The 121,896-nt window shown below is 32.2% G+C and overlaps 6 protein-coding genes across 7 annotated transcripts; 3 read left to right on the top strand and 3 right to left on the bottom strand.

Moving 5' to 3' along the window:
- Window positions 1-1,016: 1,016 nt before the first annotated feature.
- Window positions 1,017-2,765, top strand: LOC111420143 (DNA-binding protein Ets97D). Its single transcript, XM_023053060.2, has 4 exons — window positions 1,017-1,203; window positions 1,258-1,403; window positions 1,455-1,675; window positions 1,729-2,765. The coding sequence occupies exons 1-4, from the start codon at window positions 1,115-1,117 to the stop codon at window positions 2,710-2,712; spliced, it is 1,440 nt and encodes a 479-aa protein (XP_022908828.1). The 5' UTR covers window positions 1,017-1,114; the 3' UTR covers window positions 2,713-2,765.
- Window positions 2,766-13,474: 10,709 nt separating this feature from the next.
- LOC111420138 (phospholipase A2 isozymes PA3A/PA3B/PA5-like) lies at window positions 13,475-14,346 on the bottom strand. Its single transcript, XM_071200923.1, has 4 exons — window positions 14,341-14,346; window positions 14,152-14,291; window positions 13,681-14,091; window positions 13,475-13,626 (listed from the first exon to the last, which is right to left on the bottom strand). Exons 1-4 carry the CDS (start codon window positions 14,344-14,346, stop codon window positions 13,509-13,511), a joined length of 675 nt encoding a protein of 224 aa, XP_071057024.1. The 3' UTR covers window positions 13,475-13,508.
- Window positions 14,347-18,502: 4,156 nt separating this feature from the next.
- LOC111420139 (vanin-like protein 2) lies at window positions 18,503-29,480 on the top strand. Its single transcript, XM_071200851.1, has 4 exons — window positions 18,503-18,658; window positions 18,721-19,405; window positions 19,462-19,746; window positions 28,878-29,480. The coding sequence occupies exons 1-4, from the start codon at window positions 18,614-18,616 to the stop codon at window positions 29,405-29,407; spliced, it is 1,545 nt and encodes a 514-aa protein (XP_071056952.1). The 5' UTR covers window positions 18,503-18,613; the 3' UTR covers window positions 29,408-29,480.
- On the bottom strand, window positions 29,380-79,367 carry LOC111421757 (chymotrypsin-like elastase family member 2A). Of its 2 annotated transcripts, XM_071200849.1 has the most exons (8): window positions 79,064-79,367; window positions 62,339-62,679; window positions 62,196-62,286; window positions 61,987-62,133; window positions 61,684-61,897; window positions 59,092-59,301; window positions 29,727-29,888; window positions 29,380-29,675 (listed from the first exon to the last, which is right to left on the bottom strand). In XM_071200849.1, the coding sequence occupies exons 1-8, from the start codon at window positions 79,289-79,291 to the stop codon at window positions 29,470-29,472; spliced, it is 1,599 nt and encodes a 532-aa protein (XP_071056950.1). In that variant the 5' UTR covers window positions 79,292-79,367; the 3' UTR covers window positions 29,380-29,469. The 2 variants fall into 2 exon arrangements, with proteins under 2 accessions (XP_071056950.1, XP_071056951.1); XM_071200850.1 differs by lacking the exon at window positions 61,987-62,133 and having other exon boundaries at window positions 79,064-79,365.
- Window positions 79,368-90,294: 10,927 nt separating this feature from the next.
- Window positions 90,295-91,871, top strand: LOC111419031 (chymotrypsinogen A-like). Its single transcript, XM_023051771.2, has 3 exons — window positions 90,295-90,649; window positions 90,697-91,000; window positions 91,055-91,871. Exons 1-3 carry the CDS (start codon window positions 90,449-90,451, stop codon window positions 91,795-91,797), a joined length of 1,248 nt encoding a protein of 415 aa, XP_022907539.1. The 5' UTR covers window positions 90,295-90,448; the 3' UTR covers window positions 91,798-91,871.
- Window positions 91,872-98,210: 6,339 nt separating this feature from the next.
- LOC111421655 (DNA repair and recombination protein RAD54-like okr) lies at window positions 98,211-120,399 on the bottom strand. The gene is made up of 6 exons (XM_023054830.2): window positions 120,269-120,399; window positions 120,006-120,152; window positions 119,472-119,951; window positions 119,025-119,418; window positions 98,560-99,641; window positions 98,211-98,399 (listed from the first exon to the last, which is right to left on the bottom strand). Exons 1-6 carry the CDS (start codon window positions 120,269-120,271, stop codon window positions 98,238-98,240), a joined length of 2,268 nt encoding a protein of 755 aa, XP_022910598.2. The 5' UTR covers window positions 120,272-120,399; the 3' UTR covers window positions 98,211-98,237.
- Between the last annotated feature and the right edge of the window lie 1,497 nt (window positions 120,400-121,896).

Raw genomic sequence — 121,896 nt, 5'->3', positions numbered from 1 at the left:
TGATGCACGAAAATCAAAAAATCCGGATATTTATCAATACTCCATCAATATTTACCGTCACTAAATTTTTTTACCTCACACTGTCAATATTATTGTCAATATGCTAAGGTGTTGTCAATATTGATCGTGTAAGGGCCGCTTTAGAAAAGCATAGTTAACAAATGAAAAATATTGATGGCGCTTCTAAAATGCAATAAAAAATCGTTCAAAATACTTTCCCCCTTTATACGATGAAAGTTTTATGAAACTTTTTTGATAAAATTGATGTTTTCTGAGTTATTATTAGGTAGTCTCAATTTCAATGCCTTACTCAGTATATGAAATATAGTCTATTAAAAAAACTTCTTAAAAAGATTCAACGTAGTTGGTGTCCTCTTATAAAACAAGTTCATACACCTACTTAAAAAATTTGGCGTCTACAAATCGGTACCTACCGACGAATAGTCTCAACAATTCGGTATTATTCTTGAAGGACACGTTATCGATTTTTCTCTATGCAAGAAATACTAAAATATATGCAACTTATTTTACGTTTTTCGTAGTAATACGTTAGGGCGCGTATAGTAAAATTTAAATTTTTATGAATGGCGACACATAAGTCACCCTGCCATTTAGGCATCACGACCACGAACTAAATTCTTTGGATAACTATGTATATCTATAAACAAGGGTTATAGCTAAGTTAAACCTGGTTGTGGTTAATGTCTTTTTGGTTCATTATAAACAATTTATTTCTCAAATACTTTTCTCCTTCACCTTTATTTTATGAGTTATGATCGAGTTTAATTACAAAAACCATCCATTTTGACATTTTGGACATTTTCACATTCTAACGTTTTGACGTTTTAAACTGCTTCAGATTTAGGTTGGTACCGTTTACTATGAAAATGATGAAATAATTCCTTATTTTTTTACAAATTAATAAATATTAATAATTTATTACTTTAAATCAAACTTTAAGTAATAAAATATAATTTTATTTTGATTTTTAAATCAAACGAATTTCATAATAACCTGAAGTTAGCATCATTTTTTCGTTGTATCAAACGTCAAAAATAAATTAAACAATTTTTATTTTTTTTAAATATTTATTTTAATTTTCCTCTCGATTTCGATGGAAAATGTTAAACAACCTCTGTTTATAATGAGCGTTAATCGTAAGGGTCAAAATATATTTACGGATCAAGCGGATCCCACAAAAAGGTGGATTGTTGATATAACCTCACTTTTTTTTTGTAATTATTTCTTTAATTGCAGCTATATTTTTGACGATGACGGTAATTTAACCAGTGAAAGAGTTGAGGGGATTAAAAATGAATCTTCTAGTAATAATTATCAAGATGAGGATGATAGCATAATTCTTGAAAATAGCATGGAAGGGTTAAACGAGCCCACTCAACTTGGTAGGATTTAAAATAATTTTTGATTTATCCATAATGAATTGTTTTTTTTAGAGATGATGGATAGTTTGGATGAAGTGAGTGGTTTCGAAGATAGTTTAATGCGAGAATTAGATTCAGGGTTATTAAATATCGAGAATAACGATCATGAGAATAACATAATCGTTTTACACATGGATATTCGAGATCCTTTGAATAAATTGAAGCGGTTGTTGGAGCAAAAAGTTGGAAAGCGGTTAATTGGGTTTGTGTTTTGCTTGCAAGGAACCCAATTGGTGAAAAATTTCTTTTTAAAAAATTAAGTTTTACTACTTTTGATAATTTTTAGTTAGAGGGGCACAAAAATTTGGTCGATCAATGCGTGCAAGGTGAAGGAACGGTCCAAATTAACGTCCAATTACAACCACATTTAAATCGTATCAATATAATCGACGTTTTAAAGCCTGCAGACGATTATATCGACATCGAAGAAGATGAAGAAGATTCCAAAGACGTTTGTAAATCAGAAATTAAGCAAAATATTAAAAAAGAAGACACAAAAAAGAACGTGGTTCAATGGCAAGTTGATGTTGCGTTTAAAAAGGAGCAAGAACGTTTAAAAATTCCTTCCGACCCACAACAATGGACCATGTTACACGTTCGGCATTGGGTGCAATGGGCTGTGAGGCAATTTAACCTCCCAAATTTAAAACTTTCCGATTGGTCGTTAAACGGGGTCCAATTGTATAAATTAACGCTCCAAGATTTTCAAAAAATGGTTCCAAACGATCCCGGGGATGTTTTTTGGACCCATTTAGAGCTGTTGCGCAAAATGAAAGTGGTCGCTATCATCAAAGAAACCCCCGAGGATGTTAAAAAACAACCTAAATTAATGAAACAAAGTAAAATTAATCGAATTATTCCGAATTACTCCTCGAGTCTCCCTCATTTTGAGGTTATTGGTGGGGGGAATTCGGGGAATCGTAGTGGAAATAACGGACAAGTACAGTTATGGCAGTTTTTGTTGGAGTTATTAACGAGTCGGGAGTATAAAGGGATTATTCATTGGATTGGGAATGAGGGGGAGTTTAAGTTGAGTAAGCCGGAGACTGTGGCGCATTTGTGGGGAGGGCGCAAAAATAAGCCTACAATGAATTATGAGAAGTTGTCAAGGGCGTTGAGGTACTATTATGATGGGGATATGATTTCGAAAGTGCATGGGAAACGGTTTGTTTATAAATTCGTTTGTGATTTGAAACAATTGTTGGGTTATAGTGCGGTTGAGTTGGCGAATTTGGTGAATTTTGGGAATGCGCGTGGACAAGTTTATTGAGATACTTTGTTGATAAAGATTGTTTATAATTAAAAAATTAAGTTATGGATTAATCGTTTTTTCTTTCCACCAAGTAAAGTCTTCCAAACGTTTCGGTACATTTAAGTTATAACTCAAATCTACACAAATAAAAATGAATTAACCCATTAGTGCATAGTGTCTCTTAAAAGGGACGTCAAAATTGAATTTTATAATTTAATTCATTAATAATTGGCGCCACCTATTATGCATTTGTTGCACTCTACTTGCGCGCCACATTTATTACTGTTTTAACATTTATCATCATTAATCTAGGGAAACTTTGCCAGGTCTTTATTCTCAAAAAATACTGAAATTCTCGCTTATGGAGAAGTCGAACAGTTATAAAATTAACAATTTTTGTTATATTAGGGTTTGACTATCGCGACATCTGTATGTAAAAGTAAGAATAAGTGGTGTGAAGTTGGTTACGTATAATAACCGGATGTTGTATAAGATCTAAGATGTCTGAGAATGACGACGGAGGGTTTTTATAAATATATTGTGGAGTTAAATTAAAACCTACTGCGTTTTACTACTAGCAAAGTTCAATATGTTACAACAGATATTACATTATTCAGTTCTGAAAATCCTAATTTAGCACATAATACCTCCTGATGGATAATGCAATTGAATTTTTCCAACTATATTTGGTGCCCCATCTGTTGTGACTAGGGTTGCCACCTGGCCGGTTTTCCACCGGCTTAGCCGGTTTTCTGTTACTCAGGCCGGGTGCCGGTCAACATGTTAAAAAGGCCGGTTCTTATCATATTAACAGATACGTTCGATATCACAGATGGGAAAACTTAAAAATGCTCAAATAACAGGCCATCTATTTTTGGGTTACCCACTTAGCGGTATTAATTTTAATTTCAATACTTTACTACAAGATGGCAGCTTGTTTTGGTACGTAAAAATTGTGTCCTATTTTTCTGGGGAATCCCAGTGGGGATTCACTTACACAGTTTGATGTACGTGTTTCGTGTTAGCTTAACAATTAGTTAATCTATTATATTTGCGGTTGCGTGCGATACGTAATAGTACCTCTGGTATAAAAAGTTTTTGAAGTCCGTAAAAATGAGTGATGATAGTAAAGATAAAGACGACATTCCAAACACACCACCTAAAAAGAAAATTAGGTTACGAAACTGCCAATTCAATAAAGATTGGCTCAACGACCCCAACTTCAAAAAGTGGTTGGCAAGTGATAACAATAGTAACATGGCGAAATGTACCCTGTGTAAAATAACGTTTAGTGTAAAGTATGACGGAATTAAAGCCGTAAAGTCTCATGGTGCTACAACAAAACATTTAAATTTAGAAAAAAGCAGTATGATGAGCAGTATTACAAAATTTTTGCCTCTAAAGAATTAAAAGATTCGGATTCCGTAGCTATAGCCGAATTATCGAAAACTTATCATACTGTTAAACATGGCCTTAGTTATCTATCATCTGATTGTGGTAAATAAAATTTAATTTGCTGAAATAATGCTGAAATAATGTCTTTTTTTGTGTGTAATGTATATTTTATTACTTAGGTTATTTCACTTTAGATAACAAACTTGACGGACATATTTACCGAGATTCAGCAATAGCTACTAAAATACATTTAGGGCGAACAAAACTGGAAGCAATTACGCGCAATGTTTTAGCGCCTTATTCGTTGGAAGTTATAATTCGGAAGTTAAAAGAAGAAAATCTTCCATTTTCAATAGCTACGGAAATTTTTTCCTTTGGCGATACGTTTTTTTGACCCCAACGAAGGCGTTCGAGACTGCTTACTTGATTTTTATGAAGAAGCAGACGAAACTTCTGATCAATAAAAAATACAATATTAAATGCACTGCAAAAACTGCAACTTGATATTGCTCATGTAACCGCATTTGGAGCATATAATGCGTCCGTGAATTACGGAAAACATTGTTCAGTATACCAAAAACTTACAGAAATAAAACCAAACATTCTCAAAGCTAATTGTAACTGTCACATAGTTCACAATGCAGCGAAACATTGTCTTAAATTATTGAGTTTCGATATGGAATGTTTGGTAATAAAGGTGTTCAATACTTTTAGTTGTAGCGCAAAAAATGTGGAAAATCTCAAAGAGTGCTCCCAATTTGTTCAAGAAGAATACCATCAAGTGTTGAGACATATACCAGTGCGATGGTTAAACCTTTATGCGGCTGTCGACCGTTTATTACTAAATTGGAACGCTATAAAAACTTATTTTTTGCAACAAGGAAATGAAAATTGTGACCGTGTTATATGGAAATTTATAGGAGATCAAGAAGATCAACTCTCAGAACACCCAACTTTTGCTGAATGTTATATTTGTTTTGTTCATCATATTCTGTTCACATTTCAATCGTCAATTAAAATGCTGGAAACATCTAATTTAGTTATTACGGATTTATACGATATTATGTCCGATTTAAGAAGCAAGTTAAAAAGGCGCAGGGAAGATTTATTTTTTGGATTCAAAACCAACCAAGCACTAGCGAAGCTTTCAGAAAACTTTCGATTACAATTTCAAACTGAAGTCGTTCAGGTCTACAATAGAGCACAAGAATATTTAGGAAAATGGTTCGATTTTGAAAACAATGTCTTTTTATTATTTAGATCATTCAATTTGAGAGGGCTCCTTCCAGAATTAAATGAAATAATTTTAATTGTATCGCGTATTGGTATTGAATTTCAAGACACCGATGGTGGTAATCTTTATGAAGAACTATGTTTCCTACAAAAAGTAGCTCCATCTTTTATGGATGAAGATATATCTGTCGCCGACAAGTGGTGTAAATTTTTCAAGAAAGTAGAATAACCAATTTTAAGAAGAATTATTTGTGTAATTTTATCTATACCCTGTAGCAATGCTTATGTAGAATGAGTATTCAGTATGATGAACCAACTGTGGAATGATGACAGAAATAGATTATCTGTTGAAATGGTAAAATCAGAACTGTGCATTCGTTCGAACATTCAGCTTTCTTGTTCGGAATTTTATTCATTAATAAGGGACAAAAAAGACCTTATTAAAGCAACAAAATCAAATTCGAAATACCATTTTAAATTTTAAATATACCGTATTTTCTCGAATCTTATCCGCACTCGAATCTAATCCGCACCCCGATTTTAAAAATGCATAATGGTAAAAAAATTTAGTTTGCGAATGTAATCCGCATCTTTCTCTGAGCAATTCGACAACACCAAAACGATGCGATGCTTGTTGTTAACCATAAATATATAATTTTTCCGTTGACTGACGCTGATTCACCTAAAGAAACCTTGTTTACGACGAGTTTTTATTGGACTAAACTTTAAATTTACCAAGCCAGAAAAAATTGGAAAATAAATATAATTTTAAAAATAAATAGTAATGCCTAGCACGAATTCAGTTCATATACCGCCCTCGTAGTAGCTCGAACTTGGTGTGTGTTTAATTATACATATAACAGCGTAATTATGGAAAAAAAGTAGCAAAAATCGAAGAAGTTCTTCTATACAGCGAAGTTTAAAGAGATGTTATTAAGTTAGCGTTAAAAGAAAGAAATCGAAAAGCTAGTACAATTTTTGCCGTTAATGAGAGTAACGTTGTGGCTGTTAGGGAAAGACAAGGCAGCTATTGTAGACTGAGGCATCGTGCAAAAAATTTACCGGGTCAAAGAAGAGACGATTTCATGAAATTGACGAGGCAGTTTTCTGGTTCTCTCAAGAAAAACGGAAGGAGAGACTAAAAAATTTGTAATACTAGCAAAGGTTGGACAAACTACAATTTCCCAAAAGGTCCTAATGATTTTAAAAAAAATTTCAATTGCCGACGAAATGGCAGTATAAATGGATATGCCTCCCAATTTCCTTAGAAACGAGTGGTTGCGAAAATTGTGCATAACATTAGTATGGTAGCAGTAACAAGTGATAGGGAAAAATTGCTGTCATTATTAATATTGAGAAAAAACCATTCTGAAATCCGAAAGACTTCCCGAATGACATCTTAGTTAGAACACAACAAAAAGGATGAATAATGGAAAAGCTGATGATGGAATGGTTAAGACAAGTATGGAGTCGTAGACCAGGAACACACATGGAAAACGATCCCTGAAAACAATATTATAACATCATTTAAGAAGTTTTGTATAACCAATGCTTTGGACAGATCCGAAGATGACGTAATATGGGCAGAAAATGATACATAAAAATGTAAATATCGTTCTAAAACCCTTAACAGTGTTATTGTTATAATGCGATTTTATTTTACTATTTTCCAAATCGCAACTATACGACTGCGAATCTAATCCGCACTCGATTGTAATCCGCATTTGATTTTTGAGCATATAAAATTTGTAAAAAGGGTGCGGATTAGATTCGAGAAAATACGGTATATATGTTTTATTGCATTTATTGGCATAAAATAAATATTATCTAGAAATATTAACATCCCATTGTAACTATTTTTTAAGTAGCGTAATTTTTTAATTTTGGTGGTCATAATTTGCATTTAAATTTAAAAAACAAAAATTCTGAGGCATGCAAAACGTTAAATGCCGGTTTTCCGTTGTCAAAAAGGTGGCAACCCTAGTTGTGACCGATACAATTTTAGAGATATGAATGCTTAATTCACTGAACGTTTCTATAACAAGCTTACATATTTCGTTTTCTGATGTACAGGGTGGTTCAAATTCGATGTCCGAATAGGCTAACTCGAAAACTATAAGAGTTAGAAAAAAAGTAGCTTACATGTCATGATCTCGTTTTTCGAGAAAATGCTAATGCCGAAAACCTCATAGCGCTATCGTCTTTTGTTTTTCCCCTAGAGGCCACAATTGGAAATATCGTAAAACCAGCAAGTGCAATTATCTTCGTTATTATTATAGGTGGAGTATTATAACTAAGACATTATATGGACACTTTTTTACAGAGAATTTCATGACGTAGTCAAAAAAATTTTTTCGGTTTTAGATTTTGAGATATCATCACAATTTTCGTTTTTTTAAATGGAAACAACCACTGATTATTTCTTATTGTTTTAGAATAAAGCCAAAAATAAACTTTTTTCTTAAATTTCCATCTAGTGTCATCGACGAAATTAAATTTACAGTTTCCTGTAAATTATGGTACTATAACTAAAAATTAAAAAAACAAATTTCTGATGTTTGAAACAAATAAATTTGTTGAACTATTTAATTTATATATGTTTTACACAAAAGTTGGAATAGATTGCATTATTTCGCATTTTTTATTAATATTTAATATTATTATTAAATGACTTAATAAATTATTGATAGATGGCGCTCATATATTTTTCTATTGAATTCAAATAAACATAGCAACATTTGTTTGTATTCAAAAAGTGTCACTTTAAAAATCCTGTTTTAAAGATAAATTACGAAAACTTTGACATGTTAGAATGTTACATATTACAAAATAAAAGTAGTGAATTGGCTGCAGAGTTGTATTTTAATAGATACCCGGAAAGAAGGCAGCCAAATGCGAAAATATTTAGTCGTTTAGAAAAAAATTGAAAAACATTCGGTTCTTTTAAAAAGCCTAGACCAAAATCGTATTATAAAGAAAATGAAGACGAAGAAATAAATGTTTTAGCGGCAGTTACAGCAAATTCGTCGATATCAAGCCGCGAAATGGAGAATGATCTTGGTATTTCCAGAAATCGCTGTCTTCGTGTTTTACATAAACACAAGTATAAGCCATACGTTCCTCGAATCATGCATCATTTACGAGATGGTGATACCCAAAGAAGGCTTGAATTTTGCCGTTGGTACGTAGATCGGGTTAATGAAAACCCAGTTTTCAGTAGAGCAATTATCTGGACCGATGAAGCACACATTAGCAGTGCGGGGATATTTAACAGAAATAACCAACATATATGGTCGAACGTTAATCCCCAAAATACCATTGAAAGGCGTACTCAAGGTCGCTTTGGTTTTAACGTATGGGTAGCATTGCTAAATAATGAAGTTTTGGCATATCAAATATACCAAGAAAATTTAAATGCGGAACGGTATTTAAACATATTAACAAACCACATTGAAAGATATGTTGATGGTTTACCTTTACGTGATGCGGAAAAACTATATTTTCAACATGATGGCGCTCCTGCGCATACTGCTAGGCGTATAACTGATTTTTTAAATATTAATTTTGAAGACCAGCGGAAACCATCGGTGGCCACCAAGATCACCGGATTTGACGCCACTGGATTTTTTTCTCTGGGGCTACATCAAAAACCAGTTATATTTAATGGATAATGGAAATATAAGAGAATTAAAGATAAATTTTGAGCATTGTCTCAATTCTATTCCAAATATAAGTATATTTAACGCAATAAACAGTGTTAGAAAGCGTTGTGAAATTTGCATCGAAAAAAGAGGAGGTCAATTTGAGCATTTTTTGTAGCATTGTTTTAATAATGTTTGGAAAATAAAATTATTAGTATTTGTTGTTAAATTACTATTTTTTTGCGTTAATAAAATATTTATAAATACTATTTGATCTAACAAAAACAAATAATATATTAAATAATGTCAATCTTATAGATGTGAAAATTTTTAAAAGTTATTCATAAAGTATTAAGAAATGTAGGTATGTAGTAAACCTACAATTTCTAAAATCAGCCACTTAATAATTTATCAAGTTGCTAATAAAATAGTGTGAAGCAATGCAAGTCATTAAATATTTCCGTATTAACAGTTGGTGTAATAAACATAATTATTTGTTTTTAAATACCAGAAGTTATCTTCTTATTTAATTGTTAACTTTTTAGATTTTACCTACCGCCCCGTAATTTACAGGAAACTGTAAATTTCATTTCGCCGATGATACTAGATGGAAATTTTATAAAAAATGTTTATTTTTGGCTTTATTCTAAAACAATAAGAAATAGACCGGTCGAACCCTATATTTTTGTAATCAGAAAAAAATAACGAATTTAATAAGCGAATAATCAGTGGTTGTTTCCATTTAAAAAAACGAAAATTGTGATAATATCTCAAAATCTAAAACCGAAAAAATTTTTTTGACTACGTCATCCAATTCTCTATAAAAAAGTGTCCATATAATGTCTTAGTTATAATACTCCACCTATAATAATAACGAAGATAATTGCACTTGCTGGTTTTACGATATTTCCAATTTTGGCCTCTAGGGGAAAAACAAAAGACGATAGCGCTATGAGGTTTTCGGCATTAGCAGTTTCTCGAAAAACGAGATCATGACATGTAAGCTACTTTTTGTCTAACTCTTATAGTTTCCGAGTTAGCCTATTCGGACATCGAATTTGAACCACCCTGTACAGGATGGTTCAAATTCGATGTCTGAATAGGCTGACATGTCATGATCTCGTTTTTCGAGAAACTGCTAATGCCGAAAACCTCATAGCGCTATCGTCTTTTGTTTTTCTGCTAGAGACCAAAATTGAAAATATCATAAAACCCGCAAATGTAATTATCTTGGTTATTATTATAGGTGGAGTATTATAACTAAGACATTATATGGACACTTTTTACAGAGAATTTGATGACGTAGTCAAAAAAATTTTGTCGGTTTTAGATTTTGAGATATTATCACAATTTTCGTTTTTTTAAATGGAAACAACCACTGATTATTCGCTTAATAAATTCGTTATTTTTTTCTGATTACAAAAATATAGGGTTTGACAGGTCTATTTGTTATTATTTTAGAATAAAACTAAAAATAAACTTTTCTTTTAGTGTCGTGGAAGAAATTAAATTTACAGTTTCCTGTAAATTACGGTTCTATAACTAAAAATTAAAAAAACATATTTCTGATATTTGAAACAAATATATTTGTTGAACTGTTTAATTTATATATGTTTTACATAAAAGTTGGAATAGATTGCATTATTTCACATTTTTTATTACGATTTAATATTATTTTTAAATTACTTAATAAATCATCGATAGATGGCGCTCATGTTTTTTTTTTAAATTCAAATAAACAGCAACATTTGTTTGTATTCAAAAATTTTCTGAAGTGTTACTTTAAAAATCCTGTTTTTAAGATCAATTACGAAAATTTTTAAAAGTTTGACATGTTACATATTAAAAAATGATTTGTTTTTAAATACCAGAAGTTATCTTCGTATTTAATTGTTAACTTTTTAGATTTTACCTACCGCCCCGTAACTTACAGGAAACTGTAAATTTAATTTCCTCGACGATGGAAATTTTATAAAAAAAGTTTATTTTTAGCTTTATTCTAAAACAATAAGAAATAGACCTGTCGAACCCTATATTTTTGTAATCAGAAAAAAATAACTAATTTAATAAGCGAATAATCAGTGGTTGTTTCCATTTAAAAAAACGAAAATTCTCATGTAAAACCCAACCTTCGGCCGGACCGCTGCGCCGATCTGAACATATTTCTCACGTTTACTAACCAATAGATTCGACACGCAAAGAGAAATAAACTTTTTTCGTGAATCAAAATCGTCTGTTATTGGACAAAAGCGAAGAATTTTAAACAGTTCCCGTGCGGTTATTATAAACATTTCGAAAAAATTTTATTAGAAAAATCGCTTCAGAATAATGCATCCTTCAACCGTATAATGCTCTGACGCGGGAGATACGGGACAGTCTGTATATGTATTCAACCAATATTAGTTTGCGTTCGTGATACCCAGATGGCAGGGTAATTTATGTGTAAATTAATACTAATAATCTTCAGTTTTTTGTTTTCTTTACAGCATATTTCTTGTAACTTCTTTCCAATCTTATTGTTAGTTCATTCTGCACAACCTCATTCTTGTATTCCATCTGTAAATTAATAGATAAATTACCCTGTCATCTGGGTATCACGAACACAAACTAACATCGGTTGAAAAACTATGGATATCTATAAACAAGGCTTCCATCAACAGGAATTCCCATTTCTGTTTGAAGGTTACTATAAACAATTTGACGTGTTAAATATTTTTTAGACAACAGATGGCGATAGTGTATTAAACTCAAATTAATAAAATCATTTTAATTCCTAAATAAAAAATTAATTTATATTACACTACATCGATGAAATTATAGTGAATTTAATCCAAATTTTAGTTTGCATTAATCAATTTTCTTTATACAGCTAATTTCTAAATAATTTGGCAACATTGGTGATGGCTCATCTCGATATAAGCAAAGAAAGCGACGTTGCCAAATCATTGTATCATACTTTCTAAAGAAAAAAAGTTGTTTATTGCAATCTTGTACCAACACCGCTCCATATGTACTCGATCGGGCTGGCGCGCCAGGACTGTCCGGTTGTCGGGTAATTCCCCGACAATCAGCGACGTTGGTTTTATATAGTTGTCATAATTTTTGCTCTAGTAGTATATGTGATTGAAATTATGCCACTACTTACAGGAACACCATATATTTTTATATGTACAGGATGCCCATTATTTATGGAATATAGTATATATCTCGGTAAATGTTGACTTTATAAAAAAACATTTTATACAAAAGTTGTTTAATATTTTATTTGCCATAATAAGACAGCATTCAATTGTTTATATTTCAGAGAACAAATAAGCAACGAATAACACTTGAAGTTTTTTAAACTGCAATGTACCCTTTCGTTAGGCTCATTTGATAGAGATTGTTTTCTTATATTAGAAAATTTTTGAAAAAATGTAAAAATTGTTTATTAAGAAAATTTTTAGTTTTTTATGAGTTAATATATTTTTTCATTATTTATATTGTATTATTTATTTTAAAATATACCTTTGGTGTTTCTTTACATTTTTATTTTGTATTTATTTTAATAATTAATCTAATAGTAGATGATCAGATAATTTTATATAAATTTATTGCCACATTGTTTTGCATTCTACGTAAATTAAATGTTTAAATTTAAATTAATGATATACAAATTTTTTGATCTATCCGAAAATATTAATCGCTTCAGGTTTGTTTTTCTTGGGAGACACTACGCCGACGATGAAACCACTAATATCGATTTCTCTTGATGAAACCACTAATATCACATCAAATGCTCAGTTGGCCATTACTGCGAGATATTTTATTCGAGATGGCCTTACTATTAGAGAAGTGTTGATAAAGTTAGAATCGGTACCAAAAAGTATGTACTTGCATCAAGTTGCAACATTGATGTAATGTTCCAGGGTACGAACATTATATCATTGTTGCAAAACACATTTTTGCTGTTAGAGAATTGAAAAAAATGGAGTTATTTGATAAAACTTTATACGACAAAGATGGTCTAAAGAGTTTCGTTTAAAACATTAACGAGTTACAAAAGGAATAGTCGATAATATTTGTACGGAATCGATTTCTGTAACACTTGGTAATGCTCCAAAGATACAAATTGTAGGTCAGAAGAGAAAAGAAGCTCTTTTTATGACAAATTCTCTGGTAAATTTAGCTAGCTTATCTTATGGCGGTTTTTTCAACTACAAAATGAAGGCAAAGAAATAGCTATTAAGTTAATTGATAGCGACAGTTTTATTGATGAAAATACAGTTCAATGCAGTGAAAATGTTGAACAATGCAACTTGACTGAAGTATCTAACATACATGTCGAATTCTTAGACTTACTGAAAGATGAACAACCTTAAACACACTTAACAATTTTTATTTTAGATACATGAAGAAGAATTCTTTGCAGTTAATGAAAATAACAATGAAGATGAACTTGCCGATAAAAATGAATAAAACATGTCTCTTATTAACTATTTTTTCCGATTTGCTTTAATTCAATAAAACCACTTCAGAAAGTGTTCACAAATTTATTTATACATATTAATTTATTTTTACTAATTTGAAAAGGCGCCCCAAAAACTTTTTAGCTTCTTTAATAAATGAAACTCGATATTTTGGTGTTAATTTAAATTGAATCGAGCATCTTATTAATTTTCTCCTAAATCAATAAATATATATTAATTACATTTAATATTTTAAGATATCCTTTCACCTTTCAATACAAACATCTTCCTTGAAACATTGCATTTTAGCGATGTTAAAGAAAATCGCCCCTATCGCATTTGCAGTAATCGTGTGAAGATTACTCAAACATGTTTGAAATTTTAGGTCGCAATCGCAATGAGATCTCGTATAAGGTGAGTTATTGCAGACGTTTTCTATGCATTCGCCGGGTTGAAGAGTATTTGCGCAATGATCGTGTTCTCTACAACACTCATCTTCCTTTTTATGTACACCCAATTCGTGGTAACTTTCGGCTTTTGAACCTTTCCCACACCACAAAGTCCCGGGGAAAATAAGTCCGTATTCCTCTTTTTCTGCACACCTTAACTCGATTGCGTTAAAAGTATCATCGTCCACAATTGCTATTTCATTTTTTCTTAAAATCCTATGTATATCATAGCTTAAAAAAACATAATTTTAGGTCCATGTTTGATTCGGTTTACTTACTTCTTTGAGTTACTGGTTATTGTGAACGTCGCAAAACGAGTTTTCGAACCCTAATTCGATTATTTTAGATTTATCATGATTAGAAATAAAAACGTTGGGATGTGCTAAGTTTACGAGAAAAATTAATGGGATTAATGTTAAGAAAGTATTTTTCTAAAACGTAAAGTTGTGAGATTAATTCTTTGCCCGAAATTAAACTTACAAACATCGTAAAGGTCTATTACAAACGATTAATTAATATCGATAAGAAACGATTAAGCAAAATCGATTAATCTAAGGAATTAAAACAAGACTTTAATAGCAAATCCTAAATAATCCTTTTTAAAGCAAATATAGAAATTCGATCATTTTGAATGACAGCGAAACGTCAAAATTGACAATTATATACGTCAATTTGAATAATTTAACATTTAGAATTCAATTTGAAATTAAAACTTTATTTTTGATTACGATTTAATGATGAAACGTTAAATTCATTAATTAAATGTTTAAAACGTTAATTTTAATTACCCACCTTTAAATTAGATCGTTTTAATAAAAGCGAAACGTCAAAATTGATAATTATATATGTACGTACGTCACGTTAAACGGCAATTTGAATAATTTAACATTTAGAAATCAATTTGAAATTAAAACGTTATTTTTGATTACGATTTAATGATGATACGTTAAATTCATTAATTAAATGTTTAAAACGTTAATTTTAATTACCCACCTTTAAATTAGATCGTTTTAATAAAAGCGAAACGTCAAAATTGATAATTATATATGTACGTACGTCACGTTAAACGGCAATTTGAATCATTTAACATTTAGAATTCAATTTGAAATTAAAACTTTATTTTTGATTACGATTTAATGATGATACGTTAAATTCATTAATTAAATGTTTAAAACGTTAATTTTAATTACCCACCTTTAAATTAGATCGTTGTAATAAAAGCGAAACGTCAAAATTTATAATTATATATGTACGTACGTCACGTTAAACGGCAATTTGAATAATTTAACATTTTGAAATCAATTTGAAATTAAAACTTTATTTTTGATTACGATTTAATGATGAAACGTTAAATTCATTAATTAAATGTTTAAAACGTTAATTTTAATTACCCACCTTTAAATTAGATCGTTTTAATAAAAGCGAAACGTCAAAATTGATAATTATATATGTACGTACGTCACGTTAAACGGCAATTTGAATAATTTAACATTTAGAAATCAATTTGAAATTAAAACTTTATTTTTGATTACGATTTAATGATGATACGTTAAATTCATTAATTAAATGTTTAAAACGTTAATTTTAATTACCCACCTTTAAATTGGATCGTTTTAATAAAAGCGAAACGTCAAAATTGATAATTATATATGTATGTACGTACTTCACGTTAAACGGCAATTTGAATAATTTAACATTTAGAAATCAATTTGAAATTAAAACTTTATTTTTGATTACGATTTAATGATGATACGTTAAATTCATTAATTAAATGTTTAAAACGTTAATTTTAATTACCCACCTTTAAATTAGATCGTTTTAATAAAAGCGAAACGTCAAAATTGATAATTATATATGTACGTACGTCACGTTAAACGGCAATTTGAATAATTTAACATTTAGAATTCAATTTGAAATTAAAACTTTATTTTTGATTACGATTTAATGATGATACGTTAAATTCATTAATTAAATGTTTAAAACGTTAATTTTAATTACCCACCTTTAAATTAGATCGTTTTAATAAAAGCGAAACGTCAAAATTGATAATTATATATGTATGTACGTACTTCACGTTAAACGGCAATTTGAATAATTTAACATTTAGAAATCAATTTGAAATTAAAACTTTATTTTTGATTACGATTTAATGATGAAACGTTAAATTCATTAATTAAATGTTTAAAACGTTAATTTTAATTACCCACCTTTAAATTAGATCGTTTTAATAAAAGCGAAACGTCAAAATTGATAATTATATATGTACGTACGTCACGTTAAACGGCAATTTGAATAATTTAACATTTAGAAATCAATTTGAAATTAAAACTTTATTTTTGATTACGATTTAATGATGATACGTTAAATTCATTAATTAAATGTTTAAAACGTTAATTTTAATTACCCACCTTTAAATTGGATCGTTTTAATAAAAGCGAAACGTCAAAATTGATAATTATATATGTATGTACGTACTTCACGTTAAACGGCAATTTGAATAATTTAACATTTAGAAATCAATTTGAAATTAAAACTTTATTTTTGATTACGATTTAATGATGAAACGTTAAATTCATTAATTAAATGTTTAAAACGTTAATTTTAATTACCCACCTTTAAATTAGATCGTTTTAATAAAAGCGAAACGTCAAAATTGATAATTATATATGTACGTACGTCACGTTAAACGGCAATTTGAATAATTTAACATTTAGAATTCAATTTGAAATTAAAACTTTATTTTTGATTACGATTTAATGATGATACGTTAAATTCATTAATTAAATGTTTAAAACGTTAATTTTAATTACCCACCTTTAAATTAGATCGTTTTAATAAAAGCGAAACGTCAAAATTGATAATTATATATGTATGTACGTACTTCACGTTAAACGGCAATTTGAATAATTTAACATTTAGAAATCAATTTGAAATTAAAACTTTATTTTTGATTACGATTTAATGATGAAACGTTAAATTCATTAATTAAATGTTTAAAACGTTAATTTTAATTACCCACCTTTAAATTAGATCGTTTTAATAAAAGCGAAACGTCAAAATTGATAATTATATATGTACGTACGTCACGTTAAACGGCAATTTGAATAATTTAACATTTAGAAATCAATTTGAAATTAAAACTTTATTTTTGATTACGATTTAATGATGAAACGTTAAATTCATTAATTAAATGTTTAAAACGTTAATTTTAATTACCCACCTTTAAATTAGATCGTTTTAATAAAAGCGAAACGTCAAAATTGATAATTATATATGTACGTACGTCACGTTAAACGGCAATTTGAATAATTTAACATTTAGAAATCAATTTGAAATTAAAACTTTATTTTTGATTACGATTTAATGATGATACGTTAAATTCATTAATTAAATGTTTAAAACGTTAATTTTAATTACCCACCTTTAAATTAGATCGTTTTAATAAAAGCGAAACGTCAAAATTGATAATTATATATGTACGTACGTCACGTTAAACGGCAATTTGAATAATTTAACATTTAGAATTCAATTTGAAATTAAAACTTTATTTTTGATTACGATTTAATGATGATACGTTAAATTCATTAATTAAATGTTTAAAACGTTAATTTTAATTACCCACCTTTAAATTAGATCGTTTTAATAAAAGCGAAACGTCAAAATTGATAATTATATATGTATGTACGTACTTCACGTTAAACGGCAATTTGAATAATTTAACATTTAGAAATCAATTTGAAATTAAAACTTTATTTTTGATTACGATTTAATGATGAAACGTTAAATTCATTAATTAAATGTTTAAAACGTTAATTTTAATTACCCACCTTTAAATTAGATCGTTTTAATAAAAGCGAAACGTCAAAATTGATAATTATATATGTACGTACGTCACGTTAAACGGCAATTTGAATAATTTAACATTTAGAAATCAATTTGAAATTAAAACTTTATTTTTGATTACGATTTAATGATGAAACGTTAAATTCATTAATTAAATGTTTAAAACGTTAATTTTAATTACCCACCTTTAAATTAGATCGTTTTAATAAAAGCGAAACGTCAAAATTGATAATTATATATGTACGTACGTCACGTTAAACGGCAATTTGAATAATTTAACATTTAGAAATCAATTTGAAATTAAAACTTTATTTTTGATTACGATTTAATGATGATACGTTAAATTCATTAATTAAATGTTTAAAACGTTAATTTTAATTACCCACCTTTAAATTTAGATCGTTTTAATAAAAGCGAAACGTCAAAAGTGACGTTTAAACGTCTATTTTAATTATTGTAATATAGAATTAAATTAAAATAAGATAAAAATAAATTTTGAGATATAAAAGTGATTTTCTTAAATCTTTCTTCCTCGTTAAGTAATCAATTAATTAATTCAGAATCAATTTGAATTTAAAAAATTGCTACTCCAAATCAAGTTGGTATTAAAAATAATTTTTGGATTCAATTTTCTAAAGAAATTTTTTATGTAACACATAACCACACATAATATATTATATACTATCATGAAGAGGACTTTTTAAGCTTTAATTTAAGATATAATTTATTGTTATTATATAATTTATTGTTTAGATATGCAACCAATTTGACATCAATGTAATATAAAAAGAATAATTGATATATTTGTGATGAGATATCATTTATCAGCGTTTTAAAGGTTAAAAAGATTAACACAGTCTTTTACCATATTTATAAAATAAATTAAATGATTTGCAATTAAAAAAGTGTCATGAAACTCATTATAATTAGCGTTTTATTATTTTCTATCAAAACTGTAAGTAATCTAACCTCATTATTTTTTGTTATTTGAATTACGTCTTATTTATTTCAAATTAGGTTTTAACCGATTCAACTTATAAAGCAGCAATAATAGAATATCATCCAATCCAACACAACAATTCGATAACCTACAAAGAATTATGCAAGAAAAACGTTGAGAATTACATTAATCTCATTAAAAAAGCCCCCCAATTAGACATTGCAGTGTTTCCAGAAGCTACAATAACAACTTTAACCGCATTTAATCATCGCCAAGTTCTCATAGACATCGCAGTTGAGTTACCTAAGCTTAATAAGCCTTCAATAAAAGTAAATCCATGTTTATCTAGTTTGAAAAATGATTTTCCAGAGTATATTAAAGACATTTCATGTGCAGCTAAAGATTTAAAAACATACATCGTTATAAATACAGTGGAAAAGATTGTTTGTGAGGAGGATGATGAAAGGGAGGTACAAAAATGCACGGAAAAGTGGAATTTGTACAACACAAACGTGATTTTTGATCGAAACGGAGATGTGATTAAGAAATACAGGAAGTTTAATTTGTTCCATGAACCCCAAAATTGCCGCCCAAAAAATCCTGAGTATGTTACGTTCACAACGGATTTTGGAGTTACTTTTGGGACTTTTATTTGTTTCGATATATTGTTCGAAGAACCGGGTGAAGTTCTTGTTCGAAAGTTGGGGGTTAAACATTTCGTTTATCCCACAATGTGGTTTGCAGAGGCCCCATTTCTAACGGGTAAATTAATTTGTTTTATTTGAATTAATTTAGTAATTCAATTTTAATTATTTAAGCGCTTCAAATGCAAGATATGTGGGCTTCGGGGAATAACGTCACTTTATTAGCTGCCAACGCGAATGATCCTAAAGTTGGTAGCGGTGGTTCTGGAATTTACCAAGGGTTAAAAGGACCGAGAAGTTTTACCATTGAATCTAATGGGTCTAAATTAATCGTTGATGATGTTTATAAAAATTTAAATGAAGCTAATTTAATTAGAAAAGTGGATGAAGATGTCGATGAGATTGATCGGAAAGGTTTGGAGAGGGATGGATTCCGATTAATCGCTAATAATTTGAAATGTAACATTAAAAATTGATGTGAAGTTATCCATAAATCCCAGCTCATAACTTTAAACAATCACAATTCCGTAACCACTACGTAACAATTTTCACCCTGATGGGCACCTTCCAATTAAGCCAAATTCTATCACATAATAGAACACAGTTCTAAGAATTTTTATCAATTTTCAAAACCCTGTAACCCTCAAAGGTTTTCGAGAAAAAAAAATTGTTGTTATAGTAGACGACACGAGAGCTGGCAATAAATAATCGTTTTCCGCTCTTACAAATGCCATACATAGTAAATTAAAATTCATAAACCGCTAGAGAGTAATGTGTGTTAGAAAGAGATAGCATTAGTTTAATATGTCTGCTGTACAATTCAAATGGCCACGTCGAAAAAGTATGTCTGTTCTTCTAAGGGATGTTACTCTATAACATATATATACTATCTCCTATATCGCTGACTAAGGCTAAACACATACTGACGCGACGAGCAAAGCGGCGAGCAGAGCGGTGAGGAAAGCGGCGAAAACAAACTATACAGGGTGTCCCAGACCACCCGTACCAGCCAATTTATTCGGAAACGGTGTAAAGCAGACACCCTCCTTCTAGATAGTGTGTTACGACCGACCAACAACATCCGGAAGTGGGTGCAATTGAGTAGTACTTTAATATTTTATATGTAAAGAAGGGTCAATTACGATATCATCGTAAAGAACTCTTCAATAGAAATCTCTTTCGCTTGAAAAAAATTTTTATATTGCTAATCGTTTTCGAAATAATAAACCCTAATTGTTGGTACTTTTTACCGGTGTTATTTAAGTTGACAAATAGATGTCGCTATTCGTCGTTTTGAAAAATCGTGTAATTTAGAAATGGCTGGTTAATAACAAGAAATTGTTTTTACTAACAAAATGAATAAAATAACAAGGAGTTTTTTTACCACAGAAGAATATTACAAAACACTAAATAATAAAACTTAATAAATTAAAGTAAAAATACCAGTTCTTATTAAACAAATGAATAAAATAACTATGGAAAGGAATTATTTGGACGACAAAACGCTCAATCTAATAAAAAATTAACAAAATCAAGATAATAAAGATTATAAATGTTCAAATTGTCTACCATTTTGAGCAACACATTTTTCAAGCCGGAGCCTTACACTATCTACCGCATTTAAAATTTCTCTTGCACTTAAATTCTGACACGCTTCTTGAATTCTGTTCTTCATTTCTTCCTTTGTTGTTGGTCGATGTTTATAAACTAAATTCTTAAGTCGAGCCCAAAGATAGAAATCAAGAGGGGTCAAATCACAACCTCCTCTTCCAATCCATCGCCCAGGGAATTTTTGGTCACAAATCGCACGAGATACCGCAGCATAATGTGCTGGGCAGCCATCTTGTTGTAGCCACAATCTCCTCCTTATTGCTAGTGGAATGTCACCCAACAAATCATGCTGCAATGTGCCAGCAAGAAATTCCGCATACCTGCGACCATTGAGAGTGCCATCAAAATAAAAGGGCCCAATTATGGTGTCGCCCAAAATCCCGCACCACACATTTAGAGACCACAGATTTTGATTGTTCATTTCAACCATCCAATGGGGGTTAACTTCTGACCAGTAGTGGGCATTGTGCAGGTTTAACTGCCCATTACTTTTAAATGTCGCTTCATCTGTCCAAAGGATATTCCGATGAAAAAATTGAGTTTGGCCTAATAACCAATTACAAAATTGTAATCGGTTATTAAAATCTTGATCTCTTAATTCTTGGCAAAGATTTACATGATAAGCGTAAAATTTATTTTCTTTTAATATCCGTTGGACTGAGCTCTTGGTGATATCGAATTCCCTTGCCATATCACGGACGGATAAATGAGGGTATAACTCAACACCGGCTATTACCTCCGCTGTTCGATTGTCTTGCACGGTTCTTTTTATTCTGTGTCTGATGTTGTGATTAGGACGAACTACCCCAAATCGCTTAACTCTACAAGCAAGACGACTGAAGACATGACGACTTTGCTGTGGAAAATTTTGTCTGCATTCCCCCAATAACATCAACATGTCATACGCTTCTTCATTGTTGAAAGGCATGTTGATGTTTAAATAAAATTCTAATTAGTTGTTCAAGATAAATACGAAGAATTGATAACTGCTAGTTTCACAAAGTTGACGTTCTGTCAATAACAATTAAATAATTTTATTTTTTTTTTATAATTTTTAATTTATTAAGTTTTATTATTTAGTGTTTTGTAATATTCTTCTGTGGTAAAAAAAACTCCTTGTTATTTTATTCATTTTGTTAGTAAAAACAATTTCTTGTTATTAACCAGCCATTTCTAAATTACACGATTTTTCAAAACGACGAATAGCGACATCTATTTGTCAACTTAAATAACACCGGTAAAAAGTACCAACAATTAGGGTGGATTATTTCGAAAACGATTAGCAATATACAAATTTTTTTCAAACAAAAAAGATTTCTATTGAAGAGTTCTTTACGATGATATCGTAATTGACCCCTCTTTACATATAAAATATTAAAGTACTACTCAATTGCACCCACTTCCGGTTGTTGTTGGTCGGTCGTTACACACTATCTAGAAGGAGGGTGTCTGCTTTAGTTGACGAATTTTTTATTTCAACTCTCTAGGACTCACCGTTTCCGAATAAATCGGCTAGTACGGGTGGTCTGGGACATCCTGTATATGCTCTATAATTATAACCTCAAATCGAAACGTCTTGTGAGCGTTGTCATGAATCTGTTAGTGTTTTCATAAGCCAAAAATGTTTTTTTTTAAAGGAAAATCATTAAATAATATCTTTGAAAATGTTTGACATATAACCTCCATTACTAACATAACCTACATTAATGTATGTGGTGAAATAATTTAAGTCGTACGTCCATATCTTGATTCATACCATTTTTAAGCGATCTGTCACTGCCACCTCTTGTGGTTTCTGCTATAGATTCCATACTTATACAAGGTGTTGAATATAAAACACAATATTTTAAGATTAGTTAAGCCGTGTGTCCACTACCAAGTTTTCTTGCGGAAGTCACTTCTGGAAGCAACTTCCGCAAGAAACTTGGTAGTGGACACACGGCTTTAGACATTTAGTTTGCTTTTCGCGTTTCAACGGCAAAAGTTAAAAACTACTAGTGTTTACGAAGTGTGTTACGATATTTGCAAGTATGAGTGGTAAAAAAAGTATGCGAGGTTCTTCAATATCGTGCAGTGAGACGTACAGAGTGGTTCAAATTCGATGTTCGAATAGGCTATCTCGGAAACTATAAGAGCTAGAAAAAAAGTAGCTTACATGTCCCTATCTCTTTAAAAAAAAATCCAATGTCGAAAACCTCAAAGTGCTATCGTCTTTTGTTTTTCCCCTAGAGGCCAAAATTGAAAATATCGTAAAACCAGCAAATGCAATTATCTTGGTTATTGTATGTATGTACGAGCCCTAACAACTATACAGGGTGTCTCAGCGAGACCGGTCATTAGACGTTTCTGGGGTTCTGGCCAAACAAAAAATTTGAGAATGCAGACTTAAGTATTATCAATTACATTCTCTTCATCTAAAATATTTTCAGATTTCTAGCACTCCCGGTTATACCGGAAGTCGCCACCTACTTTATTTTTTTAAACGGAACATCCTGTATATTTTTACATATTTGGATTTGTCTGTTTTGAAGGTTTATAAATAACTTTACTTTTTGCAATTTGAACCAGCAATTCTCGAGTTATTCGATTTTTTCTAGAAAAATCTGCTCCAGCGGACATTTGTTCAAAAAATCATAGAACACTCAATTTTTGAGATATCAATTTAGGATTCAGAACATGCTTAAACAACATGATGGAGTATGTTTTGGTGCCGAGAACGGCTGTCTAGATCGTTTGGTCACTTTACTATGATACGTTAACTTTTCGAAATTTGGAAGCACCATAACTTCATTTTTTTAAATAGCAACCCCATATTTTATTACTTAGTCTTTTTGGGCGTCTCATTTTACATCTTTTATATTCCATATGTCCTATGCCTAATATTAATAGTTTGAGTAATAATTAGGGTTTTTTGAAAAATGCTCACATATCATATCGATGTTAACCTAGTGTGCCATGGAAAACAAATGTTTAATGACTTATTGATAAACGTCAAAGTCTAATTTAGGTTGTTTGATGCTTGTGAGTCTAAAACCAGTTAAAATGGATATTAATAACGTAAATAATGTTTATACAAATGAAGAAATCCATAATTTATATTTTGTGCACGAAAAGTGCGACAAAGTTCTTAGTAGAACTTGCAGAATGTTTAATGAAAATTATCCACATTTATCTCCGATGACAAAACGTAAATTTAGAAGAATAGAAGCAAATTTTTTGCATTTTGGACGAATTAATCACGTGTTAAACTGTCCAAAAAATGTAGTAGATAATGCAACGGAAGAGGTGAATACCTTGGCTTATTTCGAGCCCAGTCCCAACACCTCAATTCGAGCTGCCAAAGAAGATCTGGGAATCATACTATGAACTTTGTCGCGCTTTTCATGCATAAAAAATAAATTAAGAATTTTTTGATTTGTGTAAATATTACTTTCGTTATTGTTATCGATTTTAACTCGTTTCAGTAATAATATTAAGGGACATAACAGATAATTATTAGCTCACATGCATCAAGTGAGTCTTTGACAAGAACTCATTGAGAAGGCTTGTTTTTCATGGCATACTAGGCTAAATATCCATATAATATGTGTGCATTTTTCAAAAAACCCTAATTATCTCCCAAACTATTAATATTAGGTATGGGACATATGGGATATAAAAGATGTAGAGTGAGATACCGAAGACGGCTAAAAAATAAAATATGGGGGGTGCCGTTTAAAAAAATGAAGTTATGGTACTTCCAAATTTTGAAAAGTTAACGTGCCATAGTAAAGTGACCAAACGTTCTAGACAGCAGTTCTCGGCACCAAAACATACTCCATCATGTTGCTTAAGCATGTTCTCAATCCTAAATTGATATCCCAAAAATATGTGGCTGAAGTTAGATTTATATTCGAATCTGTACCAGATTCAGATTCATAAAATTACAGTTGACCAGACAAGTATTGAACATATCAATTGAAAAATAGTTTTCTGAAATTACAGAAGTTGTAGCAATCTGCGACTACCCTGGATAATTCGAATAGACCCTCTAGTATGTTCCCTGTCTATCCTCACCCTCAGATTTGCCGTAGGGGCCGAGCGGTTCACCGTTTTCAATAGCATACTTAGATATTATTTTCTCAATAACTAGAGACTCTAGCACCCTGGGACTAGTTCAGATTATTGCATTAGGTCCTCTGGTATCTTTCTAACCCACCAGCTCCCCCAGATTTGCCGTAGGGGCCGAGGGGTGAATTTTTTAATATTACTCGTTTTCAATATCAAATGTAAACATTATTTTCTCAATAATTAGAGACTGCAGCACCCTGATACTAGTCTAGATTATTGCATTAGGTCCTCTGGTATCTTTCTAGCCCACCAGCACCCCCAGATTTGCCGTAGGGGCCGAGGGGTGAATTTGTTAATATTACTCGTTTTCAATATCAAATGTAAATATTATTTTCTCAATAATTAGAGACTGCAGCACCCTGATACTAGTCTAGATTATTGCATTAGGTCCTCTGGTATCTTTCTAGCCCACCAGCACCCCCAGATTTGCCGTAGGGGCCGAGGGGTGAATTTTTTAATATTACTCGTTTTCAATATCAAATGTAAACATTATTTTCTCAATAATTAGAGACTGCAGCACCCTGATACTAGTCTAGATTATTGCATTAGGTCCTCTGGTATCCTTCTAGCCCACCAGCACCCCCAGATTTGCCGTAGGGGCCGAGGGGTGAATTTTTTAATATTACTCGTTTTCAATATCAAATGTAAACATTATTTTCTCAATAATTAGAGACTGCAGCACCCTGATACTAGTCTAGATTATTGCACTAGGTCCTCTGGTATCTTTCTAGCCCACCAGCACCCCCAGATTTGCCGTAGGGGCCGAGGGGTGAATTTTTTAATATTACTCGTTTTCAATATCAAATTTAAACTTTATTTTCTCAATAACTAGAGACTGCAGCACCCTAGAACTAGTCTAGATTACTATATTTAAAATTGATGTAATATTTAGTTTGATATTATAATTTCGTATTGCTTTTACTTCTATATAATAACATTGAAATAAAAGAAAGATCTACTAATGCAAATGAAACTATAATACTAAATAGTAACAGCCCCATTCTAAAACGTTCGTCGCCAACTATATCGCAGCTACTTGTTTCTAACGTTTCATTATTTAGTAATATTCATGATAGATTAGATGAAGAACATTTATCAGAACCCTCTACTGATAATGAAACCTTTATAAGTAAGGCACAGCTACCGACGTTACAGGTAGAGCCGTGTCAATATAAAAAACATATAATATAAAAAACAAATACAAAAAACAATATAAAAAATTAATTTAAATGCTTTAATGTGACTAAAAATTTTGAAAAGTGTCGTTCAAGTTTCATTAATAAAGAAGTAAAAGCCATATGAAAATTATACTTTCAAATCAAACTAAATATTGAATAAGTTTTGAATATAATAATCTAGACCAGTCCCAGGGCGCTGTAGTCTTTAGTTCTTCTAGTCTAGTCTAGAAAATAATTTTTAATTTTGCTATTGAAAACGAGGAATTTTAAAAAATTCACCCTTCGGCTCCTACGGCAAATCTGGGGGTGCGAGTGGACTAGAAGGATACTAGAGGACATAATGCAATAATATAGACTAGTCCCAGGGTGCTGCAGTTTCTAGTTATTGAGAAAATAATTTTTACATTTGATACTGAAAACGAGGAATATTGAAAAATTCACCCTTCGGCCCCTACGGCAAATTTGGGGGTGCTGATGGGCTACAAGGATACCAGAGGACCTAATGCAATAATCTAGACTAGTATCACGGTGCTGCAGTCTCTAATTATTGAGAAAATAATGTTTACATTTGATATTGAAAACGAGGAATATTGAAAAATTCACCCTTCGGCTCCTACGGCAAATCTGGGGGTGCTGATGGGCTAGAAGAATACCAGAGGACGTAATGCAATAATCTAGACTAGTCCCAGGGTGCTGCAGTCTCTAGTAATTGAGAAAATTATGTTTAAATTTGCTATTGAAAACAAGGAATATTAAAAAATTCACCCCTCGGCCCCTACGGCAAATCTGGGGTTGCTGGTGTGCTAGAAGGATACCAGAGGAACTAATGCAATAATCTAGACTATTCCCAGGGTGCTGCAGTCTCTAATTATTGAGAAAATAATGTTTACATTTGATATTGAAAACGAGGAATATTGAAAAATTCACCCTTCGGCTCCTACGGCAAATCTGGGGGTGCTGATGGGCTAGAAGGATACCAGAGGACCTAATACAATTATCTAGACTAGTCCCAGGGTGCTGCAGTCTCTAGTAATTGAGAAAATAATTTTTAACTTTGCTATTGAAAACGAGGAATATTGAAAAATTCACCCTTCAGCCCCTACGGCAAATCTGGGGGTGCTGATGGGTTACAAGGATACCAGAGGACCTAATACAATTATCTAGACTAGTCCCAGGGTGCTGAAGTCTCTAGTAATTGAGAAAATAATTTTTAACTTTGCTATTGAAAACGAGTAATATTGAAAAATTCACCCTTCGGTCCCTACGGCAAATCTGGGGGTGCTGGTATGCTAGAAAGATACCAGAGGACCTAATGCAATAATCTAGACTAGTATCAGGGTGCTGCAGTCTCTAATTATTGAGAAAATAAAGTTTAAATTTGATATTGAAAACGAGTAATATTAAAAAATTCACCCCTCGGCCCCTACGGCAAATCTGGGGGTGCTGGTATGCTAGAAAGATACCAGAGGACCTAATGCAATAATCTAGACTAGTATCAGGGTGCTGCAGTCTCTAATTATTGAGAAAATAAAGTTTAAATTTGATATTGAAAACGAGTAATATTAAAAAATTCACCCCTCGGCCCCTACGGCAAATCTGGGGGTGCTGGTATGCTAGAAAGATACCAGAGGACCTAATGCAATAATCTAGACTAGTATCAGGGTGCTGCAGTCTCTAATTATTGAGAAAATAAAGTTTAAATTTGATATTGAAAACGAGTAATATTAAAAAATTCACCCCTCGGCCCCTACGGCAAATCTGGGGGTGCTGGTATGCTAGAAAGATACCAGAGGACCTAATGCAATAATCTAGACTAGTATCAGGGTGCTGCAGTCTCTAATTATTGAGAAAATAATGTTTACATTTGATATTGAAAACGAGTAATATTAAAAAATTCACCCCTCGGCCCCTACGGCAAATCTGGGGGTGCTGGTGGGCTAGAAAGATACCAGAGGACCTAATGCAATAATCTAGACTAGTATCAGGGTGCTGCAGTCTCTAGTTATTGAGAAAATAATATCTAAGTATGCTATTGAAAACGAGGAACCCCTCGGCCCCTACGGCAAATCTGAGGGTGAGGGTAGACAAGGAACATACTAGAGGGTCTATTCGAATTATCCAGGGTAGTCGCAGATTGCTACAACTTCTGTAGTTTCAGAAAACGATTTTTCAATTGATATGTTCAATACTTGTCTGGTCAACTGTAATTTTATGAATCTGAATCTGGTACAGATTCGAATATGAATCTAACTTCAGCCACATCCCAAAAATCGAGTGTTCTCTAATTTTTTGAACAAATGTCTGCTGGAGCAGATTTTTCAAGAAAAATTCGAATAACTCGAGAACGGCCGAATCAAATTAGAAAAAGGAAAGTTATTTATAAACCTTGAAAACAGACAAATCCAAATATGTAAAAATATACAGGGTGTTGGTGGCGACTTCCGGTATAACCGTATTTTAGACGAAGAGATCGTAATTGATAATACTTAAGTCTGAATTCTCAAATTTTTATTTTCGCCAGAACCCCAGAAACGTCTAATGATCGGTCTCGCTGAGACACCCTGTATAAGTAATAATTTGGTGAGTCAAATAATCGTATTGGTTACAGAATTATGTATGTTTTAAGTTTATGGCTGGGATTTATGGATATCAGACCAGTGTCTTAATAATTTATTAATAATAATATTGTAGCTTATACTTCATTCGAAATTAATGGGGATGTCGATAAAAGGGTTTGCCATAAAAATTTATGCTGTCACTTTAAACTTAAAATCGATGAAGTCGAATCAAAAAAATTCCATTACAAATATCGCGCTTTAATTTTTTCGGGGGTAAGATCGTTCAATGGACCAATTAACGGAGGATTAGAAGTGTGTGCGATCAGTTTTTGTAAAGATGACACCCAGGAATCTTGTGGGCAAAGATTTATTCCGTACTCAAAAATCGATTGGGTCACAACGTTCAAATCGATCGAAATAACAGCTTCGACTATCAAAACCCAACATAAACAACACTTCCCAAACACTTTATTAAGCAGCTTGGAGCCGATTTCGCCCCAAAATTTCGAATTCACCCAAATCGATGTAAACGAAAAAAACGTTGATTTAAAAATGAAGTTATTAACTCCGGAATCGAGGTTATTAACGTTTGGAATTTATGGGAGGAATTTTGAATTAGATAATGAAACTCCTGATCAAGTTTATGATAAAATTGAATTATAAATAAGTAAGTTTATTTTTTTTTTTAATATTTTTATTGCTTAAAATAGTAATTAATAAAAAAATTATTGTTGCATTGCGTTTTTGATAAAATCTAAATACTTCGCGACGTCGGTAAAGACGACGTAATGTTTTGGGTCACATTTAAATTCGTTTTGAAGGGCTACGCTTAACGAGACGACTCCGCGAAGTTGGTAAACTTTTCTTCCGGATCCAGCGGATCTTTGAAAAACCATTCCACCGCCTGAATCTCCATTACACACGGTTGATCCTGTTGAGGTAATCAAATTTAAATATGATTAATTAGGAATATTATTATTACCATTTGTAAACCCCGCACAAAATGTGTCGCTTGTTGTGTACCGAACATAAAAATCTGGGAACGAGTAGATGCAAGTGTCTTTTGAGACAATCGGCATATCCAATTTGATGAGTTCTTCTGTTAATTTCCCGTACTCGTTGAAACCCCAACCAACGACGGAGCCTAAAAAGAAAATGTTTATTAATGATGATAAAACTAAAAGGTATTAAAAAACGAATGACAATGATGTTTAGTGATTTTTCTTAAAAGTTTAAATTTAAATTAGTTCAAGTGACATTTAGAGATTTTGATTAGATTTCTAACCTATTAATTGACGGTAACGTTTAATATTTTTAATAAAAATGTTTATATTAAAATTAAGATTAAAAAGGTTTTAAAATTCCTTTGAAATAATTTTTTACCACGTTGTACTCGAATTTAAAATGAATAATTTAAAAAAAACTTTTAGTTGTCAAAAATTGATACTAACCCTAAAAATTATTATGATTGACAAGTTAACCTTAAATATAACTGTCAACTTTGAAAGGTTTTTAACAACATTTCATTTATTTTGAAAGATTTTTTTTATTAATAAGTAATAATTGTTTCTTTACTGGAAAAAAAGCCGTTTATTTTCACTCAGCCGAGTTCGTTTGCGAACTTTCCAAAAGTTATAAGTACGAAGGCTTTCACGGCCGGTGTTAATTACATGGCATTCGAAACGTCAAACATTTTTTCAAAAGACGCACGGCTTAACTCGAAAGTTTCTAGCTTTAGTGTTAGTTCTAGTGATAGTGCTGTTGGTTCTAATTTTAGTTTAACTTCCAAAAGTTATCAATATCGTGTTAATGTATCAAATCAAACGCCAAGCACGTGATGAACCTCTCCCTCCTACCACCATTCCTCCCATTTGCGCCATTTCTCCAGCCTGCCTTCCAAATCCGTCGTGTATAGGGCAAAAAGAGTGGGGCTCAGTGGACACCCCTGTCTCAGACAGTTGTTTCTCTGTATATCCCCTTCACCTTATTCCTCTCCATCTCCTTCTACAACTTCTCCCTATCCACCTTATCGAATACCGCCTTCAAATCTATGATTAGGGCATATAACTTCCCTCCCTTCTTATCCAACTCTATCCATCAAATGTTTTAAGATGTAAACGTTGTCGATCGCCCCTCTACCCTTTCTAAAACCTGCCTCTCCATCGGGCAACATCCCCCTTCAATCTCTTTCTCCAATTTTCCCAGCAGTATCTTTGCATAAATCTGGTATGAGGAGTTGAGTAGGCTGATTCCCCTATAGTTCTCAACTGCTCTCTTACTTCCCTTCTTGTACACTGGGCATATTATACCCATTCTCCAACCGTTCCACACGATCTTCAACGTCTCTAACAGCTTACTTCTTACCTCTCCTGTCGTCGCCAACCATGCCTTGTTCTATACCCTATCCTTGCCCGGTGCCAACCCCCTCAAAACTGTTGTCAACTCTTTCTCCGTAATCTCCTCGCCCCTCTCAGCCGTCTCCTCCTCCTCGACCGCCTGTCCAGCTTCTACCCCTTCCAACAAATTCATAAAGTGACTCCTCCATTCCACTATCTCAATTTCTTCAAATACGACTCTAATACCATATCGAATCTACCATATCTCCTACCTTGAATCTATCCACCCTATCCCACGTTCCTTAGTCCACTACCACATAATCTATCGCGGACGCCCCCCTTGCACCCGTATAAGTACTAGAGATGTGTAACACTGCGCTGCGCGGTGCAATTGAGTTAACTCAGTACAGTGTGTTACGTGCGCTGATACCCAATTTTAAAATGAGTCAACTCAATTGTGCCACCGTTGGCGTAGTAAAGCACGTCGGTGTGGCTTGAAGATTTACAAATATGTATGTAAGTGAAAATTCCAGCCCTTAATCACGTATAAAACCTTCATTTGCTAGAACTTGGAACGAGATAGCAGGCGGTAGCGGCGCAGTTGACCGGCGAGAGATAGATGTGATGCATCCAGCAACTGTGTGTTATGGCGCAATTGAGTTGATACATTGCGCTAACTCACTTAGGTGCGCTAATATCAGTGTGTCAGCGCAGCAAATTTTGCTGCGTTACACATGGTTAATAAGTACGTTACCGTTCATCTCTTTCCTCTCTATTCCTCATTCAATATCTCCCATCCCCTCTCCTCCGTCCACCTCAGCGTCGCCCTTCCTTCTCCATTCAGTGTCTTATCCTTGGACCGTCTCTCACCTACCCCTCTCTTTTGGGTTATCCGTTTCCTCTCTTTCAACCCTCTCCCCATGTCCTCATAATTAATGCTTCTCTTCGCCAACTCTGCCGCTATCTGGTATTCCCCACAGATTCTATCCTTCGTTTCGTGTCTGTCATCGTCCCCCCTGGCTTTGCAGTTGGCACATTCCGCCTCTCTTTGAGTATTCCCACAGTTCTTAAACTCGTGGTCCCTTTCCGCACAGTGCCCACATACAATTTCCGACTTGCAGAAACGTTGGAGATGCCGGAAATCCTGACACCTGTAGCTCCTTTTCACATCTATGAAGTCGTCAATTTTCAATGACGACAACCCAATGTATACCCTTCCAAACCTTGTAATATTCCTTCTCACCCTCCCTGACACTTTCATGATATAATTTACTTACCCCCCTTTCCCTTCTGCTAGTCTTGAATAAGATTTTGACATGCTCTCTGAAGTCATCCCAACCCCTTACTCCATGGTTTTACCCCACAACTGTTGTAATATCACCCCTTCGTTTATCTCTCTGTCCATATCATAGTGTATCACCTTAGGCTACACCATGGCTGGTTCCCGTATCGCTATATCCTGCTTCCCGATCTTATCGCTTACCAATTCATATACCATTGTTCTTCAACCTGGTTATTCTTTTCAACTTCACCTCTTTCCAGGTATCTTCTTTTTCTAGCGTCTTCACCACATCATTCTTCAGTTCCACGTTATCCACGATATTCTCCCCATCCTGAACTATGATAATGTTCTTGCTCGCATCCTTTCCTTCCCCCAGCTTTCCTCCACTACCAACCAGACCTTCTATCCGCCTCTTTCCAGATCTCCATCCCTCCTGCTATTCTTTTCTCAATCCTTTTTTCCATTTCTTCCATCTTCTCATTAAACTTCTTTATTTCCCATTATTCTCCACCATCGTCACCACAACGCTCGTTGTCGAGGCTTTCACTCTTCTAAACAGATCCATAATTCTTACGCACTCCTCCCTAGGAATATTTCTGTCTTGCCCCGAGAGTTCAGTCTCCAGTTCCTCCCGGAGTTCGTGAATTTAATAGATTTTCCGTACTGCTGTTGTGCCCATACTCAACTGCTCCTTCTTTGTCTTCCCCTTCCATGCACCCTTCATATCCATTTCCGAGGAAATCATGCTCAACGGTCTCTTAAATCTGGCCTCTATATATCCTATCCAGTGATGGGCGCTGGGTAAATACCCGGCGGGTAGGTATTTCTAAAATGGGTATTTACCCTGGACCGGGGTAAATAACCCAAACAGTGCGTATAAAAGTGATACCAGTAAAAATATACCTATCAGATTCCGAAAAAAAAATGAAGAAGAGGATAATGAAATAGACGTTGAAGACGAGGAATTGTCAACAATCAAAGACGTATTATAATCAGACGAATCTGTCGTAATTTAAATTAGATCTAGTTATTATGATTATTATCATCAAGCAGCCCTCTGCGTCCATTGTTGGACATAGACCTCCCCTCTTCTGTTCCATTCGATTCTATTCTGTGCTGTTTGAATCCAATTGTTGGTTATTCTTTTGACGTCTACTTCGTCTAATCGTTCGCGGTCTCCACTCAAGCAACCGTTTTGTCCACTGCTCATTCTTCATTCGCGCGACATGACCCGCCCAGTTCCACCTAAGCTTTGCCACAACGTTGACCACATCATTTACGCCAGTTCTTCTTCATAGACCTCTCCATCTATCTTTGCGTTACTTGGACCCTCCTGGCAGTGGCTACTTTTAATGTTAAAGTTTCGGAGCCGTATGTAATAACAGGAAACACGCATTGATTGAAAGCCTTCCTTGGCCATTTCTCTTGAAGATGTCTCTAAATTTCCTGTAGGTTGCCCATACGAGTTTGATTATCTCTCGATACACGAACCTCATAGCCAAGATATACATAGCTCAATCTCATTATCTCCAATGTTGATGTTATAGTTGAGAACGAGATTTACCATAAATTTTAATTTCTCCTCGTTGATATTTAGCCCGACTCTTGCACACAACTCCTTTAAGTTGTTCAGCATTAGTTTAATCTCTCCAAGGCTATCCGAAATAAGAACTATATCGCCCGCGTAGCGCAAATTACTAAAGCATTTGCCATCAATGTTTATGTCTTTTCGGGTCCAATCCAGTTGTTTAAATGGACTGTGATGAACAATTTTGGTTCAACAATGTATCGCCTTGTTTTACTCACAATTAGTACTTTACTACTTCTACTCTCTTCAAAACTTTCATGCAATTTTACAGTCATCGTAGCATTCTTGTAGTTATTATAAATGAGTTTGGTATATCGATAATCGACTCTGCTTTTTTGAAGTGTTTGCAAAACTGTCATCAACTCAATTTAAATTAAATTTTATAAATACCTCTAAACACCCATCTTGGGTAAATACTAGGGATGTTACGGAGGTGAGTTTACCGGAACCGGAGTCGGAATCGGAGTTTTTAGATTTGATTTATCGGAGTTGGAATCGGAGCCAAATTCGGAGCAAGAGTAGGAAGCGGAATACAAGAGAGATGTGATAGTTAACTGTTAAGAGCAATCCTAATGAAATGATAGAAACATAATACAGCAATCAGTCTTTTTTGATCAATACTTAAAATATTAAGTAGTTATTACACACACACTCGTACGTAGGTACGCAACAATAGGAAAATATCTTAATAGTGCTAAATTTAATTTAAATCAAATGAAGTGAGTCTAAAAGTAACAAATTGTATTTAATAAACAAAAGCTTGGCAGCTTTCTCTCCGTTTAATCGATTTCTCAACGGATCATAAATGAGACCGGCGCCACTAAAAAGTTGCTCACGTGCCACTGACCCTGAAGGACACGATAAATATTGGCGAGCAATTAAGTGCATTGTTTGAAATTTTGTATTATTTACTCTCCACCATAACAAGGAATCGTCACTGACAGGAATACGTTTTTCTTTGTTGTACTCATTAAGTAAGGTCTTCCATATGATGAATTTGTCAACCGATTGGCTATCCTTTGCGGTGTTATCATCATCGTCATCGCTACTCATCAATATATTTGTTAAAATTGATTGGACATTATTGTTAGGTACATCCGCTGATGGCGATTCGAACCTTGCTCGTTTTTTTGCATTAGCATCAGCATTATTGTCTCCTGCTTGATTTGCTGCAGAGTTATCCATGCTGTCTAACAAACTCATCAATTCAGACTCAATATTTTCTTTAGACACATCATTAAAAAAATATTGATTGCTAACGAGGATCTAAATAGGTTGCTATTGCAAAGAAGTTATTAAAGGGAAGGTCATCAACATTTTAAACATTCTATTGCGGATTTAAATGTTGTAGAGGTATCTGGTTTATAGTCTTCCAGTTTTAATGTACGTTTTAGAACGTGTATAAGTGGAATTACCGATGAAATGCTAGTATTACTATCACTCATGTTTCTGGTAACCTCTTCAAATGGTTGAAGAATAGACACTAATTTGTTGAGATACTGCCATTCTGCAGGAGATATTTGTGAGATACTATGTTTACCAGCATAAAGGCACAACGAATCCTTTATCATTCGTTCCAGCATGTAGAAAGTGCTATTGCACTTGTAAATAAAAGTAACAGAATATGGACATCTCATTAAATTTTTCCTAAATTACATCTCCTGTATGTCGGCCATCAAGAGGGTGGCATTTCGAAACAAGTTTTATTCTTTTAAAATCTTCAGTTATGCCATGCGCTGTCAAACTCAATAAGGAAACATTGGAACTGGGTTCAGTCCAAACATCGGTGATAAATGAAATTTTTGTAAAAGTTTTTAGCAAATCCACTACCTTACCAGCTTAGGATATAACTCATCATAAATAAATTACGTAAAAAACTGTCTTCCCTTTAACTGATAATTCGGGATAATTTTTTAATTAATGAATTGCAACAGTCGTCAAAATCCGACACCTTCTACAAAACTCAATAGAAGGTCCTGCAGAGCAATCATCTGAGAGATCAAATTATCAATTTCTACTGATTTAGGATTTGACGAAGCCCATTTTTGATTTTTCATCAAAGCGTCTTGAGGGTCATTTGTTTTTTGGCTTCTTAAAGTGGGGATGCAGTCGACGACTGCTTTTTACAGTTTTAAGCTTAATGCATTCTTGGTATTTAGTAATATGCAACGACTTTAAATGACCTTTTAACGAAGTATTTGTACCTCCTTTTCTTGAATAGGTTTTCTGACAAATTTGACACATTGCCGAATTCGCGTCTACTTTATTGAAGTAGTTCCATATAACACTCGTTTTAGGCTTCATTATTCGGTCTATAGAAAACTCTCACTACAACAATACTTAACTCACAAGTTATTATTTAAAATCTTTAAAGGCTCGATGCGCGACGAGCTTAGACTAATACACGAATGAAAAAACAAAATATAACTGAACAATACACGCGAGCGGGATTCCCCGAAATCGATCGAAAAAGAAAACGAAATAACAAATAAACGTTAACGTAGACGCACAGTGCTGCCAAAGAGTGTATAACGTAATCAAAATTACTTTACGTTAAAGCATTTTTTTTTTTTGTTTCGTTAATTTTGTTTTATTGGTAATGAAGGTTATACCCGCCTCTAAAGCATTTGCTCGCGTCGGAGAACCCCGCTAGCTTGCGACACACGTCGAATCTTATACACTGCTACATTTCGATCTTCGTTGTAACTCCGATTCAAAATTATCGGAGCCGAAGTCGGAGTTGGAGGTGTAAAATCAATCGGAAATTCCGACCTTTCAGAGTCGAAGCGAAGATCCGTAAGATCCCTAGTAAATACCTCCGGGTATACAGGATGTCTCAGCGAGACCGGTCATTAGACGTTTCTGGGGTTCTGGCGAAAATAAGAATTTGAGAATTCAGACTTAAGTACTATCAATTACGTTCTCTTCGTCTAAAATATTTTCAAATTTCTAGCACTTCCGGTTATACCGGAAGTCGCCACCTACTTTATTTTTTTAAATGGAACACCCTATATATTTTTACATACTTGGATTTGTCTGTTTTGAAGGTTTATAAATAACTTTACTTTTTGCAATTTGATTCGGCCGTTCTCGAGTTATTCGAATTTTTCTAGAAAAATCTGCTCCAGTGGACATTTGTTCAAAAAATCATAGAACACTAGTTTTTTGAGATATTAATTTAGGATTCACAACATGTTTAAAGGAATAATTAAAGAATACCTGTCCCACTTAAAAATCGATGATTCCGCGGCTAACGTCGCATTCTTATCTGATAACATATAGCATTCCATCATGTTACATTTTTCATAATTTTCGAAATTCATTGTAAAGTTTTATTCAGTTTTGTTATACTTTGACACTTAACATGCTGGTGCATCGTACCAGCACATAATGCCAGAGTTGTTATCGAATTTTTAAATACAAACTTTGGCAATTATTTGATACATTATGTTCCATCATAGTATGTATGGTTATCACCATAGCAACATTAACTTTTAAATACATACATTATGTTTAGATAGAACAAAATGAATTTTTGTTAATTATTCAATAACTATAAGAAATATGCCCCACAAACTATATATATTTGTTATCAGAAGAAAATAACAAATTATTTTAGGTCATAGCCAACTATGGTTTCCATTTAAAAAAATTAAGTTATGTCTCAAATCTCGAAAATAAAAGATGGGAAAAAAATTCTACCTACGCCACTGAATTCTTCGTAAAAAGTTGCCCCTATAATGTTTTATTTATAATACTCCATCTTTGATAATAAGTGAGATATTCGCGATTGTCGTTTTCGCAAAATTTTCAGTTTTTGCCGATAGGGCGAAAACAAAAGACGATAGCTGTTCGGAGTTTTCGGCATTAGCATTTTCTCGAAAAACGAGATCATGACATGTAAGCTACTTTTTTTCTATCTCTTTTAGTTTCGGAGATAGCCTATGTGGACATCGAAATTGGGACACCCTGTACATACACATATTTCAATAATAGTTTTTTATAGCCCCCCCCAAGGGTCAAGTCTGGATACGCCACTGGCGTCGGGAGACAACACAACCTCCAGCTAAAATCGAATACTTTTTTCCCTTGTATAATAAATAACTAGTGATTTGTTCGTTGAATAATATGGAGTTAAGGCCTCCCCAAGTCGTTGCGGTGCACAGTTTAGAAATAACCGCATTAATTAATACATACAATATAGGTATTAGCTTAAATAAAAAAATACATTGTATTTTATTATTTATTTTTTGAAAGTAAAAAATAATTTTTTCCAGTTTCCAACAAAAAAATCAAAGTTGAAATGAAAATTCCAATAATCCACAACAAAAAGGCGCTCTCTAAATCCCGCACATTCATACTTTTAACATCATCATAATTTTCTCGATTTTTCTGATTGTTAAAAAAACGCTTCATATCGTTAATCCACTTCTCTTCCAACCCGCTTTGATGAACGACATACATATCGAAACTAAATTGATCCGCAATCGGATGACACCGCTTAAACATCAAATAATGCACAACAACATTAATCTTGATCGAATCGTACAAGCTCTCATCGTAAAGCAACATTATATTTTGGTAAGCATAAACGATATGGTTCTTCTCCTTCATAAATTCCTCTATAAACGAACGGATATCCCCCGATTTTTTGCGATAACCTTTCATTTTTAAACGTTGATTTCTTTTTAAGATAAGCCCTGCGAAATAATCGTTTAAAACGAACGGAAAATCCGAATCGAAAGCTTCGTTTAAAGTGGTGATTCGTTTTGAATAAATCGGTTTTGTTAAGGTGCTAAATAAATAGGATTGAATTAAAGACGAAATAATTAACGAGTATAAAAAGGAAGAAATAAAAATAATTTTAAGATGATTTTTGTTAAAATCGATTTTGATTGAAATGAAAAGTGTTAAAGAAATTGTATCGAGTAAGTTGAAGAAAAACAATAAAATTAGGTTTGTTATTAATAATAAAATCCATGTTTTGTGTTCGAATAATAATAACAACGATTTTAAATTTGAGATTTTTTTGGGTTTTGGGGTTAAAATTAAATGGTAATCGATGTTTAATAAATTTGTTATCTCCATGTCATCAAACCACGAGATATGGGAGTCGTCCATAACCGCTGCGCCCGTCCCTAAATAGATATCGCTCAAATTATTCTCGAATTCCCTCAAAATCGGCTCAACACTTCCGTTATTTGAGAAGACCTCGATGTAGATTCGTTTTGGTTCGTTCAAAATCACTTTGGATGAGTATTTGTTAAATAGGGTTTTAGCGAAACTGAAATAAATCCCTGGATTAATTTCTTTGTTGTAATCGATTACGTTTGGGGGTAAAACGTTCCAAGCGATTCTTACTAAACACCCAAAAATCTTAAAATTTGGTTCGAAATCGTCGCATTTAACCGAAATCATGTTTGGATTAAAACAATCGAAGTTTTTGTAATTAATCGTAAATACTTTTTCCTCGAAAATAATAAAAATTTTAAAAATTCTGTGTTTAATAAATAACAAATTAATAATTCCCATTAATTTATCCTCGGTGACATTTTTTTGTTCGATACGAACCAAAAAAGTTCCTCGACAACAATTTTTATTTCCTTCATTTATTTTATTAATAATTAATAAAATCTCTTCGACATCTTCAACGTTGATAAAATAATTTTTAATTCCCTTATAATTAACAGAATTAAATTCGGAATTCTCGATGTAAACGGGAAATTCTAATAAAAATTCCAAGTTTTTAGAATTTATTATAATAAGATTTCCGAAAAGATGCTTAATAATTTTATTAATACAACTGGGTGAGTAGGAATTAGTTTCATTCAACTGCAAGGTACTTAAAATTGGGTGAATACTTTGAATTAATATTGCGATCGCAATGAAATACATGTTTAAAATGAGGATTCAACTATAAATTTGTTAATATAAAGAAATTAATGGAGGTAATAAAGGAAATAAATTTGATGGGTTTTTAATGATGAATTATATATCATCATCACTATATTAATGTATACCATAAATTTCTATTATTACAACTATTAAGGCTGAATTTGCGATGGTTATTGATAAGATTCGGGAGGACTTTAGCGAACAATTGCGTAATTTGCGTGCGGATCTGGCGAAGCGGCAATCCGTGGTCCCCTCCGAGTCCCTCTTTGAGGATTTATGTCAAGAAATTGAGGATCGTCACAGTCGTAAACGTAACTTGATTGTGTTTGGGGTCGCAGAAGCCGTTACGATCGACGGCCTAACACCTGCGAATTCTGACATTGCTACTGTCACCAATGTTGTTAGATGTGCTGTTCCTACGTTCAACGACGCTTTCAGGGTGACCAGAATTGGTCGGTATAATGCCGCTAATAACAGAGGTCGGCCCAGGTGTCTGTTACGTGCATCTGACCTTGTATTTGGTAATAATACGGGTGATTTTCTTTTAAATAAATTTTGTTGTCTTTGATGTAAGCAAACGTAATTTTTTTTTGTGTAATAGCTTCCCTAGGTGTTAAGTTTCTTGCAACAAATGGACATTTGATTTCAATCATGGAATTGTCTTCCGTCCTTCCATCTGGACTTGCAGCCAAAAATGGATGACATTTATCCACGAATAACCCACAGCTCTTTACTTTTATATTGAGTTTCCTTTCAACGGTTTCAATAGCCAACTCTTCATGGGTTATTCCATAAGTTGTGGCGGCGTTACCTTTAAAAGTACTATACAGAAGCATTTTTACAGTTCCTTCACAAGATGTTGAAGATCTTAAACGACATATCTTTCCAAAATTGGACGCCGTTAAACGTATTTTCCGATGATGAAACCAAAGAGGATTTTGGCGTTGCCCTAAAGTCTCCTTTTCTATCTCTAAAATTGTTGCTGTATCTACTACTAATTCTTGTAAAAATTTATCTTTTTTCTTGTTGTAATCAACATCGCATAAATCATCATTTCCTTTAGAGGCTTCAGGTCCGTAATTATTATCTTCTACATATAAAATATTAGTTTTAGTACGCTTCTTACGTTGCCGTCTTTTATATCTCAACGCAGCTTTCTTAGTAATATATAAATTCGTATAAGTCCCTGTTTTGAATTTGTGAAGTAACTTTATATATTTATGTTTTGCGGCAAATGATAAAGCTGCAGCTTCACAACGTATTGTGTATCCACCTCTGTTACTATAATTTATACGTTTGCCTCCAACAAATTTAGCTACAACGGAATTATATGATTCAACAATATTTGTATCCACGTACATCAACAAACTTGAAACATTTTGTGCTGTACGAGTTCAAGCCTCTTGAATATCTGTCCAGAGACCGCATATTTTCATTTCTTCGACAAGTGGGTTGGTAAGATAAGGTTTCTGGCAGAAATAACCCAAACTTTGACATTGTCGATGTTCATTGAAAATATGTGATGGTGCATTTTCTATATCCTTAGACAAACTTATAATTTGTTCAGCTTCACTGCGACCTTCATTTTTCTATGCTGAATGGCTTTAGTCACACTTATGCGGATTCTCGGAATGTATTTCAATAATTCCTCACGAAGAAAGAGCGGAACTTTTGTTCCGGTAGAACTTTTATATTTCCTTGTGAGGTCCTTTAATTTTCCACACATATTTCGCAAAATGTGGTTTTTGCATTCAATTTTTTTAATTAATGTTTTGTGACCATATGGTTGTAGGTCTTGTAGTTTTCGATATAAACTACTATCGCCATCAGCTATAAGAATAGTATATTTTAGCTTATGCATTTCAATACTTCTACGAAACCCTTCGAGAACGATATCGGATTCCATAGCGGTACTGCTTTTGTTAAAATTTTTATAACATTTATGAGCTGGTATATTTTCTCCCTTTTTTAAATATATTTCACAATATGAGCAGTATTTATTGCGAATTCCTACGAATAATGGTTTTTTTGTTACTGCTCCTATAATACAGGCAACTCCCGATTGCGCGTTATAGTTGGTTTTATAGGACCGTTTGCACCAAGCTCCATCAGCTATAACGGCTATGGTCGGTATACCGTCCGAATCGATGTTACCTAAAACCGATAAATTTATAAAAACTAATTGTTCATAAGAAATATAAAGTTTTGTAAACTGTCATTTCCCGTTTTAGAAGTTAAGGAATATCTGATGTTGTGTGTCTATGTCAATTGCTAATATGTGTACCAAAATTTCAATGTAACGCCCATTAAATCATGGCACCCTTGAGGTTTTTCAATTGAACATATAATCGATTTTCAACGTGCTTAACTTACCAGCTTGTGCAGCTAAGGTATGTTCATCACGGCCTGCCGCTTGTATAGTTTCCAATAAGTTATTATGAACATTATCGCCAAAAGAATTAAAATGGTCATAAAATGTATGGATTGACATAGGAGGAATATTCATATGTGCCAGTATTTCATCAAGTTGTGAGAAACCGCAACCAACAGAGGCAATCCCGGTAACTGCCGCCGCATTTGTGTCCAAAATGTCATTGTTATTGTCCAAAGAAATTTCGATGTTTTTGTTACACATTACACATTTAAACACTAAAACACTACGTAAACCTACACGTTTCTCTTGTATAAAATCACAATTTTGCCATCCACAACTAAATGGGGTATGAACCGATTCCATTATAATTTGTTGAAATAATGAACCGATTTCAACAATTCTGCGTCCAGTCAACAAGGGTGTCAAACTTTTAGTGGACACTGTATCCTCAACATTGTTGTCATTATCAGTATTGATATCTCTTGTGTTGGATTCTAAATTAGCCATCACAGTGTCTGGCGAAGTAGACGTATGCGGTGAAACAGTCTCAGGACTCTCTTTATTTTTTTGCTGTATTAATCTGCCAAAGTATAATTACTGTAGCAATATCGATATTTAATAACCAAATACGAAATATGTAAACTACAGAGTGTCTCACGAAAATCGAAAATAGGATTTTATAGCGAAACTACAGCAGCAATGGATTCGCTGTTTGACATATCGATGGGCAAAATATGTTAATGTTTTAAGCGGGTTATTACGTTTCCATCATTTTACGTTACACCAGAACTGGCTACTAATTCACTATTTTAATGGAAAATCTAAAATTTTATTTCGCAGTTGGGTGCATTATTTAATTATGAATCACTTTCATACGATAAATTTGTATCGTTTAAGAATTTTATTTTAAATTGTCTTTCAAAAATATTTTTATTTTCTGGAAAACTGTAAACGATGCAAAGTTTGGAAGAAAATTTTTTTTACAATTTAATTGTCTATCATAAATGCTAAATAATCCGTGTGACACTTGTATATTTACTTAGTAAGTATACTAATATTTATTACCTTCTTATACGAGATTTCATGCTAATTTTAGGTTTCCTATATCGCGGCATTGTTTATAAAGTATCACCGAAAATTCAAAGTAAAATAAAGTATCAGTAATAGAAGTCAAAAACAAAACAACAGCAAAACACTATCAACTGTAACTAAAATATATAAAACTGTAACACATGTAACAAAGCAAAGCAAGAACGTCTAACCTCTGAACGCTAACGTACGACAATAACACATTTGGCAATACTTAGTAATGCACCATCTAAAGTGGTCTATGTAAAATTTTATAGAAATAGTATTTTATTTGTGGGGTATGTCAAACCCCACCTAGTATGGCATCTGAGATTAAATCACCTAGTATGCGCAGGGTTAAGTCTAAATTTTATTTAAATAATATATTGTAAATTCAATAAATGGCCTATGGCGCCTCGCCGCCGTGCACCAGATTTCCTTACATCATCCACAACGGTACGACTCTGTTTCCTTTTTTTTTTTAAGTACCTACCAAAACTTATTTCCTACGGTCAAACTGTTTAAGAAAGAATAGACGATGGGCGGAGTTAAGAAATATTTTCTTACCGAATTAATAGGTGGCAGCATCTTCCGCCCAATATTTTAGTTAATAGTTTTTTATAAATTATTCATTTAATACTTACTATATAAACACCATTTTTGGTATATAAGGTCTTTGTAACATTTGCCAGGAAGCTACGAGCTCATAATTTGATTGTTACTTCTGAGTCGTGTTTTTTTTTTGAATGCAATTTTGAGACCTTGTACAGCTTCAAATAGCTCGCAATTATAAGTCGGGTAATTAAATTTTCTAAAATTTGCCCTCGTAGATACCTGCACAAAGGTTCAAGGTTTCTAATGACACCAATTTCTTTGATATCAAGTTAGTAATAATCAAGTAATCTTTACAAAACTTTCCATGCAAATTGCCATATACGGGCGACCCGAACGATCCCCTTAAGGTTACTTTTGATACTGATAATTGCGTGACTAATGTTATTCGACGGGCTAAAAACTTGAAGAATTCTCCTGCCTATTCAAGTGTAAGACTGAGTTACGACAGAACTCCTAGACAGATTAGTTACTTCAATCAGCTCAAATCACAATTGGCTGAGAGAGTCACGAACGGCGAAACTAACATCCGGATACGATATTTTAATGGCACCCCTAAGATTGTTAAGATTGTTGAGGATAATTTAAACTGATTAGACCACCCAGTTATAATTCATTGCGTTGTTACTACCAGAATGTGAGAGGTATCCGTACGAAGACGCATACACGTTTAAATACTTTATGTTCGTCCAATTGCGATATTGTATGTTTGTCTGAGACATGGCTGTCAGAGGATGTGTTTAATGAGGAGTTTTGTCCCGCCGATTATGTCGCATTTAGATTTTGATGCTCTTGATTTGACAAGGGGGGGAGGAGTTTTGATCTGCTTGAGGAATACCTTAATGGCGTGTCAGCTGGACCTCTCCTGTTTGCTTAATGCGGTGCCTTTGATAGATGTGGTAGGAGTCAAGTTTCAGGGCGCCCATGGGAAATTAATTTACATGTTTACTTTATATATTCCACCGGCTATACCGTTTGAAGCATTCTTTGATCTATTTAATAATTCGTTACCGTACGTTGCTGGTGAACGTGTTGTCCTTCTTGGCGACTTCAACGTCCCTTCGTATTCTTCGGTTGATGCTAATGTCAGATTTAAGACAGCATTAAATAATTTTCAACACTTCCATGATTTTTGTCAATCTAACACAGTCCTTAATAAGAATAACCGCTTACTTGATTTAATCTTCACTAACCTGAGCCTTAGAATCAGTCACGACCTTGATCCTCTACTGGATGAGGATTCCCACCATCCTGCCTTGTGTTTCAAGATTGATTGTACGACTCGCGATCAGTTCTGTCATTTTAAGCACAATAATAATGTCAATTTAATCAGTCACGCCACCAACGTGGACGAGGCGTGTCAACTTTTTTATGAGAAACTAAAGAGTGTACTAGATTTGTCTGTACCTGTAACGGCGAGGGGCTCTCCTTACCGACGCTGGCCAGTATGGTTTACTAGTGAAATAAAAAATAGCATTCGCATGAAGTGGAAAATGCATACGAGTCACAAGCGTACTGGTTCGACATACTGCTTGGCAGAATTTAAGCGCTATAGGACGTTAACTAAGCATCTGATCACTGAAGCATACGGGTCATATTTGAATGGCATTGAGCGATCTTTGAGATCTGATCCCAAGAGCTTTTGGACTTATGCTCGGTCTCGTAGGGGCGTTACGCGTATCCCCGGCCTTATGGTTAGAGATAACCGAGAATTCAGTTCGGGCGAAGAGATTGTTGGTGCCTTCGCGGATTATTTTCGCTCTGTTTACATCGTATCGGATCCTGTGGGCTTTGATCTCGGCCAACCCGCGCATCACCTGCAGTTGTCGGTGGATAGTTTCTCTCTGGAGGAGGTGGAAGAGGCGCTGAAGCGAGTGAAGAACACTTCATCCGCTGGAGTCGATGGTATTCCGGGCTTTATATTCAGGGACTGTGCTCCGATCCTGGCCGGGCCATTGTTTACTATCTTTAACTTGATCTTGTCGACGTCTGCCTTTCCATCCATTTGGAAACAGTCTTACGTATGCCCAATTTTGAAGAAGGGCAGCGCTGCAGAGATTGTAAATTACAGGCCGATATCACTGCTATGCGTTGCTTCGAAGATTTTTGAAGGCGTTCTATTCAGGCATATGTCATTCCATCTTCGGAAATATATTAGCCCTCTGCAACATGGTTTTGTTTGTGGTCGATCTACAGTCACTAATCTATCATGCTTCACCCAATTCGTCGCTGATATCATTGACAACAGGGAACAGGTGGATGCAGTGTATCTGGATTTTCAAAAGGCCTTCGATCAGCTTGATCATTTTATCTTGCTGCATAAGTTGAGTATTCTCGGTCTGGGCTACCCCTTGCTTTTGTTAATGAAATCTTATTTGATAGGTCGACGACAGTTCGTGTACTATGGGGGCCATATCTCCGATGGTTTCTGTCCCACTTCGGGTGTCCCGCAGGGATCTAATCTTGGTCCGTTGTTGTTCCTGGCTTTCATTAACGATGTTACTGAGGTCCTGGACTGTGAGGGGCTACTGTTCGCCGACGATCTCAAAATCTTCTCGGCCATAAGTGATACCGACGACTGCGAGCGGCTGCAGAGGAATCTGGCTCGGGTGCAGGGGTGGTGCCTTCGCCACCGTCTGGCGCTCAATATATCTAAGTGTTTTACGATGACATTCACCAAAAAGATTAACTTGATCGATTATGTGTACCGCATAGGCAACCAACCCTTAAATTCTGTGTCGAAGTGTAGAGACCTCGGTGTGATGTTCGACCGTGGTCTGACGTTCAGTGAGCATATTCTCGATCTTGTGGCCAAGTGCTTCCGGATTTATGGTTTTATTGTGCGTAGTTGTAGAGGACTATCTGTGCAATGTTTGTCAACCTTATTCTTTGCTTTGATCAGATCTCGTTTGGAGTACGCGGTAATCGTCTGGAGTCCGTATTATCAATATTATGGCAATTTACTTGAATCAGTCCAAAAAGCTTTTTTAAAATACTTAAGTTATCGTATTGATCTTGCTTACCCTCCTAGAGGTTCAAGTTACTATTTGCTACTCTCGAGGTTTAATTTTCTCTCGCTGCAGCAACGTAGAGCTGTCTGTTTTGTTAAGTTTACTTGCAAGATTATAAGGGGTGATGTGGACTGTGGCTGGTTGCTCGAGAGGCCAAATAAATTAGCCAAAACTTCAAAGTTGGCTTTCTCGCGAACCGCGCATTCGATTTTGATGATTGTTTTTTTGATCGAAAGGTTGATTCTTCGGTAATAATCCTGCGATAGAAACTTTTATTTAGATTTTACTTTGGGCATATACGGGCTGCAAGAATGAGAAAAACTTTTTTTTCTCGAAATTTGTAATACTCCGTGGCGTGCAACTGCCAACACCATCTGCTGTAGATGGTGTTAACTGGAATCAAACGGTAGCCCAATCTTTTCTGAAGATCTTGTTTTTTTATTCACTCTATTATCTCTATTAGTAACGAACATGCAGTGTTTTAAAGCGAACGCCTGTAAAAACAAGACAAACAAGCATAAAAAATGTAAGGTGGCGCGCTAGGTAGCGTATGTCATTTGTTTCGAATAGTAAATTGACAGTTGTTAAAGATTTTTACAGTCTTTTAACATAATAGCAATCCTGTTGTCAGTAACTGATGTTGCGCGTATTAAAAGTGCGTAAAAGTTAGCAATACGTTGCCCATACGTTGGGTACCCCGAACAACAGTTCAGGATGCCTGGAACCAATACGTGAAAACAGGAAATTTCACTAGGCGGCAGGGTTTCGGTAGAAGACGAATGACAACAACAGTTGATAGCCGATTTATTGTTCTAAACACTCTGAGGAACCGTAGAACGACAGCTGTAGAAACTCGGCATCGTCTTCAAATGGTGCGTGGGGTTGACGTAAGTGAAAGAACTATTCATCAAAGACTTGATAAAAGTGATCTGACTGCAAGAAGACCTGCCAAAAGACCTCGACTGCTCCAGATACATTGGCGAGCACGTCTTCAATTTGGGCGCGTACATATGAATTAGGGAATGAAACAATGGGGTAAGGTGCTCTTCACCGACGAGTCCCGATTTTGTCTCCGGTCACCTGATGGTCGAGAATGAGTGTGGAGACGTCGTAATGAAAGGTTTGCGACCTGCACAATTTCGGAAAGAGTACCTTTCCATGGAGGTTCTATTCCCATTTTATTGGTGACGGATTCATGCTAATGCATGACAATGCGCGACGCACGTAGCACGTGTGGTTGACGAATATCTTGATGAAGTAGGGTATTGAACGGATAGAGTGGCTAGCGTGCAGCCCGGACCTGGCATATATTAAGATTAGCTGTCCCTCTTAAAAATCGATGAATTTTTTTTTAATCGGTAGGAAATGACTCAAAAGATGTGTTAATGATAAAAAAAAGTGCGGAAAAGTGTAGTACTTACCGAAAAATCACTTTAAAGTTGCGATTTGACGTTTCTTTTTGGAAGTTAAAAGCAATGTTAAAATTGCATTTTTGTATTAAATTCTAACCTGAAATTGTTTAATTTATACCCACGCACAAAATAAAAAGTTATTTTCACTAAACTTGTTGAGATTACAACATATTTTCGGATGAAAACCTTGTTTCTTAGGCTATCGATGCAGAACGACAATTAAATGGCGTTAGATAGAATTGTTTCTACCAAATGTGTATTAATAGACTTTGTGTTAATGGATTGTGTATCAATTGATCTGTCAAATGACTGAAAGCTCTTTGCAATCTTTATGTTGTAAATATAAATGATAAATAAGTATAGTAGCTTTGTTGAATAATATAACGTATGTTATAGCGCTGGTTAACACTTCTTCGTAACGAATAACGATTTGCTGGCTTTTGTTGTAACGAATTATTTATTAATTATAACGAAGGTACAACACGACTCAAAACGACGCTCTTACAAAAATCTTATTGATAGTGACGCGCTTGTTGTCAACAATAACGAAAACAAAACAAAAACTTCTTATTGCTATGATTCTTGACAAATCGAAAAACTAATTTAAATACAAAATAAAAAATGCAAAAATGTGTATAAACAAGATACAAATTACAACATGCCCCCCGCCTTGAAAGGACTGCCTTTCAAAAAAAAATTAGTGAGCATATGGGAGGGGGGAGCGCTAAAGAAAACATATTATAACAAATTATTTGATTGTCTATATCTAATAGACAATCACCTAAGGTAACAATAACAAAAAAAGTAAATAATATCAAAATTAGTACTAATTTGTCATTGGAAGCGGGCAAAGTTTATTGGTTGGTCGCTTGATAATCCCGTTGGTGGTGCGTATGGTAGCAACTCTTGCAATACCATCGGAACCAGGGTGTAGAGCGATAACGCGACCATATAACCACTTCAATGTTGGTAAGTTGTCATCCTTTACTACAACCAATTCATCAATTTTAAGATTCTCTGTTTTAGTTGACCACTTGGAACGGCGTTGGAGTTCCGAAATGTATTCCTTTGACCAACGCTTCCAAAAGTCTTGCTGAATTCGTTGCGTATATTGATAGTGGGACAGCCGATTTAACTTGACGTGATCCAGGCTTGGATCTGGTGGGGCCGAAAGCGTTCTCCCAATTAAGAAATGCGCAGGAGTTAAGGGTGTTAAATCATTGGGATCCGTGGACAAGGGTGACAAAGGGCGAGAATTTAGGATAGTTTCAATTTGAATCAACAGCGTATAAAATTGTTCAAAGGTAAGTATTACATTGCCAACGACCCGCTTTAAATGATATTTGGTTGCTTTAACGCCTGCCTCCCATAAACCGCCGAAATGAGGCGAATTAGGGGGAATGAATGACCAATTAATCGACTCATTCTCAATCACATCGGTTAATTGATTGGAACCTTGTAGGAACGTTCCTAACTCGTGAAGCTCGCGATTCGCGCCGACGAAATTGGTACCGTTATCCGAAAAAATCTGAGACGGCTTTCCACGGCGACCAACAAAACGCCGCAGTGCTGCAATAAAACATTCAGAAGTCAAATCCGACACCAATTCAAGGTGTATAGCACGTGTTATAAAGCATACAAATAGACAAATATAGCATCTTGAAGTTTTAGAACCGCGACCTTTCCGATCTTTCAAAAGAAACGGGCCAGCGTAATCGACGCCGGTGGTACTGAACGGAGGTGCTGGAGTAACACGTTGCGATGGTAAATCGCCCATAATAGGCTGCGACACCCGCGGTTTTACTCGAAAACAACGCATGCAATTAAAGATTACCTTTTTGGCAAGATTTCTCCCCCCAATCGGCCAATACCGATCCCGTATTGAAGCTAGTAAATGTTGCGGACCTGCATGAAGAAGTTGTACGTGTTCGTGTTCGAAGATCAACCGCGTTAACACGTGTTTACTATGAAGTAGCATCGGGTGCTTTTTATCAACGTTATAAGACGAATTGCGTAATCGACCGCCTACGCGCATAATACCAGTGTGATCAAGAAATACGTTTAATTTAGTTAGTTCGTTTTTCTGCGGCAAACTGCCCTTGCCACTCAAATGATTGATTTCATCCTGAAATGAGTCTCGTTGACTACATTTGATTAGGTAAATTTGCGCTTCATTCAATTCCGAACATTTTAAAGAACCCGTTCGTTTATCAGATTTATTTGAACAATTATTAACGAACCGCAGACAATATGCTATTACACGTTGTAGCCGAGATAGGGTAGAAAAGCGCGTGAACGGAATAACGCATTCTTCAATTATAGTAGCTTTTAGAACGTTAACCTTTATTTCCGGTAAACTTTCAGAACGAAACGTTCTACGTGGCCATAACGACTCATCTTGCTTTAACCATACAGGACCACACCAATATATTGTTAAATCCGCGAGGGCTCCCGAGTCTATACCGCGTGAAACGGGGTCTGCGGGGTTGTGCTCGGTTGAAACGTAGCGCCAATCAGACGCTCTCGATAAGTCAAGAATTCGCGCAATGCGATTTCCTACGAATGTATGTAATTTACTAGGATCAGTTCCTAGCCATCCTATCAGAACACTAGAGTCCGTCCAGTACACTACTCTTTTAATTTCTAGATTTAAAGCTGTTCTAACTTTATTAACAAGATCGGTAAGTAACAAAGCACCAAGCAGTTCTAATCGCGGAACTGTAGTAGATTTTATTGGAGCCACTCTGGATTTTGCGCATACTAATTGAACCGAACAATTATTATAAGAATTAGTAGCTCGTAAGTAAACACAAGCTCCGTATGCTTTAATTGATGCGTCTGAAAATCCATGTAGTTCAAATTCATTCGCATTTTTTAACGAAATATGACGTGGAATTTCAATGGAATTTAATAGAACTAACATGTCACGAAATTCACACCAACGTGTGTAAATTTGATTTGGAAGTGAAACATCCCAATCCAATCCCCCCTGCCAAATGTGTTGAAGGATAATTTTGGCCCTTATGATAACAGGACTCAATAACCCTAACGGATCGAAGATTTGAGCTATCTCAGAAAGAATAGATCGTTTGGTAACCCGTGTCATAGTTGTGTTTTTGCTAATGTTAAATTTAAAGACATCTTTCTGAGGATCCCACATCAGACCTAACGTACGCGTATTTTCCCTACGTCCCATGTCTATTATATCTTCCGCTCTACTATCTGATACACAACGTAATATTGCGGGATTGTTAGAAACCCATTTATGTAGCTTGAAACCGCCCGCATTCAAAGTTTGTGATACTCCGTCAATAATGTACATAACTTTCTCAACTGAATCCGCTCCCGTAAGAAGGTCGTCTACGTAAAAATGATTCTTAATAACGTTAGCAATCACTGGATCGGAGCTTTCTAAACCTAACTGCTTTAAACAGCGAGTTGCTAGGTAACTTGCTGATGCTGTACCGTAGGTAATAGTGGTTAACTCGTAAACCTCTATTGGAAGATTTTCGGAATCGCGCCATAGAATACGTTGGAACCTTAATTGTTCCGTGTTAACGAGGCATGCACGATACATTTTTTGAATATCTGATACTACAACTATGCTATATTGTCTGTACCGGACTAGAGCGCTAAATAGATCTGGTTGGATAGTAGGACCCACAACCTGCAGATCGTTAAAAGAATAACCGGTGGATGTAGGGCACGACGCATCAAACACTACTCGTAACTTTGTGGTTGCGCTTTTTTCATTTATAACACCATGGTGGGGTATATAGTAATTATTTTTATCTGATTCCTGCGGTGATACTACCCTACGCATATGGCCTAATTCAGAGTATTCTCGCATGAATTCGCGATATTTATTGCCGAATTCTGGTAATCGCTTGAATTTACGCTCCATACTTAGTAAGCGTGTTTTGGCATTGTGGTACGACTCGCCCAATTGATAAAGTTCTCCATCGATTGGAATTGTAACTATGAATCGGCCGTCATCCGTTCGCGAGGTCGTTTCTTGAAAATGTTTCTCACAGAACGCGTCAGATTTCGATAGCGAAATGGGTACGTTCACCGACTCAACTTCCCAAAAACGCGTGACTTGTTCGTGAAGTTTTGATGACTGTGCGTTTTGAACTAAATTGCACTGTATAGAAGGCACAGCGCTTGTTTGAACCGGACCCGAAACAATCCACCCGAACCTTGTATTTTGTATAACCGGTCCATCATCTAATTTGATTTGACCTATGCACAACAATTCCCAAAAGTAATCTGCGCCTAGTAACATATCAATACTATTTGGGTCATAAAACTCAGGATCAGCTAAGCGTAGGTGAGCAGGAATCTTTAACGAATTAACATCGATAGCGAACTGAGGCAAATTACTAGTAATTACTGGAAGGACAAGACACGTAACTTGAAGTGAAAAATTAGTACAATGCGAATGTATTTTTAGCAAACATGAACTAGAAATTGTAGATTTAGATTGTGTTATTCCCGTAACGCTGATATTTGTTTTTGTTTCAGGGAGATGCAACCTTTCGCGAAGATCTGTCGTTATGAAGCTACTTTGACTACCTGGATCTAGTAGTGCACGGAATGTGTGTTTTTTATTTCGCCGATCAAATGCATGTAAAGTGACAGTTGATAATAAAGTTTGTACAGTTGTTAATGAACTAGATGTGAGAGTTTGTAATTGTGTTGTTGGTGATTGTTGCGAATCTGAACGATTATATGTGATATGCAGAAGGGTGTGGTGTTTAGATTTACATTGTTTACATAGACCCGACCTACATTGATTAATAAAGTGACCCAATCGAAGACAATTCATACAAAGTTTCAATTTTTTTACTTGCTCTATACGTTTTTGTATGTTAAGTTGAAGAAATTCAGGGCAATGTTGAAGATTATGTTCGGCCTTGCACAAAACACATTTTATTGCATCTATCTGCCTTGAAACTACAAATGATCTAGCTTTAGTAGCTGACTGATGTTTAACTAACGATTTAGACGGCCCTTTATCTTCAAGTGATTCTAATAAATCAGCTCTACCTTTTAAGCAATCCAATAAATCGTCTAATGTGGGTTTATCAATCTGTATTTTTTGATGTTCCCATTCACGGTTTGATTCAAAATCCAATTTAGTGGAAACTAAATATACAATTAATGTGTCCCATTTATCGGTGGGTTCCTTTAATGTGTTTAATGCACGTAAATGTTTGCGAATGTTATCAATTAAAGTGCGTATTACATTCGAGTTAACGGAAGTAATTCTTTCAATTTTAAAAAGTGCCTTAATGTGATTTTGCACTAATATTCGAGGGTTGTTATATCGACTGCAAACTAAATCCCACGCAACATCATAGTTTGTATTGGTAATTTCTAAACTCGCAATTACTTGTCGAGCTTCACCCGTTAAAGTTGATAACAAATAATGGAATTTTTGAACGTCATTCACGGCATGATTATTATGAATCAATGACTCGAAAATATCGTGAAATTCCAGCCATGATTCGCTATTTCCATTAAATTTAGGTAAATCAATTACCGGTAACTTTACGCATTGCTCCGGAGCAGGACTGACAGTGAGAGAAGAATTGCGAGAATTTTTGCTATTTGTTAATATACGTTTGGCTTCCGCAGTGCTTGCGTAAAAAGCCGTCTCAAAATTTTCTCGTTCTAACGCTTGCACCTCCCCGTCGGCGCTTACTAAATCAATGTTCTCCTGAATGATTTCGAAATCACTAATTAAATTAAGTGCACGATCGTACCGTTGTTCCAACTCAAAAACCCACGTCTGATCGAGACTACCCTTATCATCTAATTTCGATTTAGTAATAAATTTTGAAAAATTTGTTAGCTTGCCTTTGACAATGCCACGTTTTTTTATTAAAGTTTCTATTTCCGACATGATAATACGTAAAATGAACGCAACGCAATTGATTCAAATTTAAGCAAGGGAAAAGGAAATGGAAAAAAAGGATTATATGCTTACGACACGCTCAAACTTAAAGGGGGATGCTTCCGGCCCGTGGATAACGTGTCCCGACGAAGGTTCTTCCGAATTTCCTTTGAATTCCAGCTCACCAAATTTTTCCTGTTTGTGTTGCTTGGCAACCACGACTGATGATAATCTCAAAAACGACGATAATTAATTTAATCCGGCTCGAAGGACCATGTTGAATAATATAACGTATGTTATAGCGCTGGTTAACACTTCTTCGTAATCAATAAGATTTTTGTAAGAGCGTCGTTTTGAGTCGTGTTGTACCTTCGTTATAATTAATAAATAATTCGTTACAACAAAAGCCAGCAAATCGTTATTCGTTACGAAGAAGTGTTAACCAGCGCCATAACATACGTTATATTATTCAACAAGCTTATTTAATAGTAGTTTAGTTAAATTAAAATAGTTATTAAAAAAGACATGGTTACAAAATAAAAATAAATAAATAGCCCGTGTGACGATAGCAACAAACTGTGTATTTAACCAAATGACAATTACAACCGACAACACAAGCAATGTTAACCATGTATTTTCTCGTATTAAATCCTAACCACAAATTGTTTAATTTATACCCACGCACTAAATAAAAAGTTATTTTCACTAAACTTGTTGAGATTACAACATAATTATTCATAATGACATCTATGTGAAGTTAGCACCCAATTAAATAGCATTTTACATGTATAGTATTTTGATTATAACATGAGAACCAGTGAACTGATTTCGATAAACAATGTCTCATTTGAAAGCTTAATCCTTGGCCAATACGAAAGTGGAAATGCCCGATTGACGATGTGACGATAGCAACGATAGCAACAAACCTTCCAACAACAAATTTTTATCCGCAATTTCCTATCTATTTTATTAGCTGATATCTTTCTTATTATTAGATATAGCAGAACACTAAATGCACCATATGAAAGCTTGATTCTTTCTTTATGAAATCGTCGGTCCTCGTTTGCCGATATGTTAATATTAAAATCAATAAAAGATGAAGAACACCGCTCTGTACGTAAAATAGCTTAATATTACCAAACTTCAAGCCCTTGTGCAATTGTTATCAAACCGAATTTTAAAAAACTGTGTTCACAATCAGAAAGAACGCTCCTTCAAATATCTTAATCCGGGTTTTTGTTGGTCAATATCAATTAGCATCATGGTTAAATCACCTTTAATATACATCTCTATATACAGAAACGTTTAATTACTCTACCTCTAAACAACTTTCTTACATATTTGATATGAGGAAAACTATAGAAGTATATCATGAAGTTATAGACTTACACAAGGACGTTTTTGGTCAAAAAATTACCAAATTCACACGTTTTAGCTACTTTTAAACATTGTTGGGATCAATAACTTTTTTATATCACCAGGAAAAAACTCTATAACCAAGCAGCGATAGCCGCGTGTTATACACCATTAGAAAGAGCAGCAAATTGTAGATAAGATAGATCTATACTTCTATAGTTTTCCCAATATCAAATAAGAAACTTGTTTAAAGGAATAGTAATTAAACGTTTTTGCGTGTAGGGATGTATATTAAGGGCGATTTAAGCATGACGCCGATAAACCCATTTACCAACGAAAACCCGGGTTAAGATATAATAAATTTAAAGAGCGCTCTTTCCGAGTGTGATAATAGTTTTTTAAATATCAGTTTGATAACAATTGCACAAAGGCTTGAAGTTTGGTAATTTTAAGCTATTTAATCTAAGTACAGAGCCACCGCTTTGTAGTTTAAGTACAGATTGATCTTAGTATTAACTTATTGACAGACAAAGACCGGTTTTAGATAGAGAAAGAATCTCTAATTATTATCTCGAATTATCTCTAATAATAAGAAAGATATCAGCTAAGAAAGTAGATAAAAAATTACGGATACAAGTTTGTTGCTATCGGACAAATGTGGAGGAGGCTGAAAACTAGAAACATAAAACTAAAGAAAATTCCAATATTTTTCAGCACCACATAAAGACTGAACATAATATAAATTATGGAGGAGTTGAGCTTTTTCATTCGTGTAACAAATTATAAAGATAATAAGAACTATCTACTTATGAATGAACAAGTTCAACTTTCTCATAAACCCATCTTACGTCATACACCCTACGTTATGAACTTTTGATGTTAAAACTTTGTAACTACGAAAGGGATTTTCATCAATAATAAGTGTTATTAAGTTCCAAAATAACGTTAAACTAACTAATAATTATCCTAATTATAATATTTATGTGGTTTGAAGTCTTTTAATAACAAATTTTTATTTAACTCTCATGCTCTCTATTTAAATGCGATAACAGATTATAAACATTTCAAATAGATTTTTAGAATCTATTTGTATCTTATATTCTATTCAATTTCTTTTTTCGAATCTATCTTTGCTCCTATCTGGCGACGCTCTTGTACACAGTTAATAGACACACAGTCTATGTAACGACAGGCACTTAGTCATTATGACCTATACGAGGTTAGCTTCAAATTTTCCTAGTCCCCAATTAGATAGGATTTTACATGTATAGTATTTTGATTATAACAAGAAAACTAGTCAACCAATTTTGATAATCAAAATCTCATTCGAAAGCTTAATCTTTGGCCAATACGAAAGTGGAAATGCCCGACTCGAAATCTCTCGCGGGGTCATTTCAATGGCTGTACGCACATAATTAGTAAATTTTGAAATCGGGCATTTCCACCTTCGCATTCATTGCAGATCATACTTTCGACCGAGATTTTGATGACTAAAATTGGTCAATTAGTTACGGAGATAATTGATGTGTTTAATTAATTCGTTTGTTGTGTTTTAATCAAAATCCTTAAATATTTCGAATCGGACATTTCGACAACAGCATTCTGCCAGACACAAACTTTCGATTGAGATATAAAACATTAAAATCCGTCAAACTGTTCTTTAATTATAGTCGATTTAGTTTAAATTAATTTTTTTATATTGGGGACTATACTTTTGAGCGTTCGTACGTGCATAAACAACGAGCCGAAGACGGTGTCATTCCGAGGGCTGTATAAAGCTAGCGGGAGAGAATTGAAATCGAACATTTTGTGATTTCGATAGAAGACACTATGACGAATTGAGTGACGTATAGATCTTGATCATCGGGTACATTGTTTACGAGTTATCACCACTTAAAGAAGGTCAATTTTGTGTTATTTTCGTGTATCTTCGCATTATTTTGGCGTTTTATCGAAATTCGAAAGAGTTTTCAAATCGGGCATTTCCACTTTCGTTGTTTATCGAAATCGGTTCACTGGTTCTCATGTTATAATCAAAATACTATACATGTAAAATGCTATTTAATTGGGGGCTAACTTCACATAGGTGTCATTATGAATAATTATGTTGTAATCTCAACAAGTTTAGTGAAAATAACTTTTTATTTTGTGCGAAATTAAACAATTTGAGGTTAGGATTTAATACGAAAATACATGGTTAACATTGCTTGTGTTGTCAGTTGTAATTGTCATTTGGTTAAATGCACAGTTTGTTGCCATCGTCACACGGGTTATTTTTTTATTATTATTTTGTAACGTCTTGTTTAATATTAATTTTTAATTAATTAACTATTTTAACTTAAGTAAGGTACTATTAAATAAGCTATTATACTTATTTATCATTTATATTTACAATATAAAGATATTTCAGTCGTTTGACATATCAGTTGATACACAATCTATTAACATAAAGTCTATTAGCACACATTTGGTAGAAACAATTCTATCTAACGACAGGTAATTGTCGTTATGCTTTGGTAGCCTAAGAAATAAGGTTTTCATCCGAAAATATGTTGTAATCTCAACAAGTTTAGTGAAAATAACTTTTTATTTTGTGCATGGGTATAAATTAAACAATTTGAGGTTAGGATTTAATACGAAAATGCAATTTTAACATTGCTTTGAACTTCCAAAAAGAAACGTCAAATCGCAACTTTAAAGTGATTTTTCGGTAAGTACTACACTTTTCCGCACTTTTTTTTATCATTTACGCCTCTTTTGACTCAATTCCTATCGATTAAAAAAAAAAATCATCGATTTTTAAGAGACTCCTAATCTTGATATATGCCATTTTTTTTAACTAAAACCGCTTTGAAGTTTTTGGCATTAGCAGTTTCTCGAAAAACTAAGCTACTTTTTTTTTTAACTCATAGTTTCCGAGATAGCCTATTCGTATATCGAATTTGAACCAGCCTGTACATGGAAACGTCAATTTAGGAAAATTCTAGCGCCTCGCCCGCAATCGACCTCGACGAAGTGAGTATAAACAATTTTTTATGCAAGTATTGTACGTTTGACTCACTTTTCAAGACATTAAATGAAAATGCCTCATGACGTTGAGAAAACGTTGAAAATCCGTTTCTTTCTTTGCAAAGGTTATAAATTGAATTAGTTGTGCTGATAATTTCGTAATGATTGAGTAAAATCCCGATTTTTTGAACGCCCCCTTTTAGTTTGATATATTCTTTTTGACCACTTCAACCTTCTTCGCTTCTTTTGTACTTAATCATGTTACGAATTCATTATCTGCTCACTCCATATTCTCGCTTTTTCTCCCTCTTTAACCTTCTCATGAAATCAACGCACTTCTAATATAATTATTATTGTGTTTCATGACGTCTCGGAAACGTCAAAATCTACAATGACACATAGAATGGATGACGTCTCGCAAAAACGTCATTGCATGCGAAGAGGTTATGAGTTGTAAACGTCATTTTGACAATCTTATTGATTTAAATAAACGTTGATATCTCACCTAAATTCCCCACCACGCTATTGATGTTGAGATCGCCTTCCCATAAGCAAACCGGACGGACATAATCGGTAAATTCGGCCGCGCTCGCCATTTTCAAAACGGCCACATCGTTTTGATACATTTTCCCGTTGTATTTGGGGTGTCTTATAATTTTCGCCACTTCGTGGTTTTGAACGCCGGGGCTTCCCCATCGATTCAAATAATATTTACCTAATAAAATTAAAAAAATTATATATAACACATCTATACAGGGTGTTCCGGTGACTCGGGGAATAAAATTAACCTCATATACTAGAGCAAAAATGATGACGATTCGTGAAAAAAAATTATTATAAAAGTCTTCAAATGGTCAAGATATAGGCCATCAAAGTTCAGAAGTTTTAACACATTTTTCTAAATATTTTCAATACTATTTATGGTAGAGCGTTGAAATTTGGTACAGGGTAAACAAATATCAAGCAAAATCATTGAACCAATTTTGACTTTGATCGGGCGGCGGCAACCATGCTATACAGGCTGTCCCTAAAATTTGTTTGCTCAGAACTTTTTTGTTCGCTCGTAACCCTATATTTATTTTTGTACTTTTTAATAGAAAATTTATTTTAGAAACTATTATCACTCTTTGAAAATTTTGATAACATTTACCGTTTTCGAGTTATACGTGAAAATATTAAGCTTCGATTTCAATGGTAACACTAAAAAACAAAAATCTTAGAAAATGTCAAGGTTGGCTATGGCAATTAAAAAAACAAATTGAGCTGTTAACTTGCTTATGTCGTTTAAACACAAATGATAGTTTTTTTTTAATTAAGTTTTTATTAATTTTAAGTGTTCAAAATGGAGAGTTACACATTTAGTGAATAAACTGACATGATTTTGACATTAGGGGAATGTCAAGCAGCCACTAACCGTTATCGGGAGAAATTTCCGAATCGCAGAGCGCCCAATCGAAAAACATTTTTAAGGACTGAAACCCGTTTAAGGGAAAATGTGACGTTTAAGCCGAAATTTGGTAAGTAACAGTAACGTAAGATCAGTCCGAACACCCGAACTAGAAGTAGATATTCTAGACTACGTAGAAGAAAATACTACAGCTAGTACTTTGGATATGGCGAGGCACTTTTTAACTTCAAAAACAACTGTCTGGAGTGTTCTTCACTAGCAACAACTTTATCCATTTCATTGTTACAAAGTTCAGGAAGTTCGACTGGCTGATTACCCACTGCGACTGCAATATTGCCAAATAATGCAGCACAAAATCCAAATTGATGATCAGTTTTAAGAAAAAGTGCTTTTTACAGATGAATCCACTTTTTCTAAAGATGGAATCTTCAATTTGAGAAATTTACATAGTTGGGCGGACGAAAATCCAAGATTTAAGAAAACTTGGAAATCACATGGAGATTTTCTCTTAACGTTTGGGCTGGCATTATGGGCGATGTAATTATTGGACCCGTTTTCTTGCCATCAAGGCTGATTTTTTAGATGACGGTCCTTTAAACACAAGGCAAGCAAAATGGTATATGCATAATGGTGCTCCTGTGCATAGCACACAAGCTGTCCAAGAATTTCTGAGGGAACGTTTTCCGGGACGGTAGATTGGACTAGGAGTAGGTGCACCGATAAGTGGGCACCCGATCGCCGGATCTTACACCTGTAGATTTTTATTTATGGGGACGCGTTAAATCGCTAATTTACTGCGTTTAAATCAGTTGATCGAAAACGAGTTGATCAACTGAGGTTGCGAATTGTTGATTCATTTGATCAACTTCAAACTGAAATCGATGTTCTCCGCAGAGTGCGCTTTAATTTAAGACGGCGATATCAGGGGTGCATCTGCTTTAGTATTTTTTTGTTCTTTTTTATTTATTACTATTTGTTTATAATTTTATTGTTATTGTTAATATTTTTGTTAGAATTTTTGTTATGTTCTTGTTTGTTGTAACCGGAAATTAAATTGATTGTTTTGGAAATTACATTCTTTTATTCAACTAAAATAAATTAACACTGGATTTACTAAGTCTGCACTTAGAAATGTATGCAAATAATGGTTATTAGCTCAGTTCGTTTTTGAATTGTCATCGCCAACTCAGATCTTACGGAATATGTTTCCTTTTTTTGTTTGTTACGATTGAAATCAAAGCTTAACATTTTCGCGTATAACTCGAAAACAGTAAATGTTATCAACATTTTCAAAGAGTGATAATAGTTTCTAAAATAAATTTTCTATTAAAAAGTACAAAAATAAATGTAGGGTTACGAGCGAACAAAAAAGTTCTGAGCAAACAAATTTTAGGGACAGTCTGTATAGCATGGTTGCCGCCGCCCGATCAAAGTCAAAATTGGTTCAATGATTTTGCTTGATATTTGTTTACCCTGTACCAAATTTCAACGCTCTGCCATAAATGGTATTGAAAATATTTAGAAAAATGTGTTAAAACTTCTGAACTTTGATGGCCTATATCGTGACCATTTAAAGACTTTTATAATAATTTTTTTTCACGAATCGTCATCATTTTTGCTCTAGTATATGAGGTTAATTTTATTCCCGAGTCACCGGAACACCCTGTATAATATAAAGTTAAAAATCACCTAAATAAATTAGCATATTATCTGGACGAAGAGCTTGTGCTGATCGTATGCTCGTCACGCAATGAGCTGCGGTAATCACATGATACCTAGACACTAAGGATCCCCCACAAACATATTGAAGACCAACCCCTCTCGAATGATACAAAGCGGCGTGCCACGGAAATTGCCCAATACTCGTTTTTTGGCCATACACTATCAAAGGTTGGGCCGCCACCTGAAACCCAAAATAAACGAAAAAAAAATATATAAAAAAATTAAATGCAAATTTAAACGTTAAAAAATTATTTTCAATTAGATTTTTACCTGTGATTGGGCGGGTCTTTGATTTTGTATCGCCAAACTATTAACGATGTAGTTAATGTAGTCGTACAGGTTCATTTGGGCCGAGGATCCGTCCCCAGCTATTGATGAGTCTCCATCAAAATAATATACTTGCCTTTTAAACCGATTCTAATACACACACACATTCACAAAGGAAAATTTGGATGTACGAATAGAAATTTTTTACTTACGGCGATCGTTCCGCATTCGACGTTACCGTCTAAAAAATCGGGTTTGTAATTGAAATCGCCCGGAAAGAAATCATCGCTTTGGTCTAATCCTCTACAAAAAAAAAATTTATGAAATGTTATTAAAATGTTTATGATATAATTACCCTTGAATCACTTGTGGTCTTTCTATAAACCCAACAGGAGGATTTGATGGGGATGATGGTCGATTTATTGGTTGTGGTGGTCGATTAGGCGATGCAGTGCTTGATAATGAACTGCTCGTTATTAATTGACCGGAAGTTGTTGGTGGCGTCGTCGTGACACCTCCTTCCGGACAAACCGTTTTTGCGTTTAATCGAAACGACACCAATCGAGGAATTGGCCCGTTTGGATTATATTTGATGTAAAATTTTAAAGGGTATGGTGTGTTTACTGGTAATTTATGATTACGATTTTTGATTAAGTATTCTTTGTTATCGTCCGTCACCACTTCTCCAAACCAATTCTGTATATATAAAAAATATAAATGTAATATTGATCATAAATGTGATATTAATTGTTATATTATATCAACTACAACTTTAAAATAAAAGTCAGAATGTGTACGCTTTAAATCGAGGCAGCGAAGCTCACGAAGTACTAAAAATAAAAGTCGTTAACCTGAAGCCGAGGCAGCTTTGCTGCTAAGGCAGTGGATTTTATTTGATTATAAAAGAGCCTTTTCTTAATATGAATGTATTGGCTTTAAGCCGAGGCGGTAGTTTATGGACTACAAGAAATTAGTAGTTAAAAGAAAGTTAAAATAGTTGTCAAAAAATATATGTTATTGTTGCCGTTTGCAGAAAAAAGTAAAAAACGATTAGAAAAACCTTTGTTTATGAGTTTTTTTGATTAAATAATTAAGCAAGATCAGCAGGTTGTGGGTCCAGGACCATATTGAATTGCCTGTGAGTGACTTATTTATGAATATCGAAGAATAAAATAAGTACGAAGGCTTTCACTGCCAAAAATGTTGGTTTATTTTTTTTTCCCGAAAACCATTAACACCAAGAAAATGAAATTTGGGAAATATGTTTAGCTTGTAATAGGGCATGTTTCGAGCCTATTTGTACTTTCAATCTTCCCTTCTAAGTTACTAAACATAACCACCCCCGTTCAATTTTTGTCTAGATCTTTTTTATGACGATGATAAATACATTGGAAATATTTTATTTAGATAGACGAAAATATTCTAAAACTTTTTTGCCTCTCTGATGTTCTTCGAAAAGTTAATAGTTTCTGAGAAAAAAATTAATTAAGCAAATACTAACTGTTAAGCTGTAGCGTTGTTAATCGAAAGTTGGAATGAATTTTAAAGAAAAAATCTTAGCAGGCTTAGCAATCTTTGTCAGAAATATTTTTGACGTTTAAATGTCAGTGGTTTTCTTACTATTATTATTGTTTTATTTAAAATTTTGAAACGTCGAGTGAACGAGCGTAAATGCGGTAGAACTTTATTCATAAATTAATTTGAAAAACAATAATAATAGTAAGAAAACCACTGACATTTAAACGTCAAAAATATTTCTGACAAAGATTGCAAAGCCTACTAAGATTTTTTCATTAAAAATTCATTCCAACTTTTGATCGACAACCCCGTTTTTGAATGGGCAGTGTTTGCTTTATTATTTTTCTCTCAAAAATTAGTCGTTTTTGGAAAAATTATAAAGAGACAAAAAAGTTTTAGGATACTTTCATCTACCTATGTAATTTTTTTTTAATGTATTTACCCTCTGCATAAAAAAAATTTAGCAAAAATGTAAAGGGCGTGGTTACGTTTAGTAGTTTAGAAGGATAGGTTAAAAATACAAATAGGGTGAAAAAGTGCCCTACTACCAGTTAAACATATTCCCCAAATTTCGTTGTCCTAGCGTTTATGGTTTTTGAGAAAAAAAAATTAAGCCAAAATTTTCCGCCATTTTTGGAGGGGTGTAGCTCCTTAGGGGAGCCCAAGTCGCCCATGGTTTATATATCAAAGTACCCTTAAAATTGCCTAAAGAATCACCCCCTGAAGTTTGGGCATGTCATTCAGATACACCCTGTACAGGTGTCCCGTTAAGCGTACGGAGCGGCTGTATCTCTAGAACGGTAAGGCCAAGAGGTTTGGGGAAAAAATCATTATAAGCAAAGTGACCAAGAGAAATAGCTGGAAATTATTTTGAAGTTCGTAATTCGACCGCTAGGGGGCGTAACTACCATTGAGAAACATAAAGTTGCCGCTATCTCAGAAACTTAGACGATGAGCTATAACTTTGACAACATCATTTAATAGCTTGGATAATACCGCATCGCTTTTGTTTTGCGATGTTTCTCATATCTGTCATAATAAGGGAGGGGGAGGCCAATGCGTTTTCATATGTTTACATTTTAATATCTCCTAGACCATTCAACCGATTTGAATGTTTTCGGTGTTGTTTGAAAGAGCATTTTATGCTCTTTTTAAAGATATTTTCAGTAAGACCGTCTGCTTTAAAACAAATGAGCTAGAGGACGTTATCTGCAGCGATTACATATTTTTGTGATTTTTGAAGAAAAGTTAAATGGAACGATAGTCACCTTAAAATTTGCTAAATTTTAGTGAAAACCGCATCTCGATATCGCCACCCGTTCTCGAGTTATAGAAGAAAATGTTAAAAACTCGAGTGCCATCAATCGGATTCCGTTACCTCATCGAGAAAAGCAAATCACATTACCATGGTAACTGTAAACATGTCATTTACTAACGCAGAAGCGTATGATAGAGCGTATGATAATTTATTTTCAATGTTTCGAATACGATGCAACTGCATGGCAAAAATGTGCAATGCAATTACGACAAAGAAAGACATTTTTCTCTAGAAGTGTTTTTAAGGTTGACTTAGCGATTACGGAAAGCTGGCAACGTGTAGCCCATTCAGACATCTCTATGAATTCGTAAATCATATTGGTGCGCAATGTGATCCCACATAATCTGGGAACTCCGAAAACAATTGTCCACAAGAGTTCTCAAGAGAATAATATCTCCACCACGTTGTTTTACATCAGGCCTTAACAGATACCGATTATGATAACAGACTGAACTATTACCATTGACTTTTAAATATGATTTGGGCAAATCCAAACCTTTTATCACAAATGCTATGGATGCATGAAGCATCTGTCCACAAGCTGATGTAAACTTGCATAATATGCATTCCTGGTTCGAGAAAAACCCACATTGCTTTCACCCCTTTATCTATTGGGTAGACTAAACGACCTGACTTTTCAAGAAAAACCAATAACCAGGGAAAATATGACAAAACACTAAATACCAGTAGAAACGTATCTAGGGCCGAGACTTAAGCAGCGCTTTTTTTTTCGTCGAAACTAGATTAAATAAATGCATCGAGGTTTATGAAAGGCATTTAGCACATTAGTGAGTTATTTTTGCCAAAAATTTAAGTTATTCTAAGTGTTTTGGTTTATTTTGTTTTATTATCATTGTTGATGTCTCATTGATCCGTTGGCTTTTCAACACGCCTCAAAAGTAGTTTTGAAGCAGTTCTAAGCTTGGATAAAGTGTTCTAGAAGGTTCTAGATAATAAAATTAGTGTTCTCTCTTATTTGTTTCTTAAGGTAACTTGATCCGATTAAGATATACGAATTTTTAACATTTTCTTTTATAATTCGAGAATGGATGGAGATATCGAGATTCGGTTTTCACTAATATTTAGCAAATTTTATGGTGATTAACGATCTGTGAAGTAAATAGTACTGTTCCATTTAACTTTTTTTCAAAAATCACAAAAATATGTAACCGCTGCAGATAACGCCCTCTAGCTTATTTGTTTTAAACCAAGCGGTCTTTCTGAAAATCTTTTAAAAAAGCATGAAATGCTCTTTCAAACAAGACCAAAAATATTTAAATCGGTTGAATGGTCCAGGAGATATTAAAATGTAAACATTTGAAAACGCATTGGCCTCCCTTTCCCTTATTATGACAGATATAAAAAATATTGCAAAACAAAAGCGATGCGGTATTATCCAAGCTACTAAATGATGTTGTCAAAGTTATAGCTCATCGTCTAACTTTCTGAGATAGCGGGAATTTTATGTTTCTCTATGGCAGTTACGCCCCCTAGCGGTCGAATTACGAACTTCAAAATAATTTCCAGCTATTTCTCTTGCCCACTTTGCTTATAAGGATTTTTTTCCCAAACCTCTAGGCCTTACCGTTATTGAGATACAGCCGCTCCGTACGCTTAACGGGACACCCTGTATATAGTTACCGATTTTTGATCTCGTCACTTCGAACCAGTTTCTGAAGAAGGTTGCAACATGGCATCCGAAACGTCAAACCTTTTATTAAAAGACGCACGGCAAAACCCGAAAGTTTCTAGTGTTAGTTCTAGTTTTAGTTCTAATCTTAGTTTAAATCGAAGAATAAACTCCAGAAGAAACAAGTAAGGTTAAAATAAAAATAGCGGTACTAAATTTCTTTAGCAACATTCCAAAGCTAAACGACAGAGCCAACTACGACGAATGGACTTTCGCTATAAAAAACTTTTTGAAAACTTCCTAAATCTTGAATTTTGTGATAGAATAAAGAAAGCACAAGCTAAATTAGTTTTATCCATTGACGGATCCCTTTATGTACAGGGTGGTTCAAATTCGATGTCCGAATAGGCTAACTCGGAAACTATAAGAGTTAGAAAAAAAATAGCTTACATGTCATGATCTCGTTTTTCGAGAAACTGCTAATGCCGAAAACCTCACACCGCTATCGTCTTTTGTTTTTCTCCTAGAGACCAAAATTGAAAATATCGTAAAACCAACAAGTGCAATTATCTTGGTTATTATTATAGGTGGAGTATTATAACTAAGACATTATATGGACACTTTTTTACAGAGAATTTCATGACGTAGTCAAAAAAATTTTTCCGATTTCAGATTTTGAGATATTATGACAATTTTCGTTTTTTTAAATGGACACAATCACTGATTATTCGCTTATTAAATTCGTTATTTTTTTCTGATTACAAAAATATAGGGTTTGACAGGTCTATTTCTTATTCTTTTAGAATAAAGCTAAAAATAAACTTTTTTTTAGTGTCGTCAAAGAAATTAAATTTACAGTTTCCTGTAAATTATAACTAAAAATTAAAAAACATATTTCTGATATTTGAAACAAATATATTTATTGAACTATTTAATTTGTATTTGTTTTACACAAAAGTTGGAATAGATTGCATTATTTCACATTTTTTATTAATATTTAATATTATTATTAAATGACTTAATAAATTATTGATAGATGGCGCTCATATATTTCTTTTTAATTCAAATAAACATAACAACATTTGTTTGTATTCAAAAATTTTCGGAAGTGTCAAATTAAAAATCCTGTTTTTTAAGATGTATTACGAAAAGTTTAACATGTTAGAATGTTATATATTAGAAAATAAAGTAAATTTTATATAAATTTTTAATAGAATAATTTTTAGTTATAGTATGGTGTGCAATCTTACTACTCTAAAAATGTAGACCGAGATTTAGTACCCTCACAATCCATTGGATGATGTTGTAGACTGAATTTGCAGCAATCTGGATTATCTACACAAACAAAGCGCTTGTAACCATAGAAAAATTTATGTGTAACGTCAAACTCAGAGGTGGAAGTAAACGTCACATTTTTGTTTTGTCGTTTAGTGTGATAATTGGTGATAACCCCGTTGTATAAGCAAATTTTCTTCCTTACGTTCTTTTGGCTTAGTGTTTTATATCCTTTAGTTAAGTATTAAAATAAGTTAGGGCCACTTTTACCACCTCTTGATAAGTGTATCCGATAGATAAATTGGCGCTTTCGGCCAATGAGAGCGAAATATAGGTTAAAAATTATGAATATTATCTTGGAAAAACTTCAAATTAATATTTTTTCCTATTTATTTGGAAAATGCGCTTGACCTCTTCAAAATAAAGTAATGGTATAAACCGGTATAGAAATACCTATATTTAAATTTCGCGCTTTAACCTAATTAGTTCCCTCACAATCCCCTTGGGAGCGCTTGTACCAAAAAATAGTGGAGAGATGACCTTCTATATACATATAATATATATATTATAAATTTTTCTATGTTATAGTACCGTAATTTACAGGAAACTGTAAATTTAATTTCTTTGACGACACTAAAAAAAACTTTATTTTTAGCTTTATTCTAAAACAATAAAAAATAGACCTATACAGGGTGTCTCACGTAACTGGTCCGTTAGAACTTTTTAAGGTTCCACTATTCGTAGTGGTTTGAAATTTTGGTAGCATGGGTTGTTCATTCTAAACTTTCGATCTAAAATATTTTCAAGATGGCCACCCCTTCCGGTCTACCGGAAGTAGATCACAACTTCGTTATTTTAAATGGAATGCTATAGTTTTTATTACACCTTTCAATTATACGTAAAAAAATATGTTGACTTTAATAAAAGTTGTTGGTACTTAGCGTTTTTTGTTTTCGAGTTATTTTGATTTTAAGTGTTTTTTGACAAATTTCACCATGGTCTTTAAAAGCCCATATTTCAGCTAACGATCATTCAAAAAAGCTCTGCATTGGCACGACTACTCTACAGATGCTGCCAAATAGATTGTCATTTGTTGTATCAGAGAATCTTATACAGGCTGGTCAAAAATTGAATTATCGTTTCTCAATATTCAATTGCGAGCAAGTCGAAAATTTTAAATGGAACACCCCATATTTCTTTACCCTATCAGAAAGGGAATTTAATTCTCTACAAATTATCTATAAACATTCCTATACCTATTTATTGTAGTTTCCCTGATATTGGAAAATTAATCAAAATCAGACATAGAATCCCAAAGCCCGTTTGTGTTTTTGTTAGCAGGCCAAGACATTTTGACAGTTCATCGTTTAATTTATTTAAAGTATTATTGGTATTATTTCTACAATTAACTATGGTTGAATAACCTTTAGCTTGCTCGCTTTTATTTACCAAAAATAACCAGCAGAAAAACGAATAAATGAAACAATGAAAAACAACAATTTAATAACAGAAATTAGAATGAATAACATATAAAAAAACAAAAACTTAAAATTATAAAAAAATTAAAACTGTTCAATATGCTGACCATTCACCATTAAACATTTTTCAACTCTTCTTTCGACTTCATCAATAGTTTGTAGTGCACGCACCACTCTATCACGCAACTCTTCTCGTGTGTTGACCGGTGAATTGTACACTTGATTTTTTAAGTGACCCCACAAATAAAAATCCAATGGTGTTAAATTTGAAGATCGTGGAGGCCATTGCCATGGTCCATTTCTTCCAATCCACCGGTCATCAAACAAATTGTTTAATTGTTGGTAATTTGCCCTGAAGAGTGTGCTGGAGCGCCATCCAGTTGATACCAACAATTTATAAATGTGTTAAGAGGCAAACTTTCGCAAAAATCAGTAACTGTACCTCTTAAAATTTCTAAGTATCGTTGACTATTTAAATTTTCATCGTAAATTTCAAAACGAAATTGGTTTCCCATTAACAAAACAAAAACGTTAAAACTACATTTTTGTTGAAAATTTGCCTCTCTGACAGCATGAGGATTTTCAGCAGCCCAAATATGTATCAAATATTGTGTCTATTAACAATACCCTCCCTCGAAAATTTTGATTCATCCGTCCAAATAAGTCGCGATAAAAATAAAGGATTTTCTTGAATTTTAACTAACATAAATTCGTAAAATTGCTGTCGTTTTATGTAATCTTGCGGTAAAAGGCCCTGTAAGATATTGTATGCATTTTGTATCGGCGTAATATTCGATGCAATGATGGGCGAGATATTCCTAGAGAGTACACTTTATTTATTAAGGAAGTTTTCTTAGCAGATATTACTTACCTAAATCGACCAAGGCACCTCTTACTGAAGAATTTGGGTAAGCAATAAAATATGATAAGACATTTATTTCATTATCTTCATCACTGGTGATAGGGAATTTATGGTTTCTTGTTGTTTCGATGTTTGTAGAACTAAGAAAACCCTTTTCAATTTTTCGTTTGGTTTAGATATCTCTCATTAAATGTTCGACACGTCCTATCCAAACATTTATTACATTCGCCATGAATATAAAACAAATTTAAAATATCGGCGTTGGAATAATTTGCCATGATATACAATGACTTTCACTCGTGATCAAAAGTAAGTAACAACAACAATAACACAAATATGGACCAAAAACTGTCAAAATTCCATTGCCTTCTAATAAAAAAATCAAACGTTTTCCCGCATTCCGTATTAGGTATAGGAATGTTTATAGATAATTTGTAAAGAATTAAATTCCCTTTCTGATAGAGTAAAAAAATATGGGGCATTTCATTTAAAATTTTCGACTTTCTAGCCATTGAATATGGAGAAACGGTAATTCAATTTTTGACCACCCTGTATAAGATACTCTGATACAAGAAATGACAATCTATTTGACAACATCTGAAGAGTATTCGTGCCAATTTAGAGGTTTTTTTAATGAACGTTAACTGAGATATGGGCTTTTAAAGAGCATGGTGAAATTTGCCAAAAAAAGCTTAAAATCAAAATAACTCGAAAACAAAAAATGCTAGGTACCAACAACTTTTATCAAAGTCAACATATTTTTTTATGTATAATTGAAAGGTGTAATAAAAACTATAGCATTCCATTTAAAATAACGAAGTTGTGGTCTACTTCCGGTAGACCGGAAGGGGTGGCCATCTTGAAAATATTTTAGATTGAAAGTTTAGAATGAACAACCCATGCTACCAAAATTTCAAACCTCTACGAATAGTGGAACCTAAAAAAGTTCTAACGAACCAGTTACGTGAGACACCCTGTATAACCCCATATTTTTGTATTCAGAAAAAAATAACGAATTTAATAAGCGAATAATCAGTGGTTGTTTCCATTTAAAAAAACAAAAATTGTCATATCTAGAAATTTAAAACCGAAAAATTTTTTTTGACTACGTCACTGCGTCATCAAATTCTCTGTAAAAAAGTGTCCATATAATGTCTTACAATTAGTCATAATACTCCACCTATAATAATAACCAAGATAATTGTACTTGCCGGTTTTACGATATTTTCAATTTTGGCCTCTAGGGGAAAAACTTTGGGACACCCTGTACAGGGTGGTTCAAATTCGATGTCCGAATTGGCTATCTCCGAAACTATAAGAGTTAGAAAAAAAAAATAGCTTACATGTCATGATCTCATTTTTCGAGAAATTGCTAATGCCAAAAACCTCAAAGCGCTATCGTCTTTTGTTTTCGCCCTATCGGCAAAAACTGAAAATTTTGCGAAAACGACAATCGCGAATATCTCACTCATCAAAGATGGAATATTATAAATAAAACATTATATGGGCAACTTTTTACGAAGAATTCAGTGGCGTAGATAGATTTTTTTTCCCATCTTTTATTTTCGAGATTTTAGAAGTAACTTTATTTTGTTAAATGGAAACCATAGTTGGCTATGACCTAAAATAATATGTTATTTTCTTCTGATAACAAATATACCGGGTGTCCCTCAAAAGTAGCTCACCCCCATATTTTTCTTTATTATTGGTGTTATAAGAAAACTATTTGGAATGCATAGTTAGGTCGCTAAAACGGATTATTACGACATGAAATAATTCTTTTTGTACTTCCGGTTATACCGGATGTGAGTACTAATTTCGCTATTTTTTTAAATCTATAATTTTTTTTTCTTCAGTTGTGTTGATAGTATAATTTCACATAACTTTTACTTGAAAAAATTTTCACGATCGCTTATAATTTTTTTAAAAAAAATTATTTTCGTTATTTTATAACGTTTTAGTACCTTCGGAAAATGTATTACAACTTTTGACGCATAGTAGCTAGGTTAATAGTATAAACTACGTTATATCCCTCTTGATTTGCTATTTCTCGAGCAGTGATCACTGCTATGCTTTAGTCAGTGGTTCTTTTTTAATAATGGTGTAAATTAACAGTTGTATTAAATTAGTTTTAAAAGAAAAACGCGATCAAACAATTAAGTTTAATTCAATTATTTTTGATTTTTTATTTTTTCCTTTATTTTTTGTTCGCTTACATTAAATGTTCTGTAGCTGATAGTAACTTACAATGTCCATTGTACATTATAATTTGGATTATTTACTTTATTTTGGTCAACCTTTAGATTCTTTTTATGGGGCAAAATCAAAAATGAGCTGTATAATACACCAGTAAGGTCTCGTGAGGTATTAGAAAATAAATCGAGTTAGAAATTGTATTACCTAAATATCTCCGCAGGAATAACGTCGAGTCGTTAGATCGACAATACGCAAGATACAATTATGTCAAAATCGAGGCGGGAGCATTTTGAAAATTTTGAAAATTAGTTTTTTTGAACTTACAATTGAATTAAATTTAATTGTTGGATAGCGTTTTTCTTTTAAAACTAATTTAATACAACTGTTAATTTACACCATTATTAAAAAAGAACCACTAACTAAAGCATAGCAGTGATCACTGCTCGAGTAATAGCAAATCTAGAGAGACATAACGTAGTTTGTACTATAACCTAGCTACTATGCGTCAAAAGTTGTAATACATTTTCCGAAGGTACTAAAACGTTAAAAAATAACGAAAATAATTTTTTTTTTCAAAAATTATAAGCGATCGTGAAAATTTTTTCAAGTAAAAGTTATGTGAAATTATACTGTCTACCCAACGGCAGAAAAAAAATTATATATTTAAAAAAATAGCGAAATTAGTACTCACATCCGGTGTAACCGGAAGTACAAAAACAATGATTTCATGTCGTAATAATCCGTTTTAGCGACCTAACTATGCATTCCAAATGGTTTTCTTATATCACCAATAATAAAGAAAAATATGGGGGTGAGCCACTTTTGAGGGACACCCGGTATATAGTTTGTGGGGTATATTTCTTATAGTTATTGAATAATTAACAAAAATTCATTTTATTCTATCTAAAAGTAATGTATGTATTTAAAAGTTAATGTTGCTATGGTGATAACCATACATACTATGATGGAATATAATGTATCAATTTTTTTTGTTCTTTCTAAAAGTATTGTATGTATTTAAAACTTAATGTTGTTATGGTGATAACCATACCATGATGAAAAACATTGGGTACGTTCAGCAGGTGTCAACAGTTGAATTAAATCAGTCAGCTAGTTGTATGAGCTTTAATACAGCTGAACGAAATCGGCTGAACAAGCAATTGAGAATTAGCAGTTCAGCATAACCTAAAACTATGGCCAACAATAATATTTTTGAAAATTTTGTGTTATTACCAGAGATAATGGATGATGATGTTGATTTTAAGGCTCATTTCATTTTATACAGTTCTGTCAGTTTTCAAAATTAAAGGGGAAAAACAAAAAATATTAATCCTAACCTAGAATATCACAACTGCTGACAAACTACTTACGCTGAGATATTTACTAAACTGCTGCGTAACAGCGCTGACCTAGCATATCGTTCAGCCGCGCCTGCTAATATAGCAACTCAACAGTTGACACCGGCTGAACGTGCCCGTTGTTTCCAATTATTGCCAAAGGTTGTACCTAGTAGTATTTAAAAATTCACTAACAACTCTGGCATTATGTGCTGGTGCTCCGTCATATTGAAAATATATCATTTGAGACTTATTTAATGGCAAATTGTCGAGCAAAGGCACTATGTGCTGCCTTGACATATTGGGGTATTACCTGAGTTTAAGTTTTTATGGTAGATACTATATGCCAACATTCTATTATCTAAAAGGGCACACCATACATTGAACCACAACCTTCTTTGAACAGTCAGAGACTTCATTGGTCCAGATGACATTTTGAACAAACAGCAGATTATTTAATTTTTCTAAATATCTACAAAATTCTAATCTTAGATTGACATCTCCGGCACGTAAATAATGAATTAGCCCCGCTTTGTATGGTTTATACACATTTTTCTTTCATATTCGGGAGCAGCGGCTTTTGGGTCAGATGTCTTGTTCAATTTCTCTGCAAGATGTTGATGGATTTATCGCAAGTGAAGCCAACACATTGACTTCATCCTCTTGCAGGCCATTTTGGTGTGTTTTAGCACGTGGTTTCCATCATGTTACATTTTCATAATTTTCGAAATTCATTGTAATGTTTTATTCAGTTTTGTTATACTTTGACACCTAACATGCTGGTGCATCGTACCAGCTCATAATGATAGAGTTGTTATTGAATTTTTAAATAAAAACTTTTTCAATTATTTGATACATTATGTTCCATCATAGTATGGTTATCACCATAGCAACATTAACTTTTAAATACATACATTAGTTTTAGATAGAACAAAATGAATTTTTATTAATTATGCAATAACTATATGAAATATACCCTACAAACTATATATATTTGTTATCAGAACAAAATAACAAATTATTTTAGGTCATAGCCAACTATGGTTTCTATTTAAAAAAATAAAGTTACGTCTAAAATCTCGAAAATAAAAGATGGGAAAAAAATTCTTCCTACGCCACTGAATTCTTGGTAAAAAGTTGCCCATATAATGTTTTATTTATAATACTCCATCGTTGATAATAAGTGAGATATTCGCAATTGTCGTTTTCGCAAAATTTTCACTTTTTGCCGATAGGGCGAAAACAAAAGACAATAGCTGTTCGGAGTTTTCGGCATTAGCATTTTTTCGAAAAACAAGATCATGACATGTGAGCTACTTTTTTTGTATCTCTTTTAGTTTCGGAGGTAGCCTATGCGGACATCGAAATTGGGACACCTGTACATATATGTTGTCGTTTGCAGAAAAAAGTAAAAATCGTTTAGAAAAAACTTTGTTTATGAGTTTCTTTGGTTAAATAAGCAAGCAAGATCAATAATACGTTGGTTTTATGGCGAGGCAGTAGCTCGTGATCCAGCATCAAGGATTATTCTAGAAGACCAATTTCATGTCTCTATGTGCTTCTGTTTTCTTTTTATCAACAGTTACCGTGCTACCGGGCTTTTGTAACACCTCATACACAGATATGCGACCATGTCAGTACGAAAGCACAAATCCTGTGTAAGTAAACAGCGGAGTACAACTAGAGAATATGCTTATAAAAAACTGGATCGGGAAGAAAGAGGCCTACATATCGACGGACAGACGTTATCTTGTGAATGTGGTAGTTCGCAGAAAATCGAAACCTCAAACATTTTTCCGATGACTCACGGCTTAACCTGAATGTTTCTAGTTCTAAGTATGTCTTACAAGGGAAGTGTCACAACTGTGTCTCACCGATTTCGATGCAATTTGGTACAGTCATAGAATGGGCCAAAATAAGGTTCGTACATTTTTTTATACGTGCGGTAAAAGCCCCTGGGGCGAGTTATAGGGGTTGAAAGTTTGGAGAAAAAGTACGTTTTCACTTATATTTTAAAAATGAAAAGTGCTATCAAAATTTGGTAAATTGTAACTGATATTCATTTTAAAAGAGCTTTCTTTTGATGTATCACACATATACCAGAGGGTTAAGAAGGGCGAACTACCCCTATTTTTTTGGAATTATTTAAAAACCACCCTATCGATTTTGGCGGCATTAAGTATACTTCCAGCACGTTCAAAAATATTAGTTAAGGGTTTTTTCCCATTCGCTCTAGATCATCCCCAGCGAAGTTACGGGGGTTAACATGTAACCACTTTTCGTAAGAATGATGTGATAAAATTGTCAGGTATTTTGAAAATACTTTAACAAAACCGTAAATTAGTCGCACAATAAAATGTTTAATGTAAAATAAGGCATAATACACCATTTAGGGGTGGTTGGGGTTAACCACCCCCTTAAAAATTAATTCTATCCCGGGCATTACTTGTTGATTACGGCGAAATTTGGTACTGTGTTTGTTTTATATAGTTTATTAGTTTATTTTTATTCTACATAATGTTGCCAAAAATACACCTACCAAAAAAATTTTGGCACAATATTTGTTTTTTTAGTGCCGCTTGCTAAAGGTCATTTCTCAAAATAGTTTTTTCTAGTATAAAAGAACGTGTGCCCAGTGGGTAGATTTTAGTTTCAGAGCAACTGACAGAAGCAATGGTTACAATAAACCCAATAAACGTTTTAAATTTGCTAATGACAGTTTTTACTGTTATGAATATTCCCCAGACTCCTGTAAATGAAGCAGAAGTTAGTTTAAAAGAAAATATACAGCGTATTTTAATGGAAAGTATGGAAGACTACAATATGCAAATTGAAGACGAAACTGTATTAATTTTCGATTCATCCAATGGCATCAATGACGGTCAGCAAATTATTGAAGACCAGGATACAACTGACAGGTTTGTAGAAGATACTGATGCTCATTGTCCATTGAAGGATGACATCGACTACGAGTACAAATTAGAGGCGGTAAATTACTGGACAAGTGGGAAGAAAGGTTATTTGAAACTAGAAACCGTAAAAAACAAATACCGAAAAGTAACGTCAAAGACCCAATTGCACAGATGGTCTAAATATATTGAAGAAAGAGGGACATACAAAGAAAAATTAGCAGAAATTACCGAATTTGTAATTAATCAAGCGAGAGCCGCCGTAGATAATAAATTGCCACTACATGATATTGATATACGCAGATGGGCTATACAAGCTAGAAATGAAAAGAATTTATCTCCTCAACTGTTCAAAGCATCTCATAGCTGGGTGCAACGTTTTAAGAAAGCAAATCGGTTAGTAAGCCGAAAAATAACAAAATTTCTATCCCAAAAACAAATTGGAAATGTTGATCGAGTAAAAACTTTAGCAAAAGATTTCGTTAAAGAGGCAAAGCTACAAATCCAAATATATGGACCTGAAAACACCTACAATTCGGATCAGAGCGGTTTTAACTTGGAATTCCATTCGGGAAGAACATTAAGCGATTTAGGAGTTAAAACCGTAGAAAGTGTGGTCCAGTCGGTGTCATCTACAACGCACAGTTACACAATTCAACCCGTAATATCTGCTGATGGGAAACTTCTTTCTCCACTTTTTATTGTTTTAAAAGAACCCTCTGGCAGCTTTGGACCGAGGGTAGCAAATACAATGTTTAAAGCAGACAATATATACGTTTTGGCATCAAAATCTGGAAAGTTAACTTCAGAACACATGAAAAATTGGCTCCAAAATGTATATTTTCCAAATACTGGTTCTAAATCATTATTATTATTAGATTCTTGGAGTGGCCATTGTCCTGAAGTTATTAGTGAAATAACTCCATCAGGTACTAATTTTAAACATTTATCTATACCTGCAGGGACAACAGGTCAAATACAGCCCCTAGATGTATTTGGTTTCAGAATATGGAAAAATTTTATTAGAAGATTCTCTGATCAGATTATTCTTTACCAGTATGATGTCAATTTACATCAGAGGGATAACATATTAAAATTGCAATCGTTGACGCATAACCAGTTGGCTTCCCCTCGGTTTATAAATGTTTTTAAATACGCATGGTTTGCAAGTGGCTATATAGAGGAGAGACCAGACCATTTTGAAAATCCCGTGGAAGTTTGCTTTTCGAGTGAGAAGCCAACGTGTGATATCTGTGGGGATATAGCGGTCATAACATGTGCATGGTGTAAAAAATCCTTATGTTTAAAACATTTTTTCCACGACTTTCATTTTTGCCAACACTACGTAGAATAAAAATAAATTTAATATTGAAAATTAATATAATACATAAAAAACGTCAATTAGTAATGTAGAATAAACTTCTTTGGTATATTGAACTATTTTTTTTGTCAGTTGCTTTTTAACTCATAAATAAATAAAATATCTTATTTATCTAGTAGTTTTATATTTATTATTTAAAGAAAATGAGGGTAGTTTACCTCGTGGAACATCGATAGATAGATTTTTAAAAAACAATACCACAGTTACGATGGCAGTTTTCATCTTCGAGGTATAAACAAAAAACTACCCCTAATTTGTAACCCTTATAACCATTTTCAAAAATTTTTACTTCAAATATAAAACAAACACAGTACCAAATTTCGCCGTAATCGACAAATAACGCCCGGGATAGAATTAATTTTTAAGGGGGTGGATAACCCCAACAACCCCTATATGGTGTATTATGCCTTATTTTACACTAAACATTTTATTGTGCGACTAATTTACGGTTTTGTTTAAAGTATTTTCAAAATACCTGACAATTTTATCACATCATTCTTACGAAAAGTGCTTACATGTTAACCCCCGTAACTTCGCTGGGGTTGATCTAGGGCGAATGGGAAAAAACCCTTAACTAATATTTTTGAACGCACTAGAAGTATACTTAATGCCGCCAAAATCGATAGGGTGGTTTTTAAATAATTCCAAAAAAATAGGGGTAGTTCGCCCTTTTTAACCCTCTGCTATATGTGTGACACATCAAAAGAAAGCTCTTTTAAAATGAATATCAGTTACAATTTACCAAATTTTGATAGCACTTTTCGTTTTCAAAATATAAGTGAAAACGTACTTTTTCTCCAAACTTTCAACCCCTATAACTCGCCCCAGGGGCTTTTACCGCACGTATAAAAAAATGTGCGAACCTTATTTTGGCCCATTCTATGACTGTACCAAATTGCATCGAAATCGGTGAGACACAGTTGTGACACTTCCCTTGTTAGTGTTAATTCTACTTTTAGTTCAAGATTCATTTTGACATTTCCAATATGGGTTATTTCATAAACTTAAGTTGGTATTAATGATTATCTTCATATTTTAATGTATCATCAAATGACATTTTAATGTCATTTTCTCTGACAGATTTGATTTGACGCAATTAACTATCTCAAGTCGTAGGATTTTTGATGAAAAATATGAATATTGATTGATGTGTAATATTTGAATTTAAAAACTTACACCTAATTGTTCGGATGGATTATCCAAAATAATTCTTAACCAAATTCCGGATAATTCCGAATCGCTTAAAAGCGTGATAATTCCATGCCAACGATCGGACTCGGTGCGTGGCTCATAAATGAAAAGTCTGGGACATGGAGATTCCAAAACTTGCCCGAAAACACCACGAAACAAACACAAAACACCCAATAACACTTTAAATATATTAAAATTAATTTTATTCGTCATGATTCTTTATATCACAATATCTTCCTCTTGAGTTTTAAGTCTTGACTGAATCGATGGTAAATTTAACGAAGAAGATTCCGGTCTTTTTCGTCCTTCCTTATTTACTTTTATTTTAAATGTATCTTAATACACCGTTTTAGAAACCAGTTTTGCGAATGACAGGTCGTGGTAAATATCGTCTTGTCCTTGTTGAAAAAATGATATTCAAGAAAAGAAACGTGTGCTGACGCATTCTTTGTTTTTTTTGGTAGTTTGGTTTACGATTTATTCATGCAAATCATTATTTTTTTTAATGTGTTCTTAAGGATTTTGTAAAGTCCCCAAAAGAAACCTTAAAAACATTTTATATATTTTTCCTATTTATTGATTAATTTGTCGTTTCAATGATTATTAAGCAAAAATGTATTTTAAATTGCAATGCTTATTAAGCATTTCATTCATAACGTTTAAATTGAAGTTGTGAAACGTTATTTTTAATATTTTTTTTTTATAACAAATTTTAAAAATATATCTTGTTAATGACGTCTAAGTTGTTCAACGTTTTATTAATAATTTTTCACTTATTATAAATTATAACCGTAAAGGTTTCGTCATTAATGATAGATTTTGTGGTTAATTTGATAATGAATGTGTTTGTGTAGACCTTGAAGTCTTTTCTTGGAATGCTTAAGTTAACAATAAGTTTAAGTTTATTTAGTATTTATTATAATTTATATTTCAATTATTGTGAATTTGTATCTTTTTATATCTCATCATAAACTTCAACATTTAGCTTCAATTTAAGATACAAATCGTTTCTTAACTTTTAAAAATGCAGTTGGTATGATATAAAAAAAATTATTTTCCGTCTATGTACATATAAATTTGACACTTCCTCACTTAAACATCTTTTTCGGGAAATTATTATAATCCTATATCAATGTTCTTATATCTTATCATAAAGTACAACCTTTTAGGTTCAATTTAAGATATAAATCGCGTTTTAATTCTTAAAAATGCAGTTGGTACGATATTTTTAAAACATTATTTTCCTATTGATGTATAAATTTGACATTTCTTCACTTGCAAGCTTTTATCGGGAAATTTTTATAATCTTACCCTAATCGTTTTATATCTCACCATAAACTACAATCTTTTAGGTTCCATTTAAGATATAAATCACGCTTTAATTCTTAAAAATGCAGTTGGTACGATATTTTAAAAAATTATTTTTCTATTTATGTATAAATTTGACAATTCTTCACTTGCAAGCTTTTATCGGGAAATTTTTATAATCTTACCCTAATCTTTTTATATCTCACCATAAACTACAATCTTTTAGGTTCCATTTAAGATATAAATCGCGTTTTAATTCTTAAAAATGCAGTTGGTATGATATTTTTAAAAAATTATTTTCCTATTTATGTATGTATAAATTTGACATTTCTTCACTTGCAAGCTTTTATCGGAAAATTTTTATAATCTTACCCTAATCTTTTTATATCTCATCATAAACTATAATCTTCTAGGTTCAATTTAAGATATAAATCGCGTTTTAATTCTTAAAAATGCAGTTCGTACGATATTTTTAAAAAATTAATTTTCTATTTTTGTATAAATTTGACATTTCTTCACTTAAAAGCTTTTATCGGGAAATTTTTATAATCTTACCCCAATCTTTTAATATCTCATCATAAACTATAATCTTTTAGGTTCCATTTAAGATATAAATCGCGTTTTAATTCTTAGAAATGCTGTTAGTACGATATTTTTAAAAAATTATTTTCCTATTTATATACATATACATTTGCCATTTTTTCACTTAAAAGCTTTTATCAGGAAATTTTTATAATCTTACCCCAACCTTTTTATATCTCATCATAAACTATAATCTTCTAGGTTCAATTTAAGACATAAATCGCTTTTTAATTCTTAAAAATGCAGTTGGTACGATATTTTAAAAAATTATTTTTCTATTTATGTATAAATTTGACATTTTTTCACTTAAAAACTTTTATCAGGAAATTTTTATAATCTTACCCCAACCTTTTTATATCTCATCATAAACTATAATCTTCTAGGTTCAATTTAAGATATAAATCGCTTTTTAATTCTCAAAAATGCAGTTGGTACGATATTTTCAAAAAATTAATTTTCTGTTTATGCATAAATTTGACATTTTTTCACTTAAAAACTTTTATCAGGAAATTTTTATAATCTTACCCTAATCTTTTTATATCTCATCATAAACTATAATCTTTTATGTTTAATTTAAGACATAAATCGCTTTTTAATTCTTAAAAATGCAGTTGGTACGATATTTTCAAAAAATTAATTTTGTATTGATGTATAAATTTGACATTTTTTCACTTAAACACTTTTTTCGGGAAATTTTTGTAATCTTACCCCTATCTTTTTATATCTCATTATAAACTATAATCTTTTAGGTTCAATTTAAGATATAAATCGCGTTTTAATTCTTAAAAATGCAGTTGGTACGATATGTTAAAAAATTAATTTTCTATTTATGTATAAATTTGACATTTCTTCACTTGCAAGCTTTTATCGAGAAATTTTTATAATCTAACCCCAATCTTTTTATATCTCATCATAAACTATAATCTTTTAGGTTCAATGTAAAATATAAATCGCCTTTTAATTCTTAAAAATGCAATTCGTACGATATTTTTAAAAAATTAATTTTCTATTTATGTATAAATTTGACATTTTTTCACTTAGAAGCTTTTATCGGGAAATTTTTATAATCTTACCCCAATCTTTTTATATCTCATCATAATCTACAATCTTATACGTTCCATTTAAGATATAAATCACGCTTTAATTCTTAAAAATGCAGTTGGTACGATATTTTAAAAAATTAATTTTCTATTTATGTATAAATTTGACATTTCTTCACTTAGAAGCTTTTATCGGGAAATTTTTATAATCTTACCCCAATCTTTTTATATCTCATCATAAACTACAATCTTTTAGGTTCAATTTAAGATATAAATCGCGTTTTAATTCTTAAAAATGCAGTTGGTACGATATTTTAAAAAATTAATTTTCTATTTATGTATAAATTTGACATTTTTTCACCTAGAAGCTTTTATCGGGAAATTTTTATAATCTTACCCCAATCTTTTTATATCTCATCATAAACTACAATCTTTTACGTTCCATTTAAGACATAAATCACGCTTTAATTCTTAAAAATGCAGTTGGTACGATATTTTAAAAAATTAATTTTCTATTTATGTATAAATTTGACATTTCTTCACTTAGAAGCTTTTATCGGGAAATTTTTATAATCTTACCCCAATCTTTTTATATCTCATCATAAACTACAATCTTTTAGGTTCAATTTAAGATATAAATCGCGTTTTAATTCTTAAAAATGCAGTTGGTACGATATTTTCAAAAAATTAATTTTCTATTTATGTATAAATTTGACATTTCTTCACTTAAAAGCTTTGATCGGAAAATTTTTATAATCTAACCCCAATCTTTTTATATCTCATCATAAACTATAATCTTTTAGGTTCAATATAAAATGTAAATCGCCTTTTAATTCTTAAAAATGCAGTTCGTACGATATTTTTAGAAAATTAATTTTCTATTTTTGTATAAATTTGACATTTCTTCACTTAAAAGTTTTTATCGAGAAATTTTTATAATCTTACCCCAATCTTTTTATATCTCATCATAAACTATAATCTTTTAGGTTCAATGTAAGATATAAATCGCCTTTTAATTCTTAAAAATGCAGTTCGTACGATATTTTTAAAAAATTAATTTTCTATTTTTGTATAAATTTGACATTTCTTCACTTAAAAGCTTTTATCAGGAAATTTTTATAATCTTACCCCAATCTTTTTATATCTCATCATAAACTATAATCTTTTAGGTTCAATTTAAGATATAAATCGCTTTTTAATTCTTAAAAATGCTGTTAGTACGATATTTTTAAAAAATTATTTTCCTATTTATATACATATACATTTGCCATTTTTTCACTTAAAAGCTTTTATCCGGAAATTTTTATAATCTTATCCTAATCTTTTTATATCTCATCATAAACTATAATCTTCTAGGTTCAATTTAAGATATAAATCGCCTTTTAATTCTTAAAAATGCAGTTCGTACGATATTTTTAAAAAATTAATTTTCTATTTTTGTACAAATTTGACATTTCTTCACTTAAAAGCTTTTATCAGGAAATTTTTATAATCTTACCCTAATCTTTTTATATCTCATCATAAACTATAATCTTCTAGGTTCAATTTAAGATATAAATCGCCTTTTAATTCTTAAAAATGCAGTTGGTACGATATTTTAAAAAATTAATTTTCTATTTATGTATAAATTTTATATTTTTTCACTTAAAAACTTTTATCGAGAAATTTTTATAATCTTACTCTAATCTTTTTATATCTCATCATAAACTATAATCTTGTAGGTCTAATTTAAGATATAAATCGCTTTTTAATTTTTAAAAATGCAGTTGGTACGATATTTTTAAAAAATTATTTTGCTATGTATGTATAAATTTGCCATTTTTTCACTTAAAAGCTTTTATCGGGAAATTTTTATAATCTTACCCTAATCTTTTTATATCTCATCATAAACTATAATCTTTTAGGTTCAATGTAAAATATAAATCGCCTTTTAATTCTTAAAACTGCAGTTCGTACGATATTTTAAAAAAATTAATTTTCTATTTTTGTATAAATTTGACATTTCTTCACTTGCAAGCTTTTATCGGGAAATTTTTATAATTTTACCCTAATCTTTTTATATCTCATCATAAACTATCATCTTTTAGGTTCAATTTAAGATATAAATCGCTTTTTAATTCTCAAAAATGCAGTTGGTACGATATTTTCAAAAAATTAATTTTCTATTTATGCATAAATTTGACATTTTTTCACTTAAAAACTTTTATCGGGAAATTTTTATAATCTTACCCTAATCTTTTTATATCTCATCATAAACTATAATCTTTTATGTTTAATTTAAGACATAAATCGCTTTTTAATTCTTAAAAATGCAGTTGGTACGATATTTTCAAAAAATTAATTTTGTATTGATGTATAAATTTGACATTTTTTCACTTAAACACTTTTTTCGGGAAATTTTTGTAATCTTACCCCTATCTTTTTATATCTCATTATAAACTATAATCTTTTAGGTTCAATTTAAGATATAAATCGCTTTTTAATTCTTAAAAATGCAGTTGGTACGATATTTTCAAAAAATTAATTTTCTATTTATGTATAAATTTGACATTTCTTCACTTAAAAGCTTTGATCGGAAAATTTTTATAATCTTACCCCAACCTTTTTATATCTCATCATAAACTATAATCTTTTAGGTCTAATTTAAGATATAAATCGCTTTTTAATTCTTAAAAATGCAGTTGGTATGATATTTTCAAAAAATTAATTTTCTATTTATGTATAAATTTGACATTTTTTCACTTAAAAGTTTTGATTGGGAAATTTTTATAATTTAACCCCAATCTTTTTATATCTCATCATAAACTATAATCTTTTAGGTTCAATGTAAAATATAAATCGCCTTTTAATTCTTAAAAATGCAGTTCGTACGATATTTTCAAAAAATTAATTTTCTATTTATGTATAAATTTGACATTTCTTCACTTAAAAGCTTTGATCGGAAAATTTTTATAATCTTACCCCAACCTTTTTATATCTCATCATAAACTATAATCTTTTAGGTCTAATTTAAGATATAAATCGCTTTTTAATTCTTAAAAATGCAGTTGGTATGATATTTTCAAAAAATTAATTTTCTATTTATGTATAAATTTGACATTTTTTCACTTAAAAGTTTTGATTGGGAAATTTTTATAATTTAACCCCAATCTTTTTATATCTCATCATAAACTATAATCTTTTAGGTTCAATGTAAAATATAAATCGCCTTTTAATTCTTAAAAATGCAGTTCGTACGATATTTTTAAAAAATAATTTTTCTATTTATGTATAAATTTGACGTTTCTTCACTTGTAAGCTTTTATCTGGAAATTTTTATAATCTTACCCTAATCTTTTTATATCTCATCATAAACTATAATCTTTTAGGTTCAATTTAAGATATAAATCGCTTTTTAATTCTTAAAAATGCAGTTGGTACGACATTTTCAAAATATTAATTTTCTATTTATGTATAAATTTGACATTTCTTCACTTAAAAGCTTTGATCGGAAAATTTTTATAATCTAACCCCAATCTTTTTATATCTCATCATAAACTATAATCTTTTAGGTTCAATGTAAAATATAAATCGCCTTTTAATTCTTAAAAATGCAGTTGGTACGATATTTAAAAAAATTATTTTTCTATTTATGTATAAATTTGACATTTCTTCACTTAGAAGCTTTTATTGGGAAATTTTTATAATCTTACCCCAATCTTTTTATATCTCATCATAAACTATAATCTTTTAGGTCTAATTTAAGATATAAATCGCGTTTTTATTCTTAAAAATGCAGTTGGTACGATATTTTAAAAAATTAATTTTCTATTTTTGTATAAATTTGACATTTCTTCACTTAAAAGCTTTTATCGAGAAATTTTTATAATCTTACCCTAATCTTTTTATATCTCATCATAAACTATAATCTTTTAGGTTCCATTTAAGATATAAATCGCCTTTTAATTCTTAAAAATGCAGTTCGTACGATATTTAAAAAAAATTAATTTTCTATTTTTCTATAAATTTAACATTTCTTCACTTAAAAGTTTTTATCGGGAAATTTTTATAATCTTACCCTAATCTTTTTATATCTCATCATAAACTATAATCTTTTAGGTTCAATGTAAGATATAAATCGCCTTTTAATTCTTAAAAATGCAGTTCGTACGATATTTTTAAAAAATTAATTTTCTATTTTTGTATAAATTTGACATTTCTTCACTTAAAAGCTTTTATCGGGAAATTTTTATAATCTTACCCTAATCTTTTTATATCTCATCATAAACTATAATCTTTTAGGTTCAATGTAAGATATAAATCGCTTTTTAATTCTTAAAAATGCAGTTGGTACGATATTTAAAAAAATTAATTTTCTATTTATGTATAAATTTGACATTTCTTCACTTAAAAGCTTTGATCGGGAAATTTTTATAATCTTACCCTAATCTTTTTATATCTCACCATAAACTACAATCTTTTAGGTTCCATTTAAGATATAAATCGCGTTTTAATTCTTAAAAATGCAGTTGGTACGATATTTTAAAAAAATTAATTTTCTATTGATGTATAAATTTGACATTTTTTCACTTAAAAGCTTTTATCGGGAAATTTTTATAATCTTACCCTAATCTTTTTATATCTCACCATAAACTACAATCTTTTAAGTTCCATTTAAGATATAAATCGCGTTTTAATTCTTAAAAATGCAGTTGGTACGATATTTAAAAAAATTATTTTTCTATTGATGTATAAATTTGACATTTCTTCACTTGCAAGCTTTTATCGGGAAATTTTTATAATGTTACCCTTATCTTTTTATATCTCACCATAAACTACAATCTTTTAGGTTCCATTTAAGATAGAAATCGCGCTTTAATTCTTAAAAATGCAGTTGATACGATATTTTAAAAAATTATTTTTCTATTTATGTATAAATTTGACATTTCTTCACTTAAAAGCTTTTATCGGGAAATTTTTATAATCTTACCCTAATCGTTTTATATCTCACCATAAACTACAATTTTTTAGGTTCCATTTAAGAAAGAAATCGCGTTTTAATTCTTAAAAATGCAGTTGGTACGATATTTTAAAAAATTATTTTTCTATTTATGTATAAATTTGCCATTTTTTCACTTAAAAGCTTTTATCAGGAAATTTTTATAATCTTACCCCAATCTTTTTATATCTCATCATAAACTATAATCTTTTAGGTTCCATTTAAGATATAAATCGCGTTTTAATTCTTAAAAATGCAATTGGTACGATATTTAAAAAAATTAATTTTCTATTTATGTATAAATTTGACATTTCTTCACTTAAAAGCTTTGATCGGGAAATTTTTATAATCTAACCCCAATCTTTTTATATCTCACCATAAACTACAATCTTTTAGGTTCCATTTAAGATATAAATCGCGTTTTAATTCTTAAAAATGCAGTTGATACGATATTTTAAAAAAATAATTTTCTATTTTTGTATAAATTTGATATTTCTTCACTTAAAAGCTTTGATCGGAAAATTTTTATAATCTAACCCCAATCTTTTTATATCTCATCATAAACTATAATATTTTAGGTTCAATGTAAAATATAAATCGCCTTTTAATTCTTAGAAATGCAGTTCGTACGATATTTTTAAAAAATTAATTTTCTATTTTTGTATAAATTTGACATTTCTTCACTTAAAAGTTTTTATCGGGAAATTTTTATAATCTTACCCCAATCTTTTTATATCTCACCATAAACTACAATCTTTTAAGTTCCATTTAAGATATAAATCGCGTTTTAATTCTTAAAAATGCAGTTGGTACGATATTTTAAAAAAATTAATTTTCTATTGATGTATAAATTTGACATTTCTTCACTTGCAAGCTTTTATCGGGAAATTTTTATAATGTTACCCTTATCTTTTTATATCTCACCATAAACTACAATCTTTTAGGTTCCATTTAAGATAGAAATCGCGCGTTAATTCTTAAAAATGCAGTTGGTACGATATTTTAAAAAATTATTTTTCTATTTATGTATAAATTTGACATTTCTTCACTTAAAAGCTTTTATCGGGAAATTTTTATAATCTTACCCTAATCGTTTTATATCTCACCATAAACTACAATTTTTTAGGTTCCATTTAAGAAAGAAATCGCGTTTTAATTCTTAAAAATGCAGTTGGTACGATATTTTAAAAAATTATTTTTCTATTTATGTATAAATTTGCCATTTTTTCACTTAAAAGCTTTTATCGGGAAATTTTTATAATCTTACCCCAATCTTTTTATATCTCATCATAAACTACAATCTTTTAGGTTCCATTTAAGATAAAAATCGCGCTTTAATTCTTAAAAATGCAGTTGGTACGATATTTTAAAAAATTATTTTTCTATTTATGTATAAATTTGACATTTCTTCACTTGCAAGCTTTTATCGGGAAATTTTTATAATCTTACCCTAATCCTTTTATATCTCATCATAAACTATAATCTTTTAGGTTCAATTTAAGATATAAATAGCTTTTTAATTCTTAAAAATGCAGTTGATAGGATATTTTCAAAAAATTAATTTTCTATTTATGTATAAATTTGACATTTCTTCACTTAAAAGCTTTGATCGGGAAATTTTTACAATCTAACCCCAATCTTTTTATATCTCATCATAAACTATAATATTTTAGGTTCAATGTAAAATATAAATCGCCTTTTAATTCTTAGAAATGCAGTTGGTACGATATTTTTAAAAAATTAATTTTCTATTTATGTATAAATTTGACATTTCTTCACTTACAAGCTTTGATCAGGAAATTTTTATAATTTAACCCCAATCTTTTTATATCTCATCATAAACTATAATCTTTTAGGTTCAATGTAAAATATAAATCGCCTTTTAATTCTTAAAAATGCAGTTCGTACGATATTTTTAAAAAATAATTTTTCTATTTATGTATAAATTTGACGTTTCTTCACTTGTAAGCTTTTATCTGGAAATTTTTATAATCTTACCCTAATCTTTTTATATCTCATCATAAACTATAATCTTTTAGGTTCAATTTAAGATATAAATCGCTTTTTAATTCTTAAAAATGCAGTTGGTACGATATTTTAAAAAATTAATTTTCTATTTATGTATAAATTTTACATTTTTTCACTTAAAAGCTTTGATCGGAAAATTTTTATAATCTAACCCCAATCTTTTTATATCTCATCATAAACTATAATCTTTTAGGTTCAATTTAAGATATAAATCGCCTTTTAATTCTTAAAAATGCAGTTGGTACGATATTTTCAAAAAATTAATTTTGTATTGATGTATAAATTTGACATTTTTTCACTTAAACACTTTTTTCGGGAAATTTTTATAATCTTACCCCAATCTTTTTATATCTCATCATAAACTATAATCTTTTAGCTTCAATTTAAGATATAAATCGTTCCTTAATTCTTAAAAATGCAGTTGGCATATTTAAAAAAAATTGATTTTCCGTTTAAATATAAATTTGACACTTCCTCACTTAAAATCGTTTTTCTGGAAATTTTTATAATCTTACCCTAATCTTTTTATATCTCACCATAAATTATAATCTTTTAGGTTCAATTTAAGATATAAATCAATTCTTAACTCTTAAAAATGCAGTTAGTACGATTTTTTTAAAATATTGATTTTAAATGAGTTAGTCGCTGTTAAATTCCTCTTTGTTTTGGCAAAATGAAACTGCGTATACTTGCTCAGCTAAAAAAAACCTTGAGAAATGTGTTGACGAACTTTCCTAATAGACTTGATCGGTACAAACAAAATGGAGGTCAATCATCTTATTCGTTCTTGTTAACCATCAAGAGGTCATTTCCAATCGATTTTATCTATTTTGACACTCACCAATAAACATTTTGAATTTTTTGGCAGTTTCGAAACATTATCAAAAGACACCAAAATCATTTTTCTTTAAAAAATTATTCTTTTTATGTATCCTTGAGCTGTTTATTACCAATTTGAACCATTTTGGCACTCACCAATGAGCATTTTCTGTTTTGTGGCAACTTTGAAACATTGTCAAAAGACACCAAAATCATTTTTCTCTATCAAATCATCTTCCTTAAGTATCCTGGAGATATTTATAAGCAAAGTAATTTATCCCATAATTATTTAAACGATTATAATCGTAGATAACTTTGTATTTAAGGTCAAAATCTTATATATAGACAACCAATTGAGCAACCTAATAATAAATATTCTCCGTTTCAAATAATTTTAACATCTCCGGGTATTTCCAACGTTTATAAGTTAACGAAACAGCAACGACCTCCTCTTTGACAGTGACCTTGTCGTTGCCTTTTAGAACAATCCGCTTCGCCTCGAGAATCGTGCAACTTTAACCGGTTTCGAATAACATTTAAGTTTAATAAAAGTTTTTATATCCTCCTTCAGATTGGTACTTTTATTATAACCGCGAACGGATGTGATTTATCGAAATGTTGCAATTCAAAGTGTTAATCCTCCTTGTTATTAGTGTTGCTATTGACGGTGTAGCGATTTCTTCTTGCACGATGATCACCTTCGACGATGAGGTGCAAGAAGATCGTTGGAGCGCGAATTTGCGGGTCAAAGTTCTCGAACCGATGAACGGAGTTTGGATTAAAATCGACCTTGATAGCAAAGCCGATGTTTTGATTGTAAGTGATTTAAAGTTAAAAAATGGAAATTGATTAATTATTTTTAGACGAATTTTGGGGAAACAACCTCGACGAACAACCAAAACTTTATCATAAGAAACCCGAGTCTTCGAGTAGCCACTGGGGACACAATTGAAGCGAAATTAATCGTTAAGTTTAATAAACTCACCCCCATTCCCAACATCACCCAAATCATCGTCAACGGAAGAATTATTTGCCCGAAAAGCGACGAAAACATCGACGTTAGGGCGCAAGAAATTCCTCAAAATCAACCGATTATCGGAAAGGAAGGATGTGGGGTTGTCCCCGAGGCGGAGTCTTTAATTTTTAATGGGGAATTATCATCGGAAGGTTAATTCAAATTAATTAATTAATTATATATGTATATATATTTTTTCTTTTTAGGTTCTTGGCCTTGGCATGTAGCAATAATGAAAATAAACCACCCGCGAGTAAACTACATCTGCGGTGGTTCAATAATCAGCGAAAATTTTATTTTAACCGCCGCGCATTGTGTAACATATCCAAAAACGAAAACTTTATTAAGCACCCAAAGCTTCCTTATTTACATCGGAGTGACCCGCTTAACCGACCTAACCATACCCTCAGTTACGATTTCAATCGCCGATGAGATTATGATCCCTTCCGATTATTCCCCTGAAACTTATTTCAACGATATCGCCTTAATCAAACTCACCCGTAACCTTCAATTCAACAATTTTATTCGCCCCGTTTGTTTGTGGTCGGAGGATAATGATCAAGCGACGATTACGGGGAGATTGGGAACGGTTGTGGGGTGGGGAATTGATCAGAGGAATACCTCGTTTTCTAGTGATTTAAGACACGCTGAGATTCCGGTCATTTCTGGGGAAACGTGTAAGGAGAAGGATGATTTTTATCGGAAACATACGAATGAGAAAACTTATTGTGCGGGGGGGCAGGATGGGAAGGCGGTGTGTAATGGGGATTCTGGGGGTGGGATGTTGTTTAAAAAGGTTGGCTTTTCGAAGACTGTTTGGCAGTTGAGGGGGATTGTTTCGTTGAATCGAAAGCAGGATTTAAACGAGGTTTGTAATACGAAGAGTTATGCGATTTTTGCTGATGCGGCGAAACATTTGGAGTGGATTAGAAAAACGACGGGAATTTGATTTTAATGCGACAAAAATCCTATAATTTAATGATTTTTTTACTTAACTAAAAATAAATTATTTTAAAATAATAATTTTTTGTTTTATATTTAACCTGTCATAAAATAAATTTTTTTTAAACATCTCTTTCGAGAATTTTTTATAAGCCTACATCAACGCTTTTATATCTTATTATAAACTACAATCTTTTAGTTTCAATTTAAGATCAAAATCGTTTCTTAATTCCTAAAAATAGAGTCGCTATGATTTTTTAAAGTTTACCAAATAATTTCGTTTATCACCGTAATTAAACATTGACATTTCTCGATTTTACAAACAAACTTTATAATCAAGCCTATTACTTATTAAACATAGAATTGAAGATTAAAGTTTAAGCTTTAATTTGACATAAAAGTCGTTTGTTAATTCCTAAAAATAGACTCGCGATGATTTTTTAAAATTTATCAAATATTTTCGATTATCACCGTAATTAAACATTGATATTTTACAAACAAACTTTATGATCAAACGTATCACTTATTACTAGGGCACGGAACTTTTGTAACAAAATGATACGATTTCCCCCCTCCACTCGTTCTTAATTAAATTCTAAAACGATTTTCTCAATAAAAAAATATATAAACATTTTTTTGAGGTTATTTTTGATCAAATCAAAAATTTTTATTAACAAAATTTGTTTAGAATTACTTCAGGAACAGTGTTTGTTAATACAATTTTTTGCTAACTTGAAATTTTAATTTCCCTCTGAATAGTATGCTATCAAAATTAATTATCTCAATAATTATTGTTTCTATCAAAAAATGTTTTAAATAAAATTTGTTTCAATTTCGATTTTGAATCAATTATCTTAACAAAAAATTTTTACATCTCTATTAATTAAGCGTCTAAGTGTAATTATGTATAAAAATTCAAAAATTATTATTTTGAGGTTATCTCCTTAATTATTGATTAAATCAAAAAATTTTGTTAACAATGTTTGTTAAGAATTGCTTCAGAAACAGTGTTTGTTAAAACAATTTTTTTCTAACTTGAAATTTTAATTTCCCACTGAACAGTATGCTACAAAAATTAATATTTTTGAGGTTATATCCTTATTGTTGATTTAATCCAAAAATGTTGTTAACAAAATTTGTTTAGAATTACTTCAGGAACAGAGTTTGTTAATACAATTTTTTGCTAACTTGAAATTTTAATTTCCCTCTGAATAGTATGCTATCAAAATTAATTATTTCGATAATTATTGTTTTTATAAAAAAATGTTTTAAATAAAATTTGTTTCAATTTCGATTTTGAATCAATTATCTTAACAAAAAATTTTTACATCTCTATTAATTAAGCGTCTAAGTGTAATTATGTATAAAAATACAAAAATTATTATTTTGAGGTTATCTCCTTAATTATTGATTAAATCAAAAAATTTTGTTAACAATGTTTGTTAAGAATTGCTTCAGGAACAGTGTTTGATAAAACAATTTTTTTCTAACTTGAAATTTTAATTTCCCACTGAACAGTATGCTACAAAAATTAATATTTTTGAGGCTATATCCTTATTGTTGATTTAATCCAAAAATGTTGTCAACAAAATTTGTTTAGAATTACTTCAGGAACAGAGTTTGTTAATAACATTTTTTGCTAACTTGAAATTTTAATTTCCCTCTGAATAGTATGCCTTCAAAATTAATTATTTCGATAATTATTGTTTTTATCAAAAAATGTTTTAAATAAAATTTGTTTCAATTTCGATTTTGAATCAATTATCTTAACAAAAAATTTTTACATCTCTATTAATTAAGCGTCTAAGTGTAATGATGTATAAAAATTCAAAAATTATTATTTTGAGGTTATCTCCTTAATTATTGATTAAATCAAAAAGTTTGTTAACAATGTTTGTTAAGAATTGCTTCAGAAACAGTGTTTGTTAAAACAATTTTTTTCTAACTTGAAATTTTAATTTCCCACTGAACAGTATGCTACAAAAATTAATATTTCTGAGGTTATATCCTTATTGTTGATTTAATCCAAAAATGTTGTTAACAAAATTTGTTTAGAATTACTTCAGGAACAGTGCTTGTTAATACAATTTTTTGCTAACTTGAAATTTTAATTTCCCTCTGAATAGTATGCTATCAAAATTAATTATCTCAATAATTGTTTTTATCAAAAAATGTTTTAAACAAAATTTGTTTCAATTTCGATTTTGAATCAATTATCTTAACAAAAAATTTTTACATCTCTATTAATTAAGCGTCTAAGTGTAATTATGTATAAAAATTCAAAAATTATTATTTTGAGGTTATCTCCTTAATTATTGATTAAATCAAAAAATTTTGTTAACAATGTTTGTTAAGAATTGCTTCAGGAACAGTGTTTGATAAAACAATTTTTTTCTAACTTGAAATTTTAATTTCCCACTGAACAGTATGCTACAAAAATTAATATTTTTGAGGCTATATCCTTATTGTTGATTTAATCCAAAAATGTTGTTAACAAAATTTGTTTAGAATTACTTCAGGAACAGTGTTTGTTAATACAATTTTTTGCTAACTTGAAATTTTAATTTCCCTCTGAATAGTATGCTATCAAAATTAATTATTTCGATAATTATTGTTTTTATCAAAAAATGTTTTAAATAAAATTTGTTTCAATTTCGATTTTGAATCAATTATCTTAACAAAAAATTTTTACATCTCTATTAATTAAGCGTCTAAGTGTAATTATGTATAAAAATTCAAACATTATTATTTTGAGGTTATCTCCTTAATTATTGATTAAATCAAAAAATTTTGTTAACAATGTTTGTTAAGAATTGCTTCAGGAACAGTGTTTGATAAAACAATTTTTTTCTAACTTGAAATTTTAATTTCCCACTGAACAGTATGCTACAAAAATTAATATTTTTGAGGCTATATCCTTATTGTTGATTTAATCCAAAAATGTTGTTAACAAAATTTGTTTAGAATTACTTCAGGAACAGTGTTTGTTAATACAATTTTTTGCTAACTTGAAATTTTAATTTCCCTCTGAATAGTATGCTATCAAAATTAATTATTTCGATAATTATTGTTTTTATCAAAAAATGTTTTAAATAAAATTTGTTTCAATTTCGATTTTGAATCAATTATCTTAACAAAAAATTTTTACATCTCTATTAATTAAGCGTCTAAGTGTAATTATGTATAAAAATTCAAAAATTATTATTTTGAGGTTATCTCCTTAATTATTGATTAAATCAAAAAATTTTGTTAACAATGTTTGTTAAGAATTGCTTCAGGAACAGTGTTTGATAAAACAATTTTTTTCTAACTTGAAATTTTAATTTCCCACTGAACAGTATGCTACAAAAATTAATATTTTTGAGGCTATATCCTTATTGTTGATTTAATCCAAAAATGTTGTTAACAAAATTTGTTTAGAATTACTTCAGGAACAGTGTTTGTTAATACAATTTTTTGCTAACTTGAAATTTTAATTTCCCTCTGAATAGTATGCTATCAAAATTAATTATTTCGATAATTATTGTTTTTATCAAAAAATGTTTTAAATAAAATTTGTTTCAATTTCGATTTTGAATCAATTATCTTAACAAAAAATTTTTACATCTCTATTAATTAAGCGTCTAAGTGTAATTATGTATAAAAATTCAAACATTATTATTTTGAGGTTATCTCCTTAATTATTGATTAAATCAAAAAATTTTGTTAACAATGTTTGTTAAGAATTACTTCAGGAACAGTGTTTGATAAAACAATTTTTTTCTAACTTGAAATTTTAATTTCCCACTGAACAGTATGCTACAAAAATTAATATTTTTGAGGTTATATCCTTATTGTTGATTTAATCCAAAAATGTTGTTAACAAAATTTGTTTAGAATTACTTCAGGAACAGTGTTTGTTAATAACATTTTTTGCTAACTTGAAATTTTAATTTCCCTCTGAATAGTATGCCTTCAAAATTAATTATTTCGATAATTATTGTTTTTATCAAAAAATGTTTTAAATAAAATTTGTTTCAATTTCGATTTTGAATCAATTATCTTAACAAAAAATTTTTACATCTCTATTAATTAAGCGTCTAAGTGTAATTATGTATAAAAATTCAAAAATTATTATTTTGAGGTTATCTCCTTAATTATTGATTAAATCAAAAAATTTTGTTAACAATGTTTGTTAAGAATTGCTTCAGGAACAGTGTTTGATAAAACAATTTTTTTCTAACTTGAAATTTTAATTTCCCACTGAACAGTATGCTACAAAAATTAATATTTTTGAGGTTATATCCTTATTGTTGATTTAATCCAAAAATGTTGTTAACAAAATTTGTTTAGAATTACTTCAGGAACAGAGTTTGTTAATAACATTTTTTGCTAACTTGAAATTTTAATTCCCCTCTGAATAGTATGCTATCAAAATTAATTATTTCGATAATTATTGTTTTTATCAAAAAATGTTTTAAATAAAATTTGTTTCAATTTCGATTTTGAATCAATTATCTTAACAAAAAATTTTTACATCTCTATTAATTAAGCGTCTAAGTGTAATTATGTATAAAAATTCAAAAATTATTATTTTGAGGTTATCTCCTTAATTATTGATTAAATCAAAAAATTTTGTTAACAATGTTTGTTAAGAATTGCTTCAGGAACAGTGTTTGATAAAACAATTTTTTTCTAACTTGAAATTTTAATTTCCCACTGAACAGTATGCTACAAAAATTAATATTTTTGAGGTTATATCCTTATTGTTGATTTAATCCAAAAATGTTGTTAACAAAATTTGTTTAGAATTACTTCAGGAACAGAGTTTGTTAATAACATTTTTTGCTAACTTGAAATTTTAATTCCCCTCTGAATAGTATGCTATCAAAATTAATTATTTCGATAATTATTGTTTTTATCAAAAAATGTTTTAAATAAAATTTGTTTCAATTTCGATTTTGAATCAATTATCTTAACAAAAAATTTTTACATCTCTATTAATTAAGCGTCTAAGTGTAATTATGTATAAAAATTCAAAAATTATTATTTTGAGGTTATCTCCTTAATTATTGATTAAATCAAAAAATTTTGTTAACAATGTTTGTTAAGAATTGCTTCAGGAACAGTGTTTGATAAAACAATTTTTTTCTAACTTGAAATTTTAATTTCCCACTGAACAGTATGCTACAAAAATTAATATTTTTGAGGTTATATCCTTATTGTTGATTTAATCCAAAAATGTTGTTAACAAAATTTGTTTAGAATTACTTCAGGAACAGAGTTTGTTAATAACATTTTTTGCTAACTTGAAATTTTAATTCCCCTCTGAATAGTATGCTATCAAAATTAATTATTTCGATAATTATTGTTTTTATCAAAAAATGTTTTAAATAAAATTTGTTTCAATTTCGATTTTGAATCAATTATCTTAATAAAAAATTTTTACATCTCTATTAATTAAGCATCTAAGTGTAATTATGTATAAAAACAGAAAAATTATTATTTTGAGGTTATCTGCTTAATTATTGATTAAATCAAAAAATTTTGTTAACAATATTTTTTAAGAATTACACCAGGAACAGTATTTGTTAAAACAATTTTTTTCTAACTTGAAATTTTAATTTCCGATTTTTTAATCAGAACGAGTGGAGGGGGGAAATCGTATCGTTTTGTTACAAAAGTTCTGTGCCCTACTTATTACACATAGAATTGAAGATTACAGTTTAAGCTTTAATTTGACAGAAAAGTCGTTTGTTAATTCCTAAAAATAGACTCGCGATGATTTTTTAAAATTTATCAAATATTTTCGATTATCACCGTAATTAAACATTGACATTTTTCGATTTTACAAACACACTTTATAATAGTAATACGTTTATTACTTATTACACACAGAATTAAAGATTAAGCTTTAATTTAAGATAAAAGTCGTTTCTTAATTCGCAGAATTAAAGTTGCTATGATTTTTTTAAAGTATAACAGATTTTTTCTTGAATAATTAAGCATTGATATTTTGCAATTTTACGAACAAACTTTATAATCAAACGTATTACTTAATGTTTAAGCGTCAATTTAAAATAAAAGTTGTTTCTTAATTCTCAGAATTAAAGTTGATATGAATTTTGAATCCTATAAAATAATATGACAAGATTGAACCTCGGTATAATAGATGTCGCTCGCTCATTTTTTTAATTCATTTATTTTTAAATTTTCATCAAACTAAAACATAATTAAAAAAGATTTTATTAAAGCTAAAACTAGATTTTTTTATTTTATATTTTACAATAAATTTGAGTTGATATAAAAATAAAATTTAATGACGACATCTAGTTTTTAGCACTGCAACTAACATAAACGTTTATTTACGCAATAATTAACACTAAAACAGTTATTTAACACTTAACTTATTTAACGAATCAAAAATAAATAAACGTAATATTAAGTGTTATCGTTTTCATTTTTTAATCACTCCGATGGTTCCCATTCTTCCTCAGAATCGCTTTTTCCATTTTCTTCATTTTCGTCGAATTCTTCTTCAATCGGGGCCGGTTTCACAATTTGATTAGCCGATTTTTGATGAAATACAAACGAAATATACTTTGAGACATCCCAAACTTGCTTTAAAACCTATTTAATTAAAAAAATAAATCAGTTAAAAAAGTCAAAATAAATTGACACAATTAATTATAAAAAGTCATTGAACAAAAGTGAAGTTAGTTAAAAGAAACGTCAAAATAATGAAATTGACATAATGGTTTGACAACCAAACATAACCTAAGTAACTTACGATATCGGCTAATCCTTTCTTATCCCAACAATGATACCAATTCGCAACATCCGAGGTGCAATCTGCTTCTTCTGGTGGATTCCTCGTCTGTATCCGATTAATACACCGTTGACATTTCAATTTTTTATGCGTATCCGAGTCCGTCTCCTCCAACTTAAACAATTCCCGCAACTCCGACGCGGTGAAATGCCTCAAAGTATCCTCGTTATTATCGACAACCGTCGAGCTAAGCGCTTTTTTATGCGCCTGCCGTTGGAATATTTTCTCCTCAATACTCCCCGTCGCTAAAAACCGATAAATATAACACGGCTTTTTTTGGCCATCCCTCCAAACTCGAGCCATCGCTTGATCGTCGTTTGCGGGGTTCCAATCGGGGTCGAACATCACCAAGCGATTCGCCCCGATTAAATTTAACCCACACCCGCCCGCTTTTGAGCTGAGCATAAAAATCCACTCTTCAGAGTCGGGGTTGTTAAATCTCTCCACGATTTTTGCGCGTTTTTTGATGGTCATCGTTCCATCGAGACGAACGTATTTGTAAGCGCGTTTTCGGGATAATTTTTCGAATAAATCCAACGTTTGAGTATAATTCGAAACTAACACGATTTTATCGTTGTAATTAGCCTTTAAATTAGCTAATAAGCAATCTAAAAGGAATACTTTTCCTGATAATTCAGATCGGACATCATCGTCTTTCTTTTTTGCCGGTAAAAGAGAAATTGATTTTTCAAATCCCTTTTCGCCATCAAGGATTTTATCGAGGATTAAATCGGGGTGATTACATAATTTTTTTAGGTTGGTGATGCTGGATAACGCGCTTGAAAACGGGGTTTTCACCGCTTTTTCAATGTTACCGTTATGGACGGATGATTTAATTTCTTCAGAATTAATATAGTTCAAATAAAGTTGTTTTTGTAGCGGGGTTAATCGACAACAAATTATCATTTCGAATTTAACCGGGAGATATTTTGTTAATAATATACTCGTACGGCGAATTAAGCATTTATTTACGATGGCTGATAATTCTTGTAAACATTCTTGGGCTTGGTTGCGCTCTTTTTCTGTCGCCATCGAATCTTGGCCTATAAAAAAAATATTATTTAATAACACATCAATTATTATGATAAAATTTTTAAACAAAAAAATTTTTGTGTAAATTGTCGACTTGTTAAAAAGTCATCATCAACCGAATCTGAAAAAAATGTATATTTTTTTGCCGACTTTACGTTTCACGTCGACATTCACATTCGCGTTATAGAGGCAGTATATATATTGTAATAATAACCCATTACCAGTAATTTAGTCTTGTTTGATTATCGTATCGATCGTAGAAGAGTTTTTTTTTGAACAGTTATAAAATAATGCTAGTGAATTTCGATACATTTTATTGTTCTTTAATGTTTTAATCCTAAACTATCACTTGTTGTAAAGTCGATGCGAAGTAATTTTAAAGATTCGATACCAGATAACCTCAATTTAAATTTTTCAAAATTATTTATTTAAATCTTTATCTACCCGGATCATACCTATTTAGAACGATAAACTTAACTTGGTTAACAAAGAAAATAATTAATATTTGTATGGAATAATGAAATTTGGATGAAAATTTACAAAATTAATTTGAACATATTGGAAAATTTATCGTTGAGATCAGAAGAAAATGAATGGATATTTGAAAATTCTTTTAAAAGAGCATCAAAATTACGAAATATCACGCATAATTATAAATAATTTTAAAAATTTAAATAATAATTTGACAAATTGAATTAGAAACATTTCAAATGTCAAAGTTGGCTACATTAAAAAAACGGCATATATTAAGATTAGCTGTCCCTCTTAAAAATCGATGAATTTTTTTTTAATCGGTAGGAAATGACTCAAAAGATGTGTTAATGATAAAAAAAAGTGCGGAAAAGTGTAGTACTTACCGAAAAATCACTTTAAAGTTGCCATTTGACGTTTCTTTTTGGAAGTTAAAAGCAATGTTAAAATTGCATTTTCGTATTAAATTCTAACCTGAAATTGTTTAATTTATACCCACGCACAAAATAAAAAGTTATTTTCACTAAACTTGTTGAGATTACAACATCTTTTCGGATGAAAACCTTGTTTCTTAGGCTATCGATGCAGAACGACAATTAAATGGCGTTAGATAGAATTGTTTCTACCAAATGTGTATTAATAGACTTTGTGTTAATGGATTGTGTATCAATTGATCTGTCAAATGACTGAAAGCTCTTTGCAATCTTTATGTTGTAAATATAAATGATAAATAAGTATAGTAGCTTATTTAATAGTAGTTTAGTTAAATTAAAATAGTTATTAAAAAAGACATGGTTACAAAATAAAAATAAATAAATAGCCCGTGTGACGATAGCAACAAACTGTGTATTTAACCAAATGACAATTACAACTGACAACACAAGCAATGTTAACCATGTATTTTCTCGTATTAAATCCTAACCTCAAATTGTTTAATTTATACCCACGCACTAAATAAAAAGTTATTTTCACTAAACTTGTTGAGATTACAACATAATTATTCATAATGACACCTATGTGAAGTTAGCCCCCAATTAAACAGAATTTTACATGTATAGTATTTTAATTATAACATGAGAACCAGTAAACCGATTTCGATAAACAATGTCTCATTCGAAAGCTTAATCCTTGGCCAATACGAAAGTGAAAATGCCCGATTGACGATGTGACGATAGCAACGATAGCAACAAACCTTCCAACAACAAATTTTTATCCGCAATTTCCTATCTATTTTATTAGCTGATATCTTTCTTATTATTAGATATAGCAGAATACTAAATGCACCATATGAAAGCTTGATTCTTTCTTTATGAAATCGTCGGTCCTCGTTTGCCGATATGTACGTAAAATAGCTTAATATTACCAAACTTCAAGGCCTTGTGCAATTGTTATCAAACCGAATTTTAAAAAACTGTGTTCACAATCAGAAAGAACGCCCCTTCAAATATCTTAATCCGGGTTTTTGTTGGTCAATATCAATTAGCATCATGGTTAAATCACCTTTAATATACATCTCTATATACAGAAACGTTTAATTGCTCTACCTCTAAACAACTTTCTTACATATTTGATATGAGGAAAACTATAGAAGTATATCATGAAGTTATAGACTTACACAAGGACGTTTTTGGTCAAAAAATTACCAAATTCACACGTTTTAGCTACTTTTAAACATTGTTGGGATCAATAACTTTCTTATATCACCAGGAAAAAACTCTATAACCAAGCAGCGATAGCCGCGTGTTATACATCATTAGAAAGAGCAGCAAATTGTAGATAAGATAGATCTATACTTCTATAGTTTTCCCAATATCAAATAAGAAACTTGTTTAAAGGAATAGCAATTAAGCGTTTTTGCGTGTAGGGATGTATATTAAGGGCGATTTAAGCATGACGCCGATAGACCCATTTACCAACGAAAACCCGGGTTAAGATATAATAAATTTAAAGAGGGCTCTTTCCGAGTGTGATAATAGTTTTTTAAAAATCGGTTTGATAACAATTGCACAAAGGCTTGAAGTTTGGTAATTTTAAGCTATTTAATCTAAGTACAGAGCCACCGCTTTGTAGTTTAAGTACAGATTGATCTTAGTATTAACTTATTGACAGACAAAGACCGGTTTTAGATAGAGAAAGAATCTCTAATTATTATCTCGAATTATCTGTAATAATAAGAAAGATATCAGCTAAGAAAGTAGATAAAAAATTACGGATACAAGTTTGTTGCTATCGGACAAATGTGGAGGAGGCTGAAAACTAGAAACATAAAACTAAAGAAAATTCCAATATTTTTAAGCACCACATAAAGACTGAACATAATATAAATTATGGAGGAGTTGAGCTTTTTCATTCGTGTAACAAATTATAAAGATAATAATAACTATCTACTTATGAATGAACAAGTTCAACTTTCTCATAAACCCATCTTCGTATAATTTTACAATATGCATGTTGCTTAAAAATCTTGCTTTTATCGATGTAAGATCGCCCAAATAAGAATTTTGTGTAGAAATTAGATTTTGAGTTAGGTTAATTTGCGTTTAAACTAGCGAAAATTTCAAAATTTTTGGATTAGATATGGAGAAGGGTGTGGGTCAAATATAAACACCAGCTATAAAAATAAGAATAGCTATTTATAGGAACTCAATCTGTTTTTACAATTGATGACTATTGTTTATTCTGTTCTTAAGGTGGTCCCACACGACTGGTGTAATTGGCAAGTACGCAAATATTTGTGTAAACATTGGCCTTACATTGTTAATTCACGTGTAACATAAAAAATACCTATAACAATGTGAGCTCCCAGACGCTACGCAAGTGTATCCGAGTAGACGAATATATATAGACGGTTCGTTATCGGATGGATACTCATTTGCGATTTCCTCCAGGTCCCGTTGCTCAGCTAGCTTCATAGGGTCGTACTTACATAATCGCAGCTATTCGATAAAATTCCGCCGCCTTATCAAGCTTCTTCGCTGTGCACGCTTTGTGGAAAATATACATATCTGGCAAGATTCCCTGGGAGATGACTTTTAGTACGGCCAGATGTTGACATACTACTCTTTGCATGACGCCAGGTGGATTCGATGGATTTGTAACTTAAAATATGCAAAAAAGTTGCCTTTTCGAAACGATACAACCTTACAGCACCTTCCATCTTTTTTGTTTCCGGGTGGAAACGTGCCCATTACACCCACAAGTACCTATCAATTGCATTTCAACCTTAATCTTTTGAATTTCTCCAAAATAAGGTTTATTATTCTTCTCTTTCAGATTTGACCAAAGGATTTGACGAATATTTCACCCTACGTTATGAACTTTTGATGTTAAAACTTTGTAACTACGAAAGGGATTTTCATCAATAATATGTGTTATTAAGTTCCAAAATAACGTTAAACTAACTAATAATTATCCTAATTATAATATTTAAGTGGTTTGAAGTCTTTTAATAACAAATTTTTATTTAACTCTCATGCTCTCTATTTAAATGCGATAACAGATTATAAACATTTCAAATAGATTTTTAGAATCTATTTGTATCTTATATTCTATTCAATCTTTGCTCCTATCTGGCGACGCTCTTGTACACAGTTAATAGACACACAGTCTATGTAACGACAGGCACTTAGTCATTATGACCTATGCGAGGTTAGCTCCAAATTTTCCTAGTCCCCAATTAGATAGGATTTTACATGTATAGTATTATGATTATAACAAGAAAACCAGTCAACCGATTTCGATAATCAAAATCTCATTCGAAACCTTAATCTTTGGCCAATACGAAAGTGGAAATGCCCGACTCGAAATCTCTCGCGGGGTTATTTCAATGGCTGTACGCACATAATTAGTAAATTTTGAAATCGGGCATTTCCACCTTCGCATTCATCGCAGATCATACTTTCTACCGAGATTTTGATGACTAAAATTGGTCAATTAGTTACGGAGATAATTGATGTGTTTAATTAATTCGTTTGTTGTGTTTTAATCAAAATCCTTAAATATTTCGAATCGGGCATTTCGACAACAGCATTCAACCAGATACAAACTTTCGATTGAGATATAAAACATTAAAATCCGTCAAACTGTTCTCTAATTATAGTCGATTTAGTTTAAATTAAAAATTAATTAATAGCACGAGCGTTCACATGTGCATAAACAACGAGGCGAAGACGGTGTCATTCCGAGGGCTGTATAAACTTAGCGGGAGAGAATTGAAATCGAGCATTTTGTGATTTCGATAGAAGACACTATGACAAATCGAGTGACGTATAGATTTTGATCGTGAACATCGTTTACGAGTTATCACCACTTAAAGAAGGTCAATTTTGTGTTATTTTCGTGTATCTTCGCATTATTTTGACGTTTTAGCGAAATTCGAAAGAGTTTTCAAATCGGGCATTTCCACTTTCGTATTGGCCAAGGATTAAGCTTTCGAATGAGACATTATTTATCGAAATCAGTTCACTGGTTTTCATGTTATAATCAAAATACTATACATGTAAAATGCTATTTAATTGGGGGCTAACTTCACATAGGTGTCATTATGAATAATTATGTTGTAATCTCAACAAGTTAATTGTTAATATAACTCAACATATTAACAATTAATAACTAACAAGTTAATTCTATCTAACGACAGGTAATTGTCGTTTGGCATTGATTGCCTAAGAAATAAGGTTTTCATCCGTAAATATGTTGTAATCTCAATAAGTTTAGTGAAAATAACTTTTTATTTTGTGCGCGGGTATAAATTAAACAATTTCAGGTTAGGATTTAATACGAAAATGCATATTTAACATTGCTTTGAACTTCCAAAAAGAAACGTCAAATCGCAACTTTAAAGTGATTTTTCGGTAAGTACTACACTTTTCCGGACTTTTTTTTTATCATTAACACATCTTTTGAGTCATTTTCTACCGATTAAAAAAAAAATCATCGATTTTTAAGTGGGACAGGTATTCTTTAATTATTCCAAAAAAACTAAGACACAAATTCCAAATCCATAAATTTAACCAATCAGGAGAGGTTATTTGGAAATTTAACATCCGAAAAAAGGAATTTATCAACAAAAAGAGTGTGCTTCCTGTTGTCTAAAGAAACACACACATTTTTTTTGCTCTGCTGAAAATTAATTAAATCAACGTGTCAACGAGTTAAAAAAAATTATATCCGTTCCTGTTCAACTTTGAAAAAACAATTCATCCTGTTCCTATTAAAGAAAAATATCCGTTCCTGTTCAATAATTTCGAAGAAACGATTAAATTCGCTCCTGATCAAGTAAAGCAATTGGTTCCGTTTCTGGTAGAAACCATCATCACTAGTGAAGAGAAAAATTGGTTCTCAATCCTGAATCCAACCATCACCCTGTCACGAAGAAAATATTATTCTGAGTTTGACCTCCAAGGTTCCCATAGAAACAAATTGGCTAAGTTATTTTTTTGTTTTTTATAATTTATTGTTTTTGTTGATACATTTTTTAAAGAAAAAACTCTTCTTACCTTCAATAAGAGAAGTTCTTGATAAGTTCAATATAAATTTTGAGATTACGATTACAATTTCCTAATTAATTTAACATTTGACGAGTTGTTTAAGACCATAACATATCTGAGTTGATAAATATTACTTCGAATCAACTAATTTAGAATATTTGTTTATACAGGGTGATTCATAAGTAATGGGCCAAATTGTAAATGTACGTTCAGGAGGCCAAAATAATAATATTTTCATTAACAATAATGGGTCTTAGTCTGCTCCTTACTGAGATACAGGATGTTAAAGCGAAAAAAATAAAATAGATTTTTGTTAATAGATCAGCTACTTTTCTACATAATGACTCATAGTTGACTTATAGTTTTTGTAAGGGTAAACAATAATGTGTGAAATCAGCTACAAATTTTTGATCGCTCATTATTTTACAACATACTTGTTTAATTTGGATAGCCCCATCATTTCTGTAGAAAAAAGCTATACTTCTTTGATCTTGAAAATATTAACGATTTTCGAGATATTTGAATTTTACTAATTCACTACACTACATTTCACGGTGGTCGACGTAGCATTAATCTGTTAAGACACAAGCATGGCATGGAATGTTGACATTTACCTAACCGTAATTGATAATTGATAACAATATTAAACTGAAACCATAAAAAAATTACGTAATAAAACAATTTATTGTACGCCAGTTAATAAAACGAAATACAACATTAGAACTAAGACCACTTACGACAACTGTTATCAAAACCTACATGTTAATGTTGTGCGAAGTTAAATTAAATTTAAGCTTAATTATGAGCTACTGCAAAAGGTTTTCAACATGTTTGGTTAAGGATTGTCTGACTTTAAAAAATGTAGCAGGATTATTTCGTATTGAATTGGCTGCATCTTGAATTCTATTCCATAACTCGTCTCGTGTATTTATAGTAGGTTCAGCATAGACCATTGATTTCATGTAACCCCACACATGGTGGCCACTGAAATTCACTACCACGTCCAATCCAACGGTGAGGGAATGTTTCATTCAGATGTTCGCGCACAGCACGTCAAAAATGTGGAGGAGCACCGTCTTGCATGAACCACATATTTCTTCTTAGTTGTAATGGAAGATCTCGCAAGAGCTCCATTTAAATTAGGAGGTAATTCAACTGGGCCCAGTAATGTATTGCCTATTACACCGCACCACACATTTATTTTAAACTCGTGCTGGAAATGTCTATCTTTTTTTAAACGAGGGTTTTCGGTTTCCCAGGCATGACTATTTCGCCAATTAAAAACTCCGCGTCTGGTAAAGGTTGCTTCATCCTTGAAAAGAATGTTATTTAGGAATGTTGGATTATTATTCAATTTTCCTTTTAGCCACTGACAAAATTGAACTCTGATTCGATAATCTGTTGGAAGTAAATTTTGCACAGGTATAAAATGATAGGGATATAAATTTTCCTTGTGTAGTCACCATTCTAGTCACGGATGGTTGGCTTATTCCAGTTGCTGCAGACAATCGACGAGTGCTTATTTCAGAATTTTGCGCAATTCTTACCAAAATTTCATCTTCTTGCTGCGGAGTGATAATCTTAGGACGTCCTGTATGATATTTTGGACGAAATGAACCTGTTTCACCCAATCGATTATAAATATTTTGAAATATCTTCCGGTTTGGCTGCCTTCTGGATGCTGCTTGCCCAGAAAAACGTTCTTGTGCGTAAACGCATAACATGTCTCTCATTTCTTCGTTTGAAAAGTGATTATGTCTCGGCATTTTGATTTATGTTAGGACAAGAATGAATCAGTTTACTTAACAATAAAATGTTTTAAACTATTCATTAAACGTAAAAGCTCATTGACGTTTCATAATTCATATGGCGCATGTGGCGACATCTACGAGTTAACTCAAATCCTCTCACACATTATTGTTTACCCTTACAAAAACTATAAGTCAACTATGAGTCATTATGTAGAAAAGTAGCTGATCTATTAACAAAAATCTATTTTATTTTTTTCGCTTTAACATCCTGTATCTCAGTAAGAAGCAGACTAAGACCCATTATTGTTAATGAAAATATTATTATTTTGGCCTCCTGAACGTACATTTACAATTTGGCCCATTACTTATGAATCACCCTGTATAATCAGTATATTTTGTTAATTTTGTCGACAACATCTCAATTTGATTGCACCTTAAGTTGTGCACATGTTTGTCTTGATAGTATTACCAGAACCTGCCTTAACCCTGAGATAATTCGACAATTCTGTTTAAATATTTAAATTTTTTTCAATTTAATAAAAAAACAAATTATTATAAAATTTAGTAATGTTGTTTTCATTAAAATAATTCTTTTCAAAAGAAGAGGGACTATTTGCGGTCCATTTGGAAAAACATTACAATATATACGCCTCTCACAATCAGTCGCAAACGGCGTTCGCTTACTCGAAAGAAACAGTGGTTTAAGGAACTAAGGCTTGCGGCCAGGATACTGTAATATGTTGCTTAGCTTCTATTTCGTGGTTAGTATTGTGATGCCTCGGCTTACTCAAGAGAAACAATCACGTGCTGCACCACAGTTATTACACCATTCTAAATCTAATTGTAAATAACATATAACAATGCCTCAACCGCAGGCGGCCTTGGCTTAATGATATGAAACAATGGAATTAAGGAACTAAGCCGAGATCCCTTGCGGACGAGGCATTACAATTAAAATCATATCAACGCAAGGCTGGTGTCAAACAACATTTTGCCTCGGCCGCAATCGACCTCGGCTTGATTACTTGAACCACTGTTTCTCTTGAGTAAGTCTGTGCCTCACATTATGTTGTTGGGTTATATTTTTTGCTAAGCTTTCAATGGGATGTTTCTTTGATAGAACGTAACAACTGAGTGGTGTTTTATTATATTGACATTGTCATTCAACCTACTTCGTTTTTGTTTATACAACTAAAAGTCAAACTTAACATACTCCAGTAAACAAAAACAAAGTTTTACAGACAATAACTTAAATTCGAACAACTAGTTTATCTCTAAATCCCTCAAATTTAACCCTTTCTAATAGCTTAGTAAAAAAGACTGCTAAATTGTTTTCACTATTACAATGGATCCATTTAATTCGTTTTGACTTGACTATACAGGGTGTCTCAGCGAGACCGGTCATTAGACGTTTCTAGAGTTCTGGCCAAAATAAAAATTTGAGAATTCAGACTTAAGTATTATCAATTACGTTCTCTTCGTCTAAAATATTTTCAGATTTTTAGCACTTCCGGTTATACCGGAAATCGCCACCTACTTTATTTTTTTAAATGGAACATCCTGTATTTTTTTACATATTTGGATTTGTCTGTTTTCAAGGTTTATAAATAACTTTTTGCAATTCGCTACGGTAATGGAAGCTATAAAAGTACATCCGATGCTGTAATGAGATTTTAGTAACATTTTATGGAACCAGTTCACGTTGGTGACATTGGGTCATTAATTTTTCTAGTTGTCAATGTGACAATTTTTGTCTATGGATGTTTAAACACGTTCTTAGCATCGAATACAAAGTCCACAATGATGAGGACATTGACTCTGAGCAATTTCTCTTATTTTGGGAGGTGTACATCAAACATTTTTTTCAGGTGAATATATTTGGTGTTTTGACAGTTTCTAATTGTCAATTCAAAGTTTCTATTTTCAAGTGTTCCGGTGTTACCAACTGCTACATACCTATTTCCCTACATTGCCAAAATTTACTTTATTTTTGTTAAAAAAAAAGTATAAAAACGCGAATTACAAAAAATAGCATAAAAAACACGTTTCATAAGACCTAAAGCACTCATTCATTGAAAAACTAATTTGCCAAATCTTAAAACTATAGACTAGATTTGGTTTGTGCGTTTTGAAACATTTAAAGTTGACGTTTAAGAAAAAATTAAACAACTACGTTAGAATGGGTACGTTTCGAGCTATAACAAGACTTTGGAGGGTATTTGAAAACCGTTTCAAGTTTTGTCACGTCGATAGCGCAGCATGTCGATAGTTGGACGACGTTGAACACACCTTCTTTCACTGCCAGAGGTGGGAAATCGGGCCAATAACGCCAGAGACCGTGGTGGCCAGCATGAATAGCCACGAAAGCGTTTGTGACAGCAGTCCTCAAAACCAAGAAGGCGGAAATGACAAGAAAACGTGACAGCGCGCGCTGCTGTGTAATTGCACAAATGCAATCCTGGAAGAGGTGATGATGGAGGGGGCATTCCTCTTGGAGAGGAGGGTTTTTACTGGGCAGACACTGTGAGTCCCAGACTTTCGACTGAAACACACCTTACGAACACTTCTAGGCGCCAGCAATAGGCCGGGGTGCGTAAAAGCGCTTTTTGTAATTCGCGACGGTAATGAAAGCTATAACAGTACTCAAACGGGTGCTGTAATGAGATTTTAGTAACATTTTATGGGACCAGTTCAAGTTGGTGACATTGGGTCATTAATTTTTCTAGTTGTCAATGTGACAATTTTTGTCTATGGATGTTTAAACACGTTCTTAACATCGAATACAAGATCCACAATGATGAGGACATTGAACTCTGAGCTATTTCTCTTATATTGGGAGGTGTACATGAAACATTTTTGTCAGGTGAATACATTTTGTGTTTTGACAGTTTCTAATTGTCAAGTCAAATTTCTATTTTCAAGTGTTACGGTATTACCAACTGGTACATACCTATTTCCCTACATTGCCAAAATTTACTTTATTTTTGTTAAAAAAAAGTATAAAAACGCGAATTACAAAAAATAGCATAAAAAACACGTTTCATAAGACTTAAAGCACTCATTCATTGAAAAACTCGTGGCTTCGCCACTCGTTTTTCAACTTGAATTCGTGTATTTCAAGCGTGTCTTACGAAACTTGTTTTTTTAATATACTATTACTTTTTGCAATTTGATTCGGCTGTTCTCGAGTTATTCGGCACGTAATTTAGTTAATACCTCGATTATTCATGAGCGCAGGGCATATTTTGAGTCGCAATTGAACATCACAAATGATTGTTGGAAAGCACTGCGATACGGGAATATTTAAAAGAAAAAACATGTCAGTTCTACTTCACCTTCGGTCACCCAATGATATCAATAATTACTTTATTGCAGCGGTATCGGGGGAAGGTGTTCCTGACTTAGAACTGGTCAACTTTTATAATTCCAACAAACGGAATAACTTGTCTTTTGGCTTTCGAGTGGTGGAGGATATGGATGTGGAGCGTGCAATTAATTCAATTAAGAGTAATGCGCTTGGTCATGATCGTCCCAATATTAAATGCTTAAAATTGTGCTGTCCACATATATTACCTTATATTCGCGATACTATAAATGCGTGCATCGAAACATGTGTTTTTCCAATGACATGGAAGAAAGCCGTAATAAAACCGCTTTCCAAAATCTCTAAACCTTCGGTACTTAGCGACCTGAGACCCATTAGTATTTTGCCAGTATTAGCAAAGGTTGCAGAAAAAATTCTTTATGAACAAATGGTCTCCTTTGTGGAGGAGAATGACATACTACCACAGAACCAATCGGGTTTCAGACGGGGTTACAGTTGCACGACAGCATTGATACATATCATTGATGATATAATTCGCGAAACCGATAGAGGTAATTTAACAGTTGTTTGCCTACTAGATTATTCAAAGGCGTTCGATACGGTCAATCATGAGACAATGGCATCAATTTTGAGGTATTCCGGTTTTGATGATAAGTCTACCCGCATATTATATGATTTTCTAACACATAGACAACAAGCCGTATTTATGGGTGATGAACAATCTGAATATCAATACACTCGTTCGGGCGTTCCTCAGGGTTCTATACTCTCGCCTTTGCTTTATGCTTTATATACATCAAACTTTAACCAAGGGGTTATGCATTGCAAGACCCATTTTTACGCCGACGACACGCAAATATACTATTCTTTTCCGGCTCATGATATAAAACAGGCTTGAGTGCGAATTAATGCGTTCAAAGAGCTTACAGTAGCCTTAGAATTATTTATACTAACAGAGCCTTTGTTAATCATAGTGCAATAGTGTGCCTATGCGAAAGTTTAGTACTATCAATGTTTAATTATGGCGATGCATTGTAAACACCCTTTCTGTCCTATGCATTGAAGAGGAAAATTCAAAAGGTACAAAACACCTGTATCAGACTAATTTTTGGATTGAAACGCAGAGATCACGTCAGCTGTAAGCTGCCGATTTTAAAGTGGTTGAACATGCAGGGGAGAAGAATGTTGCATGCTGTAGGTTTTTACCATAAATTACTCACTCTACATAAACCAGCGTATCTTGTAAAAAAGTTGTCTTTTCGGGGTGACGTGCACTCGGTTAATGTGAGGTTTAAGGGAAGGCTATCTCCACCAATATTCCACACTATGAGTTTTAAAAAATGCTTCTCATACCAGATATGCAAAGTAATTAATGAGCTCCCTTCTGGTTGCGCATTGACAGAGTGTGGGTCTGCCGCCACCGCCAGGAGGCGCTATGCTGATTTTCTGTTTGGGCAGCAGTGTTCGCAATACCTGCAAATCTCTTAATAGTCACAGATCTTGCTTTTGCGTTTGAATGTTTTTGTAATCTTTTTGTTCTACCTCAATTTGTTCTTAATTTCTGGGGAACCCTTTCGAGTACTGACATGGTATCGATAACGACTTGTTGTGGCCTTTGGTAGTATTCACCTAAGTATTATATGTTAAAACTCTTGTTTTGTTTATAGCTTTATACCGTTGTCGCGATTCTTTTTTTTTATATTTAACACGCTATACTGTTTTTTTTTCTCTTTATATACTTTATGGTGAGGTGGAAGAACAATATATATTGAACCTCACCATAAGATTGATCAGTTGTTTATTGGAAACCATTTTTAGTTGTTTATTCTGAAGTGTAGTACGTTGTGATCAATAAATATTATTATTATTATTATTCGAATTTTTCTAGAAAAATCTGCTCCAGCAGACATTTGTTCAAAAAATCAGAGAACACTCGATTTTTGGGATATCAATTTAGGATTCAGATCATGCTTAAGCAACATGATGGAGTATGTTTTGGTGCCGAGAACGGCTGTCTAGAACGTTTGGTCACTTTACTATGGCACGTCAACTTTTCAAAATTTGGAAGTACCATAACTTCATTTTTTTAAATGGCACCCCCCATATTTTATTACTTAGTCGTCTTCGGTATCTCATTCTACATCTTTTATATCCCATATGTCCCATAACTAACATTAATAGTTTGGGAGATAATTAGGGTTTTTTGAAAAATGGTGTCCAAATTTCGATGGGTTTGCAGGATATCTCAGTTATTATGAAAGATAGAAAGTTGCGGTTTTCGCGAACCTGAGCTACTTTTTTGTGAAACTTATAATGCCGCAAACCAAATTTTCATAGACCTCTTCGTTTTTGATATACAGGGAGTATTTCAAAATTTACGATTTTCAGACACCCCCCGTATCTCGGCTATCCGGAAACATAGTAACAAAGTAAAAACGGGTTCTAATAGATTTTTTCACGGAGAATCCAATGGTGCACGTAGAATTTTTCTAGTCATCACGGTTTTTGAGTTATAAACACAATTTAGGTTTTTTTAAATGGAACCACCTATATTTTATTTTTTTATTGAACTGGATTTTTTTCAAGCTTTTCACTGATATATAATACTCTATACTTACCTTTATAATTAACCTCGAAATTGAATAAAATACATTATTTTATAAGTAGGCAATGATAAATAGACTGCCTAACCTGACGTCACAGAGATGGGCGGAGCTTATATCGACTCCAAACAATTTCGTTGCTAACCACAGTTGCTAATGATAAACCGTAATAAAAATGTCATAAAAAGTCACTTAGTTTATTTTATTTTAACACTAATTTGAAAAATTGCATATGGTGATTTACCGTTAGCAACACACTTAGCTATGAAAATGTTTGGAGTCGATATAAGCTCCGCCCATCTCTGTTACGTCAAGGCTTAGGTTGTCTATTAAGTGAGCGCGTTGCTAGGATACCGGAATAAACAAAGTAAATATAGTTAATTACTGTCAAACTTAATTTTGAATTTTGTGCTAACAATAAGTCGTGTGTTACTTAATTACCTTTAATTAACTTAACTTAATTATCTTTTTCTTGAAATGGAGCGCTATGAAAATTATGAAAAATATGACATGCTAGCATGTCACATTCATGCAAATGAAAATGTTAACCGAGCTGCTGAATTATACATAAATAGGTAGAATGCAACATTTATCAGCAATAACATTTTATTAGCAGATTGTTTCACTTCAGATATCCAGAAAGAGCGCAACCAAATTCAAAAATTTTTTTGCGAATAAAGCGTAATTTGATCAATTATGGATGTTTTTTGATGCCCAGGCCAAAAAAATATTATAAAGAAAATCGGAATAACAATGAAATTACCGTGTTAGGATGTGTGGAAGCCGCGCCTAAAACATCATGTAGGGAAATTGAATGTCAAGTTGGAATTAAAAAATCGAATCGATTTGAACCATGCACAAAGTAATATTGAATTTAGTTCCTCTATTATATGGTCTGATGAGGCATATTTTACCAGCACAGGAATCTATAATCGTCATAATAACAGGCATTGGCATCAAGAAAACCAACATATTGTAATTGAGCGGGTGCGTCAAGGAAAATTTGGTTTTAGCGTGGCATGTTTTATTATTGGGCCACGAATTGTTTACAAAATATGTGAAGGAAACCTTTGCGCTAATCGCTATTTGGCCATCTTGCAAGAGGCTTTGCCAGAGATTTTGGATGATATTCCTCTTATTCGGCTAAATAATATTTATTTTCAGCAGGACGGAGCTCCCGCTCATAATGCGCAGTTAGTGAGTCACTATCAAACTGCAGAATTGGTCCAACGCGATGGCCAGCAAGATCACCTGATTTATCTATTTTGGACTTCTTTTTATGGGGATATATCAAGAATCGGGTATATAGTACCCAGAATCGAACAAAATTGGAATTGAAAATTGCTGTAACTGATGCTTTTTCACATTTACAGCAACATCCCATAACTATTCTAAATGCAATTAAACGCATTACTAAACTTTGTGAACAATGTGTGCATCAAAATGGTAACAACTTTAAACAATTCTTGTAACTTGAAGCCATATTTGCATAATGTTTAGTTTTTAATAATTTTTCGTTTTTAGCAAACAAAATTTAATAGATACATTTTTTTAATAAGTCAATAATTAATATTATAGTATTTTCAAAATTCTTTGTTTATTTTGGTATCCTAGCAACGCGATCACTTAATTTATCATAGCCTACTTATAAAATAATGTGGTTTTTTTAATTTCGAGGTTAATTATGAAGGTAAGTATAGAGTATTATATATCAGTGAAAAGCTTGAAAAAATTCTAGTTCAATAAAAAAACAAAATATAGGTGGTTCCATTTAAAAAAACCTAAGTTGTGTTTATAACTCAAAAACCGTGATGTCTAGAAAAATTCTACGTGCATCATTGGATTCTACGTGAAAAATCTATTAGAACCCGTTTTTACTTTTTTACTAAGTTTCTGGATAGCCGAGATACGGGGGGTGTCTGAAAATCGTAAATCTTGAAATATTCCCTGTATATCAAAAACGAAGAGGTCTATGAAAATTTGGTTTGTGGCATTGTAAGTTTCACAAAAAAATTGCTCAGGTTCGCGAAAACCGCAACTTTCTATCTTTCATAATAACTGAGATACCCTGCAAACCCATCGAAATTTGGACACCCTGTACATATCTTCTTCCAGTTCGCCGGTTTTATATCAAATTTTGTGATTTTACATGACTCTGCATCTGCTGTTGTTAATATTGCTCTAATACAGCTCATATTTGCTACAGGACTGAATAACTCTTCTATGTGTTCTTTTCGTTGTTTAAAACCTCTTACCACTAATATGGCTTTATAAGTTTCGTCGTCCTTGATCTTGAATAACCATTTCTTACTCATTATCTTTTGTTCCTTAATTTCTTCGCTTTTTACTAATACCTTTGTTGAAACACGATTTTCTCCTTCTATTGTTCCTTTTCCTTCTGCCATTATTGTTTCATTTTTTGTTGCTATATCTCTACTTTCCAATTTTGAAAAGCTCTATTTGTTTCAGTTTCTTTCTTTTTAAAATAACAATCCTTTTCATCGTGATTGTATTCTTGCAAATTCCACATTTGTCTTTGACAGAAACAATGTCTTCCACATTTGACAGAAAGCAAGTTTTTTCTACCGATGCAAACAAAACTGATTCATTAGTTAGTTTACCTTTTAATAATTCTTCTTCTTTTATTAATCTTGATATTAAGTTTGTTAAGGTTCTTTCATTTATAGATGCAGACTGCCATGTGGTTCTGAAGAATCTGTAATTATTTGGCACGGTTGTTAATCTTTAGCATTAACATAATAACCAAGATAATTGCGCTTGCTGGTTTTACGATATTTTCAATTTTAGCCTCTCGCGGAAAAACAAAAGACGATAGCGCTATGAGGTTTTCGGCATTAGCAGTTTCTCGAAAAACGAGATCATGACATGTAAGCTACTTTTTTTCTAACTCTTATAGTTTCCAATTTAGCCTATTCGGACATCGAATTCATGGTGTCATTCCTGTTCATAACGTTGCTGACTACAGCATGGTTTATGTTACCTTAGGTAATGATATTCCTCGGGGAGTTCCGCAGACATTAACTTTTATGGACTTCAGGCATTTTAACCACCAATGCTTATTGGATGACCTAAACTATCTAAACTGGCACAACTTTCTTATTTCTGATTCCATTGATGATAAGGTAGATTTTTTTAATAATTCCTTATTATCTTTATTTAGAGCTCATGCACCACTCCGAACAGTTACACTGCGAAAGAATTATCGCCCGTGGATAACTGATACTATTAAAATTCTCATTAATTTACGAAATAATGACTATTCGAGATACAGGTCTACCAGGGATCCCTCTCATTTTAAGTCGTACAAAGACTTGAGAAACTATACTAACTCAGCAATCCGTCGGGAAAAAAAGGCTTATCTTTCTTTAATATTTCATAACAATAATTCTCGTAAACTCTGGAACAATCTCAAGTCGTTTGGAGTATGTGGTGCTAAAACGAAGTCAATTCCGTCTACTGTGGGAAATGCTGATGATATTAATAATTTTTTGCTTTCCTCTCAAAATCAACATGATTGTGATCCCAACTTATTGCACTTCTACAATACTAATAGATTATCTTCTGTTTCTACAGAATTTTCCTTTTCTTTAGTTTCTGAGGAAGAGGTTTTGGAAGCGCTTAATCGAATTAAAACAAATGCTGTTGGTAGTGATGGAGTTACGAAGCAGATGCTTTTATTAAGTTCTTCGGTAACACTGCCGTACATGTGCCACATTATCAACTTTTGCATCGAGGGGTCGGTCTATCCGAGGCAGTGGAGGGGTGCTCTTGTTAAACCTGTACCTAAATCTGGAACGGTTGCTTGTTTGCAGGATCTTAGGCCTATAAGTATTTTGCCGGTCTTTTCTAAAGTATTTGAAAGATTATTGTCCACTAGGTTGTGGTCACATTTAAATGCGCATTGTATACTACCTAGCTTGCAGTCGGATTTCCGTTCTGGGTATAGCTGCACTACGACTCTTTTGGATATCACGGATGATGTTCTACGTGGTATCGATGACGGGTTGGCCACGGCTCTGGTCTTGCTTGACTTTTCCAAAGCTTTTGATACTTTGCATCATTCGCTGCTGGTTGGAGTGCTTGGGTATATTGGACTGTCGGGGTCTGCTCTCAATCTTATTCAGAATTATCTTTGTTACCGTTCACAGCGAGTAGCTTGTAATGGTGAGTTATCTGCACAAGTTGAGGTCGTGTCGGGTGTGCCGCAGGGTTCTATTCTTGGCCCAATTCTGTTTTCAATTTATACTTCCCAACTGTGTTTGGCTGTAAAGCACTGTACTGCGCACATGTATGCTGATGATATTCAATTATACTACACTTTCCCAACATCAAATCTAGCTGTGGCTGAAAGTAATATTAATGCTGACTTGAAGGCCTTGGTCAATACTGCTAATGAGCACAGCTTAAGGATAAATCCATCTAAGTCATCGGTGATGGTCTTTGGGAGCCGGGGTGTTTTGGACGAAGTCAGGGATGGGTTGAGCTTGAAAATTGACTCTGATGTTTTGCAGGTTGCTGAAAGTGCAAGGAATTTGGGTATCATTATTGACAGTAAACTTAGATTTGACTCGTACATTGGTAGTCTACTGCGTCGTGCATATGCAGCGTTAAAATTGCTCTATAATAGTAGGCATTTATTGGAACAGCAACTGCGGATACGCTTGTGTGATGCCCTGGTTCTCTCGATCTTTAATTACGGTGATGTATTATATGGCCCTTGTATTGATAATATTCACAAGGTAAGAATTCAAAGAGTTCAGAATGCGTGCTTACGTTTTATTTATGGCATTAGGAAATATGCGAGTATCTCATACACCTTAAAATGGGTGGGCTGGTTGAATATGTCACGTCGTAGGGCCCTTCACTCTGCTTGCCTCTACCATAAGGTTTTGACTACCAAATGTCCACCATATTTATACAACAAAATTCAATTTCGAACAGACGTTCATAATATTAATATTAGGCACAGACATACGTTAACAATACCCCAGCATCGACTGGAAATTTTTAAAAGAACTTTCACGTATTGTGTGCCTAATTTGTTGAATAACTGTCCACTTTCGGTCTTGCAGGAATCTGAGCGGGTTTTCAGGGTGATATATAGGTCTGAGTTATTGAATGAGCAGAATTGTGATGACATATGAATCAATTTTTTTTTTTTTTGTTGTTTTTTCTCTTTTTTCTTTCTTTTATTGTTTTTTCGTGTTTCTTCTCCTTTCCTTGTCTTAGCTCTTCTTATTTACTAGAAAGCTAGTCTTACTATTATGTATAATTGGTATTAATTTTAAGTTTTTGGTAACAACTAGTCTTTCTATTTCCGTTTGCCGTCATGAAGTTTAAGTTTATTTATACAAAATGTAGAAAAAGGACCAATGAAAAACAGCTGGCCCACTGGGAATGCTGACGTGGTCCTTTTTAGCTCATGGCATTTCATTTTGGTTTTATTTTAGTTTTTAAGTATTTTGTTATTGGGGTTTATAATGGTGCTATGGGTTAATAAACATTATTATTATTATTAATTTGAATCACCCTGTATATAGTATCTCTATGTGAGTTGATCTTTATCCAGAGAGGTGGGTTTTAGCCAGCTCAATTGGAGCAAAGTAATACTCTTAACGTTACAACACTTAAACGCAAATAGGATCAATCACACTTAAAATAGGACTTTACTAAACGTACTTAATACTGTTTATCCTAACAATATTAATTCATAAAAGTTAATAAAATGACTTACCCTTTAAAATATAATTTTCGTATTTTCGCTTAAATTCCTGTTGGGTACCCAAAAGCCCTTCATTAACAAAATTAATCAAACTAAAATACTCGGTGAGATCATTTTGAATAGGAGTACCACTCAATAAAACGCGACGCTTCGCCTTTAATCCCATCAAAGCCTGATACGTTTGATTCTCGCAATTTTTTAATCGATGCCCTTCATCACACATCACCATACCTATCTCACTTCGATGCAAAATATCGCAGTGCATTCGAAACGTTTCATACGAAATAATAAGCAAAGGAGTTGCAGTACGACCCAACGCATGCACGAATTGCATCAATCGTTTCCTCATTTCTTCTTTTTTTAACCCACCTTCCATTACTAATGAGGGGAGACGACCTTCTAACCACTAAAAAAAATTAATTAAATTAATTAACATTTCTTTTAATGAATTAATATAACCTTTTGTATCTCGTTAGCCCAATTCTTAACCAACGAACTCGGACAAACAATAATAGCCTTATCAATACTTGGTTTGCACTCGGGTCCTTGACGCAAAAGTGACCACAACAAGGTGATACATTGCAAAGTTTTTCCCAGGCCCATTTCATCGGCCATTATGCACCCGAAAAAATCGGGGATTTGTACTCCCGTGACACAATCGTACATAAACTTAACTCCTTGTCTTTGATGTGGCCTCAAAACATTACTTAAAATTGGATCGACAACGACGTGGACTAAAATCGTATCGCCGTTTTTTAATTTATCGTGCTCTGAGACGTCAGGGGGGACATACAAGACCAATGCGTTCGGGGTATTTGGATCGTAAAGTGCTCGCCGGGGTCGGGGTCTTCGCATTCCAAGGGTTTTCGTTGAATAACAACTGACATAATTGGGTATCGGGCATTTAAACGGGCGGGATAAAATTTTGATGATTTCCTCCTAAATTTATTTGATTAATATTGATTAAAAAAAAATAATAAATTTTAAACTTACATGACTTTGAGCGATATTAAGATTTTCATCTGTGGCTTTTTGTGATACCGATACAACTTCTCTTCGCGTCCTTTTTAACGTAGATCCTTTTAATGGTGATGAAGACGTCGCTGATAATCCCGGATGTCGCAAAACTTGACTGCGCCGCTAAATTTATTGAAAAATAAAATTAAAATATTTTGAGGTTATGTAGCGTTTGTTAGGTTATCTTTTTAAAAGAAAATTTTTAAATTACTAAGTGGTACGTATTAAAATATGCTTACCATTTTAAAATTTGTATCAATTATTAAGTTTTTGCACCAGAAATCCGAAATCGTTAAAATTTGATGAAAATTTGATTCAAAACAATTCAAAACTTTGTTAAACAAAGATGGTGTTTATTCCGGATTACCAACTTCAAAAAAACAATTTAAAAAAACAATTATAAGGAAAGTTAAGATTTTTAAACAATAATTACACAGGCCGACAAAAATTTAAATGTTTTCTAAACCAACAAGTACACTATACTATACTAACGTACTACATCCCGAAGGTTTTTCACGTTCTAAATCCAAATTTCACCTCAAAAATGCTTCATCACGTAAGGTTTTCAAAATATCTTAGCCAAAATATGTTAAAAATACGGTTTCTGGTCGTGTTTGTGGTTCACCATGACGGAATTAAAAAAAAAAAAATTTTTTTAGAAATTGTGAAATTATTACCCTTTCCCTTTAAAACTCTTTTTCAATTATTTAAATATCTTTTTTCTTCTTCGAGATATCATCTGTTGAAATTAATAAGTACGTCGGTTTGTTCTGTCCTCGATAAACTGATGTTGAGTTAGATCAAGTTAGCGATGCTAACGCACAAGTAAAATAAATATGCGAAAATATGATTAAATATCTAAAAATGAAACTTTAAAGTTGAAATATTTAACCATACATTTATCTTTCAACCAGATGGTATTCAATTGAGAAACAGGACATTCAAAATCCAGTTAATTTTTATGAATTTATTTGGTTTGTTAGCAAAGTTATAGTTTTAATGAGAAAACTATTGCAGTATTTACAAAAATAAAACGATTGTTTACGAGATTTATTCATTCTAAAAGAGACAATTTACATATTATTTTTTACTTAAGCTCTATAGCGTTTTATAGGATGAAAATCACAACCATATTGGATTTTACCGCAGAACCATTAATGAATGGATTAAAAAAAAATTTTTAGATTGTTATAACATACTTATGAGAAATGTAGGTAAACCGTGGGTACTTACATCTATTTGTAATACTTGTAGATTAACTCTAATTAATTGGAACGATATGAAAAAGGAAGTTATCATTACACCAACCATGTGGTATGAGCCTAAGGATCACAATGAAGACTGTTACTTCTGTGCCTGTGATATAACAGGTTATAATAGAAAAAATAAAGGAAACATATAATATTCTAACGTACAAAGCGTAACACCAGTAAAATTCATTAGATGATCTTATTCGCGATCTTAGTCTTTCTAAAGATTCAGCTGAAATATTGGCTTCCAGACTTGAAAAGAGGAACATGTTGTTACCCGGAACAAAAATTACAGCGTACAGAAAAAGAGATGAGGAATTTCTGAAATATTTTTCTAGTGAAAATTCCTTAGTTTATTGTAATGATATAGAAGGACTTATCAATACATATCAAGTAGGTGTGTATAAGTCCGATGACTGGTGGCTCTTTATAGATTCCTCTAAAGAAAGCCTTAAAGCAGTGTTGCTCCATAACGGCAATAAATACGCAGCAATCCCTATTGGTCATTCCACCAGGCGAAAAGAATCATACGAAGACCTTCAATTTGTACTCGAAAAAATCAACTACAATATCCATAACTGGTTTATATGTGGTGACTTTAAAATGATCAATATTTT

Source organism: Onthophagus taurus, unplaced genomic scaffold (genome assembly GCF_036711975.1).
Source record: "Onthophagus taurus isolate NC unplaced genomic scaffold, IU_Otau_3.0 ScKx7SY_15, whole genome shotgun sequence".
Classification (NCBI taxonomy): domain Eukaryota; kingdom Metazoa; phylum Arthropoda; class Insecta; order Coleoptera; family Scarabaeidae; genus Onthophagus; species Onthophagus taurus.
The sequence above is the reverse complement of the archived record's forward strand: the minus strand, read 5'-3'. Positions and strand labels throughout refer to the sequence as shown.

What these genes read in the sequence shown, in the direction of transcription:
- LOC111420143 (XM_023053060.2), top strand. Translation starts at nt 1,115, where the DNA reads ATGGAAAATGTTAAACAACCTCTGTTTATAATGAGCGTTAATCGTAAG. An exon ending in CAAGCGGATCCCACAAAAAG is followed by an intron (nt 1,204 to 1,257) that starts GTGGATTGTTGA and finishes CTTTAATTGCAG; the next exon opens with CTATATTTTTGACGATGACG. An exon ending in GCTTGCAAGGAACCCAATTG is followed by an intron (nt 1,676 to 1,728) that starts GTGAAAAATTTC and finishes GATAATTTTTAG; the next exon opens with TTAGAGGGGCACAAAAATTT.
- LOC111419031 (XM_023051771.2), top strand. Translation starts at nt 90,449, where the DNA reads ATGTTGCAATTCAAAGTGTTAATCCTCCTTGTTATTAGTGTTGCTATT. An exon ending in GCAAAGCCGATGTTTTGATT is followed by an intron (nt 90,650 to 90,696) that starts GTAAGTGATTTA and finishes AATTATTTTTAG; the next exon opens with ACGAATTTTGGGGAAACAAC. An exon ending in TGGGGAATTATCATCGGAAG is followed by an intron (nt 91,001 to 91,054) that starts GTTAATTCAAAT and finishes TTTTCTTTTTAG; the next exon opens with GTTCTTGGCCTTGGCATGTA.
- LOC111421757 (XM_071200849.1), bottom strand. Translation starts at nt 79,291, where the DNA reads ATGACGAATAAAATTAATTTTAATATATTTAAAGTGTTATTGGGTGTT. An exon ending in ATCCATCCGAACAATTAGGT is followed by an intron (nt 62,680 to 79,063) that starts GTAAGTTTTTAA and finishes TTATATATACAG; the next exon opens with AATTGGTTTGGAGAAGTGGT. An exon ending in AAAGACCCGCCCAATCACAG is followed by an intron (nt 61,898 to 61,986) that starts GTAAAAATCTAA and finishes TTTGGGTTTCAG; the next exon opens with GTGGCGGCCCAACCTTTGAT.
- LOC111420139 (XM_071200851.1), top strand. Translation starts at nt 18,614, where the DNA reads ATGAAACTCATTATAATTAGCGTTTTATTATTTTCTATCAAAACT. An exon ending in AGAGGCCCCATTTCTAACGG is followed by an intron (nt 19,406 to 19,461) that starts GTAAATTAATTT and finishes TAATTATTTAAG; the next exon opens with CGCTTCAAATGCAAGATATG. An exon ending in AATCGCTAATAATTTGAAAT is followed by an intron (nt 19,747 to 28,877) that starts GTAACATTAAAA and finishes ATAATATTGTAG; the next exon opens with CTTATACTTCATTCGAAATT.
- LOC111420138 (XM_071200923.1), bottom strand. An exon ending in TGCGACGTTCACAATAACCA is followed by an intron (nt 14,092 to 14,151) that starts GTAACTCAAAGA and finishes TGTTTTTTTAAG; the next exon opens with CTATGATATACATAGGATTT. An exon ending in GAAGATGTTTGTATTGAAAG is followed by an intron (nt 13,627 to 13,680) that starts GTGAAAGGATAT and finishes TTATTGATTTAG; the next exon opens with GAGAAAATTAATAAGATGCT.
- LOC111421655 (XM_023054830.2), bottom strand. An exon ending in TTAATATCGCTCAAAGTCAT is followed by an intron (nt 119,952 to 120,005) that starts GTAAGTTTAAAA and finishes AAATAAATTTAG; the next exon opens with GAGGAAATCATCAAAATTTT. An exon ending in CGAAAATTATATTTTAAAGG is followed by an intron (nt 99,642 to 119,024) that starts GTAAGTCATTTT and finishes TTTTTTTTATAG; the next exon opens with GCCAAGATTCGATGGCGACA.